We start from the raw sequence: 144,179 nt of genomic DNA on the forward strand, positions 1-144,179 counted from the left end.
AGAAAAATTAAAAAAGAAAGAGTTAAAAAAATTAACTTTGAAAAACGAATGAATCATGGTAAAAAAAAAAGCCATGAATTCTATGTGCAGTATTCCCCTAGCGCTGGAGTTCTCCCGTTCTCCTTGATTGGTAAACTTGGTCTTGGCTTGCTGGCTGTCCGTGCTGATCTTCTGGGGGAGGGGCCTGTTCCCGTGGTTTCCAAATGTCTTTGCCGGAGGCGGAATTGCCCCGCCCTTTCTGGTCCGGGCTAAGCAAGCTGCTCGGGTTTGCCCTCGGGAGTTTTGTTCCCTGCAAGCTCTCAGTACAGCCTTGGAGGATGAGAGTGAAAATGGTGGCCTCCCAATCTCCGCCTGGAGGAGCCAAGAACTTGGGGCCCCACTCCTCAGTGCGCCCCAGAGAAAAGCAGTCACTCCCGTCTCCCCGGTCGCCCGGCCACACTCTGTGCTCCCCCGGCCTGTGACCGAGTGTTTCTATCTCTGGCACCCGGCCCTGTGTGGAGTCTCCAAACCCAGCAGATCCCTGCGGTGCGCTCCCGCGCCGCTCCTCCCAGGGGAGGAAGGGGAGTCTCCCCAGCTCTGCCGCTTGTTGGGTCCCTGCTGGAGGAGCAGTGGCCCGACTTCCAGTAACTGGTCGCGTCTCTGTTCAGAGAGTTGTTGCTACTCTCTTCTTCGATCTCCTGTTGAGTTCGTAGGTGTTCAGAATGGTTTGATCCCTATTCAGCTGAATTCCTGAGACCAGATGAAATCCAGGTCTCCTACTCCTCCACCATCTTGCTCTGCCCCTCCAAGGGGTTGGGACGTTTTAAAGATTTATTTATTTATTTGAGAAAGAGAGAGAGTGGGGGAGGGGCAGAGGGAGAGAATCCTCAAGCAGACTCCCTGCTGAGTGCGGAGCCCAATGTGGGGTTCAATCCCATGAGATTGAGCCATGACCCATGAGATCATACCCTGAGCCCAAACCAAGTCAGTTGCTCAACCACCTGAGCCATCCAGGCACCTGAGAAGGTTGGAACTTTTAGTCCCACTCTCTGACCTCAGGAAGGGGAGAAGGGCTTAAGGTTTGATCAATTGCCAATGGTCAATAATTTTATCAACCATATCTATGTATTGAAACCTTTATAAAGAATCCAAAAGGATAGGGTTTAGAAAGCTTTCAGGTTGATGGATACATGGAGATTTGGGGAAAATAGTGTGCTTGGAGAGGGCATGAGAATTTCAAGCCCTTTCCCCCTACCTTGTTCTATGTATCTCTTCTACCCAGTTGTTCCTGAGTTATGTTGTTTTATAATAAATGATACCTTAGTAAATAAAACATTTCTCTGAGTTCTGTGAGCCCCTATAGCAAATTAACCAAACTGAAGGAGGGGTTCGCAGAAACTTTTGATTTATAGCCAAATGTTCAGAAGTAGACGTAACAACCTAGACAATCAGCTCCCTGAGTTGGAGGGGGTTGTTGGAACCTCCAATCTACAGGTGGTTAGACAGGAGCACCAGCGACAACCCAGACTTGTGATTGGCATCTGAATTAGAGGACAGAGGGGCAGGCTTACAGGATGGATTAGAGGTAGATTGTGTCAGAATTGAGTTGAATTGAGTTGCTTGGTGGCATGCGGGAAGCCCCTCCCCCTCCACACTTTGGAATTGGGTACAAGAACCCAAATTACCTCTCAATTTGTGTTCGAGAAGCATCACTGATGGGCATGATGGAGGATAAATTGGAAATGGAAAGTCTGGAAAAAGTAAAGCCAGTTCAAAGATGCTCACAAATTTCCCAATGATACAGTGAGGGCTTGAACTAGGACAACGGAAGAAGAATGATGAGGTAGAGCTGTTTCAGCATCTGCCCAGTCCTCTGGTGAGACTCGGCATGGATGTTAACATCAAGACATGCTACCATCCACAGGGAAACTCCCATAGTGCACAGTATTTGTTCTCAGAAGGAGCTATCAGCTGTGACCAGGTTGGTTAAGGGTATTCATGAACTTTCCCTGAACATCATAAAATTGCCTTGCCATACATTTCAGATACAGCTTTGAGCCAGGGCACAGTGAAACACACCAATAAATGTGGATCAATTTTTTTTAATACCTCAAACCAAGGAGGCTGAAAATATTATAAACCCATCAGAGACATTGTTGTGGACATCTTCACCTGGGTCCCCTGGGGTCTTTCTGAAATGTCCAGTCCAATATTATTTCTAATAATATTCGTTCTGGCAATCTTTTAATAATTAAACACATGTTTATGGAGTGTGAAGCCCTCCTAAATATGTGAAGCATTGCACAAGTTGCCTTGGGGGATACAGCAATAATGTAGTTATAAGTATTTTCCTCAAGGAGCTAGCTGTATAGTAGAAAGTATAGGGATGCCTGGGTGGCACAGTCGGTTAAGTGTCCAGCTCTTGGTTTTGGCTTAGTTCACAATCTCAGGGTCATGAGATAGAGCCCTGTGTCAGGCTCCGTGCTTAGCTCAGAATCTACTTAGGATTTGTCTCTCCCTCTCCTGCACCACCCCCCGTTTGTGCTCTTTCTCTCTCTCAAATGAATAAATAAATCTTAAAAAAAAAGGAAGTATAAAATACACATATAAATGACTGAAGCACAAGATGGACAGAGCCACATGACTCAGAGGATATGTAGAATGGCTCTGAAAGTTCAAAGAAGACACTTCTAGCTGAAGACAGTGTGAGGCCAGGGGCAGTCAGGGAAGCTCCCTGGGACAGATGACAAATAAGAGAGTGATTTAAAGGATTTTCATGTACATTCACTCTGTATCTCCCAGATTCTCCAGGAAAACCCAAAGGAGTGGACTGGAATTATTATTATCATATTACCATTATTATCATATTATAGAGGGGAGACTGAGTCACAGTAAGCTTATTTCTCAAGAGTCACACTACCAGAAAAAGTAATAAAGGCAGGACTAAAACCCTAATCTTCTGTTCCCAAACCCACTAACTGGTTTGGCCATGTCTCTGAGGATTTGTGGGAAAGGCTCCTTTATACATCATAAGTCCCCATCCCAACACCCTGAAGAGCTGATTTTATAGACCATTTCCCAGGCTCTGGGAATTACTTTGGGCTTGTCTTAACCAACCAGCTGGGTTGTGGAGCCTTGTTGATCATATTCTCTATAAGCATGTCTCTGGGGAGTCGTTCAGATTCACAGGGCTCCGGGAGTTTCCTGTTGAGACCATTGTCCTGGAAAGAATCTGGAATGACTCTTAAATGACTTGATCTTTTCTCAGAAATATAAGCATGAGACATTTTCAGGAGTAGGTCCTGGCTCATCCACAGGTCTTCTATTTTTCTTGATAGACAATGGAATGTTGTGGTTAAGATTAGAGATTCCAAAGTCACATGAATAATGTCACTTTGCCACTTGACCGGCATATGACATTGGACAAGTTACCTAATTTCTCAGAGCTTGAGTCTCAAAATGTGTCCAATGCAAATAATTATAATACTTAACTCAGGGGGTGACATATAGTAAGTGCTTGATATATGTGAACTGTCATTTTAATTGTGCCTCTTTTCACCCACAAAAGAATATAGGCTCTTCCACTTCCAGTGAAAATATTTTTTATTTTTTTTAAAGATTTTATTTTATTTACTTATTTGACAGAGGGAGACACAGTGAGAGAGGGAACCCAAGCAGGGGGAGTGGGAGAGGGAGAAGCAGGCTTCCCGCTGAGCAGGGAGCCCGATGTGGGACTTGATACCAGGACTCTGGGATCATGACCTGAGCCAAAGGCAGATGCTTAATGACTGAGCCGCCCAGGTGCCCAGTGAAAATATCTTTTAAAAACAAAGGCAAAATTGGGACATCTGGATGGCTGAGTCGGTAGGGCATCCAACTCTTGGTTTTGGCTCAGGTCATGATCCTAGGGTTGTGGGATCGAACTTCAGGTAAGCTCTGCACTCAGTGGGGAGTCTACTTGGGATTCTCTCTCTCCCTTTCCCTCTGCCCCTCCCCAGCCACTCTAAATAAATAAATAAAAACAAGGGCAAAATAAAGACTTTTCCAGATATACAAAATTTGAAAGAATTCATCACCCAGCAGATCTACACTAAAAGAAATGTTAAAGGAATTCTATCATACAGAATTAAAATAATACCAAATGGAAATAGGGATCTACACAAAGGAATGAGGAGCACTGGAAATGATTAAGTACATAAAAAAATATGGGTGGGTTCTTCTATTATTTAAATCTATTTAAAATGTATTTATTTTTTAAAAATAATATAATAATACTAATGTACTGAGATGTTTATAACATATGTGTAAGACACATTCCTGACAACAGCAGTCTAGTGACATGAAGAGGAAAATGAAAGTATATTATTGTAAGTTTCTTATAATACACATGAATTTGTACTTTACTTGAAGGTAAACTGTGATAAGTGAAACCCTAAACCAACCAGTAAAATAGCAAAACAAAGAATTATAGCTAATAAGCTAATAACAAAAGAGATAAAATTAAGTTAGAGCCCATATACTAATTCTAATATAGATTAATCTAAAAGAAAGGAAAAAAAAAAAAACAAAGAACAGGATGGAACAAATAGAATTCCAAAGTGATATGATACATACAAACTCAACCATGTCAATAATCCCATTAAATGTAAATGATCTAAATATAAAGATATTTATATATATAAATATGTATCTTTTCTCTGTGTTATATCTTTATCTTTTTATTTTTAAACTACTTGTATCTTTATGTTTCTTATAAGCAGCATATTATTGTGTCTTGCTTTTTTATTTATCTGACAATCTCAGTCTTTTAATTTGGGGTACGTAGCTGGCTCTGTGTATGGAATGTGTGACTCTTGATCTCGGGGTCATGAGTTCAAGTCCCATGTTGGGTGTAGAGCTTACTTTAAAATATAAATAAATAAATAAATAAATAAATAAATAAATAAATAAATGAATGAAAGAAAGCTGGAATGGCTATATTAATATGAGACAAAGTAGATTTCAGAGCCAAGAATATTACCAGGAATAAAGAAAGTCATAATGGTAAATAAAAGAATTAATTGATAAAGAGGTTATGACAATCCTAGTGTTATGTACCTAATAACAGAGCTTTAAAATATGTGAGGCAAAAATTAATGTAACTACAAGAAGAAGTAGAAAAAAATGACCATTGTAGTTAGTGATTGTATACTCCTCCCTAAGTGGTTAATAAGAACAAGCAGACAAGAAATCAGTAAGGGTATGGAACACTTAAATAACATGATCAGGCAATCTGACATTTAAAGACAGCCCTACCCAACCACAGCAGAATATACATTCCTTTTCAAGTGCACATGGAATATTTTCCAAGATAAACTATATTTAAAACCTATAATAATCTCAATATATTTAAAATGATTCAAGCCATACAAACTAGATTATTTGACCAAAATGGAATTAAATTTGAAATCAGTAACAGAATGATTTCTAGAAAATCATCAAATATTTTGAAACTAAATAATACATTTCTCTATAACCAGGATTCAAAAAATAAAATGTTAAATGAATGAAAATAAAAACACAACATAGAGATATTTGTGGGATGCTACTAAAGCAGTACTTAGGGGGAAATTTATAGTACTAATGATAAACCAAAATGAATCTCAAAATAGAATAAAAGAAATACTAAAGGTCAGAGAAGAAACCAAAGAAATATAAACAGAAACATGATGGGGAAATAAATCAATGAAACCAAAAGTAGTTTCTTTGAGTAGGCAATAAAATTGATAAATTTCAATATAGACTGATTAGGACAAAAAGAGTAAAAATGTAAATTACCAAATTCAGGAATGAGAGAGGTGACATTACCAGAGATTTTACAAGTTAAAAGCATAAAAAGAGAATATTGTGAACAATGTTATGCCAATGTTTGACAACATAGACAAAACAGATGCCTGGAAAGCACAAACTACCAAAGTTTACTAAAGATGAAATATAGAATCTGAATAGCCCTATATCTATTAACAAAATTGAATTTGTATTTAAAAATCTTCTCACAAAGGAGAAGGAGGGAGGCCTTGATCACCTTACTGGTAAATTCTACTAAAGACTTAACGAAGAAATAATATCAATTCTATATAAACTCTTCCAGAAAATTGAAGAAAAGGGAATACTTTTCAACTTACTGTGAGGCCATGTTTTGCTGATGTTGCAAGAAAACCAGACAAAAACATTACAAGAAATCTTCAGAGTAATATCCCTCATAACCATAGATAGAAAAAATTTTAATAGAATTTTAGCTAATGAATTAAAAAATATGAAAAAAGAATAATGTATCATGACCCAGTGGGGTTTCTCTCAGGAATGCAAAACTGACTTTCTGGAAAAGCCAAGAAAATAAACCAATGAAATTTACCATATTAATAAATGAAAAACGAAAAATCATATGACCGTCTCAATAAATGAAAAGTAAAAACGATTGATAAGATCCAACTGCCATTCCTGATAGAAATTCACAGCACACTACCAATAGAAGAAACCTTCCTCAGCCTGATAAAGGGGCAATTAAAAAAACCCTACAGTTAACATTTTATTTTATGGTGAAAGACTGGGTATTTCCTCCCTATGATCAAGAGCAAGACATTTATGTTCACACTTCTACTCAGTATTATACTTTTGGTTCCAGCCAGAGCAACAAAGCAAGGAAAAGAAACAAAAGGCATCCAGATTAGAAAAGAAGTAAAACTCTCTCTTCTCTTGATGATACAGTCATCTGTGTAGAAAATCTGATGGAATCTTTTTTTTTTTAATATTTTATTTATTTATTTGAGAGAGAGAGAATGAGAGATAGAGAGCACGAGAGGGAAGAGGGTCAGAGGGAGAAGCAGACTCCCTGCCGAGCAGGGAGCCCAATGTGGGACTCGATCCTGGGACTCCAGGAACATGACCTGAGCTGAAGGCAGTCGCTTAACCAACTGAGCCACCCAGGCGCCCGAAAATCTGATGGAATCTTAATTTTAAAAAGCTACTAGAATTAAAATGTCAATTCAGCAAGGTTGCAGGACATAAGATCAATATACAAAATGAATTCTATTCTTATATATTAGCAATAAGCAGTCAGAATAATTATAATCAGATTAATCAGAATAAGCAATCATAATAAAAGTCATTTACAATAAAACAAAAATTTATGAAATACTTAGAGACATAAATATGACAATAGGTAGACAAGAACTATTCACTGAAAACAATAAATCACTATTGTGAAAAGTCAAAGAACTATATAAATGAGAAGATATACTGTGTGCATAGATCAGAACACTCAATATTCTTAAGATATCAATTCTCCTCAAATTCATTTATAGATACAACACAATCCCAGTCAAAATCCCAGCAAGGTTTCTGGTAGAAATTGACAAGCTCTTTATAAAACAACTTTGAAAAATAACAAGGTTGGAGAGTTAATACTACATGATTTCAAGTCTTTTTCTAAAGCTACAGTAATTAAGACAATGTGGTATTGGCATGAAGATCAACAAATAGAGGAATGGAACAGAATTGAGAGCAGAAATAGATGCACACATACAGGACAAGCGACAAAGATGCAAAGATAAATTGGTGGAGAAAGAATAGTCCTTTTAACAAAACATGCTAGAACAATTAGATATCTAAATGTAAAAAAAATTTAACTTCAATCCGTGTCTCATGCCATATGTAACAATCAGTTGAACGTGGGTCATAGACTTAAAAACTCTAGGAGAAAACACAGGGGAAAAATCATTGTGACTGGTGGACTGAATGTTTGTGCCCCACCCCCAAATTCACGTTGAAGCCCTAATCCTTAATGTGATGGTACTTGGAGAGGGGGCCTTTGGGAGGTAATTAGGATTGGATGAGATCATGAGGGTAGGACCCTCATAATGGGATCAGTGCCCTTATAAGAAAAGACGCCAGAAAGCTTGCTTCCCTTCTCTTTCCCCCCATGTAAGGACATAGCAAGAAAGTAGTAACGAGACATAGCAAGCCAGGAGGAGGGCCCTCACCAGGAACCAAATCTGCTGCCACCTTGATTTTGGACTTTCCAGCCTCTGGAATTATGAAAAATAAATGTGTATTATTTAAGCCACCCAGTATATGGGCTTTAGTGTGCCAGCACTTAGGTTAAGCAAAGATTTCCTTGATATGATACCAAAAGCATGATCCAGAGGGAAAAAGATTTATAAATTATACTTTATCAAAATTAAAAGCTTTTTTCAGCAAGACATTAAGATATTGAAAAGACAAGGCACAGACTAGGGGAAAATATTTACAAATCATGTATCTGACAATGGACTTATGTATATAATGGGCTCAGTACATGTAAAGAACTCAGTAATCAGAAAACAAATAATATGATTGAAAAAACAGGCAAAAGTTTTGAACAGACACTTTACCAAAGTAGATAGTTATACAGATAACAAACAAATAAAGATGCTCAAAATCATTATTAAGGGAAATGCAATTGAAAACCCAGTGAGATACCTTTAAAAATATATGAAAATGGTTAAAATTATAAAGGTCGACCTTACCAAGTTGTGTCAAGTATGTGGCACAACTAGAATGTTCACTTTGGAAAATTGTCAGGGTCTTGAAACATTCAACTTATACCTTCCATATGACCCAGCCATTCCACTCCTAGAAATGTATCCAAGAGAAATGAAAGCATGTTTCTAAACAAACACATGTATGTGAATGCTCACAGCATGTTTATTTTTAATAGCTAAAAGCTGGAAACAACCCATATGTCCATTAATGAATGAATGAACAAATTATGGCTTATCAACTAATGATACATGCAACATGGGTGAATCTCAAAATTACAATGAGTGAAAGAAGCCAGGCAAGTATGAGTACATCATGTACAATTTCATTTGCATAAAATTGTGAAAAATGCCAACTCCTATGTACTGACAGAAAGCAGCTCAGTTTTTCCTTAGGGAGCAGGGGCAAAGTGGAGGGGCAAGGAGAGATTACAAAGGGACACAAGGAACTTTTGGGGGTGATGGAAATGTTCATTATCTTGATAATAGTGATGTTTCAGAGGCGCATACATATGTCAAAGCCTATCAGACTGTACACATTAAATTTATGTAGTTTATTGGATGTCAATTATACCTCAATAAAGCTGTCTTAAAAATAAAATAACGTGGGGCACCTGGGTGGCTCAGTCGGTTAAGTGTCAGACTCATGATTTCGGCTCAGGTCATAATCTTGGGGTGGTGAGATTGAGCCCTGCATCAGGCTCTGCATTCAGCATGGAGTCCGCTTGGGATTCTATCCCTCTCCCTCTAGCCCTCTCTCACCTCTCTCTCTCTCTTAAAAAAAAAAAAATTAATAAGCTACTGAGAAAGTAGGAGTATGAACATGTGAAAGACAATTATTTATTGAACAACGAATAAAAATCATAGACTTTAAAAAAATCATAAATTCTAAGGTTGGAAGAGTGCTTGGAGATCATTCTAGATGGATCCCATCCAGATTAGGTGAGTCTCATGTATCTCAACAAATACTGAAACTCAGAAGGAGAGAGCAACATGTCCAAAGTTGCACAGATAACAGGTATTCGGTGATAATGCTCTTCCCATTAAGCCATCTTGTGGTAGAGAAATTGCAAGGAGCAAGAGACTTTACAAATGTTTTATTAGGAAAATTTTCATGAATACCGAAAATTAAAGAGAACCACGTGAAGAATGGAAATAGAGACTTTAAAGGTAAGTCCCTACCTCTACTATTGCCTCACTATTTACCACCCTAATTTTCTGTTTCCTCATCTCTAAAATGGGGCTAACAATAACTAACTTGTGAAGATCGAAGAAGAGAATGCACGTAATGCCCAGCACATAGTGCAAGCTCAACAAATGGTCAGTATCCTTTCCTTACTGTTGTGTAGAATCCCTCCACCACTGGTTTTCCCACTTCACACTTTGCCGTTTCTGTAGCTCTTGCTCTTCCTTCAGCCTGTTGAAATCCTGCTCATTTTTTAGTCCATCTTGGAGAGGACTTTCTACATATGCCTTTCATGATCCTTCTACCCCTACTTTCCATGGATACTAGTAATTATTACTATAGGTTGTGTCCCTGTAAAGGGACAGTCGTTTTGCAGGTGGTTTAAAGATATTACCAAGGAGTGGTGCCTGGGTGGCTCAGTCGTTAGGCATCTGCCTTCGGCTCAGGTCATGATCCCGGGGTCCTGGGACCAAGCCCCACATCAGGCTCCCTGCTCGGCAGGAAGCCTGCTTCTCCCTCTCCCATTCCCCCTGCTTGTGTTCCCTCTCTCGCTGTGTCTCTCTCTGTCAAATAAAATCAATCAATCAATCAATCAATCAATCAATCTTTAAAAAAAAATAAAAAGATATTACCAAGGAGCTTTTAATCACTGACCCTATAAATACCCAGGTATATGAACATTTTTATTTGAATACACAATTTTCTCTGGAGGTCAACAGCCTTCCTTAGATTCTCAAAGTTATTCGTATTTGAAAGGACTTTAAGAATAACTATGTCCTTGACGGGCACCTGGGTGGTTCAGTTGGTTAAGCGTCAACTGGATTTCGCCTCAGGTCATGATCTCAGCATCATGAGATCGAGCCCCGAGTGGGGCCCCACACTCAGCAGAGAGTCTGCTGAACATTCTCTCTTCCTCTCCCTCTGCCCTGACCCTTGCATGCACACATTCTCTCTCTCCCCTCTCTCTCAAATAAATAAATAAATCTGAAGAAGAAGAAAGAAGAAGAAGAACAACAGCAACAACTATGTCTTCGAAACGGTATGTAAGGAAAGTGTTATCATTATTTCCACTTATGGGGACAAAATCCAAAACAACTCGGGCCCAAAGAGCTATCATGGCTTACCCAAATACCCACACCGTGCTAACAATGCAGTGGTGAGCATCATGTGTTAGGTGCTCAACACTCAGGGTCTACTGGCTTGTCTTCAGAAGGGTCACCCTTTTTCTCTGTCAGATATGGTGAAGACAAAAGAAGATCCACACAGCTTTGTGCCCCTTCCACGTGGGCTGGGGCTGAAAATATTTTGAGGCCCAACCTTTTAAAATAATTGCCTGAGAAAGAGCCAGTTTTCCTGAGATGTTTTTTGTTTGTTTGTTTGTTTGTTTGTTTGTTTTTGTGAAGAAGTGTTTTTGTTTTTAAAGTCCTACTTTTAAAGAAAGCTGTTGTCATTCAGATCTGCTGTGTTGTGACAACTGAAGTGTTTAAATTTGCCCTGTGGTTTGGCCGGTGAATGCAGCCAGCCGCAAGGCCCATGTGCTCCGCATGAGCCTGAGATTTGGCCAAGCTGCACTCTGGGCTGGGTCTAGCTGGGAGGTCTTTCCAGCTCTTTTCCAAACCGCTTTCATTTCATTACATTTTCCTGAGCCTGGGAGTGGCAGGAGAATTGGGGGACCTGGCTGCTTAGGTATTGTTAGCTCCTGGTTTATCTTCCATGTCCTGTGTGCTCACCAAACACACATTTTCTAAAACACTGTCTGATCACGTCAGTCTTCGTGAGGAAGTCCTTTTTGTCTTCCTGGTGCGTAAAGATTCAGCGTCAGTCCTCATCAAGATCCTGGCTCAGTGGTGACTTCACCACAGGGCTCATGATCCTGAGAGCCGGGGCAACCTTCCTCCCCTCTTCCCTGTCCCAGTAAGTGGCCCCAGCACCCCCTGAAGTCAGCATTCTGAGACTTACCTTTGCTTTCTCCCCTCCCTCATCCCTCACTCTCAATTTAGGGCAAGATTCAGGCTCTTGTTGTTATAAAACACAGTTTGCCTTTGTCCACTTGGCTCCATGATGATCCATCCAAGCCTTCTCTCTCCTAATCAGGGCTGCTTTATGATTTTTGTGTGTTCTAGGTACTTTTGCCTTTATGAGCTCCTTCAGCCATCTAGAAAATAAATAAAAATTATATTTTAGCACTGCATTGGTATAAAGGAAAATATAAGCCAGGCTAAGTTTATTATTGTATCTTTGTGTTTTTTTTTTTAATTAAAACATTTTCATGGGCCCCAGGCTCTGAGCCCACAGTGCCAAATGGATGAATGAGTCCTGGTCCTAACTACCAGGATAGCCTACTACCTGGTCTCTCTGCCTCCCCTCCTCCAAATTCATTTTCCTCCCAATACCCAGAGGGATTTTTTATCACTATAAATTGGATCATGCCACTCCCCTGCCTAAGCACCCCTGACCAGGCACTAAAGACTTTGTATTATTTTTTTTAAAAGATTTTTATTTATTTGAGAGAGAGAGAGAGAGAGCATGAGTGGTGGGGGAGGGCAGAGGAAGAAGCAGACTCCCGTTGAGCAGTGAGCCCAGTGCCCAATGCGGGGCTCCATTGGGATCATGACCTGAGCCAAAGGCAGATGCTTAACCAGTTGAGCCACCCAGGCACCTCTAAAGGCTCTGCATTATTATAAATAGGAACAAAGCCTCTCTTGAACACATCCTCCACACAAGTAACTGGTTATGTTTGATCTATCTCCTTCCACACTTACTTCTATGACATATGGAAAATACATACAAAATGTCTATGATGTGTACAAAATATGTATTATTTGGTGAGCCTACTGTTTTTTCACTCAATAGATGGTATCCTAACATATGTATCATTCTGCAACCTTCCCTTTCCACTCAGTGATAAGTCTTGGAGATAAATCCCTATTGCTATACATAGATTTTTCCCATTTTTTCTTACCGGTGCTCCATATTCCACAGAATGACTACATTACATTTAGTCACTATTTGACTGAGGCCCACTTTTCACCTTGACAACTAATGCAACAAGGAACAGGCTCGCCCGTGTGAGCGTTTCTCTAAGACAGATATCTTGAAGTAAGATTCTCACTTGGTAAGATTTGCACATTTTTATTTTACTAATAGCCCCGGCTTGCCCTCCCAGTGGCCAGGCCCCTGTCCATTTCTAGAAGCATTGTGTCAGTGGACCCATTTCCCACTTTCACCAACACTAACTGTCTCCAGCATCCTCCATTCTTTCTGAAAAAGGGCCTGCACATGATAAGCTTTCAGAGCCTGAGTGTGTCTTTATTTCAGCTGAGTGACATAATCCTCTGGCTAGTGTAGAATGACATGCTTAAAAGCATTTTTCTTTTGCACATTAAGATATTTTTTATTTCCCTCTTGTTTCCAGGTGGTTGGCAGAAAATCTGGATATTAATCTAGTTTTCTTTCCTTCTCTGGTAATTTTTAAAATTTTAACTTTATCCTTGATATGCGGAAATTTCACTACAAGGACTCTATATATAACTTTATGCATATATCCCATGTGAGGACTGGAAGATCTTTTCAGTCTGAGAATTTATGGTTTTCTCGATTCTGGGAAAACTGAGACCAACATTTCTTCAAAATTTCTTCCTTTCCCTCTCTTTATTCCATTTTTAATGAAAATTCTACTAGCTGCATGTAGGATCTTCTGAATCTATGCTCCCTTTATTCTTTCATACTTCTGATCTCTTTATCTGGGGAAATTCCTCAGCTTGATTTTTCAGATCATTAATTAAGTCTTCATGTGTGACCATTCAGCTATCATACGAATGATTGCATTTTAATTTCAATAATTATACTTAACATAATTACATTTAGTAAATGCAAAATTATTGTTTTAATTTCACTAATGAGCCAATGGCTTCTTTTTGTATTTCAATTTGTTCTTATTTCAGATCTTTCTCTTCTTCTTGTTTCATAGATGATACACCCTCTTTCAGCTCTCTGGAGATAGGTTATTTTAAAATCCCGTTCTTATGTTTCTGTTAATTCTATTTCCTTACATGAAATTCTCTTATTGAATTTATTATCCCTTTTCCAGATACAATCTTAAAAATATATATTTGTTGATTCTTGTTTGGCAACCTTTCTGTGGTGGCGGTTTCTATTTCTTTCCAAGTGACTTCATGCTACAGTCTTGTCAGCTTCCAGCTTCCCCATGGGATCTTGATGGCTTCCCACATGGTCAGGATGCGTTCCCACAGGATGCATTCTCTGTCAGGATGAATTCCTCAGCTCACTGCTACAACCTCTCATCTACAGACCTCCTTGTACAGGCCTTCCTATTTTCTCATCTACAGATAATTCCTTGTCTTGATTTTAAGTGCAGCTGTTCCTTTATTTATCTCATTTCTAGTCTTTCTTATTATTTTCATGGATTGGGTACAGAAATGGGAAATTTCCATGTGTCTTGAAGTCCGGGTAATATAGTCCATCATTTTGAATCACCAACCCTTTATTAGCTAACTTGCACCCATTCTATTTAGCTGCCATAGCACCATGACTTTGCTAACCACTTTGTATAAATTAGCCCTTCTATTGGTCTCTCCCAAAGAATTCTGTCATCTTCCTACATAGTACTCATCACAATTTGTAATTATAAATTCAGTTGTGTGTTTACCTAGCTTGATGCTTTTTTAAAGATTATTTGAACATCTGTATATTCAAAAAGCACTATTGATCCCAAAGTACAGAGAACATTATTCAGGCCTTGAATTATTGAAGTGAAAGAGGGACATAAGTAGTAATCTGACACATGCAATAATTTAAAACACGTGTAAGGAACAAAGGTAATATTTACTTCTCTATTGGGTGATCAGAGAAGATTTTCCAGAAAAATGACATTTAAGCAAGATTTCAAAGGATAAATTAGAGGAAGTTCTACAAGCAAATGAGAAAGGGAATAGCACTAAAGACCAAGAGAACCAACGATGTAAGTGCATGCAGGAATGAAAGAGCATGATGAAATCTGGAATAAGCAACTAGTTTGGTACCAGTTCTAGACATTAAAGTGTGTGTGCCTAAGCGTGGGGAAGAATACAGAAGTGAAAGAACAATCCCATTTAAGAGTATCGTGTTGGGATAGGCCAGATTATCTACAGAAACAAACAATGCCAAAAACTCAGTGCCTTCATACAACAGTTTTTTTCTCACTCATGCCAAGTGCGCTGTGGGCCCAGCTGACTTTCCAAGGCAGCTGCCCTCCACATGTTGGCTCAATACTGCACGCTACTTCAATCTCATGGCACCTCATGTCAACATGAGGCTTCAGGGTTCAAATGCTATTTTAAGACATTTTTATTTTACTCTTTAAGCAAAGGAGGGCCTTTAGAAAAAGGTTTGACAAAGGGAGAGAATGAATAAGACTTGTATTTTTGTAAGAATGGTACTATAAACAGAAAAACCAATTAGGAGGTTGTTGATATGAACTTCCAGTAATACAGGGCAGTGGGGAATGGAAACTGTGCATGATGTTGGATTTGAAAGATACTTACATGTAAACAATGGAACTTATTGATTGATGGCATACGAGGAGAAAGGAAAAAAATAAATCAAGGATGACACTCAAATATCTGGCTTCAGTTTCTGAGCTGTTGGTGGTTCATGGACATAGCTGGTGCAGGAAAATGAACAAGTTGGGAATGGAAAGATAGCAACCTCTGTCCAACGGACACTTCAAATGGAGGTGGGAACAGACATTTGATTGGTGAGTGAGGAACTGTGAGGAGACATGTAGGATAAAGAAATAGATTTGTAAGTAATCAGTATACAACACCATTTCAACTGTGGTGGTTAGAATGCATGAGAAATATTCAGGAAGAATGGTTAACACTGAGCTTCTGAACTTCGCAGCCTCAGAAAGGCCATCAGGCCCCAGAAATTATATACTAAATTTTAAGAATATGTGCATATTCAAATTTTTCTCTGAAGAAAGCCCATCCACAAAGGTTTATTAAGGTCCTACTACGTGCAAGTCAAAGGCACTGGCCTGGTACTGGAAATAGAGCACTAAACAAAAAATAAAAAAACTATTTGTCCACTTTGAGATTGTGTTATTCTAATGGGATGGGAAGTGAGCAACAAACAAATAAATAATTAAAAATTAATGGTATCTTGGGGGGCGGAGGAGTAGGAGACCTGGATTTCGTCTGGTCTCAGGAATTCAGCCAAATAGGGATCAAACCATTCTGAACACCTACGAACTCAACAGGAGATCGAAGATAAGAATAGTAACAATACTCTGGACAGAAAAGCGACCACTTTCTGGAAGGTAGGACGTGCGGAGAAGTGAATCCGAGGCGATATTCGGGAGGATAGACGGCGGGGGAGGGGGCCTCCGTCGGCTGCTTCTGGCAAGTGATAGAGCCGCGGAGCACAAAATCGGAACTTTTAGAAGTCGGCTCCGCGGAGGGACGTCGCTCCAGTGGCTAAGCGGGGGGTGGAACCCTCGTGGGACAGTGTGGTCTCAGGACCCTCGGGGTCACAGAAAGACCGGGGGTGCCTGAGTGTGCCAGAGCTCCCAGGTATCGGAGCGGGGAAGCTGGCTGCAGAGACGGAGCCGAGGCGCGGGCTCTCAGCTCGGGGTTGCCATAAACTGTGATCTGCGGCCCAGTCGGGCCACTGCTCCTCCAGCAGGGACCCAACAAGCGGCAGAGCCGGGAAGACTCCCCTTCCTCCCCTGGGAGGAGCAGCGCGGGAGCGCACCGCAGGGATCTGCCGGGTTTGGAGACTCCACACGGGGTCGGGTGCCAGAGATAGAAACGCTCGGTCACAGGCCGGGTGAGCACGGAGTGCGGCCGGAGACCGGGGAGACGGGAGTGACTTTTTCTCTGGGGGCGCACTGAGGAGCGGGGCCCCGAGTTTTCAGCTCATCCGGGTGGAGATTGGGAGGCCACCATTTTCACCCTGGTCCTCCAAAGCTGTACCGAGAGCTTGCAGGGAACAAAAGCTCCTGTGAGCAAACCGGAGCAGCTTGCTTAGCCCGGACTCACAAGGGCAGGGCAATTCCGCCTCCCTCAAAGACATTTGGAAACCACGGCAACAGGCCCCTCCCCCAGAAGATCAGCACGAGCAGCCAGCAAGCCAAGACCAAGTTTACCAATCAAGGAGAACGGGAGAACTCCAGCGCTAGGGGAATACTGCACATAGAATTCATGGCTTTTTTACCATAATTCATTAGTTTTTCAAAGCTAATTTTTTAAACTGTTTTCTTTTTGAATTTTTCTTTTTCCCTTTTTCAAACAACATCTTATCAATCCCTTTTTTAAAAAAATCATTTTCATTTTTCATTTTTACAGTCATATTTTTATCCCTTCATAGTAGTTACCCTTATTTTTGGCATATATATATAAGTTGTTCTCTCTTTATAATTTTGAGATACAATTTCTTCTAACAGATCAAAATATACCCTCAATCACTAATGTATGGCTTTGTTCTAGTCTCCTGCCTGATCATATTCTCTCCCTTTTTTTTTCTTTTTTTTCTTTTTTCTTTTTCTTTTTAAATCTTCCTTCTTTTTAAAAACAACTTCTTATCTTATCAATTCCTTTTATAAAATCTTTTATAATTTTCATCTTTACAGTCATCTGCCATCCCTTCATTGTATCAACCCTTATTTTGTACATATATAAGTCTTTCTTCCTTTAAAATTTTAGCAGGCACTTTCTTCTAACGGACCAAAATATGCCCAAAAGCTAGTGTCTGGCACTGATCTATGCACTAGCATGATCGTATTTGATCATATTCTGTTTTTTTGTTTTGTTTTGTTTTGTTCTGTTTTTGTTTGTTTTTATCTTTTTCTTTTTCCTTTTTTTTTTTTTTTACTCTTCTTTCTTTCCCTTTCTTGTCCCCTGGTTTCAGGTCTTTTCTGATTTGTATAGAGTATATTTGCTGGAGACGTTGTTAACCTGTTAGCATTCTGTTCTCTCATTCATCTGTTCTCCTCTGGACAAAATGACAAGACGAAAAAAATCACCTCAGCAAAAAGAACAAGGGGTAGTACCGTCTGCCAGGGACCTACTCAATACGGACATTAGTACGATGTCAGACCTAGAGTTCAGAATCATGACTTTAAAGATACTAGCTGGGCTTGAAAAAAGTGTGGAAGTTATTAGAGAAACCCTTTCTGGAGAAATAAAAGAACTAAAATCTAACAAAGTGGAAATCAAAAAGTCTATTGATGAGGTGCAATCAAAAATGGGGGCACTAACTGCTAGGATAAATGAGGCAGAAGAAAGAATCAGCGATACAGAAGACCAAATGATGGAAAATAAAGAGGCTGAGAAAAAGAGAGAGAAACAACTACAGGATCACGAGGGCAGAATTCGAGAGATAAGCGATATGATAAGACAAAACAACATTAGAATAATTGGGATCCCAGAAGAAGAAGAAAGAGAGAGAGGGGCAGAAGGTATATTGGAGCAAATAATAGCAGAGAACTTCCCTAATGTGGGGAAGGAAACAGGCCTCAAAATCCAGGAGGCACAGAGAACCCCTCTCAAAATCAATAAAAATAGGTCAACACCCCGACATCTAATAGTAATACTTACGAGTCTCAGACACAAAGAGAAAATCCTGAAAGCAGCTCGAGAGAAGAGATATGTAACCTACAATGGTAGAAACATTAGATTGGCAACAGATCTATCCACAGAGACCTGGCAGGCCAGAAAGGACTAGCATGATATCTTCAGAGCACTAAATGAGAAAAATATGCAGCCAAGAATACTATATCCAGCTAGGCTGTCATTGAAAATAGAAGGAGAGATAAAAAGCTTCCAGGACAAACAAAAACTAAAGGAATTTGCAAACACAAAACCAGCCCTACAAGAAATATTGAAAGAGGTCCTCTAAGCAAAGAGAGAGAGCCTAAAAGCAGCATAGATCAGAAAGGAACACAGACAATATACAGTAACAGTCGCCTTACAGGCAATACAATGGCACTAAATTCATGTCTTTCAATAGTTACCCTGAATGTAAATGGGCTAAATGCCCCAATCAAAAGACACAGGCTATCAGATTGGATTAAAAAACAAGACCCATCGATATGCCGTCTGCAAGAGACTCATTTTAGACCCAAAGACACCCCCAGATTGAAAGTGAGGGGGTGGAAAACCATTTACCATGCTAATGGACACCAAAAGAAAGCTGGGGTGGCAATCCTCTTATCAGACAAATTAGATTTTAAAACAAAGACTGTAATAAGAGATGAGGAAGGACACTATATCCTACTTAAAGGGTCTATCCAACAAGAAGATCTAACAATTGTAAATATCTATGCCCCTAACGTGGGAGCAGCCAATTATATAAGGCAATTAATAACAAAAGCAAAGAAACACATTGACAACAATACAATAATAGTGGGGGACTTTAACACCCCCCTGACTGAAATGGACAGATCATCTAAGCAAAAGATCAACAAGGAGATAAAGCCTTTAAATGAAACACTGGACCAAATGGACTTCACAGACATTATCAGAACATTCCATCCCAAAGCAACAGAATACACATTCTTCTCTAGTGCCCATGGAACATTCTCCAGAATAGATCACATCCTAGGTCACAAATCAGGTCTCAACCGCTACCAAAAGATTGGGATTATTCCCTGCATATTTTCAGACCACAATGCTTTGAAACTAGAACTCAATCACAAGAGGAAAGTTGGAAAGAACTCAAATACATGGAGGCTAAAGAGCATCCTACTAAAGAATGAATGGGTCAACCAGGAAATAAAAGAAGAATTAAAAAAATTCATGGAAACCAATGAAAATGAAAACACAACTGTCCAAAATCTTTGGGATACAGCAAAGGCAGTCCTGAGAGGAAAGTCTATAGCAATACAAGCCTTTCTCAAGAAACAAGAAAGGTCTCAAATACACAACCTAACCCTACACCTAAAGGAGCTGGAGAAAGAACAGCAAATAAAGCCTAAACCCAGCAGGAGAAGAGAAATCATAAAGATCAGAGCAGAAATCCATGAACTAGAAACCAAGAGAACATTAGAACAGATCAACGAACCTAGGAGCTGGTTCTTTGAAAGAATTAACAAGATTGATAAACCCCTGGCCAGACTGATCAAAAAGAAAAGGAAAATGACCCAAATCAACAAAATCATGAATGAAAGAGGAGAGATCACAACCCACACCAAAGAAATACAAACAATTATAAGAACATATTATGAGCAACTCTATGCCAGCAAATTAGATAACCTGGAAGAAATGGGTGCATTCCTAGAGATGTATCAACTACCAAAACTGAACCAGGAAGAAATAGAAAACCTGAACAGACCTATAACCACTAAGGAAATTGAAGCAGTCATCAAAAATCTCCCAAGAAACAAAAGCCCAGGGACAGATGGCTTCCCAGGGGAATTCTATCAGACATTTCAAGAAGAATTAATACCTATTCTCCTGAAACTGTTGCAAAAAATAGAAATGGAGGGAAAACGTCCAAACTCATTTTATGAGGCCACCATTACCTTGATCCCAAAACCAGACAAAGACCCCATCAAAAAGGAGAATGACAGACCAATATCCTTGATGAACATGGATGCCAAAATTCTCACCAAAATACTAGCCAATAGGATCCAACAGTACATTAAAAGGATTATTCACCATGACCAAGTGGGATTTATCCCTGGGCTGCAAGGTTGGTTCGACATCTGCAAATCAATCAACGTGATACAATACATTAACAAAAGAAAGAACGAGAATCATATGATCCTCTCAATAGATGCAGAAAAAGCATTTGACAAAGTACAGCATCCTTTCTTGATCAAAACTCTTCAGAGTATAGGGATAGAGGGTACATACCTCAATATCATAAAAGCCATCTATGAAAAACCTACAGCGAATATCATTCTCAATGGGGAAAAGCTCAGGAACGCGGCAGGGATGTCCACTCTCACCACTGCTATTCAACATAGTATTAGAAGTCCTAGCCACAGCAATCAGACAACAAAAAGAAATCAAAGGCATCCAAATCGGCAAAGAGGAAGTCAAACTCTCACTCTTTGCAGAAGATATGATACTGTATGTGGAAAACCCAAAAGACTGCACCCCAGAACTGCTAGAACTCATACAGGAATTCAGTCAAGTGGCAGGCTATAAAGTCAATGCACAGAAATCAGTGGCATTCCTATACACCAACAACAAGACAGAAGAGAGACAAATCAAGGAGTCGATCCCATTTACAACTGCACCCCAAACCATAAGATGCCTAGGAATAAATTTAACCAAAGAGGCAAAGGATCTGTACTCAGAAAACTATAAAATACTCAGGAAAGAAATTGAAGAAGACACAAAGAAATGGAAAAACGTTCCATGCTCATGGATTGGAAAAACAAACATTGTGAAGATGTCAATGCTACCTAGAGCAATCTACACATTCAATGCAATCCCCATCAAAATACCATCCACCTTTTTCAAGGAAGTGGAACAAATAATCCTAAAATTTGTATGGAACCAGAGGAGACCCCGAATAGCCAGAGGAATGTTGAAAAAGAAAAGCAAAGCTGGCGGCATCACAATTCTGGACTTCCAGCTCTATTACAAAGCTGTCATCATCAAGACAGTATGGTACTGGCACAAAAACAGACACATAGATCAGTGGAACAGAATAGAGAGCCCAGAAATGGACCCTCAACTCTATGGTCAACTCATCTTTGACAAAGCAGGAAAGAATGTCCAATGGAAAAAAGACAGTCTCTTCAACAAATGGTGTTGGGAAAATTGGACAGCCACCTGCAGAAGAATGAAACTGGACCATTTCCTTACACCACACACAAAAATAGACTCCAAATGGTTGAAAGACCTAAACATGAGACAGGAGTCCATCAAAATCCTAAAGGAGAACACAGGCAGAAACCTCTTCCACCTCAGCCACAGCAACTTCTTCCTAGAAACATCGCCAAAGGCAAGGGAAGCCAGGGCAAAAATGAACTATTGGGATTTCATCAAGATCAAAAGCTTTTGCACAGCAAAAGAAACAGTCCACAAAACCAAAAGACAACCGACAGAATGGGAGAAAATATTTGCAAAGGACATCTCAGATAAAGGGCTAGTATCCAAAATCTATAAAGAACTTATCAAACTCAACACCCAAAGAACAAATAATCCAATCAAGAAATGGGCAGAAGACATGAACAGACCTTTTTCCAAAGAAGACATCCAAATGGCCAACAGACACATGAAAAAGTGCTCAACATCGCTCGGCATCAGGGAACTCCAAATCAAAACCTCCATGAGATACCACCTCACACCCGTCAGAATGGCTAAAATTAACAAGTCAGGAAACGACAGATGTTGGTGGGGATGCGGAGAAAGGGGAACCCTCCTACACTGTTGGTGGGAATGCAAGCTGGTGCAGCCACTCTGGAAAACAGTATGGAGGTTCCTCAAACAGTTGAAAATAGAACTACCATACGATCCAGCAATTGCACTACTGGGTATTTACCCCAAAGGTACAAATGTAGGGATCCGAAGGGGTACGTGCACTCCGATGTTTATAGCAGCAATGTCCACAATAGCCAAACTGTGGAAAGAGCCAAGATGTCCATCGACCGATGAATGGATAAAGAAGAGGTGGTATATATACACAATGGAATATTATGCAGCCATCAAAAGGAATGAGATCTTGCCATTTGCAAGGACGTGGGTAGAACTGGAGGGTGTTATGCTGAGTGAAATAAGTCAATCAGAGAAAGACACGTATCATATGACCTCACTGATATGAGGAATTCTTAATCTCAGGAAACAAACTGAGGGTTGCTGGAGTGGTGGGGGGTGGGAGGGATGGGGTGGCTGGGTGATAGATGTTGGGGAGGGTATGTGCTATGGTGAGCACTGTGAATTGTACAAGACTGATGAATCACGGATCTGTACTTCTGAAACAAATAATGCAATATATGTTAAGAAAAAAAAGAAGAAGAAGATAGCAGGAGGGGAAGAATGAAGGGGAGTAAGTCGGAGGGGGAGACGGACCATTAGAGACAATGGACTCTGAAAAACAAACTGAGGGTTCTAGAGGGGAGGGTGGTGGGGGGATGGGTTAGGCTGGTCATGGGTATTAAAGAGGGCATATTCTGCGTGGAGCACTGGGTGTTATGCACAAACAATGAATCATGGAACACTACATCAAAAACTAATGATGTAATGTATGGTGATTAACCTAACAATAAAAAATTATAAAAAAAAAAAAACTGAAACCAGATATAGGGATTGTGAGTGTGGGTAAGAAGAGAAGTAGTAGAACAGAGTGGTCAGGAAGGACCTCACTGAGAAAGTGACACTTTTAGAAAGAGTCAAAGGAGCTGAGGGTGTGGACTGTGTGGCTTTATTGGGGGTATTCCAGACAAAGGAAGGACCTAGCTTCTATTAGAATCTCAATGATTCACCAGAAAGATAAAGAATGATTCCTCCGAAGCAAGAAGAGAGCTGAGAACGCAGGTAGAGAAAGAATAGTCTGCAAAGGAGTGCTGGTGATTGGTTGTGGGATTCAGAAAAGATGTAAAGGCAAGAGGATCTGATAGACTTAAAATGGGGTGGTGTCAAAGGACTGGATGTCTTGATGAGATTGAAGTCTAGGGTTATTGGAGTCTATAGGGTTATTGAAGGAGTAAAAGACCTAAAAAGATAGGAGATGGTGGTTAGAGAATGGGTGTTATGAGATGGAGCTTGCAGAGGTGGATGTGGCTATGGGTATCATAGATGGCTAGGGTAAAGCAGAAGTCATCACTGAAGATGAGGAGCTCAAAGGATGAAAGCCTAGTGTCCCTCGGGGCATCAGGAGGAACTGGGGAGGAAAGCTAAGCAATGGAGCCACATGCGTAAGTTCTTAAAGAAAGGAGCAAAGGATAGAACCAAGAGGTTGGAAGGTGGCAGTAGCAGGGAGGGGAATTTGGAAAGGATAGAAGATTGCCAGAGTGAGAGAAGGGCAGGGGAATTTGGAAAGAGGGTGGAAAAGTAATAGTCATGAAATAGCAGTAGGAAGTTAGGGAAGTAAGGACCCTGACTCCTCCATGATCTGAGTCCACCCCCTCACCCCACGGTCTGACCCTAACTGTCCATTTGCTTCTTATGGCCTAACCAGTGCTGTCCTGGGGTTGGATCCACTTGGTCCAATTGGCCTTAGCATCTGGAGAACCTCTGGGAGAGGGGAGACATAATATGAGTGAATAGCAACTATAGTCGATATAAAATGGATTTAGGTGAGCAAAGGTAAGGGAGGTATGGAAGGTGTATTAGTTTCCTAGGACTGCCATAACAAAAAAACACAGACTGGGTCACCTACACAGCCAAAATTTATTTTCTCACAGTCCTGGAGACTAGAAGTCTAAGATCAAAGTGTTGGCAGGTTTGGGTTCTTCTGAGACCTCTCTCCTTGGCTCGTAGATGGCTATTTTGTTGTGTCCTCACGTGGTTGTCCCTCTGTGTCATCTGTGTCCTAATCTCCTCTTCTTACAGGGACTCCAGTCATATTGGATTAAGGCCCACCGAAACAGCACCTTTTTGTTTTGTTTTGTTTCGTTTTCTCTCTCAAGTATTTTTTTTTATTTTTTTTATTTTTTAAATAATTTTTTATTGTTATGTTAATCACCGTACATTACATCATTAGTTTTCGATGTAGTGTTCCGTGATTCCTTGTTTGTGCACAACACCCAGTGCTCCACACAGAACGCGCCCTCTTTAAACAGCACCTTTTTAAATTTAATTACCTTTTGAAGGCCCTGTCTCTAAATGGAATCACATTCTGAGATATTAGGGATTAGCACATCAACATATGAATTTGGGAAGGATACAATTCAACCCAAACAGATGGTATATGTCTCAAGTACTTGAGAACCCCAGGATCATTCCTTACACATCACACCTCCTCCTGCCAGATTACCGTGAGGAGAAATAACCAAACAGAAAACCAGGTACCCTCTGTTACCAGCGAGGCTCGTACCTGGTTCCACAGACTGGGGCTCTCCTATAAAGCTGGGCTCAATGACAGGGCTTCCTTTGGGCAGAAGTTTAAAAAAAGCGTGCCCACCTTCTGTCAGAGCTTAAATCCTAATATCCTCCCCCTACCACCCTTTGGCCAGATACATGGAGAAAGAAGAGCAAAGAGAGAGCCGGAAGACCTAAAGAAGGCTAGTTCCCGGTTGTTTTTTTGACTGAATGAAATAAGGCAGAAAGCAAGAGAAGCTGATGTGTATGGCCAGTTGATTCACTTCCAGTGCTCACTAATAAACTTAGACTCTGTCCTAAAGAATAAGGAAGAAGGTGGGAATCAGGGTAGGTTGAGACATGGGAAAAGGGGAGAGAGGAATCCTCTCTTATCCAGAGACCAAAGTAGATTCTGGAAGCGATAAGCCTACTGGCAGCTGAGGGAGCATGAAGATTTTGATCCTCAAGAGAGGTCAAAACACCTCAGCATACCTCTTTGTTCGGTAAAATTGTGTGGTGGAGAGCCAGCTCTGTTGGCCAGCCAAAGGTCATTTGGGGCTTTCAGAAAAACCAGCCAGTTTCTTTTCAAAGTACTCAGTCTCAAATAGAGTGGCCTACAACCTAACAGAAAAGAACATGGGAGTAGGGAATTCTGATTCATGGTCTCAGCCCACCATCTAATTTCAGTGTGTGACCCTGGGCAATACATTTCTCTCCTCTAGGACTCAATTACCTCATCTCAATATCATTATTAATCATATATGTAAAATATAGATAATAATGTATGGCCTTTGTTGGTTGTTTTGAGGATGAACCGTTCTTCTTGGAAACAAGGCTTCACAGGAGGCTGGGGCAGAATGTGACCTCCATCCCCAGCATCCTGACTCACAGGCTATTCCACGGGCACGGGGCTATTTCTACTGTGTCCACCACAAGGTTTCCAATATTTAGTCACTTGCCTTTATAATTTTTTGGTATGCATGAATACCAGCTATATTATTATTATTATTATTTGTTTCATATTTGTGTTTATTTTTTTAATCTTATTTTATTATGTTATGTTAATCACCATACATTACATCATTAGTTTTTGATGTAGTGTTCCATGATTCATTGTTTGCGTATAACACCCGGTGTTCCATGCAGTACATGCCCTCCTTAATACCCATCAGTGGGCTAGCCCATCCCCCCACCCCCCTCCCCTCTAGAACCCTCAGTTTGTTTCTCAGAGTCCATAGTCTCATGGTTCATCTCCCCCTCCAATTTCCCCCCTTCATTTTCCCCTTCCTACTATCTTCTTTTTTTTTTTCTTTAACATATAATATATGATTTGTTTCAGAGGTACAAGTCTGATCTACTCTGGATTTGCTTCTTGGTTTTTTGACTGAAATCCATATATTTGAAAGTATGCTGCTACTCTAAACATAAAAATAAATGTAATGAGTAAAAATTGTTAAATCCTAGCAGAATAATATTGTCTCTGCAAGACTGAATTTGAGACCTGCCTTTCCTTGTTAAAAGGGAAATGATTATCAATGGTATAATGGCATCACCTTGAGATTTTCTTCTCAATAATATCTGGAATGAAAGAGAAATGAAAAAGGCAGGACTTTCTTGGCATATGGTGGTGACAGATATTGAAGGTTGACTCATGCAATTTCCATTTCTAATCACTGTCTTCCTTGCTGTCTGGCTCTGCTTTATAAGCTGTAAAAGTAAGAACCCAACTTACCAGTCTCCTTTGCAGTTAGTGGTGGCCATGTGACCCAGCTCTGGTCTGTGAGACATAAGAAGTCTCCCAGTCCCCTTTTCTTCTTTCTCCTTTTTTTCTGTTTTGAATGTGGACATGACATCTGGAGTTACAGCAGCCTCTTTGTGACCATGAGGTGGCAAGCATGAGGATGAAAGCCCATATACTAAGGCTGGCAGAGCAGAAAGAAAGAAAACAATGTCAAGCAGCTGCCCCAGACCTATGTACCTCCTCACTTCTTGCTTTGTGAGGAAAATAAATTCTATTTGAGCATTAGTCAAGGTTTCTCTAATTATGCACCAGACAGAATATTAACTGACCCGGTGTTTTTTAATTCCATGTGTGTGGCACCTGAAATCAGCCTGATGCCCCTGGTGGCATGTGTTTCATGCTTTTCGAGAACCTTGTATAAGAGAGCTTATTAGTCTGTTAGGACTGTCATGGCGAAGTTCCACAGACTGGGTAGCTTAAACAGCAGAAATGTATTTTCTTATAGTTTTGGAGACTAGCACTTCAAAATCAAGATGTTGGCAGGTGTTTTAAAGTTCACCTGGCTCGGTCGTTAGGGTCTGCCTTCAGCCCAGGTCATGATCCCAGGGTCCTGGGATCGAGGCCCACGTCGGGCTCCCTGCTCAGCGAGAAGCCTGCTTTCTCCCTCTCCCAATCCCTCTGCTTGTGTTCCCTCTCTCGCTATCTCTCTCTCTCTCTCTCTCTCTCTCTCTCTCTCTGTCAAATAATAAATAAATAAAATCTTTAAAAATAAATAAATAAATAAATAAAGTTCAAGGTCAAGGTGTTCTTTTGAGGCATCTCTCCTTGGCTTGCAGATAGCCACTATCTCACTGTGTCCTCACATGGTCTTTTCCTCTGTGTTGTCTGTGTCCTAATCTCTTATTATAAGGACACCAATTATATCAAATCAGGATCCACCCTAATGGCCCCATTTTAGCTTAATCACCTCTCAAAGACCCTATCTCCAAATCATCACATTCTGAGATACCGGGGGTTAGGGCTTCAACCTATATGGGCTTCAACCAATCAATATGAATTTTGGAAGGACACAATTCAGCCCATAACAGAACCAAATAGGTTATTTTTTAATAGAATTTTTTAATAAAAATTATTTTTCCTTCCCTGCAATCTTTCAGACACAAGATAGCATGGCTCATGGATGTTCAAAGTCCACAGGCAGGGTCAGGAGCCTGCAGATGAGGGGAAAGAGTCCTGGATCGGGGGTCAGGAGGCCTGGGCTCTACACATCAATTGTCCTCTTGCTGGCATAGTCTCTGTGAACCTCTGTGTCTTCATCTGTAAAAATTATGACTATTACATGTAATAATGTATATGGAAGTATCTGACACATGCTAAAGATATTTCATCAAACCTAAAATGCCGCCAATTGTAAAATGCACCATTATGTTCTGTGCACCCAAATTGGCAAAATCGTGCCATGAGAGCTTTTAAAATTAGAGATTCAGGAGCCCCACCCCAAATTTGCTGAATTTGAATTTCCTGGGATGAAGTTTAGGGGTTGGTATTTTTCAAATCCCCTGTATTCTGATAATGTGATATCCAGGCTCCGAAGCAATGGCTTTCAGCATAGTCAATGTGTTGTAGAACCCAAAATTTAATTCTAAGGTGCCATCTTTGGGGCTATTTATCAGTTTCTTAGATATTCTATAGGAAGCCTGGATTTCTGGCTTTGCCAACAAAATCCCATGCCCAGATACTTTACATTTCCGAACACATTCATGGGATTCCAGAAAGTCTCAGCTCAGGAGTTGCATATAATAAATACTTCGGTAGAACATGTAAACCAAGCCCAGTTCTAGTGGTAGGAATGCTGTAACATGCACTCTCTTAGTACTATATTCCTGACCCTGTCCCTGACTATAACCTGGGGGTGTTGGGTCCACATCTGTCGTTCTACATTTTATGATTCTAAGTGACATATTGTTAGTTCATTGTGTGCTTATTTTAACTTTTCTGTCAAACTTCTAAAAAAGTAGTTGAATCTTCTTAATAGTTATTTTCCTGAATACCTATGATGGAATCCTGAGCCACGTCATGCTGCTATGACCACAGATAAAACAAGTATCAAGATGAGAGGGACGCTCTGGGCTCCACTCTTTTCACAGGTCATGAGAGTAACCCACAGGACTGCCTTCACTGCAGTATCATTCCCCAGTTCTCACATCAACATTTACATGGGTTCCCTCAACGGGGTCCAATCCTCTCATTGTACAGCAGAGCAGGCAGCTGCCCCTCCTCTCCCTCCCTCCAGCCAAGAAAGTAGATGACTTGCCCAAGGTCACATACAAGTCAGCCTACTGACCCTGAGTCTACTCCCAAACCAATGTCCCGTGCATTCCTCTTACTTCCCATGATCTATTAATGATACTTCAGAGAGTCTTTATCAAAAGGTCAGGACAATATCACCAATGTCTTCTAGTCCAACGGGAAACTGCCCTGCGTCTCACACAGATCATTCACTGAGCCATATAGTTCCTGTTTTCATGCAGATTCCATCTGAGCCTTGGCTAACTCCCAGGGAAGCACATATCAGATCTGCTGTATATTGGCAGAACTTTGGCTTAGAATGTATTTCAAATGTCTCCCATTGAACATTGGCAGCCTTGAAAAAATATGGCCAGGAAATTATTCTGGGAAGCTCGATTGCTCTATGACACTTTACAAGGAGAAGCTGATGGCTTTCCCTCCCAAGCTCTTCCCTCTGTGCCCAGAACAAATGACTGCATATTCCTGTATGTGCCCTAAATTAGGAGAGGGCCAGCTCCGCTGCCTCATGAATAGAGAGAATGTCTGTAGCGGGCAGAGCCCTCTGCCCAGCACACTGTGCTTTGAGCCAAGTTCTTTCTCCTTCAGTTTTGAAACCCTTGGGTATTCCAAGAGAAATGTAGTCCATGTGTTTCTGATTCATTACACTTAAATCATTAAAGTGTTGTTTTGTGAGAGTTATTTGATGTCTGAGGAGCCTGTGAGGCTCCTTAATGGGACTTTTAAATGGCTTTGTTTTTTTTACTCTGCCTGAAACAGAAAGCAACATTTTGCTAAAACAGTGCCTGAGTTCAAACATATTCTCTCATCTCATATATTTGCACCCACATTATCGACCACAGCCTCTCACTAATGCCAGGCCTGGCAAGACTGACATTCGAAAGTGTTAAAATAGAGAAACTGGAGAGAAAATGGAGCGGGGAGAATTCCAGCGAGATTCAAAGAAGTGTTCCCCCAAATGTGCCAATGCAGCAGTATCAGAGCGTGGAAAGGACATGCGTTTGCTACCTTGGTTAGACTGGGGGGTGGCTCTCTGGGGTACACTGTTGGACAGCTAACACAGCACTTTGGAAGGCATAATCTCCTTGAAGCCTCATAGCAACCCTCATTTCCCAGATGTGAAGCAGGACCAGAGACTCTAAGTATTGGACCCAAAGTGCATAGCTGGCTTGGACAGAAGGGAAAGATCACAGCTAAACTCTGACTCTGAGTCTAATGCTCTTTTCAGAATGCCTCAAGTTGAGTTTCTCCATGAATGTTGCATTTGAAATACCAAATGCACTAGAATATATTAGGGAGAAGCGGCAAGTTATAGTGGGTAAGATCTCAGATTCTTCCCTTATCACTTCCCTATCACTTTCTACGTTACTTAACCTCTCTGGGCAGCTTCCTTGTCTGTAAGATGGGGATAACCCTACTACCCAACTATACAAGATATAAAGATGATTGAAGGGAATTAACACATTACTAGAAGAGTCCCTGACACCTAGTGCTCAATAAATGTTAACTATTCGTGGTAGGAGCAGTAAGGAGTAAAAAAGAGCTGGATAATCTTGGCAAGGTGTAGAAACTCTCTGAGCCTCAGTTTTCTCATTTGCAAAATGAGTACAACAGTGTGACCCCTATAGGTTTGTGGGAGCACTTGAGATGATGCTTATGCTTAGCACTGTGCCTACTACAGAAAAGGTTCTCTGTAAAATCTATTTTTCACACCCAGACATCTCTCTCCCTATTCAGTATCGGTCGTCATTTTTGTGGGGGGAGGAACTGTCTTATTATTCAGCTCAGCTTAGATCTGGTGCTGCATTTCTCCACAATCTCAAGGTGTAGACGTGTATACAGACCTAGGTCTTTCTCTACCCACAGGGTGCGGGCTTTCCTGCCGTGATGGACCCTCACTGGGCTGGATTGTTCGCACACTCTGAGTTGGTAAACAGAACAAGTATTGCTTTTAAGCAAAGAAGAACCACTAGGCAACTGCAGGACTTGGGGCTCCCTCACATTCCTGGCCAACGGCTCTGTTCACAGGAAAATCTGTCGCTGTTTGCAGGCTGACTGAGACTTTGGGATTTGGACCTTTTTTCTTTCCTAGTATAGATGTTAGAATTGCCTTCTTAGTTGGTTGTTTCTGCTTCACTGGTGTCTTTTTGCCAGTGTCCTGAAGAAGAGCAGAAAACTATAGCCATCTGGCAAGGGAGACTAAAGAGAGATTAGACTTTGTCCCTCTCCACCCTCCACACACACACACACACACACACACACACACACACACACTCAGTACAGTCACACACACCTTCACTCACACACTCACTCATACACATTCACTCACATTCACACAAACTCACTCATACACATTCACACACTTACTCATACACATTCACACACACATACACAAACACATTCTCTCTCTCTCTCTCTCTCTCTCGCTCACACGCACACACACACACACACACACACACACAGATACAAATACCTTTTTGAGCCTCTCAGTTTTCTCTCAAGAGCTGGAGCCAGCCACACAGGATAAAGGAAGGAACTGGAGATCTTTTCAGGAAGAAGACAGATTCTGTTCTGTCAGGTTCCTATGAGTGTGTGTAAAAGCGAGTCAGAGGAGAGAGAGAGGGAGAGAGAGAGGGAGGGAGGGAGGGAGAGAGAGAGAGAGGAAGAGGCAGAGGGAGAGAGGGGGAGAGAGGATCTGTTGCAGGCAGGGGAAGGCGTGACCTGAATGAAGAATGCCAGCCAATTCCAGAGACACACAGGGACCTCAGAACAAAGATAAGGCATCGCTGACACCACACCGGGGACAAGCTCACAGGAAAGTCAGGCCGAGGGGACCGAAGCCAGGCAGCCAGGAGCACCCCAGGCAGGAAAATGAGGTGAGTGCCAGGGCAGGAGTGGACATGGGGGGGGGGCCCTTTCGGGAAGCAGGTGTCAAGTAGCCCGGGGAGGTTTGCCCTGGTCTCCAGGCAGACTCACCTGCGTGTCCTATGGCTGTTGCAGGGGGTTCTCATCAATCCCTGGGGCTTTGAGAAGGGAGATGTGGGCTGGGCGCTGCCCTGGGACTGCGGAGACACGCAGCTCGAAGTGGGAGACTTTGTGCAAATCCTCCTCCACGCTGCCCAGGCTCAGTTTCTCCCTCTACCAGCATAGGGGGCTGTCTGCTGGCGAATGTGACTTTCCTCCTGTTGCCCACAAGGCTGATTTTTTGTTTTCCTCCTCTGCAAAGAGCATTCGTTTATCTCTTCCAACACTTTGTGAGTTAGGTATGTGTTTGTGTGTTTATTTCTTCTGACCGGAAAAGAAGCCAGCTTCCCACAGCTCAGCTCTGCGGTTTCTTAAACCTTCAGAAGTTTGCCAGTTAAAACCTCAATTTAGAAAACGAAAAACCTGTCCCCATTTTACAGTTCCCTATAAATTTCTGCATTTCTCACTGAAATCAGAGGCAGCTGGTGGCATGAATCAGGCTATGAATTGTACCGAATGGCTCTTAAAGGGATACCACAAATTAAAAAAAAAAAAAAAAGGACCCTCTGGTGTTCTAAATCCAGGACTTTCAATTCTAATTGTTTTTAAACTCCTCAACATTTCCTATTCCTCAGCCTATACTTAGAGCTACTTGATCCTTCTTACCAGGCATTCCTTCTAAGTGTTCCTCTGCAAGTCTCAAAACGCAACCACTATAATTATTTTGACTGTTTATAAGTGTTAATGCTGTTAACAATACCCAAAGAAAGGAAGGTAAAAGAAAAACACCTTGCAGATGTGTTGAGTCCCTCAGCACCTCTTTTCTCACTGATTTTCTCCTCAATTGGAAAAGGTTTCTATTTGTTTCTCTTCTGCAAAGTCACCTAGCAACTTTTCTGGGTCTGGGGCCAATGGGGGGCTTTGGACTGTGTTAACTCTTTGAGCTCATATTACCTGTGGTTCAGAGAAATAATCAAGTCTCTAAGGTTAATTTGATCTGTTCTTTTAAAATCCATTGTAATATTAAGCCTGCCATCTAACTTCATTTTCCTTTCTCCTGAAAGAGATAGGATTTATGTCCATCTACATGGAGTGACAATTCAACTGATCTGTGGAGAGCAGATTCCTACCCTACCACCCCATGCCCCAGCCATACCAATATACAGACTGATTAACAGCTCTGTATCTTTGTGTTCACTCACCCCTTAGCACAGAACAGCCGTCCCCCCTTATTTTCCACCCAAAGGCCCCCATTGTTCAAGCCACAGCTCAGACTTCATCTCCTCTTGCCTGGCCAACATCCCCAGAATGAGCATCCTCTCCTTTGTGCTATCCCTGTTCTTGGGAGCTACGTCTCTCTTCATCTTCATAATATTTTGCTATTCAAATGTCTATCTCCTTTTCCAAGACTGAATGCTCCTTAAGTATAGGATCTATGTCTCTCTCTCTTTTTTTTAAGATTTTATTTATTTATTTGACAGGGAGAGAGAGACAGCGAGAGAGGGAACACAAGCAGGGGGAGTGGGCGAGGGAGAAGCAGGCTTCCTGCGGAGCAGGGAGCCAGATGCGGGGCTCAATCCCAGGACCCTGGGATCATGACCTGAGCCGAAGGCAGACGCCTAACGACTGAGCCACCCAGGCGCCCCAAGGATCTATGTCTTGTTCACCTTAGTATGCCTGGTGCCTAGCATAATGTCTGTTTCCTGTCAGGCATTCAATAAATATTAGCTGAATAGAATTCAGCTGACCAGCAATGGATCAGTGGAGATGTGCTCCACTAGAAGTCTCCAAAGGGTCTCCCTCATAGGGACACAGCGCTTCAGAGTTTGTAAAGCACTTTTATAGGCCTCTCTCATCGGGTCTTTAGATTTTAGATGAAGTAAAGATTTATGGAGAAGTGAGGATAAAAGCAGTTAAGCAACTTGCCCAAAGCCACATGGATGATCTTGAAAAGGCTCTGACTCAAACTTGACTCTTTGGACTCCGAGTCCAGGATTTTTTCTACTGCATTCCACCAGACTCTCAACCAAGTGTATTATCCTATACCAATAGCTCTCAATTCTAGCCGTACATTAGGATCATCTGTGATGCTTTCAAAAGTGCCAATGATTGGACCTCACTCCAGACCAATTAAACTAGAATTTGTTGGAGAGGGGCTTTGTTATTAGTATCTTTTTTTTAAAAATTTCTACATAAAGCCATGAGTTTTTAAATTATTTTTCACAGGATTAATTGCTTTGGCCAAATGCCTAGACATGATATGGGCATGGACCCAGCAGCTCCCTCTGTTAGCTTTTGTTATTCTCTTCTTCTGTTGAAGCTAATTCACCATATGGTGTTGGGCATGACATGTCACCACTTGGGGTATCCTTTTCATCATCTGTCAAATAAGGGCCTTGTCCAAGGGATCTACACAGTGGCTTTCAACTCTTCTCCTCACAAACAGTCTTGGTGTCGTGTAGGTTGAAGTGAGGAGAGGCAAGGAAGAGGGTATAAGGTGCTACTTCTTCCACAATCATTGACACACAGGGGCATTTTGTGCACTCCCCAGAGCCTGCTCCTGCAGGGGGCCTATCCAATCCCAGGTTTATATATCGGTTGACATGTCAAGCAAATGTAGTGAAACGTTTTGATTAGCTTGAGAATAGGTAGCAGGTGTCAGGAATTCACAGCCGGGGCCTGGTGTATAGGAAGCAAGAAACATCCAGAAACTGTGGTGGGAAACAAAAGCCGCCACTTACATTCTTCGATTGGCAGCTCCTAAAGCAAGCAAGCATATGCTCAGGCCCGTTATGGGCAAGGAGATATTTGTTTCATATGTTTGAAACTGTTTGGCGATATACACAAAATAGAACAGAAAGTTTCTTCCCACACTGGCCCGTTACCTACCACATGTGGGCCTTTGGGGCTGAATGGGGGCTGTCGGCTGCCAGCCATGGATAGGACCAGCATTAGGGGCTCAGAGTCTTCTCCATGTGGTCTGGAAAAAGCAGGCACGGAGAAAGTTGACCTTTCAGACTTGCATAATCTGGGTGTCGATGTTGCAGTGAAGTCCAGTTTGGGAGCCAAAGTTCTTTGCTAACCTCTGCTTTTCGGAAAGCAGCATGATGGAGTAATTATAGCTAAAGTTTGCTGAGGGCTGGGCGGTTAACAAAGCACTTTCCAATCCTCCTTACTCTGATAGCAGCCCCATGGGGAGTCATTATTATCACCTCTTACTGGACGAGGACACTGAGACCTTACGTGGCTTCCCCAAGTTGGGTCAGATAAATAAAGTCAAAGGCTGGACTTGAAACTAGCTCTTCTGACCCAAGGCTAGGGCTCTCCCCTCCCCAGGCAGAACTGAGCCAGAACTCCCAGCCCTGGTAACATCTGTACCTTTCCTCGCTCAAAATTAGGGCTGTCTGGGCCCTGAAAGATCAGGTTTCTAGACTCTGCTTTCCTGAGAGTTCACTGGAGAGCTTGGACCTATGCTTTCCCTTCTCTCTGCCTTGGAGGCCCTCCCTCCAAGATTGGTTTTAAAAAAATATTGACCCTGGCAATTGGATTAAAACATTTTGTTTCCTCAGTTGAAACCTCACATGTTACTATTGTAGGGACATTGGAAAAAAATTTAAATGACTTTATTATTTTCTTTTTATTAAAAAACAGTACAAGGTCCTTCTTGACAGATATGAACATCACATATACACAAAAATTAAACTTAAAACATTCATACTCCCACTTGAGAAATAACCACTGTTAATACACTGGTGATTTCCTTCTAGGCCTTTTTGCACTTACCTATTTACCTTTCATGTAAATACCATATGAGACAGCTAGATAATTTATGTTTACAGTTATCTTGTTGTGTTACATATTAAAAAATTCATGTGTATGCATATTTATACATATAAGCATCTGTGTGCTGGGGAGGGAGAGTTAGGGAGAAACAACTTTCTGATTAGCGAAGCGTAACCATTACAGTAGTCCCTGCTTACCCAGGGAGGATAGGTTCCAAGACCCTCAGAGGACCCCTGAAACCACAGATAGCAAGGAGCCCTATAGACACAATGCATTTCCTATACATACATACCTATGATCAAGTTTAATTTATTAATTAGGCACAGTAAGAGATTAACAATAGTAACTCATAATAAAATGGAACAACAGTAACAATATACTGCAATAAAATTATGTGAATGGAATCTCTCTCAGAATATCTTTTTTTAAAACATTTTTAAATTTAAATACGATTAATTAACATATAATGTGCTATTGGTTTCAGAGGTACAGGCCTGTGATTCATCAGTCTAATATAATACCCAGTGCTCATTACATCACATGCCCTCCTTAAGGTCCATCACCCAGTTAACCCATCCCTCCACCCTCTCCCCTCCAGCAACCCTCAGTTTGTTTCCTATGATTAAGAGTCTCTTACGGTTTGTCTCCCTCTCTGGTTTTGCCTTGTTTTATTTTTTCCTCTCTTCCCCTATGATCCTCTGTTTTGTTTCTTAAATTCCACATATCAGGGAGATCACATGATAATTGTCTTTCTCTGATTGACTTATTTCACTTAGCATAATACCCTCTAGTTCTCTCCACGTCATTGCAAATGGCAAGATTTCCTTTTTGATGGCTACATAATATTCCATTGTGTATATATACCACATCTTCTTTATCCATTCATCTGTCGATGGACATCTTGGCTCTTTCCACAGTTTGGCTATTGTGGACATTGTTGCTATAAACATTGGGGTGCAGGTGCCCCTTCAGATCACTACATATGTATCTTTGGGGTAAATACCCAGTGGTGCAATTGCTGGGTCATAGAGTAGCTCTATTTTCAACTTTCTGAGGAAACTCCATACTGTTTTCCAGATTGACTGCAGCTTGCATTCCCACAAAGAGTATAGGAGGGTTCTCCTTTTTCTGCATCCTCGCCAACATCTGTCGTTTCTTGACTTGTTAATTTTTAGCCATTCTGTCTGGTGTGAGGTGGTATCTCATTGTGGTTTTGATTTGTATTTCCCTGATGCTGATGGATGTTGAGTACTTTTTCATGTATCTGTTGGCCATTTGGATGTCTTCTTTGGAGAAATGTCTGTTCATGTCTTCTGCCCATTTCTTTTTTTTTTTAAGATTTTATTTATTTATTTGCTAGAGAGAGAGAGGGTGGGAGAGAGAGTGAGCGAGAGTACAAGCAGGAGGAGCTGCAGGCAGAGGGAGAAGCAGGCTCCCTGCTGAGCAAGGAGCCCAATGCGGGACTTGATCCCAGGACGCTGGGATCATGACCTGAGCCAAAGGCAGCTGGTTAACCGACTGAGCCACCCAGACAGCCCTTCTGCCCATTTCTTGATTGGATTATTTGTTCTTTGGGTGTTGAGTTTGATAAGTTCTTTATAGATTTGGATACTAGCCCTTTATCTGATATGTCATTTGCAACTATCTTCTCCCATTCTGTCTGTTGTCTTTTGATTTTATCAACTGTTTCCTTTGCTGTGCAAAAGCTTTTTATCTTGATGAAGTCCCAATAGTTCATTTTTGCCTTTGTTTCCCTTGCTTTTGGGGATGTGTCTAGCAGGAAGTTGCTGTGGCCGAGGTCAGAGAGGTTTCTGCCTACGTTGTCCTCTAGGATTTTGATGAATTCCTGTCTCACATTTAGGTCTTTCATCCATTTTGAGTCAATTTTTGTGTGTGGTGTAAGAAAATGGCCCAGTTTCATTCTTCTGCAGGTGGCTGTCCAATTTTTCCAACACCATTTGTTGAAGAGACTGTCTTTTTTCCTCTGGACATTCTTTCCTGCTTTGTCAAAGATGAGTTGACCATAGAGCTGAGGGTCCATCTCTGGGTTTTCTATTCTGTTTCATTGATCTGTGTGTCTGTTTTTGTGCCAGTACCATACTGTCTTGATGATGACAGCTTTGTAATAGAGCTTGAGGTCCAGAAATGTGATGCCACCAGTTTTGGTTTTCTTTTTCAAGATTCCTTTGGCTATTCGGGGTCTTTTCTGGTTCCATACAAATTTTAGGATTATTTGTTACAGTTCTGTGAAAAAAGTGGGTGGTATTTTGATAGGGATTACATTGAATGTAGAGATTGCTCTAGGTAGCATAGACATTTTAACAATATTTTTTCTTCCAATCCATGAGCATGGAATGTTTTTCCATTTCTTTGTGCCTCCCTCAATTTCTTTCATGAGTGTTCTATAGTTTATTGAGTACAGATCCTTTGCCTCTTTGGTTAGGTTTATTCCTAGGTATATTATGGTTTTAGGGTGCAATTGTAAATGGGATTGACTCCTTAATTTCTCTTTCCTCTGTCTCATTGTTAATGTATAAGAATGCAACTGATTTCTGTGCGTTGATTTTATCTTTCAAAATACCTTAATTGTATTGCACTCACCCTTCTCCTGATGATACTGAGATGATAAAATGCCTATGTGACGAGATGAAGCGAGGGGAGTCACATAAGCACTATGACATAGCATTAGGCTATTACTGACCTTCGGACAATATGTCAGAAGGAGGATCATCTTGCTTCTGGACCAAGGCTGACCATGGGTAACTGAAACCACAGAAAGGAAACAGTGGATAAAGGCGAGCTACTGTAATCTGAGGATGCTGGTCTAATTTCCCAGCATGGACTTAGGCTATATAAGGCTCTGGCACCACTTTCGTTCATTCATTCATTCATTCATTCATTCATTCATCTATTCATTTTATTCATTCATCATCTATTAACACCAGGCTGTATACTAGGTCCTTTATATACATCATCTCTAATGCTCATGTGAGTCCTATAATTAGAAATTATAATCTCCATTTGACATACGAGGAAACTGGGCCTCAGAGAGGATATTATCCAAGATTTCTCAGTCAGTAAGTAGAAGAATGGGGATTTGAATCCAAATACATCTAACTTCAGGGGCTGTGTTTAAAGCAGTGCTGTGTGAGACATGCAGAATGGAAGCACGTACAAGGGAGCTGTGGAATCTGGAGGTATACAGGATACTCCACAGCCTAGGAAGCTTCGAGCTGGATGGTGAAGGATAAATGAGGCAAGCAGATGAAGAATAGGTAGGCCATGTGCAAGGGGACCAAGGCATGCACCGGCATGGCATACTTTCAGCAGGGCATAGTTGGCACTGAGATGAGGCTGGACAGGCAGATCAGCGCTGGTTCAAAAAAGGCTCATCTGCCATCCTGGGAGCAGATGCTTTCTTCTGCAGGCACAGTGAAACAGCTTGGTCACATGTGTGTTTTAGAAAATCAACTTCGGCAGAAAAGTGCTGAGTGGTATAAAGTGGGGGACAGGGAGATTACTTAGGATGCAATAGCAATAGGCCAGATAAGAATGTTAAAATTAATAGACTGGAGAGAAGTAGATGGATTTCCAAAACATAGGAAGCGGAATCAATAGGACTTAGGGAAGAAGTTGATGAGCCAGGTTTGGGGTGTTTGAGTTCAAGGTCACTGGGTCTTGCAGGGGGAGCAATCTATTAGATGTCCAATGTGGTGCATATTGTTCATTAGGGTTCTGAATAGCCTTGGACATTCTGACTCATTATTGCGCCACTTTGGGTGTGTTCCATTAAGTTTTATTGAGTTTTCCTTGCCCCTTCCTTATGCAATTCTTTTAACAGTCCATTATCTCTGATGCCTACAGCTGGAAATAAATTGTAGTTTTCTGATCCTTTTATAAGAATACTTACCAAGAGGGGGAAAAAACTTGTTTTGCTTATTCTTTCTTAATTCAAAACTTTGCATACCTTGACTGATTTTGTTAAATCTGTTTAAGGTAATGCAAGATCCCATCATTGAGTATAAGTCTCATCCCAGTATTACCATGCCACTATTACTTACTATTTACAAAACTGAACCAAGAGTTTGATTCTTAAATGAAGCCAAGTTGAATAAAGGACATCAACTTTTTTTTAAGATTTTATTTATTTATTTGAGAGAGACGGTACAGGCAGGGGGAGCAGCAGGAAGAGAGAGAAGCAGGCTCCCGCTGAGCAGAGAGCCTGACGCGGGGCTCGATCCCAGGACCCTGAGATCATGACCCGAGCTGAAAACAGACGCTTAACTGACTGAGCCACCCAGGTGTCCTTGAAAGGACATCAACTTTTACCTAATTATGAAATTTACATTCTCAACAGTAAAATAATAAGTATCAGAGTCCCAAATAGGGGACTGTCTAGGAGACTTGAATATTTATTAAATCTTGAGAAGAGCACAGTTCGAAGAAACCATAGAAATCATGGAGTCACCATCTCCCTGTAGAATAGACTGGATAAGCAAGGCCACAGGTGGGGAAGAGTAAGCACAGCAGATCAATGGCAGAGATATGTCAAGAGCTTGGTCTCCCAGCTGCTTAGTTAAGGGGTGAGGACCTGTGTCCATGAATGTAAGTAGGTCCATTCATGTCTTTCAGGTGGCTCCTTCTCTGTCATGCTCTGTGCCTCTCCTTGTTGAAAGCTTCGGCCCATACCGTGGAGCTTAACAATATGTTTGGCCAGATTCAGTCACCTGGCTATCCAGACTCCTATCCGAGTGATTCAGAGGTGACTTGGAATATCACTGTCCCAGAGGGATTTCGGATCAAGCTTTACTTCATGCACTTCAACTTGGAATCCTCCTACCTTTGTGAATATGACTATGTGAAGGTGAGACCCTTGGTTTTTCCTAACTGAGCCAGGTTCTCTAGTGGAGAATCTGCTAGGAGTTAGAGAAGGCTAGATGAATTAGATACTGTGCTTACCCTCCCAAGGTAGCAGTCCAGTGAGGAAGACACACAAATTTACAACATGATGAATGAAGGTTGGGGGTGGTATGCTAGGTGCAGGCTGAGTGATAAACCTAGAAAGGACCACAAGAGAAACTGAGGCTGGCAATGTATAACTCAGCCAAACATAACCTCCCTTTTTTCTTTCTGTTCTCAAAGTCCTTAAAGTTTCCACTAACATCTGCTCCAAGGTCACTTTTACAAGCAGAAAGAAAAGGGCAGAGACCCCAGAGTAAGCATAACTGGACTGAAGCACAGCCATAATCATGTGCAAAGCTGAGGCATTAGAAAGCATTGCCCACTTCCCTAAGTAATGATCAAGCACTGGGGAAGGGTTGGGTATGTAGTAGTAGACAGTAGCAGGTGAAATCAGAAGGTTGGATTAGGGTGAGATTCTGAAGGGTCTTGAATGTGATGCTAAGGGGTTTGGATTTTCTCTGCAAAGGGTGTGGACAAGGTTGGGGGGGTCACCATCAGACGTGGATGTAAAAATCATGTAGAAGAGGAGCAGGAAATGATTACAACATCGAAGCAATGTTCCCTGGACTTTAGAGAGAACCCACAAACAGTGCCATGGATGGGAAGCTGTTCTTTGAAAGTGGGACTGAGGAAGTTTGGAGTACTTCTGAGAGATCAAGTGACTAAGGCTGTATCTGGCTCAAAAAGATGTGGAGGCCTAAGAACCTACTTTCTAAGCTTTCTCTGGCTTTCTGGAAAAGTTCTCATCAAACCACTCTAGAGTAGACTTTGTATATTTTTAGTGTTATTGTGGTCTCTGTTCTCCGCAGTCAGTAATTCAGTAAGAGTTAACCTTGTATTAACCAGAATGTTTGATCAACAGCAAAGTAGTGAGTTTACAATGTGGTTTTATACCTGTAATCTCATTCCATCTTTAAAACAATCCTATAAGACAGGTACTACTACTGTCCTGCTTCACAGGCAAAGGAACACACCCAAGAAGGTGAAGCCACAGCTAGTAAGCAGTGGGTCAATTTCCAAACCCATGTCTTCTGACTTTCAATCCCATGCTCTTTTGGCTACACCAAACCGCTCTCAAGTTGCTCTCCACTGAGCCCCAGGATACCGCAGGATACTGCTGGGGGGAGAAAGGGGGCCGATAAGTGGGACTATGAACCCCCACCCTGCTTAAACTCATTTTAAATGTTGGGTATTGCTTATTTTATATGTTGGGTCTGCATCAAATATCTCATTTACAACAAGGTTCCTGTGACTAAAAACTTTCCCAAATTGATGCTCTTTGACAGAGTTTCTTAGCTTCAGCACTATTGATATTCTGAGCCAGATAATTCTTTGCTGAGGAAAGCTGTTTTGAGAATTATAGGATTTTTAGCAGCATCCCTGGCTTCTACTCACTAGATACCAATATCACTCTCCCACCAGTTGTGACAACCAAAAATGTCTCTAGAAGTTGCCCATATCCCCAGAGGGACAAAATCTAATCTGAGAGCCACCGTTCAGTGGGATGCTGCCCTTCTGTGAATGTGCTGGGCTGAGGACTGCGAGAATTTAAAGATACAAAAGACCTGGTCCCTTACAAAGAGAGATGAGCCTAGCAAAGTAGCCATTGCATAAAGATGGAAAAGAGTAAGGACACAAAAAGACTGACGGATACAGAATGAGGAAGGGGGGGTGGGCTGGTTGCTCTGGGAGATGATGTGGGCTGGCCATCTAGACTGACATATAGTGTCCATGAATTCATTAAAAATGGAGCCAATTTTTCAGAGTCACAAGGATCCAGCAAGGAGACTTGTGTTCAAGACTACATGTTCATCATCATAAAGTGAAATTTCTGACAAACATGTTAGTTATGTCTTCCAGGATACAATCTAGCTTCTGCCAGAGCCAGACTCCAGGAGAAGATGCATTATGGGTAGGAACCATTAGGTTAGCTGACTCCTCCAGCCCATCCCCCCAACTAATGCTGGTCATAAAACTGTGGCATTCTCAAATATTTGGATTAGAAAGTGGACTTAACCAGAAGGGAAATGACCAAACATTGGCTTAATACGACAGTAAGTTCCAAGATTTAAACAAGGCTAGATGTGAACTTCCTAACTGCTTTCTTCTCTATTTTCAAACATGTCACCCATCTAGAATTTTTTTTTTCAGTGAAAATACTTGCTTTTACTAGTAGCTGAGGTTTTAAGACTATGGACATTACAGAATTTTTTTTTCTTGAATTGTAATAATAACTTACTTTCATTATCCACCCCCTTCCTCCACCTGAGGAATTGACTCTCAATTCATATACACTAAGCAGTCATTTCTCACAAGTTTTCCTCTTCTTCAGACAGCTGCCAAGCTTGACCTTGTTAGGATTCCCTTCTAGAGATAATAAACACACAACAGAGGATTTAACTCATTCCTTTGTCCCTAATAAACTGAACCTCCTGGCAAGGCAGATTAAGGAGCTGACATCAGCTGCATTTTGTAATGGAAAAAAAAAAAAAGGTACTTTTCAAGGGCAATGATGATAGCATATGAAGACCTCTTCTGACACTGAATTAAGGACCCTGGTGAACATTCTATCCAAATTTGGCTTTTCTGGCTAGAGAATATTTTGGAAACTGATTGATGGTTTCTATCAGGAGCAGTGAGACACCTTCATGAAAGCCCAGGCAGATGGAGGTAGGTCCCCTGGAAGGATAGCATGGTTCTGGATTCTTGCCTGGGATTCAGGAAATGCCTGGGCTAGTCCCTGATCTTCCACTAACACCTGAATAAAGAAAATCTTAGAGCACTCTCTCACTCCAAATAAGATTATGACCCCTGGGCACAGCAAAGAAGCAGTCTGCTACCTGAAGGGCCCTACAGTCCTTGCATCTCTGCTTCAGACACCTTCACCCAATTCCTTTGGGAAAAGGGATTCACATATTAGGCAAGAAGGGCAAGATGTATCTCTCCGCTTGTGCTGACTCCCTTCCAGAATGCCATCCCAGCATCGTCATCAGCCTCCCTGCAGAGGTTCCAGTGGCCATGGGGCCTGAGCAGGCCTCCCTACTCAGGACGCTGCCCCTTGGTTGGCTGACCACGGGTGCTCATGTAGAGACAGACCCTGTGCTCCTGTCCGCAAGCACCTGGCCGAGTTCCTCTCCCGCAGTCATGGACTCACAGAATGTCAAGTTGTAGCGACCCTCCGGAGACTCATCTAATCCCACATAGCTGTGGTTAGTATTGCTTTTCAAACATTTCCTCCCAGTTTTCTTCAAACAATCTTCTGGTAGGCTCGATGTAGAAAACAGAAGAGTGGCTAGCAGGTCAAAGGTGGCTCTGAAGCTCATTCAGCAGACTCATCCTCCTCGGTCACCATGAAGGTCCTACCTTAGAGGATTTACAGCTTGAGTATTGCTTTAGTGCCCACCGGACAGAAGAGGACCCGGGAGCTCAGAATTCAGGCACAGGACGAGTACTCTGGCCTCTGAACTCCTGAACCCAGAAGCCTTCCACATATAGTTGAAACCCATTCACTTTTTCTAAGTGCCCCCCGCCCTCCTCTGCCCCCAGAATGTGTGCCTTTCCTGGCTGTGATTGAGAGTAGGAATAAAGCAGGCGCATGCCATGTCATCCCCGGATAAGTCATCATCCCTCTCCAGAATCCCGTTTTCTCATCTGTTCCATGAGGGGGTGACATGAGATGATCCCTTAAGTCCCTTAAATTCCTGGACTCTAATCCTACTCCTTCTGCCAGAACTGTCCAGATGACCCCACCAAACCCTCATTGTCCTAGTTAGGATAATGCCAGAAACTGGTAATAATATGTTACAACATCCACTTTTCCAAGTTCCGTGGCCCATAAGCGATCCAGTAAGAGCCTACCATCTGCTGGGGTTGCCTTAGTGACATATCATTCAAAGGAAACCTGTAAACACACCACGCCACCACTGTCCTTTCCCAAGCAACTTCAAATATCACTGATTTCCATTTGATGCGATAGTAGCCTCTATTTGGAGGCTTTTTCACTCTGTGACTGAGTTCCCCTGGCAGGCCAAGGAGTAGATTTAAAGCACCCTCGAGTTCACGGGGACCCTTTCTGGCCCTTCCCAGCCCGGACCATCACGTTGACAATAACGGAACAGCCGACTCTGTATTTCAGTAGCTTGAAGAAGAGCAGGACCCCAAGGCTGCGGTCCGGATGCTCTCGTTTTATGAAAATTCCTCTCCAGCCTGATTTCCCACAGTTCTCGGTCTTCAAGGCGAGTGCACATCTGCAGGACAGCATCTGCTTCCTTGGAACGTGGCTGCAGTGTGTGGGTCCCTGCAGTGCACAGATGAGGCATACTGGTCACAGGGGGTTAACACTGCAGGCGAGGGGCAGAACACGGACGCTGGCTGGGGAGTCAGGAGGGCTGGTTTCTTGGGGTCATTCTCCACTAATGAACCTTGGGCAAGTGAATATTTCTGGAGGGGACTCCACTTCCTCTTCCCTCAAATACAGGAAGTTGAAGCCAACGGTCTCCGAAGACACCCTAGCCTGATATTCTGTGCATCCAAGACCTCAGAAATCACAGTTCAACTCTATGACCATCATGACCGAAGCCTAGGGAAGGACAATTCAGTGGTCAGGGCCACACTGGGACCAGAATTTATATCTTAAGACTCTCAGTCTTTTCTTCTTTAAAAAAAAATAAATTAATTCAATGACAGTGAAGTCCCATCTTGTGGGTGCTTAGGTTTTTAACGTAACGTGAATGTAAGTAAGTGTGATATAAGGCAAACATTGCCTATAGTCAAACTTAGCCAATCTCTTCAGTATAATAGAGCACTGTCTTTGAGTATGTCCAGAAGGGCCTTTTTCCCTGGGAATATAACAAGTTAGTTCCTTTGGTTGGGCATCAGAGGAAGTGATGATTCGTGCCTAGAAATGGGCCCCGGAGCCATAGTCACGGAAAGACGTACTGAGAAAACAGAACCACAGAGGGAATCCCATAGTCACACACACCCTATCTTCAAGCTCACTTCACAACGTCTGTTCACTGGAAAAAGAGATAATAAGAACCTGCCTTTGGCTTTTATTCTCTCTTGGTCTCGCTGAGTACACACAACTCCACTGGCTTCTGTTAGCTGCTCACACAAAGTCACCCACTTCTCCTGTCAAGTGTCTAACCTTGACCTACTCAACATTTCCTCCATGCTTCCCACCGTTTGCGCCTTCGTTCCAATCTAATCCCTCTCACCTAGTCCATTGCAACCGTCTCCTAAATGTCTACCGGCTGTCAGTCCGTCTCCATCCAGTCCACCCTCTAGAGGCACGTGTCCAGAGAGATCTTTCTTTCTTTAAATTTTTTATTGTTATGTCAATCACCATACATTACATCATTAGTTTTTGATGTAGTGTTGCATGATTCATTGTCTGTGCATAACACCCAGTGCTCCATGCAGAACGTAATACCCATCACCAGGCTGGGTAATGGGTAATACCCATAATGGGTAATACCCATCACCAGGCTAACCCATCCCCCCACCCCCTCCCCTCTAGAACCCTCAGTTTGTTTCTCAGAGTCCATCGTCTCTCATGGTTCGCAGAGAGATCTTCTTAAAACATTTCTTTGCGACACTCTCAAATCCTTCAATGGCTCCCTGCTATCTATGGAACGAAGCCTAAGAATCTCAGTAAGAACCTACTGGAAGCTGGACACTGCACCAAAGACAGGGCCCACGAACGTGAGTGAGACAGTACCTGCCCTCAAGGAATTCGCGATTTCACGGTGTGTCATGAGACAAATATCTAATTAATAAATTAAAGCTGTGCAAAGTAACACAAAGGATGTGAGGCAGTATATAAGATGGGGAGTAGTCATTCCTGGGTGTTCAGGAAGGGCTTTGGATGTTTGAGATAAGTCTTGAAGGGTAAATAGGAGTTCACAGTACAATTCCCTAAGCTTCTCGATCTCCCTAAGCATCGGTTTTATCATCAGTTACAAAAAAGAAAAAGAAGTTCATAATGACATAGTACGTTCCTCACAGGTTGTGGGAGGACTTTTTTTTTTAAGATTTTATTTATTTTTTTGACACAGAGAGAGAAAGCACAAGCAGGGGGAGCAGGAGAGGGTGAAGCAGGCTCCCCACTGAGCGAGGAGCCCGACGCAGGGCTCCATCCCAGGATCCTGGGATCATGGGATCATGACCTGAGCTGAAGGCAGACGCTTAACTGACTGAGCCACCCAGGCACCCCTGTGGGAGGATTTAAATGAAATGCTGGCTGTAAGTGAAATTCCTACTGCAAGAGGCAAGCATGCCCAACGGTTTCCAGATCAGGCTTTAGAGCCAGTCGGACCTGGGGTAGGTCCTGCCTCCACCTCTTACTGTAAAATGGGGATAATAATAATAATGCCTATCTTGTGGGCTTATTGCCAAATGAGGCAAATGTTTTCATGACATATGTCCAGCACATGTGTAATTCACCTCAGCAATACTGTTCGAGCAGTAGTGATGGCGGCGGTGTGAGTAATAAAGTGCATGCTCTTGTCACCAGGTGCTCAATGAACATCATTTTTCTCATCTGCTCTGACTGTACCACTAACTGGCTCTCTATGACCTTGCTCATGTCGCTCAGTATTTTCAGGCAATTTATGGAAAAGTACTTTGAAAGGACCAATCGGATGCAAGAGGTTATTTCCCCTGTGTGTTTACCTTGTAGTAACACACATTAATGCAGTTTCTAATTTATTGCCACCCTTGATTCTCGTGGAATAGGAAGAGCCGGGATGATTACATCTCATTTATAGCAAAAGAAATGGCACAGGGGTGCCCGGGTGGCTCAGTCGGTTAAGCATGTGACTCTCGATCCCAGCTCAAGTCTTGATCTCAGGGTTGTGAGTTCAAGTTCCGCAGGGGGCATGGAGCCTATTTTAAAAAAAGAAAAGAAAAAAAAAGAAACAGCACAAAGAACCTGAGTGGATTTGTCTAGTCTCTATAGTTCTCAGCCCCTGGTCTGCTTACCCCCAAGTCATAATTTTATCTCTCCATGTAGTCCTTCTCTGTTAGAACATGTTTGTCCTGGAAGAGACCTTGGTGTGCTTCCTGGCTATGTATTATTCCTAAGGCAACACTGCCTGTCAGGGTAATTTAGTAAAAGTTATAAAACAGAAGGTCCTTGAGGGTCCTTGTGTTGTCTAGATTTTGTTAAAGAACTTTCTCTTTTATTCTAACTTCGAGAGGAAATATATTTTACAGAAATAGCAAGAAATGGAGAGTGACCTGTGAGGGATGAGACTACTTGATTTATCCATTGGTGGCACACAAGCCCTAACGGTGAGCTCCAGCTCGTTCTCGTAGACCGTCAGCCCCGGGAGCTCCGGGCAGTCAGCACAGTCTCGAGCAGAGCAGGAGAAGGCCTATGGCTCCCAGCATGGAGCACAAGGAAGGGGCTCTGGTCCAGAAGTCAGCCGCTGACTCCTGCTGAGATGCTGGATAAGTGAGCTCCCTGCTCTGGGCCTCGGTTTCCCCATCTGCCCAGGGAGGAAAGTGGACTCGCTGGCCTCTCCGAGCCCTTCCAGTTCTGATGGCCTACCACTCCCAGTCCAGGGCTCCCTTCCCCAGGCCTCGCTGGGTCAGTCTGCATCCTGCTGTGTTATTGAGAGATAAGTCCCTCTCAGGGCCCTGCTCCAGGACTGACTTCCCTGACCCCCAGGCTCCTAACTTCTGTGCAGTGCTCTGTGTTTACTCAGAACAAGCCCTCGACCTTTAGGCTGGGGCTGGCCCCAGCGACAGCAGCAGCTCTGCTAATTCTCTGGGATTAGACAGGCGGCCTTGGCCCCTGAAGGGAACGAGGAAAGGAGAGATGTTTCTCATGAATTTCAGTTGCAGTCCCTAGGGGGATTCTTCCACTCCTGAGATAGCAGTTTCCAATTCTGGGCACACGGTAGTCAGAAAGTGGAAATGAGCTTCAGAAAAGTGTGACCAGAGCTCATTTTAGGCAGGAAGTGCCAACAGCACAGGCTCTGGGTGGTGGAAAACAGAAGGGAGGACCCAGTGCTGGGAACAGAGCACATGGGTGAGCTCAGATGAGTGTGAAGTGGGAGTGCTCTGGGGTGCCCATGCACCTGGTGTGCAAATCTGCATGCTCGTGTGGACAAAGGCTGCTCTCTGATAGACCTCGGTAAGAAGCAGAGCTTGAATTTCCTCTGGTGTGCTCGTAAAGGGAAAAGGTAGGGAATGGGAGGTATTCGTTTATTCATCTATTCAGCAAATATTTACTGAATGCCTACTATTTGCTAGAGCTTAAGGTATAGCAGTAATTAAAACACACAGAAATCCCTGCCAGCAGGATGCTTATATTGCACTGGGGGAAACATAATGAACACTAAACACAAACCACAGATAACGTCTACAGTGAGTAGTAAGGTGATAGGCAAAGAAATGCAATAGAGCAGGATAGAGAGGGACTGTGTGAGGAGGGGCTAAGGCCTGTGATCTAAATATGTTGGTCAGGGTAGTCCTCAATGACAGGGTGACCGTTGAGAAAAGACTTGAAAAAGCTGAGGAAGTTCGCTGCGTGGCTTTCTGGCAAAAACCCTTCCAACCAGAGGGAACAGCCAGTGCAAAGACCCTGAGGTGGGCAAGTGGCTGGAGCGTCTGAAGAGCAGCAAGGAGGCAGTGTGACTGGAGCAGGAGGCACAGGGACGAGAAGTGAAGACAGAGAGGTGTAGGTCAGGAGCAGGGAAGGAGGGCCAGATCACCAGGGGGCTGGGAGGTAAGGCCCCTGCTCAGTGCTGACAGGCAATGAATGACAGACTTTACAAGCTCTTTCCATGCCCTGTTTCATGACCTCTCGACTCTTCAGAGGACAGCATTATATACTGTCCCCACCTTAGCTGTTTGTGAACACGAGGGCCCAAAGACGGTGTGCTTCTAAATGATTAACAAGTGGCTCTGGGACCGGGGAGGAGACGAAATGCTCAGTAGCGCACCCCGCACCACCCACCACGCACCATTCAGATATGCTAGAAGGTAATCACCTCGAGTGCAGAGGCAACAGTGAAATGCTAAAAATAGGAGAGGGTGAGTTTTTGTATAATTTGTCTTTAATACCATGTAATTAATTGCAACTTTATGAAACCCAGTTTCGAATGATGGCTGTGTTCAACAACAGGGTCCCCAAATCTCTGAGAAGTTGACAGTTTGTGCTTAGAAACGGGTACGAGCCAGCTCCGGCATACTTCTTACTGCCTGGGGAGTTTCAAGTGACAAGTGACCCCTGACCTATGAGGGGCAGAGGGGAAACCAGAACCCAGGTCATCTGGTCCTTGTTCCAGCGCTCTGGGAGGGTTTCCACGTGAAGATCTGAGGCTGTTCCTATAGGCTGGGGCCGGACAGGGTCCTTGGTGGTGGCAGGGGAACACGCCAGCTCACACATTCCCGGGAACTCAGCCTGGCAACACTGGCCTGTGGAAGGTCCTCTCACTGCCCTCAGCTCTTACTCAGTCACTGCTTTCACCCCCGTCCCGACTGTGACATACCTTGAGCCAGGCGGCCTCTGCTGCAGAAGAACACAACCCTGCTGTGTTTTCTTGTCCTTGGACTGTTTTCCAGCTCTGAGCAGTTTGAGGCCCAGCTTCCCAGTCCCTGAGGGGATTTGCATGTGAATGAGCTTGGCTCTGAAGTCCCAGAAGGCACGGGGTGGGGAGTCTTTCACAAGCCAGGGAGAGTGAATCTTTCCTGGCCCTCCTGCCCAGCTCCTGTTCCCAGACTCTCCCGCCTACGCCCTCCCAGACCCGCTCCCACTGGGACGGTGGGCACTGCCAGTTTCCCACCTGCGGGACGCCCGCTTCCCAGGCTCCAGGAGACCCCTCCCTGTCAGCCCTCTTTTTCTCCCCTGGCTCCTGCTGCCTGGAGACCATCCCCTCTTCTGTCCAGAACCCTCCTTGCAAAAGGGCAGTCATTCCGGGAGCGGTGGGAGTTTTGGACTCCAAGGACCTGCCCGCCATGGCTCAGGCCCCACCCACACTGTTAATGGTGTCTAGCATTTGCATGGACCCGATACCTTCTGAGGGGTTCACCCCAGCTCCGTTAGGAGCTCTTTACTCTGATCAACACGTAAGAACACAGTACTGGGACTATGGTACACCTGGTCCCTGAGCCTGGTTCTGCCACTGGCTGTGTCATGTGACTTTGAGCCAATTACTCCATTTCTCTGAGTCTCACTTTGCCCATCTAAGACAGAAAAGAGATGAACTTGATAGCCTTTCATATCCTTTCTATCTCTGCCCTTCTGTGGTTCTCTGATTCCAGTTACTGGACCAGGGCTGGAAGTCAGGCCATCAGGATTTTGTCTCAGGTCTGCCACTCCTAGGCTGTGTTCCCTCGGGGGCTTATGTCACCTCTCTGGGCCCAGAATCACAATGTCTACCTCAAGGGCGTTCACTGCAAGACTGCCAGCAGAAGCAAATATAATAAAGAAGGTGAACATACCTGTCTGTGGGAAAGCCCCACACAGAGGAGGGAGATGATGACTACTAGTATTACTGTTATTATTGTTAACCTTACGGCCAAAATCGAAGCATCAACCTCCAGCCCCTCTCAGATGAGGTCATCTTGAGTCTTAGACCCACCAGCTGTGCTATTTTTACTTCCATGGCTTTCAAGAGCTTCTGGAATGCAATACACAACATGCATAGGCGCACACACACATCTCCTTTTTCCCCTAGTCCCAGGCTCTTGTCTGGAATCCATAACTTGAATTTGCTTCTTCTGAAATCTGGGCAAGTGGGTGAAGTAGCAATATTGGGCTGTGGAGCCCTGGCCCCGTCCCTGGAGGTGATGGATTCAGTGAGAGGGTGAGCCCGGGAGCACAGAGCACTCCCTTGTGAGTCAGAAGTCCTGGGCGCAGGACTGTGAGTGAATCATGGGCCTAAATTCACACATCTAGAGCAATCCTTTGAAACACAGGGAAGTGGGGAAGATTCCCGGACTTATATTCTCTTGTGGGATAGAAGCTTTTAGAGATCCCTCCCATTCCTCTGTGAAATCAATATAATACCCTCTACTGGTCACCCACCTCCCAAGATTGCCAGGAGGCTCCTCAGAGGGCCAAAGGAACTGAAGACAGATGCCACCTGCCAAATGAAGTGGCCAGACTGTGAGGGCTCTCAAGGTTCCCCTCCTGCGCCATCAGCCTGGGCTCCGGGGTCCTCCCAGGAAAGGAAGTCTGTGCTGATGGCTTCAGTGAGATTGGGAATGAAGGAGTGGAACCCGGAAACCAGAGGGGCCCAGGGAAAGTTCCAGTCTCTCATTCTTCTTCACACTGAGAAATAACCCATGCCCACCTAGCAGGGCGTCCAGAAGCGGGTCATTTTGGATGATGGGATCTCAGCAGTCCTGTTCTTCTCACTGAGGTACTGAGTGCTGTCTAGATCCCAGGGGCCTTTCTAAGTGTTTCACATGTATTAGCTCATATGTGTTCACAATAGTCCCGTGCTACATCCAGAGCGTATCCGTGTCCTAGGGCTACCGTCACAAAGTATCACGAACGAGGTGGCTTATAACAGCAATGTATCCTCTCACGGTTCTGGAGGCTGAAGCCTCGTATCAGAGTGTCAGCAGGGCTATGCCCTGAAGGCTCTGAAGGCTCTAGGGGAGAATCCTTCCTTGCCCCTTCTAGCTTTCTGGTAGTGGTTTTCAATCCTTAGCATTCCCCGGTGTGTGGCAGCATGTCTTCGATCTCTGCCTCTGCCTTCACACTTGGCTCAGCGTGTGTCTCTGTGAACAAATGTCCCACTCATAAGGACACCAGTCGCTGGATTAGGGTCCCCCCTAAGCCAGCATGATGTCATCTGACCTTGATTACATCCGCAAGGACCTACCTATTTCCAGATAAGATCGAGTCAAATCCAAGGATTAAGACTTGACTATATCCTTCAGGGAGGAAGGGCACAATTCAACCTACAACACAGAGAGTTTAAGTGATTTCCCCAGCATCTAACAATTGGTGAAGACTCATGTGTGACTCATATAAAGATGAGGTCCCTCGTGATCCAGCCTCAGTAAGGGGTTTTCAGTAAAGAAAACTTTAAAAATTCAGAGCAATTCACAATTCAACTCACTCTCTTGAGAAACCAAAACAGAGCAGAAACGTTCTTACCACAGTCTTAAATGCCCACTCCCTCCCACCTCCCTCCCTCTCTCTCTCTCTCACACACACACACACCCACACACAAACTCTCTCTCTCGCTTTCCCTTTCTCTCTTTCTCCCTCCTTCTTTCCCACAAAGTGTTCATGAACTCCACACTAAAGGACTCTTCTGTCTCCCCTCATCCATCCATTTACACCCCATCCACTGACTCCCCCTTGGACTTCACGATCGCAAAGACCATTTCTTGACAGGAGACTCTCCTTGCCACACACTGCCATATGTGAATTTTAGTTATTCTGAGTTTCTTGATTGTTTTCTCAGAATTTCATTTTTCACCGTATAATTTTGTGGAAGTAAAGCAAAGATCTCCATGTCTTTTTCAGCTCTGTTGGGACCCAGGGGCTAGAAGAAAATGTTAGGAAGTGACAGAGTGAGGAAGAGTCCCCATACCAGAGACTCAGGTGGTTATGAGAGACCAAGGGGTTGCAAACCGACCCTGAACTTCCAAGCTAGGTTAGTTGCCCCTCCTGTGTGTCCCTTGTTTGTTGACCTAAACTAACGAAGTTTATGCCATTGACAGAAGCTAGAGGGAAGTAGTTGTGTGTCCAGGTTTCTTTTTAAAAAACTTTTAAAATACAAAAACAGAGAAAAAGGAAAGATTACCTGTAGTTCAACTAGCCACTGTTAACAGTTTGCTCAGATTCCTTCTCCTTTTTATTTTCAAAGCATACCTTCACCATAGTTGTGATTTCACCATATATATGGCTTTTTTTTTCCTTTTTTGATTAATATAACCTACTAAGAAGGTTTCCAGATCATTGTAATTTTTCCATTAATGTGATAAGTAATGGCTGTCTAATACTTACTAAGTCAAGGCCAATTTAACTGTTCCCCCTAGATTTGGATATTTACGTTGTTTCTGGTTTTCTATCATTATACATGACTGCTATACACATCTTTGTTCACAAAAAAATTTTCCACACTTAGAACATCTTCCCCTAAGTTGCTTTCCCAGATAGGGGGCCAAGAGAGAATTTTCTAAGTTGAGGATAATTCAGACGGCCTGATCTATGTTGGAAGTTAGTGAGTATCTCATCTTTGCCAATCAATTGATTGTGAAAAGGTGGCATGATTTTTTTTATAAGGGTGTGGTAGAAAGATAAGAAGTTAGACTAAGTAACTCTCAAGGCCTCAAAAACCCATGAGATTGAAATTCTCCAAGTGTCAGTTAAAAATGTCAGTCTTATCCTTTGTCGAAAATTGCTTCCTACACCCCATAGCGTATCTATTGCCACTCTAAAACTCAGTAGCAAAAACAACATCCATTTTATTTGCTCATATCCTGTGGTCAGAGGTTTGGGCTTGGCTCCGCAGGATGGTCCTTTGGCTGGATTTGCCTGAGGCCGTTCCAGGAGAGGCCTGACTAAAGCTGGAAGGTCCAGCTGGTGGTAGCTGTCAGCTGGTTGGTCTAGAGACCTCAGTTGGGACATTCATTTCTGCCCTATGTGACCTTCACTTCTCCAGTAGGCCTGGCAGGGCTTCCTCACATGGAGGCCCCAGGGCAATATTCCACTTGGGAAAGAGCTACAAGGCCCCCTGATGCCTAAAAGGGCTACCGGGCCCCTTGGAAATGGCACCCTATCTCCGCATATCTCACATGCCTTTTGTCAAAGCAAGTCACAAGGCTTGCACGCTGAAGACTCACTTCTTCCTGAAGTACCTTGCCGTATACAGCTAGAAACACATACTGACACTTTCAACATTGCCTAGAGATCTCCTTAGCAGAGCCACAAATTTACTGTGTACATTTTTTTTTTTTACACTTAAAATTCTTTTTTTTCTTTATATTTTTTATTCTTATGTTAATCACCACACATTACATCATTAGTTTTTGATGTAGTGTTCCATGATTCATTGTTTGTGCGTAACACCCAGTGCTCCACGCAGAACGTGCCCTCTTTAATACCCATCACCAGGCTAACCCATCCCCCCACCCCCTCCCCTCTAGAACTCTCAGTTTGTTTTTCAGAGGCCATCGTCTCTCATGGTTCGTCTCCCCCTCCGATTCCGCCCCCCCTTCATTCTTCCCCTCCTGCTATCTTCTTTTTTTTTTCTTAACATATATTGCATTATTTATTTCAGAGGTACAGATCTGTGGTTCAACAGTCTTGCACAATTCACAGCGTTCACCATAGACTGTGTACATTTTTCTACCTTCTACATTGCCGTGGGCAAGTTGTGTCAAATGTTTCACACTGCATGACTCAGGTCGCCTTTGCAAGCTTCCTGTAGCAACTGGCTCACTGCTTTTCTAGCCTCGACATGCTGCCAATCCCAAAACCCAAGCCACGGGTCCTAATTGTTACTACAGCCCTGGACTTATGATTCCGGTAACTGTATCAGCCATAGTTCAGTGAGGAAAGCGGAGCCTCTGTGAGCAAGGTGAGGTAATGGCTATTTTGGGGTATCAGAAATCACATGACGAGAGGAGGTGCTGGGGCAGTGAAGGGCGGGGCTGGGGCATTAGAGGACCAGTCACTAATCAGCTCCTGAAGCCCTGGTATGGGTGGAGATGTTGGCATCTGCAGGGGAATGTGAGAATTCAAGACCATCTAAGGAGCCAAAGTGCGCCTGTGAAGGGGGGCCCCTGGGGAGAGGTCTGTGAGAAGCTGTTGGCTCTGAGCAGCAGCCACCTCTGTGGGAGCATCTGGTGGTAGGTCTAGGCCACCGCTGGTCATCAGAGCCAGTAGCTGGAAAGAAGTGCCGGAGGCAGAGTGGTGGAGAGTGAGGACAGTTGGAACCTATCAGGCCCATTTACATCTGTCCCACCTGTGTATCTGATCACACAAGGGCACACCTATGTCTGTCCATCTCTGTATCTGATCACAGAACAACCTTCACAGAGCAAGGACGACGGTGTTCTAAACTCACACAGGTGTCTCCTCTGGCCAACTCTACCTCGGAACTATACAGGAAAGGAGACTCTAGGCAATGTAGTTCCCAGATTAACTAAATCGACAGCAGGACAATCCAGCACACTCCCTGAATATCTGACTACGTTAATTCTGAAAAGCTCTTCAAAGGCCCAGAGAAGATGTCAGAGAAGCTCCAAGATACAGCTTGGGAACACTGACAAGCAAAGCCTTGAGGTATCTGGGTCTGTAGGACAGCCTTTGTTTGTTTGCCTCAAGCCTTGAAGGAACAAGACGTTACTGGTTAGGGAATTGGGATGCTGCAGTTATGGGCCTGAAGCCACCACTCGGTAGATAATGACCTGGCCTGATTCATTGAAATTCTCTGGCCTTCAAGGTTTCCCTTTATAAAATGAGAACAGGGACACCTGGGTGGCTCAGTCAGTTAAGTGTCTGCCTTCAGCTCAGGTCATGATCCCAGAGGCCCAGGACTGAGCCCTGCCTTGGGAATCCGCGCTCAGCAGGGAGCCTGCTTTTCCCTCTGCCCCTCCCCCCAGCTTGTGCTCTCTCCCTCCCTCTTTCTCTCTCTCTCTTTCTCTCTCTCTCCCCCTGTCAAATAAAATCTTTTTAAAAAATCAAATAAAAAAGTAAAATAAAATGAGAGCAATCACTCCTGAGCTACCTTCTCCATGCATTGCTCCAAGGACGGGTGGATAGCTGTCAATGTATCTGTTCAACTCCAATGAGATGACTTTAGAGACACGCGGAAAGGAGCCACAGCTGTGCTCTCACAGAAATTGGGCCAGCGTGTCTGCTGCCCTGCCTTAGTTTTGCCAAGGTTTGTGCTGTTTATACTAAGGCGAAAATTCATAGAAAACAGACTCTGGCTTTTCCTCCTTAGATCTCTCTTCCCGGCTCCCTGACCTCAACAGAACCCTTCCTATGGCAGGTGGTAGTGGAAAGGAAGGGACAGTTGAGACCCTGAGTATCTCTGGGACTTCACTAGTCCCTCGTCCTGAAAGCTCTTCCTACCACCCCCTGCCCTCCACCTACTACTTCCATCTCCCTAAGTCCTATTTATCTTTCAGGCCTCAGCTCAAAGAACATTCTCTTCTTCCTAAATGTTTTATGATTTCCTCCAGCTTGATGTCATTTTTTTTTACCTTCTTTGATCCCCCTGGGGCTTCCTATCTTTCATTGCAGTAACTATGCCCTGACAATTCCCTACACATACCCATTTGAGCACTTATATTACTCTCCTAATAAATTTCACATTCCCCAAGGCAGGGGACTTACTCTTTAAGCTCATGCAACAAAAAATAATTTTTGGCATCCTCCACACTGTAGTCCAGACAGAATTTGGTGTATAAATACTTTTTGAATTGAGTTGAAAGAATACAAATTGAGGACATGCATCCATGTGTTGGCGCCCTAAATAACAATAGCCTGAAAGGATACGGTTGCCATAATAAGAAATAGGAAAATGAAGAGTCTGTGATTCCCAGCCAGATGGTTCTCTGTTATGAATTTTGTGTCTTCATTTGATAAGGTACTTCCCTCCATCATGTTAATATGATGACCCCAGAAATGGGACAGCCCAAACAGAAGCCAGGGCTCAATCTTCTGCCTGCACTCAGAGGTAAATGATTTCTGTAGAATTTTATAATTCATAGCAGGGGCTACACATATTAACCAAGGTCAGTGACCCCTCTGTTTGGGTTATAGTAGGAGCTGTCACTGAGCCACATCCTCTCTGGGAGACAGTCCATGCACCCAAGATAAAGTTTGAAGAGGCCCTTGAGCCAGAAAAGTTGTTTGGCAAAGTGCCTATGTCTTTTGTCATGTACTCTCTGGGTGGGTGGGTTCCTTTCTTCAGGGTCAGAAGAGTTCCCAAAGCAAAACTGACACCGGGAAATGGTCGTGGTTGTCTCTCTACTCCTGAGCAAGTCACTGGCCCTCTTTGGACCTCAGTTTCCTCTAGAAGGAAGGGGATTGAAATAACTTTTAGAGGTCCCTCTTTCCCAGCTCTGATATTCCAAGACTCCATTCTGAGTTGCAGGCTGAATTCCTATGCTTTCCGGGCCTTCTCTTCCCTGCTCCTAAACATAGAGATGGCTCAGATTTTCCCATGGGCCTCAGCCAGAACATGCTTACCTGTTCACTGAAATAGTGCGGCTCTGCATGTGATGACTGTTTATCTGTCATCATAAAAATGTCCTTTGTCCTGGAAGTTACAAGAGAGTTATTATCACAGACCTTCATTAGGTCTCCCCCCGATCCAAGTTATCTCTGGTTGGTTTCACTTGAAAGTGTCCATGTAACAGACAATAGCTACATGGGAAGTGTCCACACTACAGAGACTTTGGGGATACCAAAATACAGAAAGGAAGCTGCTGAGTCTGAAAGTATTCATGCTCAAGGCATCATTATTCATTAAGTAACTGATTTGGTATTACGTGGTTATAGATCATGAAGAAGTTCAAGTTCATCAAGTTCTTCAACAGAAAGCAATCAGTGTGTTGAAACTGCTCACCATCTTTGAGTTGGCCTATTGAATGTGTGGGTATGATGACTTGTTAGTATACTAGTATGTCAGATTAGAAGAGAACGTATAGCTCAGCTAGTTCAAACCCCTGTTCTACCAAGTGGATAACAGAGCTAGAGAGGAGGCAGCCATATAACAGTTTATGGTAGTCAGGAACAGGCTCAGGACCTCTAACTGCCAGGTCTGTCTACCTTATATTACTCCAAAGCAGAAGTCACCAAGTGCTCTCCCCTTCATGCCTTCCTTAAGCCTTCACTATAAATCTATTTAGTTTTATTTTTATTAAGTTCTAATAAGAGCAGCTTAACTAGTTTCTATTTTACGACATATTTCAGTTAACAAACTGATAAAAAAAAGAAAACACAAAATAAAACACTACATAAGACAGGGGAGACATAAGAATTACAAAGGAATTATAGTCTGGGATGTTCCATGCAGGGCAAGTAACATGACACAATGCAATATCCCCAAGACGGTTGACTTTCATAATAATGTCCCGGGATCCCCAAAAAGGGTTAGCATGTTTCACCTAAGAAAGCAGGGATTTGTATAAAGCACTTTAAAAAGCATTATACCAAATGATGATGATGATGATGATGATGATGATAGTAATAATAATAATAACAATAATAAATTATAGTCAGGTAAACTTCAGCTATCTGGAAAACTCAGATAACCAAAATCACAAACCAGCCGTGGTGGTAGAGGAAGTGACTGTGGACAGATAGGTACATTCTACAGTAATAAGGCTGGTGTGAGTTTGGTTCGCATCTGCAGAGAAGAGGAATAAACAGCAAAGCCATGATCTCATCTTCTGTTTACACTTCAATTCCCAAAGTTAGTGATTAATTGTTCTTGTGTTTTGTTGCCAGGGCAAATTGTTTTTCTTTAAAACTCCCACTTATCTTAAATAAATAAATCATTAGTTTCAAAACAGAAGTGTCAAATGTCGAGATACTTCTGACATACTAAGCTAATGAACAAAACAATGAATGCGTTAGAAGCTACTAGAGATAAGCAGAGCCTTTGAGAACTTTTCTTTAATGACTTTGAAAGGCAGCAAAATCATTCTTGCTAAGAGGATTTTTCTCATGCATCTTGGCTAAAATGTCAATCTAGAGGTTACAAACACAAACACAACCTTAAAAGAACCCAGTTAGTGTAAATGATGGAGTGGCAGGTAGGCCAAGTATCCGTAGTCAAATAAATATACCAACCAGCTACCATATTGTGCTTCCCAAACCAAACTCACACAACATCGGCTTACGCAACCAGTTTAGGATTTCTACTTGGGTCCCTGAATTTACACAGGGCCTCTGGCTCTTCCAAAGTAGGGAATTCTTTTAGCAAATAGGTCACTTTTGCCTCTGAGTCTTAACACAAACACAACCATTTCAGGGAAGATTCCAGTCATTTCTGAATTATGAAGACCACCTAGTAAATATAGTTCTAATTACACAATTTCCCTGTTCAAAAGTTCTTTTGAACTTTTACTCTCCTTTACTCACAGAATGAAGAGGCACATAGTGTTATTATGGTATTCAAGCTCAGTCATAATCTCATTTCAACCCATCCTGCAACGTACCTCTCCTCTAATCCCCACAGACTCCCTGACTTCTCATTGTTCTCAGAACAGCCCTCGCATTTTAGTTCTTGACAACAGACATTTGTTGGGTAACTGCTATGCACCAGTCCCCGCTCCACATACTGAAAACACATCTGCAAAGAAAACAAAGTCTCCGCTTTCCTGCAGTTTCCATTCTGATGGGATCATTCATCTCCTTCCGAGTGTGTGCATTCCCAGTGCTTGTGTTCCTGTTGAAGCCCTTGTCGTGCTGTATAATAGGCCTGTCTGTGTTTCCATCCGTCTGAACTCTGCCTCCCCATGCACAGCTCCTGTGCTTTGCTCACTGGCAGGCACCCACTGAATGCTCAATGAATGACCTGGAGTTCGTCTCTCTTCTCTGGAAATGTGATCAGTTTCTGTTGCATATGGAATCTATCTGTGAGATTATCTAACTCTTTCTGAATTCTAAAATTGAGTTATTTTCAACAAAACAAGCCATTTTGTTGTCAATAGGAATGACAGATGTCAAGCTACTTCTGATGGACCCTATAAAAGTGAATGAAGCAGTGACTGAACAGCCAACATAGTCTTACCCCGTACTGTGTCTTTCCTCAAGTACCAGAATCCTGAATCCCCCTTTCTCTGGGTTTCCCAGGCTGCCTGGTGTGCTCATGGGCAGGCTCTTCCTCTTTCTCCTGGAGACCAGCGGGGAAGCTAATTTGGGAAGCTGCTCATCTTGTTTCCTCTCTCTTTGACCCCAAAGGTAGAAACGGAAGAGCAGGTGTTGGCAACCTTCTGCGGCCAGGAGACTACAGACACAGAGCAGACCCCCGGCCAGGAAGTCGTGTTCTCCCCTGGCTCCTTCATGTCCATCACTTTCCGGTCAGATTTCTCCAATGAGGAGCGATTCACGGGCTTTGATGCCCACTACATGGCCGTGGGTGAGTGGGAGAAGTGGGTGGCTCATCCCTACTAGGTCTCCCTTTCTCCCTAAAAACTGAAAGTACTGTATGCTCTCTTTTTTACAATAAACACCGATATACTCACCATAGAGATTCTGCCATTAATATCTTATTGCACTTTCTCTATCACATATCTCCCATCTGTCTATCCTCTATATATCCATCAATCCATCCTTTTTGATGCATTTCAAAGTAAAATGCAGACAGTAGTACACTTTTTCCTAAATAATTCAGCACGCATATCATTTTGCTGAAGTTCAATCTCTATCCACAGTTTTCTTTCTTTGAATATAAAATTTACATTCAGTGAAATGTATAAACCTTAAGCACACTTGTTGAGTTTTGAGAAATTTATTTTTATGTGACCCAAATGGCTAATAAGATATTCAACTTTACCATTGACCCAGAAAAACTCCCTTACATTCCTTCCCAATCACACTCTGCTCCTATCTCCCTTAGAGACAACAACTGTTCCAATTTTTTTCCACCATAGCTCAGTGTTGCCTCTTCTTAAACTTCATATAAATGAACATACGCAAAATATATTTGAAATGAAGATTCTTTTCCTTAGCATAAAGTTTTTGAGGTTCAGTCATGTTGCAATGCATTGGTAATTTGCCCCTTTCCTGGCAGAGTAATTTTCCATTGTATGAATACACTACAATCTGTTTACCCATTCTTCCACTGATGGACACCTGTGCTCTATCCTTTTTTTTTTTTTTTTTGGCTCTCATTAAAAAAATTTCTGTGAGCCTTTTTGTACTAGTCTTTTTGTGAACATGTTTTCACTTCTATTGGATAACTCTCCAGGAGCAGAATTGTTGGGTCATAGGGCAGGTGTATACTTAGTTGTATAAGAAATTGCCAGACCTTTACCAAAGTGTTTTTGCACCATTTTATATTCCTTCACCAACGTATGAGAGTTTGATGTTGTCAACTTTTAAATTTTTTAAATTTAAAATTCTGGTGGGGTATGTAGTGGTACCTCATTATGGTTTTGATTTATATTTTCCTGGTGACTAGTGATGTCATGCATCTTTTCATGTGCTTGTTGGCCATTTCTGTATCTGTTGGGGGAAAGTGTACCATCAGATCTTTAAATTGGGTTGAGAGCATACTTTTTAATGTTTACATTTCCACTGCCCAGGGAAGTGGGATGTAGAGAGAGGGGCAGCATGGACTAGATGGAAAGAGTGGGTTCTGGAGCCAGCCTACCTGGGTGCGAATGCTGACTCCACCACTTACCATCTCTGTGACTTGGAGTAAGCTCTTTAAAGGCCCCAAGTCTCTGTTTCATCATCCGTGGAATGGGGATGGTAAGAGTCCTGCTTGCCATGACCACAACTGTTAGAGGGCAGTGGCACCACCAAGACTCAGCTTGCCTGGCCTTGAACCTGGCTTTCTGTGACCTGGGGTAAGTTGCCTTGCTGCTCTGAGTTCCAGTTTCCTCATTTGTAAATGGAAGGAATGGCTACTTTGGGGCTAACACAGGGAGTGGCCCATATGACATGCTCTGTAGATGTTGCCTGTTGTCTTCATCCTCACGCATGGACTGGTTGCCCTGCAGATGTGGATGAGTGCACCGAGCGGGAAGACGAGGAGCTGTCCTGTGACCACTACTGCCATAACTACATCGGCGGCTACTATTGCTCCTGCCGCTTTGGCTACCTCCTCCACACAGACAACAGGACCTGCCGAGGTGGGGCCTGCGGATCACACTCTATAGCACCATTTTGTGCCATGTTTCCCAATAAGATTAAGCGAGACTCAGAGGAGGGATGGATGTGGAGTAGGAACAATTAGAAATGAAGCCAGAGATCTCTGCCTCAGATACCACATGGACGAAGATGCGAAATGCCCACCAGCCGGGAAGTCCGGGCTCAGGTTCTCAAAGGACCACATCTGAGAAGCCCTAGCCTCTAGGCCATCTTTCTTCCTCAGCAGCAGGGATTTCTGCTCTCCTACTGTAGGTAACCAGCCTGGCCAAGTTATGGGAAAACCTAGGTTTCCCAGTCCCCTCTCTCTGAGCCATGAGCTTGATCTCACCCAGCAGTTCCTTTTCCTCTTCGCTCCCATGGTCTCCCAAGTTCCTCTGTGATCCAAAGAACCTCAGTCCAAAGGAAAGATGTAGGAGGAGAGAGGCAAAGAGAGACAGCAAGAAAATGCCCCATTCCTTCTATCTCTCTTCATTTTCATGTCTAGTCAACATGCCTACCCAGCTGTTGTGTCCAGGCAGGGCAGGGATGGAGAAATGGAGAAATGGAAGGCTTCAGCCACTTTCCATGAGAGCCTCCCTGGCTAGTGGGGTAATCCCCACAGAAGCAAATGGTGAAATGTAGTCAATGCTGTAAAAGAAGTGTGGGCTCAGCACAATCTGACCTGAGTCTACACGGCGTAGCGAGCAGACATGTCCCAGAGATAGTGGCCCTTGGCAGAGATGGGAAAAGGAAAAGGAGGGTGCTCCAGGCAGAGAGGACAGCTTCTGCAAACATTCAGAGGCCTGATAGAACTTGGCATATTTGGGGCATTGACAGCAGATTAGTATGGATGACTACAGGGTAAGGATCTGCGTTTTAGGAGGGTCACTTGGAAGCCAACTAAGGTATCATTGGAGGAGAGCAGGGCTGGAAACAAGGCTTCCTTTCCTTCCTCCTTCAAAAAGTTCCCTTGCTTCTGAATAAAACCCTCATGTGACTCATCATTATAAAGCAGGCACGTACAGGAGTTTTCTTCAAGAGGGCTATATTTTCCATGGTTTTCATTCAGTAGATGTTTTTTGAGTATCTACTACATGTTAAGTACAGTGGGGGCTAAGAATGAGCAGAGCTTCTCAATCGTTGTTTTCCGTTTCTCCTCTGCCTCCAGGAGCATTTTTAAACATTATTTTCCTAATTTCCCCTACCCGTGAAATTTTAATACCACAGATAATACTATATATGAGTTTATGTACTCTGTCCATCTGTGTATTATGCATAAAAAGAGTAACCCCTCCAAACAATTTTAGCCCCCATGGGGGCAATGTCAGCCCTCAGAGAGTGCTTGAGGTAGGAAATGAAAAGAGATGAGGATTCAAAAGCCCTCTCCTAACCATGCTCTGAAGCTCACAGCTATAGGACTTCACGTTAGCCCTGCCCCCTCTCTGAGCCAATTTTGTCACTTGCAAATGAGCACAATAAACAGGGGCTTAGAAAGGATTGACATCCCAGATCTAGGATGGGTCAGCCCAAAGAGAAAGGTTTGGTGCCCAATAAAGGGTCTTTGCAGGGCTAAGCCACAGCCAGGATCCCAGGATACTGGGTCCTTGTTGCAGCTAAGTGGGGAACAAAGCAGAATCCCTGAACTCAGGGAACGTACAATCTAGTGGGGGCAAGAAAATCCACCGGCAAATATGTTGCATAATGTCAGGTAGTTGTCAGCAGCAAGAGGAGAAACAGCAAGTCCAGGGGCCAGAGAGTGAGGGTATGTGTGAGGGTCCTGTGTTGGATGAAGGATCAGGAAGACTTTGAACAGACAATGGAGTCCTGGGCTGAGGGGAAAACAAGACAAAGTAGGTCCAGATGTCTCCCCCTACCACTCCATCTCAAAACCTTTCCATCTCAGACCTCTCCTGCCCCCTCACCGATACCAGAGAATCTGATAAGAAGGCTTATCACACTTACAGCTTTTGAGTCTTGCTTGATTCTGAAAATTACTAGGTGTGTGACCTTGGATAAATTACTTCTCCCTGAACTTCAGTCTCCCCATCCGTAAAATGGGGATAGTGATGCCTTCCCTGATTGCCTCTCAGGACCAGTGGGAAAAATTGTACCGTAGCAGATAAGGGAGGGTTTGCTGTGGCCATGGTTGTGATGTGCCACTTTGCTCTGGTATGTTTCCCACAGTGGAGTGCAGTGACAACCTCTTTACCCAGAGGACTGGCGTGATCACCAGCCCGGACTTCCCCAACCCTTATCCTAAGAGCTCAGAATGCTTCTACACGATAGAGCTAGAGGAGGGTTTCATGGTCAGCCTGCAGTTCGAGGACATTTTCGACATTGAGGATCATCCCGAGGTGTCCTGCCCCTATGACTACATCAAGGTAAGCCTACAATGGATGCTGGGAAATCTTGGCTGAATTGGGAAAATTGATATTCTTGGCCCTCTACCTTCTCCCAGGATAGGGGACCAAGCTGCTATCTTCCCAAAATAGCCTCTACTTACTTAAAATAGCATCACCAGCTTAATCAGATCCAGCCTAGGGATCTTCCCTGATTGACACTAGCTCCTTGGCCACCTGTAAAATCCCTTTTGCCATGTTAATTGACATCATCATGAAGTGATGGTCACAGGGAAGGTGAAGGTCACAGGGACCATCTTAGAATTCTGCCTACCACACACAGTATCCCATGAGCACTGCTGTGAGCCTTCTCCAGGCATTTAACCTAATGGGGCTTCACTTTTTCCCCTATCCACAATAAGGGTGATAAGATGGAGATACTACCCAGGATTGTAGAAGTCACCAGGTGAGGTTCAGGAGTCCTGGTCCTTGGAGATGGAAAGAAAAAGAGTTAGAGGACCTGGGCCTGGGAGTCAGGAAATCCAGATCAGTTAATAGTGCCTACTTCCTTCCCTCCATTCCCCACTGACTCCATCCCAGGCTAAACCCCATTATCTCCGCTGCAAAGCTTCCAGCTGGTTTTCTTGCTTCCACCCTTGCCCTACATAGTCTGCTCTCCATGGCACTGAGGCTGATCTTTATAAAAGCCAAATTAATTCAGGATTGCTCTTGGAAGTAAATGTTGATTGCTCAACACAATGTGGCCGTTTGCCTGTCTTTCCTACCTCATGCTATGGTACTCCCTCTGTTTCAGCCACTCTGGCTTCCTTTCTGTTGTTAATACTTGCTGAGCCCTTTCCCACCTTTGACCTTGACCTTTACATATGCTGTTTTCTCTGCCTGGAAAGCATTCTCCCCTCTTCCTTATGTCTCAGTTCCAATGTCACCTCCTCAAAGAAGCCATTCGTGACCACCTATTTAAAGTTTTATTAAAAAATAAATAAAGTGTAATCTATTATATAAATAATAAATTAGATAGGTTACTTAGATTTTATTACATAAATTATAAATATATAGCATATATTTATATTATATGTATATACCGTCCTGTTTATTTTTATAATTCTTGCCACAGCATGTAATTATTTTGCTTATTATTTATTGTCAGTCCCAGCCCCCCATCCTTGCCATCCTCGACTAGACTGCAGGTTCTTTGAGAGCGAGACCTTTTCTATGCTATGCACCTGGACAGGGCTCTGTCCCTTTCTGAGCCATAGAATGTTCATCTTTGAGCAGAGGGTTATTAGCCTGCCTCATCCACCTCCAAGGCTATTGTAATCTCTAAATGAGAGAGTGGCAATGGAACTGTTTGGTGAATGATAACGCCCCCTAAAAACATGAGCGAATACTATGGGTTCACATGGAGACTTCCAGAAACCCAGGGTGCGGTATAGAGATGGCCCCAGCAGCTGCCACCACTGCTCAGATGTGACCCTTTTTCTCTGCCTTGCCCCTCACAGATTAAAGCTGGTCCAAAAGTTCTGGGGCCCTTCTGCGGAGAGAGAGCACCAGAACCCATCAATACCCAGAGCCACAGCGTCCAGATCCTATTCTGCAGCGACAACTCAGGGGAGAACCGAGGCTGGAGGCTCTCATACAGGGCGACAGGTAACACGGCCTCTCTCTCTCCGTGGGTCGTGCTTGGTCACTGTGCTCAGCCCTTGTGTGGCGGTGGCTGAGGGATGAGCGGGGCAGGCCTGGGGACTCCTCTGGGGATGTGGCAGGACCCCCCAGCTCTGCTACAGAGGAGTGTGGAACCAGGTACATTCTCTCTCCTGACTTAGTTTCCCATCCCTAAAAGGGGCACAAGGGCAGCAATAATGGTGGGTTTAGACTAGACATAGTTCTCGAACTTACTACACTTCCGAATCACACAAGAAGATTTAAGAAACAACAAACAAACGAACAAACCCACCTTATTTCCTGAATTCTACTCTCACTCACTCTGATTCACTGGGCCTGGAGAGAATCCTCCCAACTCAGCCCTCTCCAAGCCTGGGGCAAGAATTTGAGTGTGGGCCCGTAGCTCATAATGTTTCATCATGGCGGTTTGAGTCCTGTGGTCCCGGACTGGCAGCATTCACAGGCCTCATTCCCCAGTACCCCAAGGCAGCCAGTCCTGCCCCAAACCCTGATAGAGTCATTTGCCCCAGGAGTCTGCAGTAAGCCTCGGAAGAAGAGGGTGCTGGGCGTGGCTAATACAGCTTATAGATCCTGGTCTGATATCCTGGCCTTGCCTGCATTATCACATTGGCGCCAAGTTCTAGGGAAAGGAATGAAGAGACTATTAACAGAGAGTTTGTCCAGGAAAAAAATGTCAGGGATAGACTCAGCCCGGGAATCCTGTCCAACGTAGCCTTTGGAAGGGAGAGTTCAGAGGCATATGGTCACAGTCTCTAACACTTTTAAGAATGGTCTTGGGGAGAAAGAGTGATTAAAGGCATCCTGAGGAGCCCAAGAAGACAAACTCTGCCCCATGAGAGCAAATTACAAGGATATAGATTTTAGTTGAATAGGAAAACACCGTTCCTGAGGAGTCCAGTAAGAAAGGTACAGGTTTGGGAGGTATTGAGCTCCCTGTCACTATAGGAATGCAAATAGGTGTTTGATGTCTACTATAGAAGATGTTGTAAAGGCAGTCTCAGACAAGGGTTGCACTCAATGACATTTAATATGCTGCTGAACCCTGAGTCGTGATGAAATCATTTGGCCAAACACCTCATTTTACAGAAGAGGAACTAGAGGTCCAAGTTGGAAAGTCTCCTGCTCAAGGTTCCAGACTAAGTCTTTAGGGCCTAGAAGGTGTAGGCCCCCAACACCCAGGTCTGTGAGTTTCCCCTGCACCACACCTTGCACTGCGGGGGCTGGCTGCCTGCTGCAGACTTTTCCTTGTTTTCTTGCCCACCGTCCTTTCGTTGCTCCCATCAGGGAACGAGTGCCCAGAGCCAGAGCCTCCTGTCCACGGGAAAATTGAGCCCCTGCAAACCACGTATTCCTTCAAAGACCAGGTGCTCATCAGCTGTGACACAGGCTACAAAGTGCTGAAGGTACAGGGTGCTGCTGGGGGAGGAAGAGCCACCAGGCCAGAGAAATGCTCCAGTGCCTCCCAAGGCAGATGGGCTTCCAGGACTGGTCATGGCCCCACCACAGTATTCGCTAACTACCCCATAAACTTCCAACGTGTTCCGGAAATTCCAGTCCTCTGAAAATCCAAAGCGTGCGTCCCAGATTTTCACATCTGGAAATGGCACAGAAGTCTTGGGCTGATTTGAATTTCAAAAACAAAGGACAAAGGACAAACAACCTTAACAGAGTTCATCAATCAGGCTTACTGGGGGAAACTGGGACAGGAAGTGGAGATTTTAGAGGTGGCAGATAGACATTGCTCACTCTCCTAGGAGTCACCCGGCTAACTTAAAAATAATACAAAATCACCTCCCAGGCCCCTCACTTGAGATGAATTAAAGCAGAATCTCTGGGGCAGGGGCGGTGATTGGTTTTTCTGTTATGTTACCCAGGTGAGTCCAGTGTGAGCCAAACTAGAGGAAGGCTCTCAAGGAATGGGCCTCCACGTGGGGTCCCCACCACAGCATCACATCACTTATTAGAAATGCAAACCATGCTCTCCAAGCCGGACCCACTGAATCAGAAACTCTGGGGGTGGGGCCCAGGAGTCTGCAAAAGATCCTGATGCCTACTCATATTTGAGAGGCACTACTCTAGAAGGGGAGTCAGGGGTACCGGGTTCCCCTCCCAGACAGTTGTCCAAGCCCTTTCTTCCACACAGTCCTTGCCCTTCTCCAGAGTAGGAATGGGGACTATGAATCTCTTTTTTTCTTATCAAGCTTGACCTTGGAGGCCCATGGTTGGAAAATCTCAGTCAAGGACAACCGGTTTGGAATTTGAGCTGGTTATACTGGGAGACAACCACCGAGCCCACCCCTTCTCCTTCTTACCATAACTTCTTCACGTTTCTTCCTAGGATAATGTGGAGATGGATACATTCCAGATCGAGTGTCTGAAGGATGGGACGTGGAGTAACAGGATTCCCACCTGTAAAAGTAAGAAAGCAAAATTGGTCTATGATAAGGATAAGGAGCCCCCTAGCACTCGTGGGTTCCAACCAGAGACCACACAAGGGTGAAAACCTGACAGGTGCACTCAAAGAGGGGTGTGGGCAGGAATTCAGTAAACACATGAGGGCTGGACCAAAAGGCTATTAATGTTTCTTTGAGCAAGAAGACATCAAGGTTCCAAAAGAAACTTTTTGTTGGTCCCAGTTTACTTCCTACATGCTAATTTCACCTCTGTCTACGGACAGGTTGCCAGACTTGCTAAAGGAATGAGTAGCTTGTCCCCAGGTTTGAAACCAGCTCTGGCAATTGCTAATTCAGGAAACTATTTCAGCACAAGTGCCCAGAGCTCAGTGACCTTGCCAGTCTCCATGTGGCCATCAGCCATAACCCACTAAGGTTTCTGGAACAGCTCAGGATTCAAGGCCCTCCCACTGTGAGGTCAGTGCAGTGGGTCTGTGTAAAGCAGGGGACACAGCTCCGCAGGGCCTCTTGAGACTCAGAGTTCTTGCCTTGGCTCTGCTCCCGACCCACCCTGCGACCATGGACAAGATCCTTCACCTCAAATGTAAAATAAAAAGTTGAACTAGCTTCAATACTCTAGAATATATAGAGGTGTCTCTCAAATAATGTAGTCCATATAAATCCCTTAGTGAGCATTGTAAAAATATAGATTACCAGCCACCACCCTGTTCCCTTCTCCAGGTAGTTCTGGTTCCAGACTTGTAAAGACCAGTTTTAGGAAATTCATTATGGCAGCAGTGAGGAAGGGAGGTGTGGTGATGGGAAGGGAAGGAAGAGAAGAGGAAAGGGGAGGATTGGCTTTAGGATGGAGAGGTGAGAAGTCAAGAGTTAGGGTTGGTCCCGCCCAGCCCCGTTTCATGACTACATATAAACTGTGGAGTGGTGTCCTTGTCCCTTCTTCTAAAAGGCTCAAATTCCATAAGCAGACAGATTGACTCCCACAGTCACAGGGGGACACTGTCAGCGTGAACTCTTTTGAGGCAAATCCCAGGCAGAATTTTGGAGAATATTCTTGCTTTTTAATTTTTCTTTTTTAACATGATGATGTGGCTGGAGTCAGAGCACAGTGTGGGAAAGGGGGGCATCTTATGGCTTCAACAAACATTTCCTGGATGCCTATAGGGAATTCAGATAGAAAAGACAAGGTCCAGACACTGAGGACCTCAAATGTTAGGAGACACATCCACCACCTCATCCAACGTGTGGCTCATGTGTAGTGCTGCGACTGAGTTCTGCGGGAAGCACTGTGCGGGGCAAAGCAAGGGGGCATTCTGAAGGAGGAAGGGAAAGAGAATGCGGTGTGTGGAGGACAGGGTATTTTTAAAGTCAGGAAGTTCTGGATCAAATCCAGACTCAACCAGTTGAATGTTCCCAAGCAATGTACTCGGACTTTTGGCCTCAGTTTCCCGCATTCTTGATTCTTCGAAGGAACAATTGAGTTACCGTACATATCATACCTGTGGACCAACCAGGAATAAGTGAAAGCCCAATAAAAGCTTCTTTCTCCACCCACCCCCCACACCAAACCTCCTCATTAGGCAGAGGGTTGGTTTCTCTCGTTCATGCTTTTGGAAGGTAGAAAACTCTAATAATAATTTTTCCCCTAATAAAGCATGCACACTTTTTTTTTATTGTAACAGAAGAGCTGATAAGAGTAACACGCTACTGTATTTGATGGTACCATTTTATGCAACTTATGTTAGTATACAAAAGAATGCCTGTCATTTTGTACTAAAGGAAAGAGGAATTTTTTTTTTCTCCTGGATATGACCTAGTTCTTCCAGGATAGCCCCAATTACGATTATTAGAATCCCCATTCAGACATTCCTGGTGGCTCTGCTCATTCACTGAGCAGGTTCTTACTAAGCTCTCTCTGCCCCAGGCATGGGCTGGGTCCTAAGGGAGGTGCAAAGATGAGCAAGACTGAGAAATTTCAAGTCCCTGGGGATTGTGGGAAAGAGGTGGGGCACAGACAGGAAGTGTGCATGTGTGTTGAAGTAACTTACACTGGAATAGGAAGTGGAAATTATGGGTTGTTGTCCCGACCCTGCCTCCACCTTGCCACGGTGACCCAAGACAAGTCCTGCTCCACCCTGAATGCCGCGTGTCAAATGAAGGTTTGGACCAGATGAATACAAAGCTTGCTCCAGGGGCAGAATGCTGTAATCCTCATGAGCCAGGATTTATAACTGTGCAAATTCTCAGAATGGTACAAATTCCACAATCCCAAACTGCCACCCACACCGGCTGTACCTCAACTGCATTCTTAGTCTAGTGGAGCGATTTCTGTATTTCCTGCATGAACTGTTTCTGCTTTGCTTGCTAATTTTTCTCTTTCTCTTCTTTTTCTCTCTCTCTCTTCTTCTCTCTGCTTCCTTTCCCTGCACCTCCTGACCCTTCTTTGATCTTCACCCTGGTGGCAGAAACCGAAATGGATGAGGAGAACGAACTCGGGTCAGAGCAAGAGACAGAGTGAATGACGGGACCCCACAGAGTGCAGACATCCAGGAATGGACCACTCACAAGACCCTGGGGCCCCAGAGCTACTGCACCCCTCCCCACCCCGCCAACACTCCATTTCCAATTTCTGTGCGGATTAGTGTGGATGCTGAACCAGGCAACACAGTCAAGCAGTTGAAACTGCTGTGTAAAGGACAATTCTCCACTGGAGGGCTCACTCATCATTCAATCAGTACGCTGGAAAATAATGAGAGGACGAGGGGGATTTTTTTTTTTTTTTTTTTAGCACTTCCAAGTGGACAGTGCTCTTCTCAAAGGACAGATGACTTTGGTCCTAGAGACCCACGATTTCATATACAACCACATGCCCCTAGGCTGACCAGGTCAAGTGGGCCCTGGTTCCTAATCCACTCCACACTTGAAGCTGAAATGAGCCAGAAGGCCTGTGACTTGATGACTTTAATATTTTTATCTGTTGCTACTTTCTAACAACCAGGAGTAGGTGAAACTAACAATAACTCATAGAGCGTAGGTTTTGTAGGAAACCTAGACATAGCCTCATCCATGTAATTTTCTATTCCACCTGCACCTAACCCGGAGCTGAAAGTGCATTATCAGAGGTTCTTTCCTCTGGGCCGGGGCTTACAAGTCTTGCATTTCTGAAAACTCGCTGATTAAAGGTTTCAAAAGAGGTCTCACCCTCAAAAGCAGCAGTCCTCAGCTTTGGTGCTGTGGGACATCACTGGGTCCCACGATAAAGGGCTCTGTAGCGGCGGTGGGAACCTCTGCTTCAGCCTGAACAAAACCGGAATAGACGTATCAGAGAAGCCATGCATTACACTGTGACTACTCAGTCTGTGTGGTGATTACATGGGCTCTTGATGCAGTCAGAACCCTGCAAGGGTGGACAATGGCAGGTGCATAGATTGTGGTGCTAGCCAAGGGCAGGGGTGCCCCTGAGAGCAGAGAGGAGGTGGTCAGTAAAGATGAGCATCAGTTCAATCAATATGGTTATGTCCCCAAAGCGTAACAGATATTGTACTCAGTGAGACAGAGGGAATCCTAATTTAGGCAGAAGATTTGATATGGGCCCCAATAATGGCAATACGGGGCAACATAAGATAAATGCATCAGAGAGATGAGTGTGAATAGAGGCCTCTGTAAGGAGAAAGGAGGAGGCAGCCCTATCCAATTAGAAGACTGCAAAAAGACTCTCAAGAAGAAGCAGTGTTTGATCAAGGCCTCGAGGTGGCCAGAGCATGGACCCCAGGGGTTCTGGTGTGGGGAAAGCAGGTGAGGGAGCGGCACAGTGAGGGCTGTGTGATGCTGGAGCTCAGGTGCACCGAGGACTGGGACGAAGAGGTGCTGGGGTAGGGGGCCGTCCCTGAGGCCGCAGGGCCGAGGGGAGCTCATGGGGCATCGTTCTCCAGGAAGCCCCAGATTGTGGCAGAGCACACTCAGGACGGCGGGTCAAGAAAGATGTGTCTGAAGGAAAATAAATGTCAGCCAGAGATGACAGCAGAGACAGAGTGTGGGGTGGTATATCCCATCCCAGGGAATGAGGAGAAATGGAGGCCAAGGGAATAGAAACATGGAGGACATTTTGATTCCAAGGTGTGGAAGTGGCCAGAGGGAACGTTAGGGAAAGGGTGAGACCCTTCCTAAAGCAAAGAAGCAAGACCAGCTGAGGAAGCAGCCTCTGGGTGTAGCATCTTTGATTGTGCCAGGGCTCAAGGCCCCTTGGAAAGGGAAGTCGTCCCCAGGTCCCAGAGAGACATAGCCGTTCACCTGCCACAGTAGACTTGGGAGTAGAAGCATACCACCCCCCACTCACCATAGCCAAGCTGAAGCGACCCTCTATTTTATACTACTTCTCACCTCTATCTGGCTGTAGGGCCAGCAAAGTTACTTCTCTGGAGTGATAGGAAAGCAGGCCCTCAACTCAGGAAATAACTCCCCACCCTTGCTGGCCAAGTAACAGGCTCTCAATAGCCTGACCAGCTAGCCGTGTCCAAGGCCAACACTGCAATTCCTCCCCCTGGAACTAGGTATTAGGTTCAGAGAATACTCTAGGCAAAATGAACTCCTAGGCCAACGTTAGGAGAGATGAGAGTAATACCAAGATCCAGGCACCAGTCAATGGCATTTCCTAAAAAAGGAAGAAACATCTGCTTTGAGACTCAGCAAGAAAATACATTTAAAACTGTGTTATGGCTTTAAATAATAGCTATTATCGCCTCTCGTGGTCCTAGTGCTGACTCTCACTCACACAGTGTGGAAGAGTGTCTCCATTTCTGGGTGATCAAAACGAACGGGAATGATTTGTCCAAGGGGCTTAGAGGTCAAGACCAAAGATTAACCAGTTCTCTCGGCTTTTGCCTTCCTTGTGGATAGGAGGCACCTGTTTTACTCTCTTAGCCTTCACCCCTCTCCTCCACAATGGAGGGCCTTGGAGTCACCTCTGCTTTAGATTAGGTAACTCTTTATTCAATCAAAATGATGAATTTAGAGTTCTAAATTTAAAAACTACAATTTCTGGGTAACATCTCAAGGGCAAATTGCCCTCTTTCTGTGTCCCAAGGAGCGGGGAAACTGGAAATGCTTCTTTTTGGAATGCTGTCCTCTGAAATAACCAGGAGATTAATAGCTAATTAATAGCTAATTACCCAGTTAATATTGATTTTAAGCCATTTTAAGTAGAAAAGAGATCCTTAAGAACTGTTCAGTTGGTTTTCTTAAAAGAACACTGGGTTTAAAGTCAGGTCTAGTTTTCTGATTGTAACTCGCTGTGTGATCTTAGGCCAGCCAAGTCTCCTCTCTGAGCTCATCTGTAAAGTTAAAATGATATTCTGGATTGTCTGCCTTGGGTTCCTTATCAACTACAAAGTTCCATGACTCTTCTATGATTCTCCAACTCTGGCATAGCCTGTTAGACCTAAGATGAAGATGTCCTTAGAAGTGAACACCACTCCCTAAAGGAAGCTCCCGAAGAGGCCCTGACAAATTGGGGCCTCAGCCTGTGACTTGGCTTCTGACAGACTCATGCTGGACTCTGTGCTGACAATGCCCCTAAGACCACCTCTGAGGAGCAGGCATCCTACAGCGAGGGCCAACATCCAGCCCCCAGCAATTGGAGAACATAAGCAGGTGAACAATGAGAACTTAGTCTACCCCGGATCTCACCTCCTGCCTTCTGTGACCAAGCAAGATGCCTATGGAGAGCCAGCAGGGTGGGGTCCTGTACTCATGCAGGAGCTGCTTTCTTTCTGTTTGATTTCGGTTTTTGTATGCCAAGCACCAATGTGAGCACATTAACTGCTCTTACTCAGCATGTGTTCGGTCAGGAAGAACTGAAGATTCTTCTGTTTGTGTCAGCCAGAGTTTTTTCGCTGAGCTAGAGGCCTCGTGCTTGGGCAGCAGTGACTAAGAGGATTGCGTAATAGAACTGAAGTCAAGGAAAGGGCTATGTGGGGGAAAGTCTGGGGTCTGCTTAAATCTCAGGAGTCCTGCCCCTGCCCTGGAGTTGACACCAGGCCAGGTGAGTTGGCCACACGGTAGTGCCACAGTGGATGGGAGAGACCCCAAAAGCAGCACCACCCCAAGGCAGACCATCCCCAATGCACAGGCCCTGTACCATCCTCATAGACTATAGCGTTGCTCTCTGCAGGTGTGTGTGGTGCACAACCTGCACATCTCTGTGAGACAGACCCACCATATGGCCCCAAGTAGAAGAGCAAAGGTTAATTGGGGGTGTCACTCTCTTTTCTCAGTTGCAGACTGTGGAGCCCCAGCAGAGCTGAAACATGGGCTGATCACCTTCTCCACCAGGAACAACCTTACCACATATAAATCTGAGATCCAGTACTCCTGCCAACAGCCGTACTATAAGATGCTCCACAATATCACAGGTGAGGCGTCCGTGCTAAACCAGCGCATTCCCGCCTCACACCATTTGGGTCTCAGGGTTGGACTGGGGGCTGCAGCAGCCAGACCACTGGCTGAAGTTTGGGAGGAACTGGGAGGAGAAACATTAGGGGGCATGCCTCACCTCTCCCTGCCTCAGGCTGATGTCCCAGGGGTTAGGCCACAGGGTACCCCAGTACCCTCATATGCACACCCAGAGCCCCTGGCAGAGAACGAACCCTCAGGGAGATGACAAAGCCCTGCAGTTCTGCCTCCACCACAGACTGGTACTAAGAAAATTCTTCCAATTTCTCTAAACTTCCAAGTCCTCACTTTCCAAGAGGGGAGCAGCGGTATAATTCATAGAACTAATGTAAGACTCAGACAAGATGGTAGACACTAGTGTGGTTTCTTAAAAAGTTTATTAAGTGGGGAAAGGAGAGAAGGCAAGTGTGCCACAGAGAACTCTGGGGGACCTGGTGCCTGAGGGGGAGGAAGTGCCTGCTGGGGGTGCGGGGGCAGAGGGAGGAGCACCCTGCCCCCAGGCAGAAGTCTGATTGTGCAGAGCTTCAGGCACCCTGCTGAAGAGTGTGCTGTTTGTTTTTGAGGGCAATGGGGAGCCATTGGTGATTCTGAGCAGAGGGAAAGCATAGATACCCATTTTAGGAAGATCCTTCAGGTTTCAGGGAGAACTGGCTTAAAGAGAATGGCATCAGAGAGACCATTTGGAAGACGTGCAGTCATCCACCATAGAATTAAGAACCCAGATCTATTTTCTACGTGCTACAAATCAACCCTTTCTCCCTCTTCTCCCACCTTTTTTCACTCACCCAGGTATATATACCTGTTCTGCCCAAGGAGTCTGGATGAATGAAGTACTGGGGAGAAGCCAGCCCACATGCCTGCCAGGTACCTGACTCTCAAGTCCTCTGCCTCCAGGTCTCCCATCCAAGGTGCTCTGGCTGTTGATGGAGTGGGGATGGGGACCATGATGCTTTGGTTCTTTGTTAAAAGATACCTCAGAGAGCCAAGGATACAGAAGCCCAGCCTCACACCTTTGCAAACCAACCAGCTTCTATATTCAGCCTGTGCTATCACACCAAGAGCCTTCCTGTCTCCTTTCTCTGCAGTTCTGCTCCCTTCCCACCAGGCTTTCCCTCCAACAGTTTGTGTGTGCACCAGCTGTGCACCAGGGAAATCAGGAATGTGGGCATCCTGTCCTCAAGCACTCACTGTGCTGTAGAGGAGATGAGCAACGTAAGACAAATAACAAGTATAGGACAGAGTAAGAAGTTCTTCCAAAGAGCAACCTGTTCAAGTCTTACTGACTGCTATGACTCTATGGCTCACCTACTGACCCCACTTGAAAATGAAAAAAGAATTTTGTGGTAATAGAAAGTGTCACTATGCATAGAGATTTGGGGGACATTTTGTAGATATTTGCTTTAGCCTTAAAAGTATGGGTGATTTGCATTGCAATCATAGGGCACACTTACATTCAAATCGACTTACTAGGAAATTATAGCCTCAAATGCACACTGTAGGGTGAAACAAATAATCCACACCAAAAAAAAATTAATAGTCCAGGCACAGAAATTTATACTTGTAATAAAAGCAAGAATAGCACAATTGATTTAATTAATCAAGCAGAATTAATTGAAAGACACACCCATTCAGAGCAGCACTGGGGATCGATGCTGATCCCATCTGCATGTTCGCTGGAAAAGCAGCAAAGCAGGAGCTTTGCCGTGTAGTTAAATGTCGGGTGGCATTTGTATTTTATGAATTAGAGTGTTGGGAAAACTAAGTGTATTATCTGAATGGTACATTTTAGTAACCATCAATATCCACTCAGTAAGCTTCTAGATGTTAGATTTAGATGTTAAAATGGAAAGACTATGGAGTTGTCTGCCATTGTCCTTAAAAAACAAAGAAAATGTTAGCATTCCATGTTGGCCATCACAGTGGCTATGAGATCCTAGAGAAGGAGGAATTCACTGCATGTGGTAGTCTGGGAGTGGAGGGGTGAGCACTGGTTAGGAAGACTTCACTTGGGAGGGCTTTATGCCCAAGAAAGAACTTGGAGGAGGTGGAGCAGAGGAAAGGTCAACCCACTCATACTCTGCTGATTCCTATCATCTCATTTAGGCTTAGTCTGGAGCATACTCAAGGGCACAGTTGGTGAACCCTCAGAAAAGATAGGGGATGGTGGAGCTGTGGCAAACTGAAAAATCTAATTCCCATTTTGCTAAAATACCATGTGGGCCAAAGGAAAAAGCATTTCAGGCAGATTTCGTCCTGGGCAGCCATGTTGCAACCTCTGGAAGGGGAAGAGGCATTGAGCTGGGAGTCAGGGGTTTGGGTCCTAGTCCTGGTGCTATCATTTTCTTATTGTGATCTTTGATAAGTAATCTCACCTCTCTGAGGCTAGGATTCCATACTCCAGAAGTGAGGGAGCAGGACAAGGTGATCCATAACATTCTAAGACCCTTAACAGTCATCATCCTCTATATTTATACAAAGCATCTTAGATACAGGGAGTCATGAAATTCTTTTAATACCTGGTATTGGGAAGAACCATGGTTCACCATTGGACCATGCCAGAGATTTCTAAATTCTTTCTTCCTAAAACATCAAAATTGAACACAGAAGCAAGCCAGAAAAGAGAAAGCCATTTTATCTAGCATCATAATATCCACCTTTCCAGGGAACCTTATTAAGCAAATATTATTTGCCCTTCATTTTACATGTGAGAAAACTGAGGAGCAGTGAGGTGTAATGATTTGCCCAAGGCTACCCACAGAGTTAGGGGCAGAGCTGGAAGGTGAAGCGAAGACTTTGATATAAGCACAAGCAATGCTGAGACGTTCTCGACTCTGATTGTGTTTCATGCCATCCTCATGGACCCAGAATTCTAGAATATCACATTTTTGTTTTAAGGACCCTCCCTCAGTACCTCCAGTGCTCTAGAGCCCGAATCTGGCTTCAGCACAGCTGAAGCTCTAGGTTTTCAAGAAGACACCTTTGTTCCAGGAAAGACTGGATGGAGAATGGTAGCAGCCAAAAAGAATGGCCTCATTTCAATGAGCTTTCTCAAAGCTCGTTGCATCATTCAACCTCTTGAAAGGACAAAAGCGTATCAAGAAGAAAAACAGACTCTAGTGGAGAAAATGAAGCAAGAGTTAGAAGAAATGGGCTCTTCTTCTGGCTCTGTCACTAATGACTTTGAGTATGTCACTTGTCTTCTCTGAACCTCGATTTCTGCATCTGTAAATTAGTGGTTCTCCAAGCTTCCCCAGCTCTGACATTGGCAAAAGGCACCATTCAGTGCTGGCTTTGTTGTAAACATGGACTCAGCCACAGGCCCGGCCCTCACCAGATGAGGGCCTTTCAGCACTAAATGAGCTATTGTGCAGGGCCAGTCACAGATCGCCTTGAGATGTCACCCCATAGGCTGCGGCTTGCAACTAACAGTCTGGCCTTCCACTCTGGAAGACCAGGCCACAGAAAGTTAGCAAAGGCCAGCTCACATCTGGCCTGGTGGGAATGACAGGGTGCATAAGGATCATGTAAGAAGCCTTTGGCATCAGGAAGAAGAACATCTGAAAAGCATGAAATTGCTGAAAACCTGACCTCCCAAAGTTGCCAAGAAAACTCAAATGTTCCTTGGTCTTTAAAGGATCATTGAAAGTATCCAGGACCAAAGAGTGTAGCCTGGCTATTTGCAACCAGGAAGAAGCCCATACTCACACCAGGCTTACCTCCTAGGCCTAAGAACCCTGCTGGGAAGGCTCATGTGAGCTTGTTCTTGGCCAGCGGTGGAGTGGTACTGAAGACCCCCTGCTCATGGGCCAAAGGCGTTTGGCTGCAGGAGGCTGGTGGTGCATGTGCATGCTCGGGGTACAACTCAGTGGAACGAAGTTTGATCAGACCTTTCTTCTTCCCCTGAAGGTACTACAGGGTTCCTGGGTGCAATGATGGGTGGCTCAGAGCAGGGCCTATGCATCATTGCTTGTAGATTATGCCACATTTCCCTAACCCTGGACGCCCCGGGCATGCATTCAGAGCATGAGTCCTTTAGGCCAAAGAAGAAAAAGTTATAGAGCCCATGACCATGATTTGTATATGTAATGAGGCACTGTGGGAAACAGGACAAGACCTTGATCTTAGAATCTAGTTAAGCCCTATGCTAATGCCCCTGTTAACTTCATAGCCATGTGACCTTGGGCTAATTGCTTCACGTCTGGAGAGTTTTACTCGCCTATAAAATGGGGGTGGCCAGGGAACATGAAATAAAAATTGAGGGAATTTGGAATTTGAAAGATCCACAGAGATCATATTGACCAACTGCCTCATTTAGCAGGTCAAAAATTTAAGTCCAGAGAGACAAATTTACCTACCCAGAGTCACACAGGACATAGGAGAGAAAAGCCAGGTGAAGGCCCCAGGTATCTTGGCTCCCAGTCCAGTGTTCACTGTGACCTGCTAGACAGTCTTTTAGTTTCCTTCCATCTCTCAAAGCCCATGACCTATGGTTTCCAGAAGTTTTCTAAGTATCATGGCCCACAGCATGGGCCACTTCTGGAATATCCAGGCCAAAGTGAACTTGGCTGGAAATGGTTCAGGATGGTGAAGGCCCATGCATGCAATGGTCTGGTCCATAGATGGCACTGGCTACAGAAGGGCCAGACCACACACAGGCCAACTAGAAAGACTTGGGTCAAAGGTCACACCCATGCAGAGCTCTCCCGGGCCACCATGGTCCTGTAATGTAGAGTAGGGTCCCATGGTGGCATAATCTACAGTGGATGAGATGTGAATTTCTTTCCGTGGCTCTTTTCACGTGGCTGATCTGACCAGTTCCTGTTTCTTGTCCCCATTCCCTCCTTCTCCTTACAGTGTGTGGTCAGCCCTCCCGCTCACTGCCAAACCTGGTCAAGAGAATCATCGGGGGCCGGAATGCTGAGCCTGGCCTCTTTCCGTGGCAGGCCCTGATAGTGGTGGAGGACACCTCAAGGGTGCCGAACGACAAGTGGTTTGGGAGTGGGGCCCTGCTCTCTGAGTCCTGGATCCTAACAGCAGCCCACGTGTTGCGCTCCCAGCGAAGAGACAACACAGTAATCCCGGTCTCCAAGGAGCATGTCACCGTCTACCTGGGCCTGCATGATGTGCGGGACAAATCAGGGGCTGTCAACAGCTCTGCGGCACAAGTGGTGCTCCACCCAGACTTCAACATCCAGAACTACAACCATGACATAGCTCTGGTGCAGCTCCTGGAACCTGTGCCCCTGGGGCCCCACGTCATGCCCATCTGCCTGCCAAGTCCTGAGCCCGAAGGCCCAGAGCCCCATATGCTGGGCTTGGTAGCTGGCTGGGGTATCTCCAATCCTAATGTGACAGTGGATGAGATCATCAGCAGTGGCACGCGGACCTTGTCAGATGTCCTGCAGTACGTCAAGTTACCCGTGGTGCCGTATGCAGAGTGCAAAACCAGCTATGAGTCCCGGTCGGGGAACTACAGCGTCACGGAGAACATGTTCTGTGCCGGCTACTACGAGGGTGGCAAAGACACATGCCTCGGAGACAGTGGTGGGGCCTTTGTCATTCTGGATGACTTGAGCCAGCGCTGGGTGGCCCAAGGCCTGGTGTCCTGGGGGGGCCCTGAAGAATGTGGCAGCAAGCAGGTCTATGGGGTCTACACGAAGGTCTCCAACTATGTGGACTGGGTATGGGAGCAGATGGGCTCCCCACAAGGTCTGGGAGAGCTCCAGGTGGAACGGTGAGCTGACTGACGTCCTCAGGGCCTGCCTGCCCTCCACCAGCTGTACACGCACTTCCAACGGCACACTCCAAGTTACTCACCAGACCAAATGGAATGGAACACTCTGTTCCCATCCTCCCAAGAGAGCCCCCAGGGCTCTGAGAGGCAACAGTGTGGTACAGGGAAAGGGTATATGCAAGAGGCCTGGGTCCACGGCCCTGAGCAAGCCCCTTCCCTTCTGTAGGCCTCACTCTCCCCTGCAGTACAATGAGGGAGCTAGCCCTCTGGCTAATCCCAGCACTCCTCTCCAGAAGGGCTTGACCCCAGTAGCCTTATGCACTCCTACTCACTTATCAAACCCTTTGGTCCCACTGTTGGTGTGCCTGAGCTTGGACCTGATTGTTAGAAAACCATCCCTTGTGTTGAGCTGAACACTGAGTCCATCTGTTTTTCTCAAATCGGCCCTCTGCACAGACAAGTCTAGTCCCTTTTAGGGGGAAAGCACTCAGGCTTGAGGAGACAGGGGCCAGAACCCCAAGGCCCTGTCCCCTAGTGTGATGTCTTGGGGCTACTTTCATCCCTTGGATTTCTCTCCCAAAAGTTTCTTGTAATCCAAGCCTTATCCCTGTGTTCTCTATTAAAGGACAAAGAGAAAGCTGGAAAGCTTTGTGGTGACTAGGGGGAGGAGAATATCAACGGGAGCCTCCCCATCCCTGAGAACTTCCATTGTTGATTCTGAACACATCATTTGGACTCATACGTCACTCTCCAGTACCAGCTGACAACACAGGTGCCCACACCTGCCATTCCAGACAAGCATGAAGCAAACTTCCAGCTCTGAAGTATATCAACTGAAGAGGCCACCTAAGCCCCAGTCCCAGGAACAGAGACTCAACTGGATTGCCTGGAAAAAGAGAAGGCCCACACCGTGCCCCGCTGTGTGTGCTTCTGGGCAGGAAAAGGGAAGAAGGAGTGGGCTCAGGACATTAGGTGTACCTTGGTCCCACCAGATCGCCTGGCATGCCCACAGTCGGAGCTCTTCAGAGAGCCCACCTGGCACGGATGTTCACAGAGATCTGCTCCTTGGGCTTCCAGGAGCCAGACAAGGGAAGCAGAGACTTGCCCGTGAAAGGCAGCGAAAAGAGATAAGACCAAGAATGCTGGGTTCTAGCGTCAGCTCTGCCCCTCACTGGCTGTCTAACCTCTCACAAATCACTTTTCCTTTGTGGGTCTCAGTTTCCCCATCTGTAAAAGGAAGACATTAGATCCCCCTCAGTGTCCTTCTAACTCTAGCGTTCAGTCTTCTGACCACCCGCAGCCTCTCCCTGAGCCTCACAAGGTTGATTGTGTTCCTTCTCCCCAGAGCTTGCTCTTCGGGGATTTCTCCATCAGAGGGAGGCAGCCAGAGAAGTCCCTGAGAGGGATTCCAAGAGAACAATTAGGAAGTGTCCACTTTTCCAAATGGTTCATGAAAACACACTCCTATGTCTATGAACAGTGCATGTAGAGGGTGCTATATTTTGTATATTTTATATCACAAGCTTCACTACTCTGCAAGGCACCTCTGCACTCTGTTTCTCCTGTCAGGGGCCTAAAGTGGAAATAAACTTCCTGTGGATAACCAACAGCCTTCATTCTGGGGTTTGATGATTGTTGACGCTTGTTTATTTTTGGCTTTTTGAAGAGAGACTGGCCCCTCATTGAGCTACTATCTGTCCCATTACAGAAAAGGTACAACTTTTGTCATCTGGACCTCATCCAAGAAGGGGTAATGAGGAATGGAGCCAGTTATGGACATGTGTCCCTCTAGGCTGTGCACACCTTCACTGAAGTGCCTGCCAATTAAGTCCTTGACTTCAAAGAGTCCAAACTAACATGCAAGACAGGGTCTCATGCATCTAGGTCTCACACAGGTGAAAGGTGTCAAGTGTCATAAAAGAAGTAGAGATTGCAGCACTGTGGGAGCTTAAAGGCAGGAGAGAGTCACAGGGCTGAAGGGGATCTGGAGAGCTTTGCAAAGAGGCTGCAAAGAATGCACCAGGAGACAGGAGAGAAGGGCCAGGGTGGATGAAGATCAAGCAGGGAAGCGTGCATGAGTGGAGCGGGAGCATGGGGAATCCGGGAGAGTGGAAGGAGTCTCGAAGGCTATACTATGTTTGTGCTGTCCTATAACAAGTGATTCTCTAAGTGGGAGTATATCAGAATCACTTGGAGTGCTCGTTAGAAATGCAGGGTCTCATCCACAGGGGATTCTGAATGGGCAGAACTGAGGGTGGGCAGCAGGGTGTGGGAAGTGGGGGGAAGCACTCTGGAGAGAGATGGTGAAAACCCACCAGCCCTAGGGCTAAGCCGGTGCAGATGTAGATGCGGGAGGAGTTTAAAACATCCAAGTAGTGTATTCAGCAGGGCTTGGTGTATAAGAATCCTATGAAGTGGTGCAGGCATGGAGCGGGTCAGGTGTACAGCTCACCTGTTAGTGAGGCTTCTCCATGGATGCACTCCATGGTTTGCCTTTGGGGTTTGTATCATAATGAAAACATCATGTTTTTTACACTATTGAGAGCTAAAAGAATCCTAAATTGTGCTTGATGTTTTACATGTAACTGGTCTTGAGGATTATCTGTCTTGGATTCTACTAAAAATTTCAGATTTTTCCATTACCTCCAGATATTTATGTTGTGACGCACTGAGATACTGAGATACCGTGAGGTTACATGGAAAGCACTCTGTGACATGGCATGGAGGAAACACATTACTCTCTGCTTCTCCTAGTGGTTTTTTACCAACTTAGGGGCTGCTTGAATAAGGGGCTGAAGGAAATGGAGGCAACTGGGATGCCGTCTATGCGGGCGTTAACAGACATTTGGAATGTCAGAGGGAAGAAGGTCATGAGCAATCCAGCTGGAGATGTAAGGAAGGAATAGCAAGAAAGGAATGGCTCAGAGGCCAGGGCAGGTCAGAGACACGGATCTGAAATCCATCAGGGTACAGGATAGGTGGTAGGGTGCCGCGGAAGGAGACTGGTATTATCTACCGCGAGTGTGCAGAAGAGTGGACAAAGGACTGGTCAAGGGGACCCCAGCATGGAAGGCATGGAGAGAAGAGAAACCTCAAGAAAGAGACCAAAAAGGGGTCAGAAACACAGGAAGAGAAGTGCTTCAGAAGCCAAGGAGGGAGCATGAGGAGGGATAAAGTAGTCAAGAGAGCCAATGCCACAGGGCACTCTCCAGGCAGGACATTCGCCAGGGATAAGCATCCAGTCTCTGCTGTCAACTCTGAGAGGATCCAAGAAGTAGGCCCCCTGCTGTGTTGAAAGTCTCCAGCTCTCCCTCCCCCTTCCTCTCCCCGCTTCCTCCTCCCCCTCCCCCTCCTTCTTTCTTCTCCCCCTCCTCTCCCTCCTTCTCCCTCTTTCTTCTCTCTCTCTCCTCCTTCCCTCCCTCCTTTCCCCCACTCTGTGTCCGGACTTCTCCTAGGTTTTATCTCTCTCCTGAGGCAGGAGACTATACTCACATCCTCCTTTCTCTGACTTAGAGTAAAATTCATATGATGGTATACTTAGTTCTCTGGGTTTTGGCCCCTGGAAACCTACAAATCTTTTACCACAATCCCTGACTCTACAAATGAAAATTTCCACTTCCAACTTTGGTTTCTGCTTCGCTCCTTCAAAACTCAAAGTTGTATCCAGCCTCACCTAAAGCAATGGATGCTCCAGCTTTAATAATAGGGAGCCAGAGGGCAAGGGAAATCCCTGGAAATGAAGAATACATGAGAGGAAATTTCAAATAGTATCTTCCTACACATGTAAATATCACTGTTGAAGTCCCATGTACGGGCCCAGAGCCATTCTACCTTCATCTATGATTAGGGGTCTATTAAATGTCCAAACAGCTACTTTATTCCCAGGAGCATGCAGAGCCTGGCACCTTCTTCTTCCAAATCCACCTCCAAAGGAGAAGGAAGGATGTGGAGACTGAGTGTCAACTCCTCTTTCCAGAAGCTTGGCTATGCAAAGGTGGAGAGGGAGAGACTATGGAATGAATGAGAAGCCAGGAAAGCGGAAGCATGGTTTTAGAGTAACAAGATGTGGCCATGTTTTGGAGGCATAAGCAAAGGAGAGATTCAAGATGCTGGAGAAGGTTGAGAATCCTCCAAGCCAGGTCCTCAGGAGTGTGGAAGTGAGGAAATCCAGAGTCCAGAATTACTTCTGAAGAGAAAAAAGTTTACAGAGGGGGCAGATGGAGAGAAGATGCTTGGGGGAGCTCTCACCCAGTGGACTCTGAGATTCTACTGGGAATGGGGACAGGACATTAGCCTGGGGCAGTGGCCAAGGACATTCGCTGAAGATGCATCCCAGGCCTACTCAGCAGCTAGGTGACAGTCACAAAGAAGGCAGATGGTTACCTGGGTATGAGGGCTCTGGGAAGTCACACAGGTAAGAGTTAGTGGTGCTGGCTAGGGTAGGAAAAGCTCAGAAGTCAGGAGACCTAGAATGAGTCTTGTCACTAACTCATAGAGTAACTTTTGGCATGTTAATTCCCTTCTCAGAGCCTCAGTTTCCTTAGCTCTACAATGAGAGGAATGGACTAAATGGTCTTCAAGGGCTGTTTAGCTATAAGATGCTGTGTCTGTGTCTGTAAGTCCAAGTCAGTGGAAACAATATGGAGCAAGCAGACACTTGTAGGGGTCTTCAGCCCCCCAAGGCCCTGAGGAAGGGCTTCTCTGAGAAGAGATCCCGGTGGATACAGCATGAAAATTCTTTATCAGTCAGGACTCTTTCATTCATGTGAAAGAAACCCAATACAAACAGTTTACAGGAGGGAGGGAGGGACGGACAGACGGAGAGAGGGAGGGAGGGAGAGAGAATTATAGGCTCACGTAGCTGAAAAGTCCATATCACAAGGCTTCAGTTATGGTTAGATCAAGGAGCTCAAATATCAGCTACAGTCTCCCTCTTGCTTCACTCTTCCTCATCTAGACCCACTTTTTTCCCATTAGTAGCATCATTCTCAGAAGATTCCCCATGAAGTGATCATTGGCAGACCTTAGCTTATAGTCAGCAGCTTAGCAACCCCAACAGGAAAGTCCTTCTCTTTTTTAATATGGTTAGCAAAATTCCCAAGGCAGACCTTCATTGGGCTGCCCGGAGTTACATTCCCATCTCTGAGCAATAGTCCCCAGAGGATGAGAGGATTTAATTCATCAGGTCTCGGTCACATTCTTACCCCTAGAATCAGAGGTAAGATCATACCAACTCAGGGCATATGGACTAAGGATGGAGGGAGAATAGACCCCAGAGGAAAATTGGGGTGCTGTTACTTAAAAGAGCAATGAATGCTAGGAAAACAAAAATAATAGATGTTCCTAAGAAAGGGTGTTGAGAGATGCCTGGATGGCTCAGTCAGTTAAGCATCTGTGGTTAAGCATCTGCCTTCTGCTCAGGTCATGATCCCAAGGTCCTGGGATTAAGTCCCGCATTGAGCTCCTTGCTCAAATAAATAAAAAGAGAGGGCGTTGAGCTGGTATCTCTGGCAAAGAGCAAGATGAAGGCCACAGTGTGATCTGTCCCTCCCTCCTTTGGCTGCAGTGTGTGGGGTCCCCAAGTTCTCCCGAAAGCTGATGGCCAGGATCTTCAATGGACGCCCAGCCCAGAAAGGCACCACCCCCTGGATTGCCATGCTATCATACCCAAATGAGCAGCCGTTCTGTGGGGGCTCCCTTCTAGGTAAGGAGACGTGGAAAGGGCTGGGGACCCAGGATTAGGGGGCAGGGTGAAAGTGAAAGAACCCAACCCTCTTCCTGGAGACTGACCAAGATTTCTCCATTGAAATTCACTGTCCACACTAGAGGTGAGACCCAGAAGGACAGTGTGGTAGGAAGAGCCCTTAACTGGAGCTAGAAGATATATATTCCTGCTCTAGCTTGCTCCTTCAGTCAACAAACACCTTTGAAGTCCTGGTCAGTCTCGGGCACTGGGGAGGACTAAGTTGAGGAGTCAGACCCTCAAACATTGATTACAAGGCTCTCATGTGAACCTCAAAGGCAAGGTGTGCCAGGGCTATGGGACCAGGGAGAACCAGGAAACTCACCCTGGAGAAGCCAACGAAGGGAGATTCACAAAGGCCCTGAATACCGTACTTAGGAATTTAGATCTGTCCTGAAGCCTGCTGCAGATTTATAAGGATGTTCTCTCCAGGGGCAATACACATTGAAAGGAGAATCAATCCTAAAGCCAGGATTTCAGTGAGGTGGCTGTGGCAATTGTGGGGAGGGAAGTCACTAGCCTCAGAATAAGGACAGGAGACAAGGCATGGCAATAAGACAGATTCAAAAGCATGAGAAAATAGAATTGTCAGGATTTTGCAATGGAGTGAATGTGGGTGGGAGTGGGAGCAAGGGTGGGGAAGAAACGGCTGATGGCTCTTCCTGCCACGGGTTGGTCCCGATGATCAAAGGTCCATTCCAGCTCTGACATTATAGGAAAAAATGATAGCCGCCTGGAGTCCCTGGCCAGTTCCTGGTCTGATCTCATCACAAAGGAAGAAGGCCTGGACGGGTCCACATCTGCCTGGGCATCCCCCAGACTGCCAGGCCCTCCTCTCACTCACTCACCTCCCCAACCGTGGAGTCAGGCGAGGATCAGTGCTCCAGGCTAGATCAGTGCTTTTTAAACTTTAAAGTGAATAGGAGTTACTTGAGGGTCCTGTTAGAATCCCCCGATTTTACTACCGAATGCAGAATTCTCTTTCAATAGATCTGAGGTGGAGCCTGAGAGTGCATTTCTAACAAGTTCCCAGATGAGGCTGATGCTGCTGGGCCAGGGACCACAAGGCCTGAAGGGTGGCCAGTAAGCCCAGGGTCTTCTGTGGACCCATCTTGGGCTGTCCGAGGCTCACCAAGCCCGTAGGTTCAAGGGAGCCCTAAAACCCTGCTTCAGATGTTCAGTCTTGGCCTCTTGGTTAGAACAGGCAGATGAAATCAGATTTAACTCCTCATCTTCAGATTAGGGTTATATGAGTGTCTGACTTGGGGCTCTGAAACGCAATGGAAAGGGGGACCCTGAAGTGGTCTGAAGCAATGGGGGACAGGACGGGGCAGTGTAGGGCAGAACATATGTACAATTCGGTTCTCAGTATCCAGCTGGATCGTGACTGCCGCTCACTGCCTCCACCAGTCGCTCGATCCCGATTACCCAGTCCTACATGACTCAGACCGGCTCAGACCTTCTGACTTCAAAATCATCACGGGTGAGTGAGGGGCAGGCTGACTCCTAAAGCCAACATTGGTTCTGGGTATGGGGTGTGCCCACTTGCTCACTTATCAGAGCAGGACACCTGGGATGAGGAACAGGCTAGAACTGGAGTCCAAGCCCAAGGCGAATATTTTCAGGTGGCGAGACCACGAGCCGGTCACTGAAGTCGAGGCCTCCGTTTTTATAATGGTAAAATAAGAGCCCAGTCTAGATCATTCTAAAGACACTTCAGGCTTCTAGGAATCCATGGTTTCAAGGAAGTCATACCCAGACAATCCAAGCTTACCGTCTCTTCTATAAAGTCTAGACCATCAGCTGATTCAGTTTGGTTCAGCACATATTTGCCTACAGACACTACAGACCCTATGCCAGGATCTAAGAACACAATATAATTAAGACCTAGTCCCCACCCTCAAGGAACTTACAGTCTAATAAAGGAATAAAATATGAACACAGAGACCGCTAGTATAAGATAGGAAGCAGTAAGTCCTATAGGAGAGAAACAGATAAGGTGCCATGGGAATTCAAAAGAAAGAGACTTGTAACTGAAGAATCTAACTCGAGAATCAGGGAGGCTTCCTGGAGGAAGGAACACATGACCCAGGCACTGAGGTGTGATGATATGGTTTGAACATGTGGCAGGGAGCATCAGAATAAGTGTTATAAGGCAATGGGATCAGCTCAAGAAGAAAGACAGAGGTGGGGGCCTATGGGAATACTTGGCGAAGGTCAGGTAGGGTGGGACGGCCGGGAAAAGGGGAGTGAGGGGCAGCAAAAGGGTTAAAGGCTGGAAACAACCCGGATGGGACAAGGGGCAACAGGGAACAAGGTGGGACCTTACCCTCCATGCCTGCATTACCCCCGTGCCTCGTGTGCCTTCTCTCACCCAGGCAAGCCCTGGAGGCACTGGTCGGATGGGAACGAACAGCATCTTAGGGCCAAACATCTCTTCCTCCATCCCCTGTATGACCCCAACACGTTTGAGAATGACGTGGCTCTGGTGCAGCTGCTGGAGAGCCCGGTGCTGAGCGACTTTGTGATGCCCATCTGTCTGCCTGAGGTCCCGCCCCCCCCCAGGAAGGTACTCTGTCCCATGCCTGACCCCACCCCTGCAGAACAGCAGGGGCCTCCCCAGGCACCGCTGAGCCAGCTGAGCCAGCTGCCAGGGTCTGCGGGTCCCTCAGCTGCCTCCCCAAGAACAGCTAAGTCAGAGGTGGATCCGAGGCAGCACACGGTAAACAGGCAGGCTTGATCAGTACTCTCGAAGGCCTGGGTCAGTCAGGGTCCAGATGAGAAAATGGAAACCAGACGAGTCATTGCAAGCGGGAGAATTTAATCCAGGACACTGGAGGACAAGGGCCGTAAAGGGGATGCTAATGTAACGCAGGTAGTAGCCACAGGAAAAAACCACCCCTCCTTGGGCTGGGGGAAACAAAGGGGAGAGGATGGAGTCACAGGACCTAGAAGCTTGGGAAAAGGACTCAGAAGCCTGCGGAGGGGCCCCGTGCTGACGTGCTTGGGGGGAACAGCTGCGACCAGGCGCCGGGGCTGGGGCAGTGCCAACAGGAACAACAAGCCTTCCGGGAAGCGTCCTTATTCTGGGGAGCCCCCCCCCCAACAAAGCAGAACTGCCACTTCAGAGTCTCATCTGCAACATCACCAAGCAGAGCAAAGAGTAAGTTTGGAGCCGAGGGACAATAGCTTAATCACCTGCACAGTTTCAAAACCCGGTCCTGCCACTTCCCAATTGGGTGACCTCGAGGAAGGGTCTGAACCTCAAGCCCCTTACCCCGACACTGAGGATAACACCCCGTAGGGTGGTTGTGATATTTAAGTGAAATAATACGCTCAAACATATCGGCTTCCTTTTCATCTTGTTCTAAATTCAGTGGTGTTGCGTCACAGCTAACCTTCTTGTGTTCGAACAAGTGACAAAAACTGGTTGAACAGAACTGAGCCAACAGGAAAGGCACAGGTAGGGGTCTGATTTATCAGACACCGTGTGCCCACCATGTGTCAGTTGCTCTACTTTCACTAATGTATTTACTACTTATAAGAGCATTGTGTGTGTGTGTGTGTGGTGGGGGGGGGGTGTTGTAGTCCCATTTTCCAGATGAGAAAACTGAGGCCCAGCAACGTGAAGTGACTTACCCAAGTATACAGCTTGGAAGAAGCATAGCTAGGGCTGGAAGCCAGGTTGTCCCACGTAAGCCCCCATGCTGTTTTCAGTAGCTAGACTCTTTTTCACATGAAGACATGATTGCTCTCTGTCAGTGCTCAAACCATTTCCACCTTGTCCCCACACCTGCCAGCTTCACAGACTTCTAGGATATCAGAGCTGGGAGAGGTTTTAGAGGATCCCAAGTCCAGCCTCCTTTATGTTTTACGGGTAGGGAAGCAGGGGCTCAGCAGGGGAGGGTGGGCCGGGGGCTCGCCAAAGGCAGCATAGCGCATCGTGGACTAGGCTGAACTTTTACATTTTTCACAATTATTGATTGAGCACCGACTACGTGCCCACGCTACTGGAGCAGGGGATACAGCAGTGAACAGAGAGCTGAGACGGCCACCTCTGTGGAGCTTAGGTTCTGTGCTACTTGGGAATGGGGGCAAGTGAACAGCCAATCAACCAGCTAATGACTCCCAGAAATAAAAGCCCAAACCTCTGTTTCCCATGAGCTCCAGCCAGCAGTCCTCCTCCGCACCATGTCGCCTTTTCTCTGATGGGGCAAATTTAACCCTTCCTCCACAAGCAGAGAATGATGGGGCCGCAAGAGGCAACCCTCTGAAAAGCCCACAGACAGCCACTCCTCTCTCACCGTGTCTTCTTTCCTCCAGGGGACATGGTCATCGTCAGTGGCTGGGGAAAGCAGTTCTTGCAAAGGTTCCCAGAGACCCTGATGGAGGTGAAGTTCATTTTATGTCCTATAGAGAGGGATGCTTCTGCCTGCCCCACATTGGACCCTCCTGTTCCATGTTGCCCCTCAGGGATTCAGAGTCTCGGGCAGAGGGTGGGTGAGAGAGAGACTCCAGGGGCCCAGACTCACCCCCAAAGTTCACTGGGACTTTGAATCCCAATAAGCTTGGTCTGTTTGTTCTACGTGGGGCTCTAGTCTCTAAACATTGTTCAGTGTTTCTGTAGCATAGTAAAGGCTCAGGCAATGGAAATTCTTCCAGAAAACAGTGGGCTTGGACACCCCAAAAGGTGATCCATCTGTATACCATAAGGATCCACATACCGGAATAACCAAGAATGAACTAAAGAATGGCCTCTTGAGAGCTGCAGTCCTTGCAGTAATGAACTTGATGGTTGCATTTAGAAGTTCACATTTATATCATTTCATAAAAGAATACTGCACAAAAAGTAAGGAGCTATGGCTCCAAGTACTGGCTCCTACCAACTTGCTGGGTGATCTTAAACAAGTCATTTGCCTCTCTAGACCATTGTATAGTATCCCAAGCTGCAAAGTTAGGGGGAACGCTAGATGTCCCCCAAGACCTGCCTGGCTCGGACATGACTGGGGTTGGTAACTGCCATAGCTAATCTCTGCATCCTTCAACATACATTGTTGTAACATACTTTAAATTTTCGGATTTGCAGCAACCATTCATCCCTTCCTTCATTAACTCCCAGGTATTTACCTGGTGCCTCTCATGTACCAGACATTGTGCTAGCTACTAGGTATGCTGGGGGCGGGAGGTGGGGGAGAACACATCTGGTCCCCAGCCTCCTTGTGCTGATAGTCAAGTAAGAGGGACAAAAAGTAGTTACCAACATGGTAAATGTGATGAGGAAGAAGTGCAGGAAGCTCCAGCATGTATAACAGGAAATCCAACCTCGTCTTCTGGGTCCAGAAGGGCTCCCCAGAGGAAGTAACACTTGAACAATACCTGAACGATGAGTAGAGGTGAGTCAGGCACTTGGTAGTTTTCTGAGGATATGGGCTCATGACCGCCCTGCCCTGACTTTCTCTCCCCACCTGTCTGAGAAGGCCATGGCCCAGGAGGGACCTAAACGGTGAAGGTCATCAGGAGCTATACTTTTGGGTATGTGACCCATGCCGTTCTTGCTCTGGGTAAATGAGACTCGGTGTTTCCTCATGTTGTTCCAGACTTCGACCCCAACATTTACCCCCAAGCCTCAAGGGCAACACTAATCACAGTACCTTACTTTATTGCTTCAGGTAAAAATAAATAAATAAATAAATATATATATATATATCCCTGAGTGTTGACTATGTTCCAAGCTGTGTAAGTAGAAGTGGACAAAATACAGACCCAGTGTCTAGAAGCTCATACTGTAGTGGGGGAGAAAGTAAGAAAGGAAGTAAATGCCTGCTGTAAGGTGAGCAGCTGTAAACCCTACGGTACTGAACATTTTTATACAGCGCTTGTAGTTTACAAAACATCTGCTCATTCATCTCCTCTGTACCGTTCCATGTTATGAGTATGTCAAATATGGTGACTTCCCTTCTTCAAATGAGGAAGCGGTCTCAGAGGTCTGAAGGGCCGTGATTACACTCTATGTCGCAGATTCCATAGCCAGTAATTGTAGGGATGGGGGGAAAGTAGACTGACCATAAATTTTGAATACATTTCCATATTTGGAAAAATGAATGCGCTAGGCAAATATTATCTCCATTCTACAGATGAGAAAACTGAGGCCCAGAGAGGGCAAAAGACCTGTTCAAGGTCACACAGCAAGTTCATGCCTGAGACAGTTACAGAATATGGATCTTCTGACTCTTTTTAGTGTTCCTTTACCAGGAGCAGAGGGCAGTTGCTGAGACCAGGTCTAAGGTTGACTCAGGCTCATCCTGGAAGGGGACGGGGAGGAGCCAGCTCTAGGGGTGCCAGAGCAAAACAGACTCCTCAGCCAGGGGTGGGGACCAACCATGGCCTTATGTTCCAGATCGAAATCCCAGTTGTGAACCACCGCACACGCCTGGAGGCCTATGCCCCTCTGAAGAGGAAAGTGACCAGGGACATGATCTGTGCTGGGGAGAAGGAAGGTAAGTCAAGAGGAAGGAGTACAACAGGGCACCGACAGCCACGGAAGGGCTGGAGACCCTCCAGTTTGGAAGGCTGAATGGAGGAGGAGTCAGAGGAGAGGAAGGAGGAAAGTCAGGATTCCACTGGGGAATTCCACTGTGTCAGAGAAAGGAGCGCTAAGAAATTCCCGTCATTCCCTTCTCCAAGCCCAAGTTTTCCCCTATGAAAGGAGAGTTCCGAATCCGCACTTTCTGAAATCGCGGAGCTCGGAGGAGGCCCGGCAGAACCGGGCTCAGCCAGGTTTGGGTCACATGGTCTATAGCGCCCCCTCGCGTCCAATTTTATGAACTATAAGTCAGATGTAGGGGAAAAGGAAGCTCCTTTGGATTTGGGGCTAAGAAGGGGAGCGCTTTAACCTGCATCTCCCTTTCATCTAGGGGGAAGGGATGCCTGTGCAGGGGACCCTGGAGGCCCCATGGTGACCCTGGATAAGGAGAGAGGCCAGTGGTACCTGGTGGGCACCGTGTCCTGGGGCAAGGACTGTGGAAAGAAGGACCACTATGGGGTGTATTCCTACACCTACCCCAATAAGGACTGGATCCAGAGGGTCACCAGGATGAGGAATTGAATTCCATTCCTCACCCCCCCCCCCCACAGCACCTGTCCGTGGTCAGTCAGCAGCACAGGATAATTCTCTGATGCAGGATGCCCCTCCCCCTCCCCCACTTCATTCAGCCCACCCTTTACTGGCCCATAGAGGGGGCATCTCAGCCTGCTTTTCACACTCTCTAAAGGCTGAGTAGCTGAGTGATCAGAACACAAGGCTGAATCCAGGCCCTGTCGATTATTAGCTTTGTATCACTGGGCAGGTGACTACCTCTGAACCCGTTTCTTCCCCCATACTATGAAAATGGCGTACCTTACCTACCTCATAAATGTCTGATGAGGATAAAATTAATTAATATATACATAGCACTGAGCATAGTGCAGACAAAACCTAAGTGCTCAATAAACATGAATTAGCAAAAGGTCCTTGTGTTTACCAGGCAGATGAAGTTCTCTTACAAATCCCGCTGGGTCTTGGGGCTAATCCGTATGCACCCTTCCCCTCAATCTTGACCATCTTCTTCATCTGCCTGCAAAGCTTTTTTGCTACTATGCACTTTTCTCAGTCGCAATCCCTGTCCCCCATAAAAAAGCAAAAGAGAGAAAATTCTTAGTCCTAGAGCACGTCCAATAGCAACGCGGACGTGAATGTGAGCCGGACACCAAACCATGAGAGTGCCTGAGAGAAGGAGAATGGGGATGAGGGAGGGACCAAGAGCAATGGAATGGGAAGTCAGATGCCAGGTTCTAGAACTAGCTCTGCCCCCAGCTCCCATGTGACTCTATGGAAGTCCTTTCCCCTCATCTGAAAGAACCCTCCCAGGTTTGACAGTCCAGAATCCAATGAAGACATTTTTCCCTGATGACATGAATTAAAACTGAAGTAATCAAAAAGCAAAAATCACCTCAAGGTTCAGTAGGGCTTTGATGCAGACCCAATACTGCAACTGCTGCAATGCCCTCCCCACCCCCACCACATCCACCATGCCCCGGTTCCCAAGAATGTAGCCCCACAAAGTGCTAGTCTAGAGAATTTTCCTCATTCCTACGCAGAACATCTGCTCCTTCCCTTCCTGGGAACCTGAGGTTCACAAGGGTCAGTCCTGCTGGGCTAGACTCAGGCCCCTGCACTCTTCCTCCTTATGTCCACAGCTGACCTCAAGAAGCCATTCCACTGATTCCTTACCCCTGTCCCTCACCCTGAATGCCCTGGCCTTGCAAGGTCCTAAGTGTTTCCCAGGCAGAATACCTCTCCCCTCCAAGAGCCACCTCCTCTCTCAGGAAGCTTCCAGAGACCTCAACCCTTCCAAGCTCTGAGATTTAAGCCATTCAAGGGGTCAGAAGCTCCAAGTTCCTGTTTTCTGTTCTATCAAAATTGGTCTTCATGGGAAATTTCAATTCTTAGCCTGCACTACAGTTGGAGTCATTCAAGATCTCTTGCTGGGAGAAGATACTGAGGGGTGAGAACTCATGGACACTAAGCCCTAGGCTGAATGCTCAGGGACAGCAGTTCACAGCCTGTTTCTGGTTCCATAAGCAAGTCATTCTACCTCTTGGCACCCTGCAGTCTGTGCTGTAGAGGGAAAATGACCATGGGTGCCCAACTTCATCAGAGTTGTGTCAAGCAAGTTGAAGCTCTATCTCGGACACCAAAGAATGGCAATGCAAAGTTTGGGAGTTGCTCTAAGACATTCCAAAACCCCATACCTTTCCATTTCACAGCACTGCCTGGGTGCCCCCATAGGCTAGGTTGTGCTGACGGCTATGGAGAATACGAAGATGAGGGAAGCACTGTTCATGCCTTCCAGGAGCTTCTACAGGAATGACTGACACATATGCAGGTGACTGCCATGAACAGAATGAACCCTGCTAAGTGCTATCCTTGGGAGCAGCATGGAGGCAAAAGAATGGCCACTCTGGTATGAGGAGTTAGAACAGGGGACTTCAGGAAGACATCCCAGAGGAGACGATGTTGGCGCTGACCCTTGAGGAGGGTGGGCATTTCCACGGGTAAGAGAGAGGGAGGCCTTCCAGGTGGAAGGAGCCCAAGAGTAAACGTCCACTCAGGCTTTCCTGAGATTACACTCACTTCTCTCACAAAAATGACATTTACTAGGCCATTGTTCTGATTCTGGGATCAGAACTAACATCTAAATAGCCTTTCTCCTAAAAGTCAGACAACTATGGGACTTGAATAGCCTAAAGATTTATGTACAAATCCAGACTTCTGGTTGGACCCAGTTCCTCTTGTTTATTTCTCCAACTACAATTTTATCCTTATTCTGAGGAAATGTCTAAATGTGCTGTGGAACTTCAGCTTACCCTTGATCAGCAAACATCTATTAGATATATCAGCCCCCGCACTGCTGCGAATGTTCAAGAAGCCCAAACTTCTCACATGGTCATAGAAGCAGGGGCTTGGAATGTCTATTAGGACCATCTTATCTACAGATGAGAAACTCATTACCTCTAAATGTAGCCCATTCCAACTTCAGAATGTGCTGCCTCTTAGGTTGCCTCCTCCATACAACAAAAATCCACCTCCGTAAAATATAGTTTGTATATCTAAGGCTGTGATTCCAGCCATGAATGTTGTTATTAGCAATAATGATCATGCCAATTTCATTAGCAACAGAAGCTATTGTTCTTGTAAGTAACTACACATTTGTTCCAATAAACATCTGCATTGAGTCAAAGCATTCTGTTGGGCTTGTATGTTTTTCATGCACTGATGATTCTGGTAAGTTTTGTTTTCACTTATCAACATTTCTCTGACTCTGATTAGTATCACTGTACCATGAAGAGGGATGGGGGGAGATCCTGTTGTCCATACAATAGCATGACAGGTTTTTCTGGTCAGTTCTGATTAAATACCTTGTCCTATTGTTCCTATCAATTATCAAAATATCCCAGGATGCCAATCTTTCAGCATCTAAATTCCATTTCTTGATTGTCATCCTCAACCCAGAATAGAAAAAAAATTTTTTTTTTTTTTTGGATCATGTGTTTAATTGTGTGGTTCAGAAAATATGGCACCATGTCTATGAGTGTCCTGTTCTGGACTGTGGTATATACTTTTCTTTTGAGTTAATCTTTTTCCCTGATGGCAGGAATCAAAGAGTCACCACCAACAAGCAGCCTTTCGAGCAAAGATAGCTAAGATCAAGGAGGGGAAATCTATGCCAATCACATGACAGAGATGGTGGCCAATCTGGGTCTAGAATAGGCCTTGAAATCAAGAGACTTAGGTTCTAGTGCAGTATAGGTTGACTTTCTCATCCACTTAATTTCTCCATCTACTAGCTGGCAGAAAAATCTTTGCCCTGCCTCTGTCTGAGGGTTGTAGAAGCAGATGAATTAGCAGATAAGAAAGAACTTTGGAAACTAAATGTAGCTCAAATATAAAAAGTTCCATGGGAAATAATCACTGACATTTCTGAGCATTTACTATCTGAGTGAGACCACACTAATCTCTGACATAATTCTCTAATCTCTCCTCGCAAAGTACTATTATTCTCCCCATTTAAGGGTGAGAAAACTGAAACATAGTGAGGTTAAAAATGTGGCCTAACCTATAAACAGCAACACCCCAGTAGCAACAAGCGCACCTAGTGTTCAGATTTTGGCTTCTAACACTATTCTCCAATAAAAGGAACAAGTGTTCCTTAAAGAAATGGCCAATTCTAGGACTAGGATGGGAAATATACAAGATGAACCTGGAGTATCTTGTTCCAGAAAATAAGGTGATGGCACACAGTGGTGGGGGTATGCCAAATAGACACAGGAGCCAACCGGAAGAGCTCCAATGGCCAAAGCCACTTTGAGCAACAAAATAAATAGTATTGGATTATTTAACCCAAAGTATAAAATAAATATCCATGAGTACCTACTTACATGAGTAAGTTATTGAATAAATAAGTAAATGGGGGAAAATAGATACGTCTCCCATGGAGAATGCCAAATAATTTACGTAAGTAATTTGCTCTAAAAGAGATGGAGCATGACTCTCCCTCCCTTAAGTGTGGGCTGTAAATAGTGACTTCCTTCCAAAGTGTACAGTATGGAAATTGGGGGTGGATGGCAGAATAAATTTCGGGTGGAGAAACCTAACAAAAACACTACCCCAGCCAGGTGATCACAGTTAATATCAACATCAATAAATCATGTCGATAGTATGTTACCTTGATATGCCATACTGAAGATAGCACTGTACCTCTGCGTTCTTCCTCCCTTCATCCTGTAACCCCAGTCTAATCAGGAGAAATATATCAGAAAAATCCCATTTGAGAGATAGTCTACAAAATACTTGACCAATACTCCTCAGAATTGTTAAGGTCATCAAAGCTAAGGAAAGTCTGAGAAACTGTCCTAACCAAGGGAAGCCTATAATGGGCTGAATTGTATCCCTGAAAAAGATATGTTAAGTTCTCATCCTCAGGACCTCCAAATGTGACCTTATTTGGAAGTAGGGTCCTTGCAGATATAACTAGTTAAGACAAGGTCATACTGGAGTAGGGTGGGCCCTTCACCCAATATGACTGGTGACCTTGTAGGAAGAGCAGATGAGACACAGAGACAGACTCAGGAAGGAGAACACCTTGTGAGGACAGAGGCAGATGGAAGCCCCACAACAAAGGCAAGGAAGGCCAAGGGTTGCCAGCAACCACACACACTGGGAATAGGCCAGGAAGGATTCCCCTCCTCCCACCCTGCCCCACCAGGTTTCAGAGAGAGCACGGCCCCGCCAATGCTTTGAGTTCAGACCTCTAGCTTCCAGAACCATGAAACAATAGGTTTCTGTTGTTTTAAGCCATCCAGCTTGGGGTACTTTGTCATTGCAGCTCTAGGGAACTAACATGGAGACTTCACAACTAAATGGGACATGGGATCCTAGATGGCACCCTGGAACAGTCTCTGAAGACAACCTGAATAAAGATGGACTTTTGTTAAGAAAAAATTTATTGAAACCGGTTTAGTAATTATGACACTTGAACCATACTAACATAAGATGTTAATAATAGGGGAAACTGGGGAAGGGTTTATGGAAACTTTCTGTACCATCTTTACAACTTTTCTGTGAATATAAAACTATTTTAAAATTAAGTTTATATTTCAAAAATGTGACCCAAGGTCTCTCAGTCAGGAGATGGGGACACTGAGATTTGAAACCAGTTCTCGTGGGCTCTGGGACCCCAGCTCTTACTCCACTGGCTCGACACCAGTGGTTCTCAAAGTAGGCTGTACACAGGAGTCGCCAGAAATACCAGTGTCGGGGTCCTAACCCCACCTCCCCACCCCAGAGATAGAACCAGTGTGCACTAAGTCCTGAGCATTGGCAGGTGAGATTAAAATTTCCCCAGGTAACTCTAATGTGCATCCAGTTTGAGAACCACACTTCTAGGTATCCTGCCCATATGTGACCCCTGCAGAATGTGGGGAACCTCTGTTTCTCCAGCTTGGGTCTCTGACTTAGGTCAGACAGCTAGCTGGTGGGAAGCAGAGGTGAGGTAGATGCCTTGCTGCTCTAGCACACAATCCAGAACTTTCTGTGACTCTTGGCCACAAAACCATCACTAAAACATCTCTGCATGAGTGTTTTCTTGGAAGAATAGTCTTTTTCACTTTGCACTCGTAAACTGAAGAAGGGGAAAGCATTCTAGGCATGGGGGAATAGCAAAGGAGAAAACAAGGTTATGAAAGGGCGGTGGGTGTTTGGGAGAAACTGAGTGACTGGTGTCCCCGGAGAGCCAGAAAAATTGGGAGAAAAGAGAACACCATCAGGAAAATCTGAAGTGCAGAACTTAGATGCTCAACTTGGTTTCAGGAACAGGCAGACATTTGAGTTTTTTGAACCAAGGAGAGATGTGATCACTTGACCTTTCAAATGACGCCTTAATGCAGAGAAGAAACTAAGGGAGAAGACAGTGAGGGCAGGGCACTCAACATGACTTCCAGACATCAGGCAAGGGACCTGAATGAGGACAGGCCTGTGGGGAGGACAGGAATCTGCTTTTCAGAGCTCTGGGAATCTAGGGCTGAGCCTCAAGGACACTGTTAAGAGACTCCCAGCTTCTGTTAACACTTCAAGGTGAATTAGCAGAGACGCAGAGAGAAAACAGGGCATGGTCCCAAACCCAAGGGCGGTAATGGTTTTCCAGGCCCCTGATCTTTCTGTGGACTGCAGGCATCCACGCTTATCTCCAGAAAGGAAGCCATGGGGTTCCATGAATTTGAGGGAAGGACACAAACAGGGCTTTTGTAACAATCTCCAGCATCTGGTGTATGTTGGTCTATTTTTGACGAAGTTAAGAAAAATCATTTGGAGGCAGAAACCCAGGCTCAATTCCCAGCAATGAGCTTCTGATGACAGAAAAAAGAGCCAGGACCCTTTCGACACCTAGGTAGATCACAAAGGCTCCAAGGGAGTCCCCTCTGAGGAATGGGGTGTTAGGACAAGATAGTTTTATGACAAGGAGAAGGCGTGTCAAACCCGGATGGCGCCCAGGGGAAGCATGCTGAATGAACAAATCAGCATGGGTGGGAACACATCGCCCCCACCAACATCTGCCAGTCCCAGGGGAGGCCTCTGCAAATTTACAGGTTATGACCCCAATCCATACCACAGGCCGGAAGCAGACAGACCAAGCCCTGGGAATCTGGGAGGCACAGTGTAGATGTGGTCCAGGCCCAAGATGCTGACCTATTTTGAAAGAGAAGACCTTCATCTTCCCTAGAGCTGTTTATCCTGTGACATTATTCCATCTTGCCCATTTCCTGACACTATCTTGGCTCATTTATCCATGCCCATTGAAATGCTCACTCGTGGTCCGGGTCTGCCAACAGGATCCAAGACAACAGAATTCTTCATTTAAACAACTCCGACAACATCTCCCTTTGATCTGAGTTTGCGTGTCCAGAGCCCAAATCCATACTGGCAGTCTAAGCCTCCCACAGAGCCTTTTAATTTTAGCGCATTTTAAAATTATGAAATACTTCAAACACACTACGAAAAACAGAAACAAAAACCCATGCCCTTGATGAAATGACATTTTCTGGGCAAGGGAGAGGGGCAGGACTCCCAGCCCGGGAGCGAGCTGATGCCATGACAGGGAAGGTGCTTTGGGCCAGTGGAAAGAGCTCTGAACCTTGACCCTGAAGACCTGGCTTCCAGTCCAAGCCCTGCTGCTCGATGGCTCTGGGAGCTCAAACACATCGTGTTCTCTGTGCCTCAGCTTCCACAGCCCCTTGTAAGCTGCTCCTTCTTTTTAACCTCTCCACATGGAGAGCCCCAGGCTCAGTTCTTGGCCTCTTTTCTATCTACCCTCACTCCCCGAGACATCTCAGCTAATCTCATGACATTTAATAACATCTAAATGTGATCACGCTCCAATTTATCTCTAGCTTGGGCCTTTCCTCTGAGCTGCCTTCATGAACATTCCACTGCCACCTTGCATTTCTCACATTTAAGGCCTCACATTAAATTGTCTAACAGAATGCCTACGATGCATCTCATACTTCACATGTCCAAAACCCAGCTCCTGACATTGCCCCCAGATCTATTCTTCACACAGCCTTCCTCATCTCTGCAAGGGGTAGCTCTATTCTTCCAGATGCCCAGGCCAAAAACCTTGGGACCTCTTTGGTCCCTCTTTCTTTTAGACCCCATGTCTAAGACATTAGCAAATCCTCTCAGGTCTACCTTCAACTCATACCCAGACCCAATCTCAGTTGCCACCACATTGGATAGGGCCACTATCACCTCTTTCCTGGATTCCTTCAGGAGCCTCCCAGCTAAACTTTCCTCTTTCATTCTTGCTTCTCTCTGGTCTATTCTCAACGTGGTAATGGCACATTGGATGGCATCACTCCACTGCTCAAACCCTCCAGTGACTTCTTGTCTTATTCAGATGAAAAACCAATGTCCTAACCATAACTGATGACTTATATGCTCTGGCCCCCATTACCACTCTGGCCTTTGTGATCCCTTAGTCATGACTACTAAGCCTGAACTGCACCCTGGCCTCACTGGGCTCCTCACAGCTGAACATTCCAGGCTGCTCCTACCTCAGGCCCTTGGCACATGCCATTCCCCTTCCTCAGTTCTTTCACTGTTTTTTAAATGTCCATTTCTTAGTGAGACCTTCCCTAGTTACCCAATCTAAAATTACACCTGCAGCCCTTGCTCTTCTATCTCCCTTGCCTACTTTATTCTTCTCCGTAGTACTGAACGCCCTCTAATATATCACACATCTTACCTAGACTGTTTAGTGTCTGGTTCCTTTATTATCCACAAGGTAAACTATTTAGTCACTTTGCTTTCCCCCTACATGAAGTGCCTAGAACAATGCCTGATGTATAATATGTACCCAATAAACATTTGTTGAATGAATGAATCTTGGAAATAGGGAAAATCTTATTATGTCCTCAAAATAGTACTACAACCCTATTAAGACAGAAAGAAGATTTACTGAGCTTATTTTAGAACTGAGGGGATAAGATACAGATGGAAATTCCATCGCTGCCACACAAGTCTGTATATAAGGCAGAACCTCTCAAGGTAACTGCCTTTCAGAATGTGAATATCACTACAGATAGATCTAGTTAGAACAAGAGGTCTACAAGTTTGCTTCCAGAAAGGAAAGGAAAAAAAGATCAAACTCCAAGCCCACGTAGGCAGACTGAAGTACGAAACTAGGTGACCTGCTGGGCGGGTCAGCATCAGGCACCACCCCAAATGAATGAGGACAAATAAGGCTAAGCGGCCAGTTTATGAGCAAGGTCAAGACTAGCAGGGACCCCACTGATGGATCACCTCCCCTCTTTGCTTTACGAATGAGGAAATGGAGACCCAGGAGAGGAGAAAGATGAAGTCATCCAAGGTCAGCAGCCGAGATGCCCAGCTAACATCTAACCCAGAGCTGGGACCCATGTTGCCCAAACTCCAGGCAAATTAGCTTTCTGTAGCACAACCCCCACCCCCAGCTACCCTCACAAGCTGCGTCACAAAATAGCCACACAACGGGCAGATTTCATTTCCCTGACGCATGTGGCAGTACCCACATGGGGCCAAAAATGATTCCAGAGGAACTTCCTTAGCGGGGAGTCCTACATAGAGAACCAGAATGGGACTTGGAATCCAGCTAAATTCCTTCTGGGGTATTTCAGCCAGTGGGAATGGAGCCCAGAAATCACTGGTGTTTTCTGTTTGGGGTGATTTTTACATAGCTATCTTTATAGCTAGCTATCTTTGAAGAATGAAGAGTGGCTGGCTACCATGCAACTGGAAAAATGAAGTCACTGCTTTGAAATAAATTTGAGGGGAAGAAAAGAAATGACTCTACATATATTAAGATAAACATAAACCACGTATCAGCCACGGGCTGGGAACTTAACCCTTACCTTCCCCCCACCTTTTTTTTTTTCCCTAAAGCATTTACCAACAAAGCTGCAATCACAAAGAGAAAGAGGCCCTCAGGACTCGAAGGAGAGGCTACCAGCTGAAAAGGAAAGGGGAAGAAGGAAGAAAATGGCCATATGTTCTGTATCACACAATGTTACAAACAGTGCATCATTTCTTTCTTACCAAAGTCTGACGAGGCACAAGTATTATTCCCATTTTGATGAGAAGGAAAATGGGGCTCAAAGAGTTTAAGTGATTTGCCTAAGGCCATAGAGCTCATAAGAACCAGGACTCAGGGTTTTCTTTTTTTTTTTAATTGAAAAGAATAATTTATTAGTAAACCATATATGAATTTCAAATGCATGCAAACTAAATGAAGTATCCCTATATGTAACATACTATAATAAAAGCAAAGGGATTTTAAACACAACATTCAGAATATGTCATTCTTTTTTTTAATTATGTTATGTTAGTCACCACACAGTACATCATTAGTTTTTGATGTAGTGTTCCATGATTCATTGTTTGCATATAACACCCTGTTCTGTTTTCAACTTTTTGAGGAACCTCCATACTGTTTTCCAGAGGGGTTGCACCAGCTTGCATTCCCACCAACAGTGTAGGAGGGTTCCCCTTTCTCTGCATCCTGCCAACATCTGTTGTTTCCTGACTTGTTAATTTTAGCCATTCTGACTGGTGTGAGGTGGTATCTCATTGAGGTTTTGATTTGGATTTGCCTGATGTCGAGTGATGTTGAGCACTTTTTCATGTCTGTTGGCCATTTGGATGTCTTCTTTGGAAAAATGTCTGTTCATGTCTTCTGCCCATTTCTTGATTGGATCATTTGTTCTTTGGGTGTTGAGTTTGATAAATTCTTTATAGATTTTGGATACTAGCCCCTTATCTGATATGTCATTTGCAAATATCTTCTCCCATTCTGTCAGTTGTCTTTCGGTTTTGTTGACTGTTTCTTTTGCTGTGCAAAAGCTTTTGATCTTGATGAGGTCCCAATAGTTCATTTTTTTTTAAAGATTTTATTTATTTATTTGAGAGAAAGAATGAGAGAGAGAGAGAGAGCACATGAGAGGGGAGAGGGTCAGAGGGAGAAGCAGACTCCCTGCTGAGCAGGGAGCCCGATGCGGGACTCGATCCCGGGACTTCAGGATCATGACCTGAGCCAAAGGCAGTGGCTTAACCAACTGAGCCACCCAGGCGCCCCAATAGTTCATTTTTGCCCTTGCTTCCCTTGACTTTGGCAATGTTTCTAGGAAGAAGTTGCTGCAGCTGAGGTCGAAGAGGTTGCCGCCTGTGTTTTCCTTCAGGATTTTGATGGACTCTTGTCTCACATTTAGGTCTTTCAACCATTTGGAGTCTATTTTTGTATGTGGTGTAAGGAAATGGTCCAGTTTCATTCTTCTGCAGGTGGCTGTCCAATTTTCCCAACACCATTTGTTGAAGAGACTGTCTTTTTGCCATTGGACATTCTTTCCTGCTTTGTCAAAGATGAGTTGACCATAGAGTTGAGGGTCCATTTCTGGGCTCTCTCTTCTGTTCCATTGATCTACATGTCTGTTTTTGTGCCAGTACCATACTGTCTTGATGATGACAGCTTTGTAATAGAGCTTGAAGTCCGGAATTGTGATGCCACCAGCTTTGCTTTGCTTTTTCAACATTCCTCTGGCTATTCAGGGTCTTTTCTGGTTCCATACAAAGTTTAGGATTATTTGTTCCATTTCTTTGAAAGAAGTGGATGGTATTTTGATGGGGATTGCATTGAATGTGTAGATTGCTCTAGGTAGCACTGACATCTTCACAATGTTTGTTCTTCCAATCCATGAGCATGGAACATTTTTCCATTTCTTTGTGTCTTCCTCAATTTCTTTCATGAGTATTTTATAGTTTTCTGAGTACAGATTCTTTGCCTCTTTGGTTAGATTTATTCCTAGGTATCTTATGGTTTTGGGTGCAATTGTAAATGGGATCGACTCCTTGATTTCTCTTTCTTCTGTCTTGTTGGTGTATAGGAATGCCACTGGTTTCTGTGCATTGATTTTATATCCTGCCACTTTACTGAATTCCTGTATGAGTTCTAGCAGTTTTAGGGTGGAGTCTTTTGGGTTTTCCACATAAAGTATCATATCATCTGCAAAGAGTGAGAGTTTGACTACTTCTTTGCCAATTTGGATACGTTTTATTTCTTTTTGTTGTCTGATTGCTCTGGCTAGGACTTCTAATCTTATGTTGAATAGCAGTGGTGATAGTGGACACCCCACTCAGGGTTTCTTAACCCTGAATTATATCATCTTCCCTGACTCTGTGCTATATAATGCTGGTCAAGTTTCCTACTCTCTCTAGGCTTCCATTCCTTACCCGTGACATAAAGGCCCCAGATCGAATCTGTCTCATAGCTCTGCTGGTCTCTGGACTCACTATGTTGGAAATTGTCCTGAGTTGGTGATTTTCTTGGTTCTCAGGTCTCCTGACCCCCAGGAAGCATTCTCCCATGGGGCTGGCCCTGTCCCAATGAGCCTGAGGGAAGTGATCAAGGCTGCACTCCCTCCTGACCCCACACGGAGGACTTCAGTTTCTGGAACCACAAGTCAGGGCCTGTAGGTCTGCTCCTGGCTTGCACATCAAGACCAGCACCCAGAAGCTCCAATGGGAGAGGCCTGGGATCCTGAAATGTCTCCAAGAAGTTTACTTATAACGCCTAGGGTACATCTAACAAGTTCATCTTGTGGCATGGGGCAATCAATATGTGCAAAGGAAGAACTGTCCCAGAGAAGTCTTTGCCAAGATGAGGGTCAGGCCAGTGAGTAAACCTAGAAACCGCCCCGCCTCTCAGCTGTAACAAGTGTAAGAACAATACGGGAGACAGAGGAGCCCTCCAAAGATTGCAGACACCTTCCTATAGCAGAGGAAGAGGCTTCATGCTTTAAGAAAGAGGTCTGAACAGAAGTTAGGTGAGGGTTGGACTCCTTGCTCTGCCATTAGCTGGCAACGGGACCCGAGGTAAGTCACTTACACACTATGGTCACATTCCAGGGGGGAGTATAGCCATACGCAATTATAACAAAATTTGATAAACATCTGGCAAGGGTGGCAGAGCTCAATAATGGAGATTCTCAGAGCAGGACAAAGCCATTATAGCAGGGAACAAGAGGGAACCAGGAGTTTTGAGGGAGAGTCAAGTCCCCAGGGCAAGAAGTAGGGAGTAAGAGGGAAGCTGAGTCCTAGCCCTAGAGAATCCAAGGCAGGTCATCAAGGATGACCTTGAGGCTCATTACAACAAGACTAGGTGCAAAAGGAAGCCTGTTCCTCAGTTAAAAGGATTATACCAAGCAGCACAGGTGGATCACCCGGAAGTCTTCTTCTAATTCAAGTGCTCAGACCTCATACCCAGAAGTTCTGATTCTGTTGGTCTGAGGTGGAGGCTGGGCACTGATATTTCTTCAAAAGCTCCCCAGGATTTCTAAATCTCAGCCGGGGCTGAGAACTTCTGCAATAAGCAGAGATCTCTGAGAGACAGAACCTGCCCCCTTAGTGCCCACTGGATCCCAGCACCCAAATCAGGGCTTGCCAGACAGAAGGTGTTCAGGATACGTGGATAACGGGCACTGTGTGAATCAAGCAAAGGAAGTCACCAACCACAGGTACTAGAATTGTGCAGGGGCAAGGGTAAGACCGGCCTTAGGCTGAGTCCCCTGGATGACTGACCAAGGGCTGCCCGCATCCTTCCTGGCCACGGACATGATTGGCCCAGAACTTGAAACTGGAGATAGATAAAGCCTTATGAGGGAGCCCCAGAAAGGGGAGACAGGGAGTGAAGATAGGGGGTGTCCAAGAGCCCATTACATATCAGGGATGCTGTGGTGAATCTCAAGCACACATTAATGACTGCTAAGCCTGATTGAAGATATCCCATCTTTATTAAAGTATCCCATCTTTATATAAGTGGCCCTCCTCCCTCCACCACTACAGATGGTGGTGACTTTCCGTTAAAAAGGGGAGGAGGAGTCAAGAAGGAAGGAGGAGGGAAGTGGGAGGAGTCAGGTTATTAACAGAAGTGAGGTGAATGAGGATTCTTGAAAGTGCAGGGTGGCATCCCACCTCCTGCCTTCTACTTCCCCCCCATACCTGACCCATACTCCTACTATCAGAAAGTCTTTCTTCGGGCGCCTGGGTGGCTCAGATGGTTAAGCGTCTGCCTTCGGCTCAGGTCATGATCACAGGGTCCTGGGATCGAGTCCCACATCGGGCTCCCTGCTCCTTGGGAGCCTGCTTCTCCCTCTGCCTCTCTCTCTCTCTCTGTCTCTCATGAATAAATAAAATCTTTAAAAAAAAAAAACAAAAACTCTTTCTTCCCACCCCAAACCAGACCGTATGCCATTTTAAAGTGATGTAAGATTCTCCCATATATCTATGCACTTGTCTATGGGCAAAGCACTTCACATCTTTAATGCTTCCTCTCTTGCTAATGACAACCCATCCCTGCGGTTCTAGGTGGACAGCTGATGGCTGGTGAGAGGGCTATGCATGGTCAATGTGGGAAAGCCTCTCAAGTAGGGTTTCAGCAAGGAGCCCAGGAGGCCAGGCCCCTGCCCCTGCGTCGTGACCATCAGAACTGCTAAGTATCAGGCAGGTTGGGTCCCTGAACTCTGCAGATTCTTCAGTATAATGGCAAGTCATATATTTGTTCAGTAGGGATTTTGTGCTTTGCATCTAACACTCTACCTTCTAAACCTCCCCTAAATTCTCTGTCAGTTCATATGCAATGGGTGGGAAGCCTGGTTCTATGGGACTCTGCCCCAGGCACCATCTCTGAGCCAGGCAGGCCTCAGAATCCATCCTGAATGGAGGGAAGCCGGAAGATGGGAATCTGGGGAACAGAAGCAAGGCACCCTGTGTAGCCCGCAGCAAAGGGACAGCCTAGTGCCTCCACCTCGCTTTCTTCAAAAGGAACCTCTGCTGTGTGCACGGAGGCAGAGCTGTGGATGAGGCTTCTACACTAGGCACAGGTTAATTTAATGCTGCAGCCCCAGATGTGGGAGCTAATGAGGGGTAGGGGTGGGGGGTTAACAAGAAAGCAAGAAAGAGCTCATCACTGCGGAAAGGCCTTTTGAGATCATCACGTCCTGTCATTTTCAAGCTTTTTTTTTTTAAGCTGTTGAACCTATTTTCATTCACAACTCTTAAACAAAACTCCAAGTTGGAACTCTTCTGATTAAGGCAAGAGGAAGAAGTAGGAGCTGGGAATGGGCAGTTTTACCAGGATGGGAAACCAACTCACTCAGCCTACCTTCCAAATCCAAAAGTCCCTGAGGAACCTATGCAGAACTTTGGGGCCCTGGGTTTCACTTTGAAAAACCAACAATCCAGGCCAAACCCTTAATGTTATAGATGGTAAAGATGGGTGGGCGGTTTGTACAGGGTCCCCATGGAGTCAGTGGCGGCACCAGGACTAGAATTTAACCCCACTCCCCGCCCAGATCGCTCTTTGCCCCTCCCTCCAGCTGGCTGGCCCCCACAGGCCTTGGGCCCCTTGAGCCCATCGAGAGAATCAGACAGAGCTGCGGAAGGAGAACTGCAGGTAGATGATCAGCAGCAAAACCGTGGCCCAAAACAAGCACCAGGGGATAGAGCAGAAGTTGCAGCCAGAACCCTCCTCGGCCTCCGGCTTGGTGGGGCTGGGCGCCCGGGAGAAGGTGTAGGTGGTCGCCTCCTCCTCCAGCAGCTTCTCGCTGGGCTTCCAGTGCACGATGCCCTCCTGGCAGGCCTCGCAGAACTCGCCGCGGTGCCGCCGGGTGTCCTGGCGGCTGGCCACGTGGATGCGGTACTGGCCACCGTGCTCCCCGTAGCACTGCTCCCGCAGGCTGGTGATGAGGTTGTCCACCAGGCTCTCGATGTTCTCCTCCAGCATGCTCGACTCGTCCAGCCGCGCCGTGCCGCACTCGTAGCACAGCTGCTTGAAGACGCGCATGCGCACCGAGCCCGCCCGCTGGGCGCGGTCCAGGTACATGTGGAAGAGGATGACCACGTGGGGCGACTGCCAGGTGTGCCAGCACCAGGAGCAGTGGAACCTGCGGGGAGGGGTTGAGGCAAGAGGGAAGGGACCGAGGGGAGATGGTGGAAAACAGCCCCCCAAAGGCAGGGTGTTTATAGGCGTTGTTAGCTTTCCCGGGGGCGTCTGTCCAGTCTGCCCCTTCGAGGGCACCCTTAGGACCAGAGCAGGCTCGTCAAGATGCACCTGGCACCCACCTCACCTGTGCCCTGCAGAGGCCTCAGCTTCCTCCATCCCAGTGCCCTCAGGCTGTGCCCTTAGGGCTTTGGCTCTGGGCATATTTCCTCATCTGCAAAATGTTCAGGGCGCACTAGATGAGTCCTTCCTGCTAAGACCTCCTTGAAGTCTCATAGAGGGGATGGCCCGAACATTTGGGAAATGCGCCACCCACCCCACATTCTTACCTGTTAACACTGAGTGTGAACAGGGTAGACCCAAATCAGGAGGAAAATGACACCATTACTACTTCTCAGCCTCCAAATCAGTGCCTGGGTTAATGCATCCCAAGGCCTAGACTTAGTGGCAGTCTCTGCCCAGAGTGAGGTGACTGAGGCCAGCTGGTGATCACAGGTCACTGACCGAGGTTGCAGATGCCACAAGGCTTCCAGGTCTCCAAGAAGCTCCTGGGCCCTGCCAGCAAATGTCCAGCTCTTGGTAACCCTCCCATCAGCCAGTTTAGGAATTCCATGTTCTCATTTTCTTCTCTTTTGCTTACATCCTTTGGGGACTATTTTCCCTCTCTGAGACTGAACTATAAAACTAGGATTGGAAAATGTCAGAACTGGAGTAACCTTTGAAGTCACGCAATTAACCTTTTGTTTTACCCTCAGGCACAGAGAATAAGAAAATGATCCGTGTACACACAGCTAGAGTTCAGGGCCTGTACCCAGCACAAAACAGGTGCCCAATAGATGTTGAATTGAATTGAATGCATTGTGCCAGGGCAGGGAGGAAGGCCTTGCTTCTGACCCCCACACTGCACCACAGAGCCTCCCCATCTTCTGTCCCCAAAGGAAGTCTTTACATAACAAACCCATAGACAAGAGTGCTGGAAAGTCATCTCAGATATTACTGTACATCCCAAATCATTGAGAGACCTTGTTGAAATGTACGTTCTGGTTCAGTAGGTCTAGAGTGGGGCTGGAGATTCTGCATCTTTAACAAATTCTAGGTGATGCTGAGGCTGCTGGTCCATGCCCCACAAGGCAAGGATCTAAACTAATCCCTCCTCTTGCAAATGGGGAAAGTGAGGTCCAAGAAGGAAACAGAATTTCTCAAGGGCTATGGGGTTGACAGTAGAGCCAGTTTCTAGCACACCTCCTGTGTTCAGTATTTTAGATGGAAATTGAACTGTCCCAGGACCAGAGCACAGAACTCGATCCCCAGAGACATTGAGCCTCCTTTTCTTGGTTTTCAACCATTTTACATCATTAAAATCTGAAAAGATGTAAAATGTCAGAGTTTACAACTAATAAGTATATCCCACCTCTTTGTCAGAAGCAGAAACTATGACTCAGAGAGGGAAAGTTACACAGGAGTTCAGTGGAAGTGCTGAAATCAAACTCAGGTGTCCTACCTCCCAGTAAGGGACTCTTTCTCTGCTTCTCAGTCTACACCGGCCCAACCATGAGACTGATCTTAAGTACCTGGGTCCTCCGTATCTCTGTCTCTTCTTGGAAGGTGCCCCAGGGTTGCCTGCAGGGCCCCTGCTCACTGGCTACTCACCTGCCCGAGGCATGCAATTCCAGGTACTGCTTCCAGCCCGGGGCCAGCACATTGTGCTTGAGGTTGGGATCTATGATGAGGTCCCAGCTGTCAGCCGGCTTGGCCTCCTCCATCTTCTCATAGAAGACTTTCTTCCATTCACCTGTGGTCACGCTTTTACACATGGTCTTGTCAGTGGCGAGAGAGGGCAAGCTCCACCTGAGCGAGAATGAGGAGAGAGAGGGCAGGTGCAGGGCAGGGCAGCGCAGTCTCCACGGTCTAAAAATCCTCATCGACAGGACCAGGAGGAAACAGGACCCAGCTCCCTCCTTTGTCCGCAGTGGAACCTGTTTCCACAGCAACGAGGCAGGGCGCCAAGAGACAGAGCGTGGGGAAGAGGGAGTCTCCAAAGGGGTGTTTCCAGGCCCTGAACTGAGGCTGTGGAGGCAGGGTTTGTGGCTAAGTGACCTGAGGCAGGTGGGGGGCTTGGAAAAAGGCTGACCTTCAGACCATCTCACTCCGGCTTGTGAAGGGCGCACAGAGGGAGGACCCGGGACCTGGCTCAGCTTCACCTTGCTGCCCCTGGAGGCATCATCAGCATCTGGCTGCTATGGTAACCATGATGCCTTAGGGAGCCAAAGAGACATAAGGGATGGGAAGATGTGGGTCTGTTAATAGATGCAGCGATAATAGTAAACTCTGCACTCCCACCCTTTTGTGACGGGCAATGAGCCACTTACAAAAATTATTGGAAGTCCCTGGACCCACAATTATTATTGTCACTGTTCAGATCAGGAGACAAGGACTCATCTAGCTTATACATGGCAGAGCTCATATCTGAATCCAAGCTATTGAGCCCATAATAATTCATTAAGTCATTCATTTCAAACATATGCATGTGCCAGGCTCAATGCCTGGTCGTTGTAAGCGTATATGTGCCCAATAATGTGGGGAGGATCTGTATCCCAGAATGCAACGAGATCTGTACTTTGACAACCTTGGACAGTAGCAGCCACCTGTGCACAGGGATGGGGACCATTGCATCAGCCTGGCAGGAGCAGACACGATGATTTTCAACTTGGTTATAGCAGTGTCCATGGGGAAAACAGACCGTATTCTAGGTGCCTCTTCGGCTACTCTTTAACAAATTATTTTTCCTTTATGAAAGTCATACAGGTCTGGAGCTCCTGGGTGGCTCAGTCAGTCAAGCGTCCACCTTGGGCTCAGGTCATGATCCCAGGGTCCTGGGATGGAGCCCGGCATAGGGCTCCCTGCTCGGCGGTAAGCCTGCTTCTCCCTCACCTTCTCTCCCCGCCCCCACTCATGCTCTCTCTCGCTACCTCTCTCTCTCAAATAAATAAATAAAATCTTCAAAAAAAAGTTATACATGTTTATTTAGAAAAACTGGAAAATACAGATAAAATAAAGTGAAAGTAATACTATTCCTAATATCCATGTTCAAAATAATCAGTTAATATTATAACACACTCTGTCATTTATCTGTACATGTATGTATATACACACATAATATATATTATATATATACACACACACACACACATACATACACACCCCACTGTGATCTGTTTTTTAAATAACAATATATCATGAATATTTTTCTAAGAAATTAATATTACATCTTATAGGCTGCCTATATTCTGTGATCTGGTTGGGCATAATTTATTTAGCTAATCCCCTATTTTGGGGTACTAAAGTTTTTTTTCAGTCTTTTATAATTTCACTCTTGCTACCTATTTGTATAAAACTTACTGATGGACTGCGGCGCGAAGAATCATGAGCAGCAAAGTCTCCCGCGACACCCTGTACGAGGCGGTGCGGGAAGTCCTGCACGGGAACCAGCACAAGCGCCGGAAGTTTTTGGAGACGGTGGAACTGCAGATCAGTCTGAAGAACTATGACCCTCAGAAGGACAAACGCTTCTCGGGCACCGTCAGGCTTAAGTCCACTCCCCGCCCCAAGTTCTCCGTATGTGTTTTGGGGGATCAGCAGCACTGTGATGAGGCCAAGGCAGTGGATATTCCCCACATGGATATTGAGGCGCTGAAGAAACTCAACAAGAATAAGAAATTAGTTAAGAAGTTGGCCAAGAAGTATGACGCCTTTTTGGCCTCAGAATCTCTGATCAAGCAGATTCCACGAATCCTGGGCCCAGGCCTGAATAAGGCTGGCAAGTTCCCTTCCTTGCTGACCCACAATGAAAACATGGTGGCCAAAGTGGATGAAGTGAAGTCCACCATCAAATTCCAGATGAAGAAGGTGCTGTGTCTGGCAGTGGCTGTTGGCCATGTGAAGATGACAGATGACGAGCTTGTGTACAACATCCACTTAGCAGTCAATTTCCTGGTGTCCTTGCTCAAGAAGAATTGGCAGAACGTCCGGGCTTTATACATCAAGAGCACCATGGGCAAGCCCCAGCGCCTGTACTAAGGCACAGTTCAATAAATCCTAGTGCTACCCTTAAAAAAAAAAAAAAAAACTTACTGATGAAGCTCATGGTACTGCACTCTAGGTATCAGAGATGATGCCTCCTGCATTCGAAAAACACGTCTCTTGACCCTACTCTCTGCAGAAGCTTGCTGCGGCTAGAAGAATGTGAGCGAGCTCTTCAAACAGTGTGACTTACAGGCAGCTTGCAGATCCTGAAGTTTACAGATGAAAAAGCAAGACTAAATCATCTATCTGGTACTGGAGACCATCTTCCTCCTCCTGCTTCTGCATGAATGTTTGATGCCTTGACATATATTTTGGCCTCAGTTTCTTCATCTTGACAATGGAATAATAAGGAAGCAATATCTGTAGTGATTAAAAGCAAGGGCTCTGAAATCACTTGCTTGAATTTTTGTTCTTGTTTATTTGTTTTTGTAATTCTCTTATATTCTCATAGGTAGCTATTCTAATATATTTAATGTGTATCATTTCATTCTGGCCAAACATGTATTGGTATTTTATGTGAATATATTTTTAATTTGCATAGAAACAGCAATCACCAGATAACACTTATTAGGTATCAGGCAGTATGCTAAGTGCTTTATGCATATTAATTTATTTCATCTTAGTAACAACCTCTATAGGTAGGTCACAGCAGCCCCAGCTGCATTTTGCAAATATGTAAGCTACAACAGAGAGATTAGATAACTTGCCCAAAATTCAACAGCTAATAATTAGTGGAATTGGGATTTGAGACCATATGATGATCTCCAAAGCCCCAACTTTGATCAGCTTTGCCCAGCATGGAATCTAGAACAAAATATTTGCTAATAAATGTGTCTTTCTACTCTCATCACTCGATCTGGCCATTCCAGACTCAGAACTGGGGTTCATATCGTTCTAATGAATGGTTCGCTGGGCCCTACTGAGGCCACAACCCCAACATGAATACGAGTGAGGTGTATTTGGCCTGCAAAGCTCCCTGTTACTACCGTAGGTGCTACTCTGGTAGCACCTATGGTGTCCACAGACCCATGATGCAAAGTGTAAATATTTTATGTTTTGTGTTTTTTTTTAAAGATTTTATTTATTTATTTGAGAGAGAGAGAATGAGAGATAGAGAGCACGAGAGGGAAGAGGGTCAGAGGGAGAAGCAGACTCCCCGCCGAGCAGGGAGCCCGATGTGGGGCTAGATCCCGGGACTCCAGGATCATGACCTGAGCCGAAGGCAGTCGCTTAACCAACTGAGCCACCCAGGCGCCCCTTGTGTTTTTTTTTTTTTTTAAAGCTGGAAGAGAAAGTCATTTTGAAATTGTACCAAAGAAAATACAGTACATAGAGCCACATCTGTGGGTACACCATTCCCGTGAAGCCATGATCATTTGATGACAGGCACCCAGGTTCCGTGGAAAGAGTGCTGAACTGGAAATCGGGAGATAGAAATAAATACCACAGCTCTGCTCCTGGCTGGCTTTGTTTCCTTGGACAGGTCACTTCTCTTGGCCTCAGTTCGTCCATTTGTTCAATGGAGCATTAGAGTGTAAGGCAACACTAAGGTCCCCTGCGACTATAGCCATTTATGGTTCCAAAGAGCGTTATACTTAGAAATCTGAATCCTTGGGAGGTAAGATAGAAGCCTCTGGATGGAGGAGGGAGGCATTGTGGGTAGCGCCTGGAGTCAGGGTCTGTCTCCTTTGGGGCCGCTCCACAGCTGAAGTGCTCTGGGGAGGTGTCACTGCACTAGTTTTGTACTGGACACAGTAAGAAGGGCAGAAATTAAATCAGAGCCACTGAAAAGTTAACACTGGAAAGGATTTTTAAGTTTATTAAGCTTTATCCTTCAGGTCAGTATTCTTGCCTCTGAATTAAGGCAATTGATGCCCAGAGAAGTAAATGGACTTAACCACCTCCGAGGTGTGTTGGGAACCACCTCAGAAACTGTGTGAAGCTGAGAATAGCATATAAAGCTTGCCCTGGAGCCAAGGCATATCACCCAATACCAGGAATGAATTCTCTATTGGTATTTTGCAGTTGTTGCTACAATAAACATTATGATGAAAAACAAGAACACAGAAGGTAAGAATCACCAGAGTTGTCTCTCTCTCTCTCTGTGTGTGTGTGTGTGCACACACCCATGTGTGTATGTAACCAGCTGATGCAATTCCCATTGGCACAAATTAAGTTTAATTTAGAACTTGAGCTTGCTATGCAGAGGCCAATGTGATACACCCTTCTGTATAGCAGAATGTTTTCTCTAATAAAATAATATTTCTATCAAGACAAGTAACCCTATGGCATTCCAACTTACTCTTTATATCAAATGACTTCACTGGGAGGTCTGCCTGTAAGGCAGGTGTGAGTTTGTCTGCCTGCGGGCTCTCTGGGGCGCTAGCAGCAGAAGCCGCATTTCTACTCTGTATTTCTTAGTTTCCAGGAGCAACGCCCCTGCTCAAGGAGCCTGACAAGCCCCACCAGAAGGGAGATGGCTTTCACACCAGAGAGAAGGCCAAGGACAAGAACACTCCAGCCCAGAACTGGCTGAGTTTGTACCAAAGTGAGCTCATGGGTCATACTGACCCACACTTTCTCTTAACATGGCAGCCACCCAAGCCTGGCTAGTCTTAGGGCTTTGGCATCCATAGCCTTTTCAGCTGAGGGGAAACCTTTACTATTTCCAGGAGACTCTTTGCCATCATTTGACTGAATTGCACTTCAGGCATCTGGGACCCATGCTTCTGGAAGCAACAGGCATCTGGTGCCACACAGCTCTGCACACAGATCCACATCTACCTTAGCTGGAAATATGATACTCAGTACATATCTACATATAGAAACTCTCAGAAACTACAGGAGAGAAATAATGTCAGCAAGAACTGTGCAGAAAGAACTGTGTAGAATGAGAAAGAGAAACGTTAGGTCTGCATTCTGTCACTGACTTGTTATGTGACTTGGCCTCCCTGGTCTTACATTTCTGTGTGTCCCTGAAGTTGCTAGAATTGTGCCACATGTGTGTTAAGTTTCCTCTCTGCCCTAGCAATTTGTGGGCCCACAATTCTCAACATACCTATAGCTCCAGTGAAGGTAGGATTTTCCTCTCCAAAACCCCCCTAGAGCCTCAGAAACATATGCAAAGAGCAAGTCTCTGTTTTCCCAGTGAAGAGATACTGCTATGCCCATAATTTTTCCTTACTAAAGATTTCCTGAATAAAAAAAGGACTGGTGATTATCTAGAATCCTTCTCAAATTTTTAAATGACCAGAGCTATAAAATAACCACCCCCTAACCCAGACAGCTCTAGGTTATATTTTTGCCAAGCAACGTGTCTTCCAAGTTTTTTCTGACTTTAAGTAAACTCAGCAGGGCTTACAAAAGAAAGATGCATAAATGTGGAAACCCACCCCTGTTTTCACACTTTAAGGCCAGCCTACTGGGTTAATTGCTTAGCATGGCTTTCAAGGTCCCCCATGATCTGGTCTCAATCTAATTCACCAAGCATAGTTCCCACCACCTTACCCTTTCCCAACCCCCTGACTGATGCTTCCTCTCTTCTCCCAGAATAGACTCTAGAATCCCATCTCTTCCTTTGTTCCTGATGCCTCTTCCACCTGAAATGACTTAATCCTGTCTTTGAATTGGACCTGGAAGAAAAACCAGATTTGATAGGTAGATGTGAGGTATAGGATAGCGAGAAGGTAGACAGAGGGAGTCATTTTGAAGTACAGCTCACCCTTGGACAACATGGGGGTTTACCCAGCCTGGTATGCTTACTCCCCTGTACTGGGTCCCAGGCAGGGAGTCCCTAGTTCTCTGTAGCAACCCACCTTTCCATCCCACAGCATTTATAAGATTGCTAGCGTTTACTGAGCGCTTAGGGTAGGCCAAGCAGGCACCCTCTTAAAGGTTTACATTTTATCCTCACATCAACCCTATAAAGTAGGCTTTTGTTTTGCTGCTTTTTATGGGTGAGTCAAATAAGACTTGAAAGGGTTCAACAACTTGTCCGGGGTCACTTGGCCAGCAGGTGGTAAAGGAGGTATTTGAACCTGGGCAGTGCCTGCTCTCTCAACCACTGTGTCATGTGATAGTAAATGTTGAATAAATGTCAGTCATTATTATATCATCTGGGAGTTGAAATGGGCTTTAAAGGTCATCTAGATCAACTGTGAATCCCAAAGAATCTTCTCTTCAACCTTGTCTGCATTTACAGCTTCTGCTTAAATTCCTTCTCCTACAGTCAACTGACTACTTCATAACCTGCTTGATTTTGACAAAGCAATGCCTTTCATTAAACTCTTGGTTTCAATGAGGTGAGCCATCTGTTTCCTGTTTTATCCATACAGTGACCTTGGGTTTGCCTTCTGGCTCCATATGAACTAAGTGCTACACCCCACCCCACCCACCCTCTTCATGGCACTCTTTGGACCCTTAAAGGCAGCAGCTATTACAGTCCTTGGGGCTTTCCCAACCTCATCTCAAGCCTCAGAAATGACTTTGTGACTAAACTTTCATTAAATCCAGGATGCTGAAGTTATGGGGTCTCCAGGGAACACTTCCATACCTGTAGCTTCCTGCCATCTTCGAGGTATTAATTCATGAAGACATCTCTGGGGAAAGGCCTCTTGGGCTTCACTTCCACTCCATTCTATCCCCTCTATGCTTTATCCCAAGTCTTTAAAAGACATTTGCTTTGAGAAAGCAGCACTTCTCTAGGCACAATAATCTGGGGCTTGAAGACCAGCACAGACTCCAAAGTACAGTTGACCCTTGTCAACGTGGGTTTGACCTGCATGGGTTCATTTACATGCAAATTTTTTAAAGATTTATTTATTTGAGAGAGAAAGAGAGCAGGCACTGCTCATGAGGCAGGAGGGGAAGGGCGGGACAGAGGGAGAGAATCTTGAGCAGACTCCCCCGTGAGCGCAGAGCCCAATGCAGGGCTCCATCTCAGGACCCTGAGGTCATGGCTTGAGCTGAAATCAAGAGTCAGTCGCTTAACCGACTGCGCCACCCAGGCGCCCCACAAATTTTTTTGATAAGTTTAAATACTATACATGTATTTTTTCTTCCTTGTGATTTTATTAAAACATTTTCTCTTTTCTAGTTTACTTTATTGGAAGAATACAGTATGTAATACATATAACATACAAATGTGTTATTTAACTACGTTACCAGAAGTTCTTCTGGTCAACAGTAGTCTATTAGTAGATAAGTTTTGGGGGAGTCAAAAGTTATACATGAATTTTTGACTGGGCAGGGGATCAGCACCCTTAACCCCCATGTTGTCCAAGGGTGAACTGTACTTCAAAATGACTCCCTCTGTCTACCTTCTCACTATCCTATACCTCACATCTACCGATCAAATCTGGTGTTTCTTCCAGGTCCAATTCAAAACTACCTCCCCTGGAGAGACTTCCCAGATCCTCCTCTGAGGATGTCTCCCTTCTTAATCTTTTTCTTAATCTTTCATTATTTTGGTCATTATTACTTTGTACCTTGTATGAAGAACAAATCCATGTATGATCCTCTGTCTCATTCATCACTGTGGCTAGAGAATGGAGTGTACTGGGTGGATGGTTCTAAAGCACCCGCTTTTTTTTTTTTTTAAGTAGGCTCCACACTAGGTGTGGAGCCCAGTGTGGGGCTTGAACTCAAGAGACTAAGACCTGAGCTGAGATCAAGAGTCAGATGCTTAACCACCTGAGCCACCTGAGTGCCCTTAAAAGACCCATATTATTTATATCCCCAGATATGACTCAGACCTCCACCCCAGATTTTTCCAGAGATGCTCCCATCCCTCAGCTGGGAATATTAAAAATGTTGGTGGCTCACTGGGAATTGCCCTTCACAGTAGACTCCCCAAGGCCAATGACTGGCTGATTCAAGGATCCAAAGGCCTGCCTCCCTTGCCTGATTTGGGAAAACTCTGAAGGCTATCTCAGTTCCTGAGCTTACTTTAGGATCAGCTGAGCTTCATTTGCAACCACATGGTGTGACAGTATCTTGTCTATCCAATCCTGCCTTCCTCGCCTCCCTATAGGCATAACTCCCAAGCACATTTCCCAGTAAACTGTGCATGCAGCTCTGTCTCTGAGCCTGTTTCCAGGAAATTCAATCTGAGGCACCCTTAGACTCTACACGGGGTCACTGCTGCCCCGCACCTGGTGCATCCCACCTTCTTTAACAAGCCTCAACAAGTAAACACGGATCCAAGGGGATCTGATATAAGACATGAGGTCAAATGCTGCAAGGAAAGGAGCTGCAGGAAGAGCTTCACCGCCCAAGAGACTCCAGGACTATGAGGACCTAGAACTGCAGACCCCAACAGCCCCTCCATGACATGGGATGGAGAACAAGGGGAAGATTTAAAGATGTCCACCATGTCATCCTCAGCAGGGGCTACAGAAACTGAAAAGGATAAGGGGAAATAGGGAGAGGAAGATGCAGAGGGAGGGAGGGCAAGTGGAGGGGAAGAAAGACGAAAGAGAGAGTGTGTGGAATAGTGAAGGACTGGGGAGAGAGGCAAGGGAGCCACGGGAAGAAAGAAAGAGCTGGAGAGAAAAGAAAGAAAGATCATTCTAAAGTAGCCTTTGATTCCTATTGTAACTTCTTTTAAATCTGTGCTCATTTTACATCTTTAGAATATTACTGTCCTTTTTTGTGGCTTGTTTTTTTAGATCCCATTAGGATTGGGCTTATATTTCCTTTGGCTTAATTTGATTTGTTATCCTATTTGCTCGGATTTCACAGAAATCCATGAAGGTTCAATGTTTTCCAGCAGACAGGTGGCCTGGATTCCCCTCATTCAGATCACACCCTGGATGGAAGTGACTATCCCACAGACAAGCATCAGGAGTGACTCACCCAGACTAAGAAGGAATCCTTCATTTCTTCCACTGCCTCCTTGTGAAGACGAGATGAATTTGGACTACCTTACAACCATTCATTAAACAGAGCCACAGTAAAAAGAAGCATAATCGAAAATGGCATTGAAACTTAATTTATGTTTTTACTGACATCTTTCCGAGAGAGGCCCAATGGGGAATTACATTGTATAACATGAAACAGAGTATCCTAAACTTCCTTGCCACCATCCACTTCCCACTTATCATAGCAGCTATTCCTCTAAAACATTTTTTTTTCCCTCCCAAACTACACAGAAACCCATCCCTTGCTGGCTTTCCTAAGGACCTCTCCCCCCCCAAAAAAACTTGTTGACTTACTAATTCTCCCCACCCTTTACTTCTGTTGCACAACTAAGGCAAGGGGTAGGAGGGAGGAGCAGGGCAGAGCTGTCTCAGGAAACCAAGCCCTTGAGTGCCTTGCACCCAGGGTCTGGTTTTCTGTCTGGCTGATTTTACGTCTTGTACCAGAAGAAATTAGCACAGACTCTCCTTCTATTTTCCTCCCACCTGGGGAACTGCCGCAGCGGTGGATGTGGTGTCTTAGAGGTGGGGAGTTTTCATGGCCTGGAGAGAGGAATTGGGTAGAGGAACGTCAAATCTGCTCCCTGGCATCATTATGACCCTCCTCGAGGTAGTTTCACAGGTCAAAGTGAAAAGTTCGTCATTTTAAGCCCCTCCACATCTCACTTGGTGGGAAACTTCCCAGGCACTGACAAATGGTGCATCAGCATCCTTAATTCCCAGGGCTGTGGCAATCGTGTCCTATCTGAGACAGCCGTAGTTTACAAGGGGCAGTCGGCTGGCAGCAGGAAGGGTAGACTGAAATGAGAAACAGCAGAGTGGCCATCAGAAGGGCATGGCCGCAGTCCACTCCAGGTAGGACACAGCAGGAAGCACAGTAGTTTAAGAGCAAGCGCTTTGGAATCAGAGACAAGGCTGAAATCAGGGCTCCGCTGCTTACTAGGAGTGTAGCTTTGAAGAGATTTGTAACCTCCGAAGGCTTGTTTCCTCATTTGGCTGATTTGGGATGGGGACGAGATAATGGTCCCTGCCCCCCAGGCTACTGGTAAGGATGAATGAGATAAATACTGTGGACACTTGAAAGATGCCGCGGTTAGAGGCATCAATGGCTGTGCAGTCAAAAATCCACATGTAACTTTTGACTCCCCAAAACTTAACTACTCATAGCCTATTGTTGATTGGAAGCCTCACCGATAACATTAACAGTCAATTAACGCCTATTTGGTATGTTACATGTATTCTATACTGCATGTATCCTGACAATAATGTAAGGTAGAGAAAAGAAAATGCTATGAAGAAAATCATAAGGAAGAGAAAATACATTTACAGTACTGTAGTGTATTTATATATATAAAAAAATATCTGTACATAAGTGGACCCACACAGTTCAAACCCATGTCACTCAAGGGGGTCCACTGCATATGGAAGTTTTACATTTACCTTTAAAACCTTGATCTGAAACCAGTAGTGGGTAGAAAAAGGGAGAGCTGTCTTCAGGGTAAATGTCAACATAAGCACAATAATCCAGATCTAAGCTTTGGGCAGAGAGACAGCAGAATCGACCCAGGTTCCCAGAGGAAGGCTGGGCAAGCAGCAATAGATCTGTGACTTCTCCAGACTATAGCAAATGAAAGTCTGCATCCTCTGTGGAAGAAAGAATCCTGAATTCAGATGGGGGATGGACTGAAGAGAAGATTGCAAAGCACTGCCCTCAGGGAATGGGTTCCCAGTTGGCCCTCAAGGCCATCAGGGACCAGGCCTGGAAGGCTGCAATCCCATGAAAGAATCCTGGACGAGGCAGATGTAGCTGCTCCCTGCGCTCTGATCCTGGGCAACTGACCTCAATGTCTCCTTCTAAGGCAGCCCCACCGGCCAAAACTTGGACTACCCAGCCTCTTCTGTACAGCTAACTTGTACAGAAGTACGCGTTAGCTTGAGGTCAGGCTTTATTTTCTGTTGCTATGTTTTTTCTTTTTTGGAAATGTTGCCAGTGATTCATATAGTTTCATTCCAGAAGACCTGGATTCAAGCATTAGGATGTAAGTGGACATCTGGCATGATTCAACCTTGCCTTTAGGTCTGCTTATAATTAGGAAAAGATACAACTATGTGGTAGGTATGTGGATGGGCTTCCATTTCTATATAAGTTGGTACACATATATTAATTCACGTGACGGATCTCACACTGACGGCCAACTTAGATCTCAGTCCGGTATTATTCTCCTGTATGTTCATTCCTTGTTGTTATTGTTGTTACCCTGTAACTTGAATATTGTTTAATATGTTGTAAGACATTGTAGAGTTTCTCTCAAGCTGTTAAAAATGGTAATGTACAAATGTGAATAGACACTTATCTATAATATGGGTAAGTTTTGTTTCGCCTATAATAGATGTTTATAAAAACAAGTGAGGGGACAATTGGTTTTTTTGTTTCCTTTTATTTTCCTCCCTCCCCCCCCCCCCGCCTTTTTTTGCTTACACAGGTTGCACTATTGAAAAATTGAGATTGTATAAACCTGGTCAAAAGCTCCAAGATACCACAGTCTTTTAGATGTCTAATAAAAAGTTATTATACTAAAAATAAAAAAGTCTCAGTCCGATATTATATGAAAATGCATTAGGTGTTTATATGACAAAGACTTGATGCTATGGTCCACATGGGTCCATCTCCCCAGGGCATTATGTCCAAGATGCATACTACAAGAGCCAAATAAGTAATTATAGAAGAATTTTATTCACTTGCTTTTCCGAAAGGAGACAGAAGTGATCAAAGTCACAAGCTATAGCAGATGCCTCCCATTTCTGTTTCTTCCCTCTACTTCCTCCCTTCCGTATCCTCTAGCCCTTGCTACCCTCACTTGCTACCCCTACTTCCCCCCACGTTGCCCTCCTGCAGCCACTGTGGCTTCATCTTGCTCACCTCCCATCCCTCTAGCTTTCTCCCTAGGTGGCTTCTCTCTGCCCTAAAATCCTTCTTGACCCATTCTTACAAAAGGCTAGAAACTGGTCTGGCAATGTCAAGTTTAGGGTGTGAAGGGTGGGGAAAGCATGGGGGAGAGGCAAAGATGGTGTTCTCTTCCATGGGGCAAGAGAGAAATATATGGATAATCCCTGATTAATATTAATTTTCATGGGGTGCCTGGGTGGTTCAATTGGTTAAGTGTCTGCCTTCGGCTCAGGTCATGATCACAGGGCCCTTCTCAGCCGAGAGTCTGCTTCTCCCTCTCCCTCTGCCCCTCTCCCCACTCATGCACTCTTTCTCTCTCTCTCAGATAAATAAACAAAATCTTTAAAATATATATATATTAATTTTCACAACAGAGTCATATGTCTGTAAATGATAGATATACATACAAATTTATTTTATTCAGTGCCCTGTAAAGCATTATTAAAATAATGAAAATAAAAATTAATTTGTGCCCTTTCCTGAAAAAGAGTTTAAAGTGGCTTTCAGAGATGCACAAAATATAACAATATGTTCTACATTTTAAAATAGCCAAAAATATGTGACAAAATAATACATGCATTTCTCTTTGACCCAGCAATTCCATGTTTAGGAATCTGTGTCTTAAATATACTGGGAAAAATTGAAAATAAGGTACACAAAAACTCTTTATTGCAATGTTATTTGTAGCCGCCAAAGATTGAAAACAACGTAAATCCCTATTTATAAGGTACTAGATGAATAAAATATGGAACATTGCCCAATGGTGGATGTTGAACAAAGGAAGGAGGATTATCTCCATAAGCTGCTGCAAAGTAATTTCCAGGATAGACTCTTTAAAAACAGGAAGGAAAAAGAAAAAAAACCAAGAGCAGACTGCATATAGAATTTGCTGCCTTTGATCTAAGGATGAGAGATAAATATTTGCATGTATTAAAAATTGGAAGGATAAATAAAAAACCAAAAAGAAAATCTTCCTATCAAAGAAGGAGGGAACACAATGGATCAATCACGAAAAGAAAGGCAACAAGACATTATGTACCTCCGGATGTCATGGTATACTAACTGTACAACACTAACTATGGAATATTTATCAAAAAAGTTAAACCCAAATCCAATCTGGCTTCCAGATAGTCTAGAGGAACTACAGGGTAAGAGGGAGTATCTCAAAAAGCACCACAGGACGCTATCGGCAAAATCCAAAATGGGGAAAATTTGAAAATGTGAAAAACAAGACACATTTTTCTTTTCCAAATACATAAATGGCAAAGGAAAAATAAGAGGAAGGGGGACTATTATAAATTAAAAGAGATTTGAGATCTACAACCAAATGTGATATGTGGACCTTCTTCGGATACTGGATGAATCAAATAGACTATAAAAAGTCATATTTGTTTATTTATTTACTTACTTAATTTTTTTTTTTTGATCTTGTGAGCAGGGGGTAGGGGGGCAGCGAAAGAGAGAATCTTAAGCAGGCTCCATGCCCAGTGCAGAGCCCGACATGGGGCTCAATCCGACCCTGAGATCATGACCTGAGCCAAAATCAAGAGTCAGATGCTTAACTGACTGAGCCATCCAGGCACCCCTAAAAAGACATATTTAAGATAACATGGAAAATTTGATTACAGACTGACTTAGCTAATTCTGAGGGATTATTAATAATTTTTTTAGATGTGATAATGTCATTGTGGATTTTTAAGAACTTGCCCAACCAGGGGTGGGGGGTGGGAAATGGGTAAAACAGGTGATGGGGATTAAAGAGTACACTTATCATGATAAGCACTGAGTAATGTGTAGAACTGTTGAATCACTATATTGTTGAATCAGTAGATACCTCATACTAATATAACACTGTATGTTAACTGTATTGGAATTAAAATTAAAAAATCAAAAAATCAAAAAAAAGAACTTGTGCAAGTTTTTTAGAGACACACTCTGAAGTATATAAGGGTGAAAAGGCATGGTATTTAGGACTTGCTTCAAAATCCCCCAGCCATGAACAAAAAAATAAATAAATAAAAGGAATCAACGAGTAATGTCTTCATAACTTTAGTCTGGGGGATAGATACATGGAGGCTTATTGTGCCGTTCTCTCCACTTTAAAGTATGTTAGAAATTTCATACTAAAAATCTTAAATCAGTGAAAACAAAAGCAGAGGGTAAGTAAGAGAAAGACCATAACTAAGATGGATCCAGAACTAAAGTTCGTGCACAAAGGAATTCCATATACTCTTACACACGTGTTGCCAGAGTGGCCACAGGACTGGTAGCCACCAATGTGAAAAAGGAAACAGGAGTAGCAAGAAGGTTCTCAGCATCCATACAGCAAAAAACAAACAAGACTTTCAGGTACAGTGCCTTCCTGATGCCGAGTCCTAAGCAAAACCTCTCCTATGGGCCTTCATTAGAGAGCCACTGAGAGATGCCCTGAAAAGCACCGTCCTCAACAACACATTCAAAACAAACCCAGGAAGGCTTCCCTGGGGCCGTGACTGACCTCCCGGGTCTGCTCCTCACCATTGAGCTCTCTTAGTTCTATGAGACTCTGCCCCTCAAAAACGCATAGGGCTCAGGTGATGGTAGCAGTGTAAGATGGATCAACGGCTCCTTTCCCTCCATTTGCTCTGAAATGCTCTGGACCAGGGATTGCTCTCTGTGCTCCCCCACTGGGGGGAAGTCCTTGCAGAGCCTGTCGTTGGTCCTCTGCACGTCCTCTGAAGGAATACATGAGGACTCCCTTACCACGGGGCCCCTGCAAGGGCTCAGCTGCTCCGTGCTATTGATGTTACAGTGGGTTCCAAGCTGAGCTCTGGTGCAAATAGGTTGAACATGCTCCTTACCTCAGGTAACTTGTCCAGCCAGATTGTCTATTTTTAAAAAGAAAATTAAGATTCTACCTGTCACTACGGAATTCAAATCGAAATGGACACGTTTTCACCAAACTTGGATGGCATGTTTGGAATCAGCTGATCTGAATTAGAAGCTGAGTGGTCTATCTAAAAGTCACAAAGGGCCCTGAGTGACAGGGAGAAGAAACAGTCATCCTTCAGGGTAGCTGAAGCAGGAGTACAGTGAAAGACCATGATGAATATTAATCTGGAGAAGCATGCCATGCATGCAAAGACTATGGCACGGAAGGCAGTAGCTTTACTCAAAACGACAGCAGCAATGTGGGAGCAAGGATCTATTTATTTTGGGATGACGCTGGAGAAGGGAGCTGGATCCAAACGCTTCACTTCCTGAATATGACCTCCCTGTCCACACCATGCCTTTGACTCCTTCACTGCTTCCTTAGACAAGGAAATTGGCGTCCTGGCAGGTAAAGTGACCAGCCAATGTTCTAGAGCCACTACAAGGCAAAACTGGGATGCAGTCCCTGTTCCCCCGACTCTAAGCACAAAACCCTGCCTGAAACCAAGACGGTTCTGGAAAGAGAGGGCATGAGAAGCAATAAAAGTCAGGAGGGGGAGAAAGGCTGTACAAGGCAGAAGAGGTTGAAGGGCATCCTATACTCTGTCAACTCCCAAGCTATGAAAAAGCCTCAGCAGCATTCCCCGGGGATCGCGATCAGGGATGCTTCCAGAAGGGGTAGGAAAAGGGCCACAGATAAGAGTAGCACAAGGCTACTCCAACTCCCTAAGTTGGACCCAATGATGTCACCTACCTTGTCCACTTTTTCCCATATCAGTACTGAATCCACCTGCCATTGGCATTCTGCTGGGATGGATAGGCTGAGGCAGCTGAGGGCTTGGCACTCTAATTTATCTGCCACCCTAGAATCCATCCAGAGCATTCCCATCCTCTAGAGTTGACTGAGGGCTCTGGACAGTGTATACCGGAGACAAACTATGAGGGGATAATCAGCAGTCTCTGCCACAGTCCCTGCGTGAGATCCCAGGTCATCCTCACTCCAGTAAGATTTTAGATGCAGCTACACATGTATAATTGAACGACGCACTTAGAAATCCCTAGCCTGTTGCATTTATTTAGAGAATTGGGCACAAATAGAGTCAAAAGCCTTCATTATTTCCAGGGGCCGCTTGTATATTATGACCTTGCATCAACTAAATACAGTTTGGTCATTCTCAGCTTCAACAACTAAAAAGAAAATGGCTATTTATGTGATGGTTAATTTTTTTGTTAATTATTTAAGTGACAGTTAACTTACCCCAATGGTTAACTGAATATCTAAATATTTGGTCAAACATTATTCTGGGGGTTTCTGTGACACATAACTGACTGAACCACCCAGGCGCCCCTCTGAATGCCATTTGGATGAAAATCTACAAACATTTCAGTAACTACACTGGTCAGCTAAGCCTTATTCCAAAACATATTAAAGCAGTTTCTAAGAATAATATTTCAATAAATAAGCAAAAAAAGTTTACATCAAATAAGTGAGATAACGTGGTCAAAAAGAAATTAAGAATGAAAAGATGAAACAAATCTGAATGTTATTAAATTTCTATTTTAAAAAGGAAATCATGCACAAAATCGCAGCCATTGGTACTCTCTCCTGAGCCAAGCCAACACTCTGGATGATCCTGCGTACCTGGTTAGTACTCGGTCTGCTAATGGTGCATAATCTTGGCGGGCTTTGTGTTTCTACTTAACTTTTAAGCCATTTAGAGGCAAAACAGATTCCTTTAAAACTTTTCAGTGATTTCCTCCCAGCAAACCACAGAGGCATTTTTAAAACTCTTTTGGGGGGGGACCTACCTTTAGTGTTGGCAGATATAAATTCAAAAGGCAGGGAGCCCCCTGAAATATTAATCAATCTTTAGTAAGCTCAGCTTCCTGTGAGCATGGATTGCATTTCTTGAAAACTTTTTGACTGTTTGAACTCACAATTTCTACATCTCCCCTCCCTGTTCTTAATGCAGTCTTTCCCAACCAAGCTTCCATTGCATCACCCTTACTAAGATCATTCTTGCCAAGGTCACCAGTGACTCCCATTCTGGAAAAACCCATGGTCAATTCTCAATTCTCATTTTACTTGGCTTCTCAATAGCATTTTTTGGCAGTTTATTACTTTCCTTCTTTAACTTTTTTTTTTAAGATTTATTTATTTGAGAGAGAGAGAGCACACATAAGCGAACTCTAGTGGGAAGGGCAGAGAGAGAAGAGAGAATCTCAAGCAGACTCCTCACTGAGCTTGGAGCTCTACACAGGGCTCGATCTCATGACCCTGAGATCACGACCTGAGCCGAAACCAAGAGTCAGACGCTTAACTGACGGTGCCACCCAAGTGCCCCTTAAAGTATTTTAAAAAATAGTCTTCTGAGATGCTAAACCCTCTCGGTTTCCCTTCCACCACACTGGCCACTCCTGCTATTTCCTTTGCTGGCCCCACCTCCTCCTCCAGCTGTCTAAATGGTGAGTGTCCCAGAGCCCAGGCCTCAGCCTTCTCTTCTACCCTCACTCCTTATGCAATCTCATTCAGTTCCATTTCTCCCACGATGACTCCCAGATGGATACCTCTGCCCCCAATCTCACTGCAAGACTTAGGTACCACTGTCCACGGGACCTGCCCACTCGGACGTGCAATAAGCATCTCAAAGTTCATACGCCCCACTAGACCTAAAGATGCACCCCTCCCCTGACTACTCTGACCTCCACCCCTCCACTGCCAGCTAAGGCCAAACCAGGAGTCCTCCTGGACTCCTATTTCCCTCATTCCACATCCACATGTCCTGGAGGCTCTGTCATCAAACTACAGCCTGAATGTGACCACTTCTCACAATCTTCACCATTTCACCCAGTCCAAAACTATCCCATTTCCAGCTGGAATTTTTGCAATAGTTTTCTATCTTACCACCTTGCTTCTACTTTCATCCCCTTAGAATCAATTTTTCTGCCCGGCGGCCAGAGTGATCATTTCAAAATATAAATTAGATCATATCACTCAAACTCTCCAGTGGATTTCCATCCCTCTCAGAGGAGAGTCCAATTTTCTCACCACACCTACCATGTCCTGCCATCTCTCCATCTCACCTCCTGCAGTTCCCAAGTCTTTCTCCTCTGCTCTCATCACACCCACCTCCTCACTGTGCTTCAAACACACCAAGCTCTTCCCCACCTCAACACTTCTGCCCTTACTCCTCCCTTTACCTGTGCTCTTCCCCCGGACCTTCACAGAGCTTGCTTTGTTACTTCATGCCCATCTGGGCCTGTCACCGGCTCTGAGTGGCTCTCCATGGGCCCGTCCCTTACCCTCCATTTCTTTCCCATTCATATGTCTCCTTTTTAGTACTTCTCCCTAACTGGCAGTATATTGCAATAGTTATTTCATCATTTACTTATTGGATTCATTCAGTTTTGTAATCTAGTGTCTAGAACAATCTGGGACTCAGCAAACATCAGGTAAACAAAAGAATGAAATACCCATTGAAATGAACTTCCCCAGCCTGTTTTCAAAGGAGGACTTGATGCCTGAATAATAATATTGTATAAGATATTCTTTTAAAAAAAACATTCTTTTGGGCCTTCTGAACCCCTCCAACTCTATCTTGACGAACCTATCTACACCAAATTCCTTTCTGTCCTGGTGACCCAAACCTCAAGTAGGAGCTCACCTTGGTGCAGGTTAAAAAAAAAAAAAAAAGTTTCTCCCTCGTTAGAGCTCTTTGAAGCTGAGTCGCGTGCTCTCCCCAGCCCCCAGGTGTAATTTGAGCAGCTGGCCTGATGAAACTCCAGCTGGTTTTTGCAGCCCTTTGTTTCCGTTTCAAGGAGTGAGAAAGGATACACCTGATGATGTTGTTATGGTGGCAGTAAGGCACCAGGGGGCAGCAAATCCAGTTCTTAAGTTTTAAAGGCAAAACAGGTGTTCTGACACCTACAATTTGTTGTTCAACAGATAGGATAAATGTCAGCACGTGCATACAATGGGTGCTAGGCAGCAATGAAAACGAATGACCTACAAGCAGAACACGGATGAATCTTACAAACATGATACTTTGTGAAGGATGCAAGACACGGAAGAATATATATGGTATGATTCCATGTACTTAACATTCAAAAATGGGCAAAACCAAACTATATTGTTTAGGAAGCATACATGGGCGGTCCAGCTGTAAAGAAAATCAAAGAAATGATAGCCACAAAAGTGAGACTCCGAGGACAGGTGCCCGTGGTCAGAGTAGCCCACACTGGAGGCTACCAGTCCTGGCGATAATCTGTTTTTTCACCTCCGCAGGAGTTACACTGGTGCCCAATTCATAACTATTTACTAAGCTTTACCTTAGTGGCTTGTGCCTTCTTTGAACATATGTTTACATTTCCTATTAAAGGTGTTTTCAATGAAAAGAAAGGGAAAGAACGTTAGGAAAGTGAGCAAAAAGAGAGAGATGCACAGAGACAGGGCAGAAATGTAGGGTCCAAGAGATAAAGTAGCAAAGAGAAGATTGGTTCGATAGGAAGAGAAGAGAGATGCTGAGAAGGGGGATGAAAGAGAGAAAGAGCAAGAGATGGGAAGAAAGAGAAAGAACCGGGGAAGTCCAGAAAGAAATGTTTAAAGGAAGACATGTGAGGGAGAATAAGGAAGTAATGAAGGTGAGGAGGAGAGAGGAGAATAAAGAAAGAGATCAAAGATGAAGGCAGAAACAGACAGTGAAGAGAGTTACAGACAGAAAAACGGAAAAGATGCAGAGAGTTATGGGGAGGACCATTCAAACAGGAAATCCAGAAGGACAGGGGACATGCACTCTGGCCAGGTTAGGGATTGGCAGTGGCCCCAGGACCTCAGGGAGGCTCCACCTTGCAGTGGACAGCAACCAGAATATGATAATGGCCTGGAAAGATGCCAGGAGACCTCAGTGTCAGGAAGACTTCTTCATCTGTCTCATAGGCGGCTGTGAAAAGCAGGGCCAGGGCCCAAGCAGGAATGATGATCTTCGATATCCATCAAAAGTATAGACTCAAGACTTCAAAGTGCCCATCTTACTGGGAAGTTCTATGTAAACTCTACCAGGACTCTCTCCTTGCCTATTTTCAGGTTTTGTCTGTAACTTCCCTCCACCTCTCCCCCATCCCTGCTCACAGGAGTCCCGGGCCTCAGTGAGCATGTTGGACACACTGCTGATACCATAGAGACACTCATGGTCTCCAAGTTGGGGTAACAGGTGGGACAGGCTAGGGCACATCCCATCCTGCTGCTCAGAGAAAGACGTTCACTCAAAATTATACCATGAGTAGGTAAATTGATCAGTTAAGCAGGGACTTCAGTTACCCTTCTCAGCACCTTATCACTGCTTGCTTTTTCAGCAACAAAGATTTCTAAGGTTTGGAAAAATTCAAGTGTTATCAGGAAATGGAGTCTAAGAATGCCATTTTTACTTCTGATCTAACCCTGCCTCCTCTCCTTAGCCAAACCGTGCCTTTCCCACATAGGGAATTTAACTAAAGGCACAATTCTGGAGACCCAAATCCCAAATCTGATTTGTTTTGAGAGGCCTTTCTCCTAGAGGAATCTAATTATAATTCTAGCTAAAATTCAAACCTTGGCTTCAGTCACCAAAGAACAGATTGGCCAAGGAGTGAGAGCAGAGGTGCTCCCAGGGGAGACAGCCCATGTGTTCTCTAGGGCCATCTGGAGCTTTGTGAGGAGCCAGATGAGGACGTGCTGCCCTGAGCAGGAAGTGGGGCTTCCGTTGGAACCAGAAGTGTGAGAAACTGGAACCCAACTACCATCCGCTGAGGCGGGCACATGGGACCTGGGTCTGCCAAGGTGTCCTGGCCAAGATGCTCTTTGGGGTCCACACTTTTAGCACCCCTTCCACTCAAACTTCATAGAAACACAGAAAGGTATATAAGGATCAAGTCATCATCTGTAACAGCCCTGGGCCACAAGGAATGATGTCGTCAGTGGAGCAGAAACTTGAAGACATTTTTTTTCAGGGGGTGGTGTGGCTAAGATGAGATTGAGAAACATCTTGATCAACGTCAGCTGGAAAAAGGTTTGTTCATAAATGCTAGAGAAAAATGAGTGAGTGGGAGTCCTGCCAGCATCTGCAAAGCCACCAAGGAGAGCGGGGCAGCTGGGGGCAAGGGCAGGCCCTGGGCAGCTGGGGTCTGGCAGGGAAAGATGAAATAGAACAAAGTCATGGCAAGCAACAAACTACTCACTGCAAAAGTGGTTGTAAAACACTGTAGGTTATATAATAATTCTTGAGAGATAACGTACACAATGCAAAAAAATTTAATAATCTGTATAACGGAACAACCGCAGGTGAGCTTTACTGAGTAACCACATAAAGACTCTACGCTAGGGGCTTTATGTGCATTATCTCATTCAATCCTGATACAACACCTGTACAATATAGCAGATCCCAGATTTATATCCATTTAAAGGATAAAGAAGCCGAGGCTTAAAGAGAACTTGACCAGAATTAGATGGCACCAAAATGTTACCCAGGCTGGTCTGACCCTGAAGCCCAGGCTGTAAATAACTACAGGATGTTTCCTCTCATGTAATTCCAGTAAAAACTAAAGAGTCTGGGACATGGGCAGAGTTCTGTGCTAGGAGACCTGTGTTTTATGAACTACCCTGACTCAAACGCACCATGTGATATTGTTCTTGGTTTTCCCACATGAAAACGTGGTGTGATTAGAGCACATGGTCTTTAAAATCCCTTCCAGCTCAGTTTGTGAAATTGACCCCTGGAGATTCTTTCTCCAGGAGTGACATTGCAGGTTTTTGTTTTGTTGTCTTGCTTTTTTGAAAGTTCACAGTTGATGGATGATGACAAACAAGAAAGTGCTATGAGATCCTGATCACAGATAGTTCTCACTTTGGTATTTTTCATTCGAGACCTTTCAGGGCCAAGATGCAAGTACAGTTAGAAAAGTGTCTTTGGGAAGTGTTACCTTCATATCCGACAGTTCCAGATAAAAACTCCACTCCCTCCAGTGGCATCTCCCCAGTGTCTCTGTCAAAGGGAAGATGCAGGGACATGATGCACGTCAGATGACAGAGCCCTTGGCAGCTCTCCACCCCAGGACTGCAGCAGGGACATGATGCACGTCAGATGACAGAGCCCTTGGCAGCTCTCCACCCCAGGACCAGCAGAGTCCTCTGAATGCCCCAAGATGGCCCTGTCACTGACACATCAGACCCAAGGCTGGGCGCTCCAGGCTAGGAGGCAGCTGGGGGCTTAGAGGGCTTATGGACAAAGCACAGCCTCACCAGTGAGCAGCAAGCACTACAGACTGCTCACACCAAGTCATCCCCCCTTGTATTTCATCCACACCTCATTCTGCACACTTGTTTCATTTCAGGGATCTGGATTCTTCCACCCACTAAAACATTTGATTCCAAAGCCTAGAGTCTACTGAGCAGCTTTAAAGCTATCTCCAAAAGAACTTCACTGCTCCTCTGTATCAAAGCAAATCCATCCTTCAGGACCTACCTCAGAAGACACCTCTTCCAGAAGCTTTCCTTGATTCTCCCAGTCACAGTTTCTCTCTCCTGCAACCCCAAGGGTCACTTCATGGTTTTCTCCTGTAGCCCTCATGGAGAAAGGCATAGCACCCCATGATGCCCCAGCAGCATGCACAGAGCCTATTGGGGAGGCTGGATCGAGGTGTAGGCCCAGCCCTTGTTGTGTCACTCATCTGGCCCAGACCTCACCACTGTGTGCATCTTAATGAGCTCACATTAGTAATCATAACACATATTCCTTGGCTCATTAATATGCACCTAACCCAAGAAGCAGATATTCCAGGGAGGCCCCTCAGCTGATACATTGTCAAGTGGAACACAAAAGAGGACCCACCCAGCACAGAGCTTCGGCTCAGCCTCAGCGGAGGGTGCATTCTGAATGCGGGACACCCACTGGCCACAGGCATAGTCCGTTCTCCAGAAGAAGGTGCAAACAAGGGTATTCAGGGACCACTGCCCAAGGTGTACACAGGCAGGCTCAAATCTTGTTGCCTTTATAAAGCCAGACTGAAGGGTTCTTAGAGGCTGCCCTGTCAATGCCAGAACCAGGTAACCCAAAGTTTCAGAGCCCCAAGAGGGCATGACTGGGGCAGCTGCTCCTCACAGAATTCATCAGGACCATGACTGCTCATGGGGGTGTTCGGAGCACATGAACAGGACAAGAGTGGAACAGTCAAGGAAAAGAAGTTTGCTGCTCCATATTGACACTGTGACCTCAGCCAGCATGCAGGACACTCCAAAAAATGACCTTCTCCCTGGGGATGGGGTTCTGACTTCTTTGGCCTCTCTCAGCATTGTGAATATGGTAGCCAAGGTCATGCCCCTGCTAGCCAGGGACCTCTCCACACTGTCCAGAGGGAGCAGCAGGAAGGAGAGCCTCCAGGGCAGGAAGAAGCCCTAGCTTCACCAACCCACAGCTGAAGAGAGGGAGAGACTAACAACGGGGCTTCCTTCTCCTCCTTGGCTAGGACAACTGGAGGAGATACAGGGCTATACCAGGGGAAACAGTAAGAAAAGAAAATGAAAAACCGGGAGTGGATGGAGAGGAAGAAAAAATGTAGTAGTGATAAATGGGCAGCAGGGAGGAAGGGGAAGGGAAGGATGAGTGAGAGAGGAGGGAAGGAGGACAAAGAAAGGAAGGGGAAAAAAAGGAATCTTTAGAAAGAGGTAAGCAGAGATTCAGAGGGAGAGCTAGAGGGTGAAATAGCAATAAACACAGAAGATGAGGAAGAGAAGCAAAGGAACAGAATCAGAGACAAGAACAACAGGAGAAAACAGGAAGGAGAACAAAAAGAACAAAGACTGGTCAAGAAAGACCAAGGGAAGGGGCAGAACAGCAAGGAGAAGGGAGGGAACAGCTAGGGAAGCAGAGGTAGGAAGGGCACACAGAGACTGAGAGACAGAGAGATAGGAGGAAGGGGGAGGAGCACCCTGAGATGTAGAAATGGGATGAAGGAAGCAGAGAATGAGGGAGGACAGCATCAAAATGGCCAGAAAGCATGCAAGGAGAAAGGGGAGAAGGGCAGGAGATGAGAGAGAGCAAACTAGAAGGAGGGGAATTGGACCAGGAAGGGAAAAGGCTGAGGAAGAGCAATAGCACAGAGAGAAAGAATCGGGGAGGAAGGCAAAGTATAGATAAGAGGGCGAGAAGCTGAAGAAGGAAATGAAGGAGTAACATAAATAGAAGAAAGACGGGAGCAAAGAGAAAGCATTGGGTCAGAAACAGGACACAGGCATCTAACTCTAATCCTGCCTGTCTCAGTTTTCTTGGTTGCAAAATGGATCACTCACTTGACTAATTTTTACGACAATTAAACACAATGATGTGTGTAAAGCACCTGAATTACTGTAGTCACTTAATGATTTTTTTTGTTTTACATTCTGATGCCAACGATAAACTAAGCTTCAGAAAAACTCACGTTGTTTTACACACCTTTGCATCCTTCCCACCTAACACATGCCCTGGCATATAACTTGCTTGTTGTGTGTGCTCAAATGAACTGTACAAAGACTGTCAGAGAGAGGAAGATATGGAATTCTTGGAAGCAAAGAAGATAGACACAGGAAAAGAGAAATGGAGATAAGAAAGAAACAAAAGCAAGGAAATAAAACTAAAAAGAAAAAAATGGAAGAAGAGGATCGATGTGGAGGGAGGAGAAAGAGAAAGTGAAGAACATCCCTTGGTGACAATTGGGCAATTCAGGCCAGCACCTGCTACTCAGCAGTGAGACTGGCAGTTCCATGGACCTTACAAGGCATAAGCTGCCAGGCTGAGGCTTCTGGCTGAGACATGGCACTACAGTGAGTGATGGGGCAGGAGGCAACTTTGAGAAGGATCATAGGGGTGTGTTGTGGACTGAAGAGCTCAAAACCATCTATCACCTTTGGGGACTTAATAAAAACCCTCTTGAGCCTAACCTACTTTCTTCAAGCTTCATTTAATTTCAGCACCTTATTCCTAGGCAATAAACTCTGCTTGTCACAACCATACCATCAGACTGCTGGGGCACCAGAGATCTCGGGCCTGGCTCCCTTGAGCATATTGTGAAATACAAGCTTAGTGAAGGCTCAGGGGCCATCCCATTGGTTAGAGAAGTTTGCTTCAAGACACAGTGCAAGTAGGGTGGATTGATTAATGAATGTATCACCTAACCAGTCCCTCTCACACCCTTTCTGCTGTATACCTGGACATTATATCCTCCCAAGGGAACGCTTGGGAGCCCACTGCCTTGATGAACTAAACATGGTGCTGATGTCAGAAACTCTACCTTGAATTAGTGGATATCTGGGCAAATTGTAAATGGGCTACACTAACTCATTAAAAGCAATGAGCATGGAAAATGGGGGGAAAGCTTAGACAGAACAACTTGATGACTCAGTGACATCAGGTGGGGTAGGACCATTCTGAGTACAACTATTTGTCATGTGTCCTGGGAAATGGGGGTGGAGTGGAAGATGGAATGAAAATAAAAACATTATTTCACTAGTCATGCTGTTAAATGCTGAGGCACAGCATCACAGTCATGGTATCCAATGACCAAATGTAGCACACAAGGAGAGGGGCCCTCTCCCCCATGGAATGCCATAGAGCTTTGGTACATGAGAGCTTCACTGCATGAAGTCCCAGTGGTAGCCATGCTACCCAGGAGAACAGCAGCAATGCCCAGTGGGTCAAAATGGTACCTAATGGGAAATGGGGTTCCTGAGAAAAGGTAGTAGTGTCCAGAAGAAAGCAAGTAGCAAAGGCATCCAGCAATGAGGATAGTGTGCAGCTGAAGAGTGGCAATGCAGAATCATGAATTTAATGAAAGGAACACAACTACATGAATGTCAGCAGAGCATGTGATTGGCAGCTAGAGCAATGTCCCACAGTAGAGAACCAGGACAGAAGCAGGAAAAACACAGCTGCCCTGACAACTCCCAGAGATGATTGTTGGCAAGTAGTTCCTTTATTAAAATGATACCGGAATCCCCAAAATGGCCAGAGGGAGAAGAACCTGCTCTTTGGGAGACACAGTGGACCCTGCCTATGGTTATCATTCCTTGAGATCCGCCATCTGCGTTGGTCAGGAGCTAGCAGCCAACTCGCAACCATGAGGAAAAGGCCAAAAGCATCACATGACTGCTTACCCTGATGTGACTGAGCCTTGACTTCCCTCCAGACTTTTGTGAGAACATTAACTCCAGTTTCTTCAAGCCCGTGGTAGACTAGTTTATGTTACAATTAAAAACATGCTGTTTCCACCCTGGAAAATAACTGAAAGGAATTATACCTTAGAACATATAACTCCAACATATACCCTCTCTCAGAGAACACAAACCCCAACCCATCTTCATTCTTCTTTTTATTGGGCCCTCTGTCAGCTACTGACCTTGTTGGTGTTGGTGGCCATCTATTACCAATCACCCCAAAATACCTCAAGCATAAGACTCCCTGGAGTTCAGATCCAAAAGATAGGGAGCTAAAATAAAAGTGAAGTAGACCTACATTCCAGGGATAATTTGTTGAGGGAGGGTGGGAATTTGGGTTTTTTTTTATTTATTTATTTCATAAAGAGGAGAGAGACATGCACAGCTTCCATCACCCATAGAGAGGAAGCAGTTGAAAACACAGAATTCCAAGGGAGTGAATGATGGTATTAGATAAAGGGATTTTTTTTTTTTTTTTTTGGAACAGGAGAACAAGTTCTTTTCCTAGAAAAAAAGGAAGCGATAACAAAGTTTCAGATGTGCAGGCAGGACACTAAAGGAGTTAAGTTGAAGAGAAAGTTCTACGAAAAGGGAGGATGGAGGTTTGGGGAGAAGTAATGATTTTTGGAAAGACCTTTGTTGGGAATGGGGGAGTAGCCGGTTGGGAAAGGGTGAGGAGGCCACCAGCAGGACTTGCCCCAAGCTTCCATATAATCAAATTAGACTTCTGCTTTGAAATGGCAGCAGTCTGAATACTTGCTTTTACTTCCACTCCCTTCCCACACCACAAAAAACAAAACAAAATAACTTTTTTAAATACGAAAATCCATAAGCACAGAAAAAATGGGAAGTGAGACTACAGATGTCAGGAGAATTTTTTTTTTTTTTAAGATTTTGTTTATTTATTTGAGAGGGAGAGAGAGAGAGAGAGAGAGCACAAGAGCAAGCAGAGGGAGAAGCAGACTCCCAGCCGAGCAGGGAGCCCGATGCGGGGCTCAATCCCAGAACCCTGGGATCATGACCTGAGTCGAATGTGGACACTTAACCAACTGAGCCACCCAGGCACCCCACATCAGGAGAATTTAATACAGTTCGGGAAAACAGAGTTAGTTGGATGAATATTCAAAGAAATTAAATTGTCTGGAGGTAAAACTGGAAGTAAAAAGCCTGCAGATAAAAGCAGAATGCCTCACTCACCTGAGGAATCAGCACCACCTGGAAGGTTGTCAGAAGTGCAAATACTTTAGTCCCACCACAAACCTACCACATAAGAGTCTCTGGGGGTGGGGCCCAGATATCTGTGATTCAAAAAGTTTTTCAGGTGAAGTTTATACATGCTGAGTCTGAAAAACATTGCAATAAGCAGGGTGTTAAAGCCCAGAGGCTGAGGAATTGTAAGCATCTGCTATCTCTGAGGACAGGGCTTCAGAGGCTACACCTCAAAAGACTAGCTGAAAGTCTGTTTGAAGAGGGGTTAGAACCCCAGGTTTTTTCTTTCTGTTCAAGCAGCCAGATGACCATACAAACAAGAGGTTTGCTTTTGGAAGATGATGTAGCAGGTGGACTTGAAGCAGATGGACCATAAATGGCCAGGAGTAAGAATGAGTCCACACACTCCAAACAGGGAGATTATAGAAAAGCCTGTTTATTAAAGTGGCTTCTTCTGCCTCTTGGCTTTCAAAACATTGGAAATCAAGATTAGCATTCCCTCCCTGCCCAAGCAGGAGATGGGAGAATTCATCTATAGGTAAACTGAGTAGCCTACAGACACTTACATGATGGGGTAACCCCCCCACCCCAAAACGATTGGGTCTCTTGCAGCCCATCCACCCTGCAGTGAAGCCCATCACCCTACAAGCCCCACCAAGGCACTTCCAGTTGGCATGGTAGTGCTCTTTTAAATGTAAAGAAGCAGCCAAAGATCACAAGACATTTGAAGAAAGAATATAATGATAATGTAACATTGTATGTCAATGGTACTTCAATTTTAAAAAAAGAATAATGCCAAAGACACAAAAGCAGACCAAAAAGAAAAAAGAAAAAAGAAAAGAAAAGAAAAGAAAAGGAATGCTAAGGAAAGACAGATAGTGCAGGAAGCAGAAAAAATAAGCCTCAAAACTATAATCATTGTAGAGGCTGCTTTTAGGCAACCGTCTTGAGCCATGGAAACCTGAGTAGGGTCAAAGGGCTGAACACACACAGGCCCATTAAGGGACCCACCTCAAAATAGCCATAGGCCCCCGCTGACCAATGGGCTACTTAAAACCAGGCAGAGGTACCAAATGAAGGAAAATTTCATAAGTTCCCATACCACCTCACTCCCCCACACCACCTCCTCCTGGCAGACAGTCTGTCTTTGCTGTCCTGCTGGCTGATCCCTTGCCGTGTATTCAAGGAACTTCTATCTCCTTTGCTCTGCCTTGGGTGAATCCTTTCACTGTCTGTGCTGCCGGCTTCCGCACAATCAGGTCATCCCACAATTAATGACCTCTGAAAGCTCAGAAAAGATGTTGCATACGTGAAACATGAAAACTATAAAAAGAGTACTCAGAAGAAAAAGAAGAGTTGTTAGAAATTTTAAGTCATTAGGTGAAATTAAAATTGCAAGAAAAGAATTGAAAGGTAAAGTTGAGATTTCTAAGAAATCAGAACAATAGCAACAAAAAAGCAAAGAGAACATAGAAAAAACAAAGAAATCAGAAGATCAATCCAAAAGATTCCATTTCTTGAGGAACCTCCATACTGCTTTTCATACCAGCTATATCACCAACAGTATGCAAGGGCTCTAATTTCTCACCAATACTTGTTGCCTTTTGTTTTTTTGTTTTGTTTTGTTTTTTTATAATAGCTATCCCAATAGGCTTAAGATAGTATCACATAGCATTTTTTAAAGATTTTATTTATTTATTTATTTGAGACAGAGAGAGAGAGCGAGAAAGAGAGAGAGGTGGGAGGGGCAGAAAGAGAAGGAGAAGCAGACTCTCCACTGAGTGTGGAGCCCGATGTGGGGCTCGATCCCAGGACCCTGAGATCATGACCCAAGCCAAAGGTGGACACTTAACCTACTGAGCCACCCAGGTACCCCAGTATCACATTGCATTTTTAATTTGCATTTCCCTAATGATTAATGATGTTAAACTTTTTTAAAAAATATATTTGTTGGCCAACTTATGTTTTCTTTGGTAAAATATGGATTTAAGCTCTCAGCCTATTTTTAATCAGATTATTAGGGGCATTTTGCTAATTAGCTGTAGGAGTTACTTATATATATTGAAGAGTTACCTACCATATGATTCACCAGTCCCACTTCTGAGTATTTATTCTAAAGAATTGAAATCAGGACCTCAAAGACATACTAGCACTCCTATGTTCACCACCACACTATTCACAACAGCCAAGAAATGGAAATGACCTTAAAGTCCATTGGTGAATGAATGAATAAAGAAAATGTGGTGTATACGCACAATGAAATACAACTCAACCTTAAAAAAGATGGAAAATCTGCAATATGTGACAACATGGATGAACCTTGAGAACATTATGCTAAGCGAAATAAGCCAGTTACAGAATAACAAATACTGCATGATTCCACTTATTTGAAGTATCTAAAATAGTCAAATTCACAGAATCAAAGAGTGGAATGGTGGTAGCCAGGAGCTGGGGAGGAGGAAATGGGGAGATACTAATCAAAAGGCATAAAGTTTCAGTTAAGCAAGATGAATAAGCTCTAGTGTTCTAATGTTAAGTGTTCTTACCACAGCAAAATAAATTTAATCCAAGAGAGTCAATATCTGATTAATAAAAGTTCCCAAAAGAGAAAGTTATAAAAAGAAATAATTTCCCAGAACTGAAAAATATGAATTTCTTAATTTAAGTGATCCACCAAATTGTGGTTCGTTAACTCTAAAAAGAACCACAATAAGACATTATTATGAAATTTCAGAACAGCTTATAATAAAGAAAAGATAATAAAATTTCCCAGAGATGGGAAAAGGAAGTTACAGACACAAGTTCAAGAATCAGATACGCATCAAATTTCTCCACAACAGCTCTAGAAGTTAGCAGATGGAGTAAGGCCTTCAACATTCTGAGATAAAATTATTTCCAACCTAGACGTCTATACCCAGCCAATATTCTAATTAAAATGAGGGAAGAATCGAGATATTTTCTTTTTTTTTTTTTTTTTAAGATTTATTTATTTATTTAAGAGAGAGAATGAGAGAGAGAGAGCATGAGAGCGGGGAGGGTCAGAGGGAGAAGCAGACTCCCCGCTGAGCAGGGAGCCCGATGTGGGACTTGATCCCGGGACTCCAGGATCATGACCTGAGCCGAAGGCAGTCGCTTAACCAACTGAGCCACCCAGGCGCCCAGAATAGAGATATTTTCTGACATATAATGTCTCAGAATACTGTTTTCCTCTTCTGCATTCATGCTTAGCAAGCTACTGGTGGAGGTGTTTTACACCAAAATAAGAGAATAAATCAAGAATAGATAAGAACAAATCAAAGAGGAAGGCCCGAGCACATAGGAAACAGAGGATCTGACGCAGAAGAAATAGGAAGAGAATTCTTAGTTTGATGACACCGGGAAATCTATTGCCCTAAGAAGCAGCCAAGGAAGGATTCTGAAGAGGAGAAATCTCTTCGGGACAAGCAGATTGTGGGGCTTTGCTTCCCATGTTGGAATCTAAAATGTCTTTGTATGGGTTCATTTCAGGTATTTTCAGGAGGTAGGAAATGTTGAAGTCCATTACTGGAAGAAGATTTGGGCTACATCAAGTTCATTTCTGAGGACAGGGGATTTTTAGGGGGCTCACAAAGGAGATGGGAGCTAGGGAGACAACAAAGGTTGAGATAACATGTATCACACAAGGGAGAGGGGACCTGGGAAAAATCATCCTTTATCTCTTTAGGCTATGACTAGGACTATGTATCTGGTTAGAAGGGCTCATTGTTAGGACAAAGGTCAAAGAAGATTCACCATACTAGATATTCAAAAGGTAATATCCAGTAAGATAAATATTCACCTCTGGAAAATCTCTCTGGCCACATTTCCCCCACATACTGCTGTCTCTGCCTGCATCAAAACAAGTCTCCATCAAGTTCTCGTGGCTGGAAGCTGGAAACTGCAATTGACAAAACTCCAACAAAGTAAGAATTTAGTTAGAAGACCTCTGGCTTGAAGATGGGGCTTGAGGTTTCCATTTCTTCCTTTTCTTGGAAATCATCCTAAAGCAACCAGCAGAACAAGAAGCAGAAATGCAAACTCTTCCTTCCAAGAAACAGGGAGATTGCTGAAACATCTAGTCACAAAACTGGAGAAAGTAGGAAGGGTTAGGAAAAGCACTGGAAATACGTGAAGAATATGGCAGAAAGTGGAAAGGGGGCTACAGAGCCCAGAAAGAGAGCATCAAGTACATTTTCAAAGGGTAAGAGCACACTCCGCAAAACCGAAATCTTTTGTTTATTAACTGAGGGATATAGTGCGCACACAATGGCAGGTTCCCTGGCCCCCGCTTTTGATGTGAAAAGTGGAGGAGGCAAGGTTGAATTATACAGACAAGACATAATTTTACCTAAGAGTCTACCCAGGTGGTTGCGGGAGAAGAGAGACTTGCAAAGTGAAAAGCCATATAGCAGCCATTTTCTATTACTGGGGAGAATAAAAGCCTGTCAAAACTCATACCTAAAACTCAGCTTCAAAAGAAAATATCTGCTCACTTAAAACACAGGTGTGGCCCCACCTCCACGTGAACCTCCCGCAAATATCTGCATAGGAAAAACTTACCACGGACTCAAAAATAAGGTTACCAATAGGAACTGCAAAAGATCTGTGCAAAGATCCTATAAAAACAAACATATTCTGTTTGTTTATCATTTATGATAAATGTTATATATATATATATATAAATGTTTAACATTTATCAGGAAAAAAATAGTTGCTTTGAACAACTTGAAAATTATTTAATTTTTAAAAATCCTGTAAAAGAAGATTTGATTTGCAAAACTGAAAGGACACACCATGACACAGGACAGAGGGATACACACACATACCGTCAACAAAGCTACTAAACTTCAAAGGCAAAGAATCCCTCCCGGAGCTATGCAAAAATGTTAAGTCATTTACAAGGAAAAAAAAATAAGGCTGACCTCAGATTTCCCTAAGGCAAATTCCCATACCAAACAATAGTGGAGCAATGTTTATAATGCCCTCAAGAAGATAAATTGTAACCAAGGAATATTTTACTCACTCAAAATGCCATTCAAGTATAAAGGCAAGAAATGAACACTTTGAATATCTGATGAGCCCTTCTTGTAGAAAACACTGGAAGATGAAGTTGCCTCAGCCAAGAAATAAATGAAAAAATCACAGGTTTAGCACTGAGATTGAAGATACTTTGCTGTTACATGAAGATAGAGCAAATGCGGGGATTATGGTAACAATGCGGAAAGAAAATATAGCCATGTCGAAAACCGACCTCTGTGCTTCTGAGCTGAAATAGGTTATTGCCAGGCAAAGGAGGCTGCAGCAGGCTAATGCCTGCAAGATTGCAAGCCCGCCTGGGGTAAACAGGCTGAGGGGTTTTACAGGAAAAAGCAGGATCTGAGTGGTTTCAGTAGGAAGCTGGTAGTGCTGCTGGCAGAGTCTGCCATGTCTTCAAAGGTGGTCTCAGTGTCCTTACTAAGTTAATACATTGAGGTCAGCGAGATGTCAATATCAATACCAAGTTCCTGGAACAAAGGATTTTCTACAGAAAAACAGGTGAAGGAGAAGGAGAGGCTTCAAGAATGTGGAAGAGAAAAATGTGTTCAGTTTAAAGTCAAGCCTTGCTGAAGCACAAGAGCGTCCATCT

General features: G+C 44.8%; 2 protein-coding genes and 1 pseudogene across 2 annotated transcripts; 2 read left to right on the plus strand and 1 right to left on the minus strand.

Annotated features, from left to right (window-relative positions):
* Positions 1 to 40,114: 40,114 nt before the first annotated feature.
* On the plus strand, positions 40,115 to 93,737 carry MASP1 (MBL associated serine protease 1). Its single transcript, XM_028101050.2, has 16 exons — positions 40,115 to 40,357; positions 60,356 to 60,533; positions 62,122 to 62,253; positions 64,436 to 64,632; positions 66,111 to 66,258; positions 67,579 to 67,697; positions 68,633 to 68,711; positions 74,978 to 75,115; positions 75,945 to 76,019; positions 86,456 to 86,593; positions 88,002 to 88,115; positions 89,011 to 89,180; positions 89,727 to 89,742; positions 90,956 to 91,023; positions 93,030 to 93,129; positions 93,547 to 93,737. The coding sequence occupies exons 1-16, from the start codon at positions 40,115 to 40,117 to the stop codon at positions 93,735 to 93,737; spliced, it is 2,106 nt and encodes a 701-aa protein (XP_027956851.2).
* A 14,938-nt stretch (positions 93,738 to 108,675) lies between these two features.
* Positions 108,676 to 111,080, minus strand: RTP1 (receptor transporter protein 1). Its single transcript, XM_028101052.2, has 2 exons — positions 110,902 to 111,080; positions 108,676 to 109,195 (listed from the first exon to the last, which is right to left on the minus strand). The coding sequence occupies exons 1-2, from the start codon at positions 111,063 to 111,065 to the stop codon at positions 108,676 to 108,678; spliced, it is 684 nt and encodes a 227-aa protein (XP_027956853.2). The 5' UTR covers positions 111,066 to 111,080.
* A 1,582-nt stretch (positions 111,081 to 112,662) lies between these two features.
* On the plus strand, positions 112,663 to 113,369 carry LOC148165023 (large ribosomal subunit protein uL1 pseudogene; annotated as a pseudogene).
* Positions 113,370 to 144,179: the final 30,810 nt, after the last annotated feature.

The sequence above is a fragment of the Eumetopias jubatus genome, unplaced genomic scaffold (assembly GCF_037043125.1).
Source record: "Eumetopias jubatus isolate StellerSeaLion01/CBP00866 unplaced genomic scaffold, mEumJub1_p1.0 scaffold_1, whole genome shotgun sequence".
Classification (NCBI taxonomy): Eukaryota; Metazoa; Chordata; class Mammalia; order Carnivora; family Otariidae; genus Eumetopias; species Eumetopias jubatus.

Coding starts and splice junctions, on each gene's coding strand:
- RTP1 (XM_028101052.2), bottom strand. CDS start 111,065: ATGTGTAAAAGCGTGACCACAGGTGAATGGAAGAAAGTCTTCTATGAG. Junction 109,196..110,901: donor GAATTGCATGCCTCGGGCAG/GTGAGTAGCCAG, acceptor CCCTCCCCGCAG/GTTCCACTGCTCCTGGTGCT.
- MASP1 (XM_028101050.2), top strand. CDS start 40,115: ATGTCTTTCAGGTGGCTCCTTCTCTGTCATGCTCTGTGCCTCTCCTTG. Junction 66,259..67,578: donor GCTCTCATACAGGGCGACAG/GTAACACGGCCT, acceptor TGCTCCCATCAG/GGAACGAGTGCCCAGAGCCA. Junction 68,712..74,977: donor CAGGATTCCCACCTGTAAAA/GTAAGAAAGCAA, acceptor CTCTTTTCTCAG/TTGCAGACTGTGGAGCCCCA.